Source organism: Medicago truncatula, chromosome 7, assembly GCF_003473485.1.
Source record: "Medicago truncatula cultivar Jemalong A17 chromosome 7, MtrunA17r5.0-ANR, whole genome shotgun sequence".
Taxonomy (NCBI): Eukaryota; Viridiplantae; Streptophyta; class Magnoliopsida; order Fabales; family Fabaceae; genus Medicago; species Medicago truncatula.
Window position 1 is genome coordinate 40,688,062 of NC_053048.1, and position 141,886 is coordinate 40,829,947.

Sequence of the window (141,886 nt, forward strand, 5' to 3'; positions counted from 1 at the left end):
TCAAATGTTCTAGGGTTTTCTTTTTAACATTTCCCATAAATAAATGGAGAAAATCTAAAGATGATACCGTACAAACGCGGAATGGTAAAAGAAACCAAATGAGAGGGTGAAATGTGTTGAATGTCACCGTCACAATTTGTGAATTGGTTACATTATTATTATTATTATTATTATGATATCAGAATAAGTCAGTGTGAATAAATATTCCACCACATAGGAGATAGAGCAAATTTAACATCAATCAATAAAGGAAAGGAAAAATAAGACGAAAACAAGATTTTATTAGGGCATCAAATAAGGGAACCCCACTTTTTATTACCCTAAAAAGTTGGCAATATGAGAAAAGTTGTGGCCTATACTATGGGCCATATTCAATCACAATAACATAAATGTTCCAACACTCCTCCACCACAACCCTACATATTCATTTATTTGCCGTTATTATTTCCACTTTTCACTTTTTCACTTTTTAGTGACCTCACATGCTTTCTCTGTACGTCCTTCATATAATAGACTCACAGGATACCCAAATTTTCTTCATTTCCTATATACTATTCCTTTTTGCTAAATAAAGAATCTAATAATGTACTCACTCTTAATGAATTTAATTAATATGCACTAATTGTGTAAACAAATATAGACAGACATATTACATGATCTAGCACACAAATAGTTGGTATATAGAGAGTGTGGATGTTGTAAACTGCATAAACCAATTAGCTCAATTTTTTTTACTGATGAAAACATTTTAATTGGACATGTAATTATATTTCACTCCTCTTCAAAAATAATGTAATTATATTTCACTGTATAAATATGAAAAATGTTAACGAATGTCGGTTTAAAATAATAATATTTTATGAAAATGTGTGTATTCAATGCATTGAAAATTGACATATTTTATTTTTAAAATAAATATATTTGAATAATTTCTTTTTATGGAATCCTTAAAGAGTACCTTAAGGGCACTCATTAACAAGACCCAATAAATATTTATGCATGGGGAAGGAAGAAGGATGTGTGTTGGTTTTAAAAGTATGGTTTGTCATGGAGTGACTTGTTAATCGTAGTGGCAAAAGTGATGTCATTAGAAGAAAAAAGGTATACTAGGCCACCACTTATTAGTACACCGCAAATAATTGTTGGGTAAAGATTCAATTTAATTTCTCACACAGTTTTTTTTCTTTCTCAATTTAGTCCATAAAAATAATATCTAGTCACTGATATTTTTATACGGATAAATTAATCTTTTTGACTTATTATGAAGATACTAATTTATTTCAATTGAAAATGTCATAGACTAGTTTGGAAATTATAGTTTGTCGGAAGATTAAATTTAGCCACGAGAAAATTGTGATGCGTGGATATTTACTCTTTCATTTTTTGTAAGAAAAATGGGTATTTATTACAAATGTTCACGTTTACGGTCAAAATTTGACTATTTTCGGTTACATCAACTTAAAATATTTAGTGTAAATATTTGCTGTAAATGTTCATGTTTATACAATATACTTTAAGTTGATGTAACTGGAAAGAATGTCTATTTATTTGCTATTCAAAAAAAGAAAAAGAAAAACTTCATTATATGCTACTTTTCAACAACTCTAATTGATGTTATCATTTTAATGTTAACATATTAGTACTATTTTACCATAAAAACAAGCGCAACTAAATAATTTCTTGATAAGAAAATGTGCTAAAAGACTCACTTTAACGATCTCTTTTAACATTTACTTTTTTGTTGGATATAATATATCTAGGTTCCATCACTTTATAGTTTATCGTAAAACCTCTTACAAATTTTCAACTGTATTTATTATATTTTTATCACCATACTCTTAATTATATTATAAACTTGTAATAAATATTATGAGCAAAGCACAAATTAATTCTCTCTCCTTAAGGTTAATTTTCTAAAATAATAACAATATCAATAAAATTAATACTACTACAATATTTTTTAATTCTCGTTATTTCTTTAACATGTCTTATATTTAGAGTGTACTTAGTTGGAGGTAATGGAGGTGGGTATATAAAAGGAATTATTTTATCAAGTTTGAAATGTTTGGGTCAATATTAGGAGGAGAAGGGAGCGAAATTCATCCAAAAGCCAATTTTTGCTCTCATCCAAAATGGGGGAGATTTGGAGGGGAAAAACATTTTTTCCAAATATGGATTTAGTTAAAAGTCATTTATTTAATGTCACCTTAAATACTAAAATTGAGTAACCAAAAAAAAAAAAATACTAAAATTGTGAAAAATATAATTTCAATGTCTTAAAAATTCTATCATGTTGGTTTCTAAACCAACTCATTTTCATGATAATAATTATATCTACATCAACAACTTAACATATCTTGTTGATTAACATATCCTATCTCTTATCATGTCAATCAAACGGGATCTTATAATGCAAATGAAATCGTCTACATCCTCCATCCCTTAGAAAAGTTGTTCAAGTAATAAATTTGTCTCAAATACGTGTGATTATTACTAAATTACATTTTCTGCATAAATATATTCAAATTTATTTTTTCATATTTTAAGATGCACCGATTGATAATACTAATAAGCGATATATTTAAAAATAAAAAAAAGTAATAACTTCATCTAAAAATTTGCAAAAGTGACTTATATTTAAGGACACAATGTTTTTAATAACTGATCTTACAGAGAGGAAATATATTTGTTTTGAGAAATTAAGAGAATCTTAACCTTGTTTAGGAACAAATGTTAAACACTTAATAATACAGAAAGAATAGTAGTAGTAACAATTTAATGATGCACCTCATCTTTAGTTGTCCACACTGTCAATCACAACATGCCGTATCTAGTCCCAAAGCCGCTGCAATAAATATTGTCTTAAAGTCAAGGTAGGCTATCCACAAATTTAACATCAAATTATTGCTCTTAAGAGCCTCTTATTATTGATCTGAATAACTTTAAATTTCATTGTTTACGTAGCATTATTATGACCTACTCAATTTATCTCCTAGTACCTCAGTTTTAAAATATCGGGTTTTCTAACTTGTGTAAAAATGTTACATGTACATTAAAAATTATTTACTCAAGTTTTATTTACTAAAGTATACCTAGTACTATTGTTAATTTAATAGAGTTTATTATTAGAGTAAAACATAGCCTAGTACCTTATCTTAATTCTTAATTAAGATAACATATGTTCATCATGGCGTAATATAATTGGTCCAGCTTGCATGCACCATTGGTTTCATATATCATGTGAATTCAAATTTATATACATATATGGCATCCATGATATTATCAATGCTGGCCAGCTTTTCACACACCGAAAGGTAAATAGAATTCACATGCTTCCCATACGAAATATTTTTCCAGAAAGAAAGGAGTTTCAGCCACCTATTTTACCTTATTTGCTAGCAAGACTTTCGTGATAGCATTCTATTATTTCACTCATGAGTTATATATATAGAAACTCTTCCACTTTCAGAAACCAGATTTTAATTATATGCTTAATAACATAAGTAAAATACAATATGTTCCCATCTCATATAAGAATATTAAATGTCGGTTCTTTAGATCTTACCTAAAAATAGTTTGATGAGTCTTAATTAGATTCCAAATGGTATGCTAGTATATTGCATATATATCCCTTATAGTGACTAAATTTAAAATGTCCTTCATTAGTTTGTCTAAATTATTGATAGAATTTTTTTACAATGATGATAAAAATATGGCATGTTTTTTCATTTTGATGTATTCGACTAATTTAGTAGTAATTAATAATTCAATTATGAATTTTCCTAATTGTATGAAAAGTTAAGCCAGCAACGTTTATTGGCGGCAATATCAAAGAACCTTTTTAGATATACATGAAAAAATAATTTGTGTGTGCATTAACTTGTACACTTGGACACCATTGTCACGTCATAATTTCCTCTCTACATCAATTATTAATGGCAATTGAGCTAATATATATGCTAATTAATAATAGTAGAGTATGATGCATATTGAATCATGCTCCAATGAATTGTCTTTCCCTTCTTAGTACGGATCAATATAAAATTATTTATTAAAATGTGAAAGAAAATAAACTAATAAGCTTGAAAAGTTATCCTTCATGCAAATGTTTTATGAATTTAAATCTTTTGATATCATAACTGTTATTGTATTCATTACTATTTAGGCTCAAAGTTAACATTTGTAGTTTTTCTACAAGGCAAAGAGCAACCACATGCACTAATTAAGCTTATAGTAATTAAAATAATTAAAAACATTTAATTAAACAATTCAAGTTACAAGTTGAAAGAGATCCTAACTTCTAAGATTCCTCAACCCATGTAATATAAAAATTAAACCCTAGTCTTATAATCAGAGAATATTTTATCTTGTTTCCTCTGAATTTATCATGATAACACATATCATTTGAATAATAATTTCCATGACATCCCAAACTTAAGGGTTTATTTGGTGATTTTTTTTTTCCTTCCAAGTTAGAACATTGGAGATAATTCCATCATTTCCTCAACATGACCAACATTTTCATCCAATAACCATTTCTCAAGAAATGACAAAGGAGGAGGAGCTGCACATAAATTCTTAATATTCTTGTGATGAGAAGAAGAAGAAGAAGCTGAACACTTTTCAGGCATAGAATCACAAGTTGACTTGTCCCAAGCAGCACCATTGTTAAGATTCTCAAATGAAAGAATAGAATCAAACTCTTGATCATGTGAAACTCCACCATCTTGTAATAATTCACCTTTGCTGGTAATTTTGTGATGATGATGATGATGATGGATTTCAAGGTTTAAATCAGCTGGAACTGAAGCAGACTTCACTAATAATTTCCCATTATTTTCAAAGTCATTATTATTATCATCAATAATATCATCATTAATGCTTTGAAACTCTTGATGACCATATTGATAATTTCCTTTGATTTGTGAATTTGGTGAAGATCTCATCCAACCTTCCAAGAGCCTTGAAATATTCTCAGTGCTTGAAGCATAGGTTGAAGAAGAAGATTGATGAGAATTTTGAGTATTAATCTTAAGAGATGAAGTATGATTGTTGCTAACATCTAAACTTCTGTCACTAAAACTCTTGGATAGATAAGCTGTTGTTGAGTTTGATGGATCTAAAGCTGCATGAAATTTGTTGAGCTTTTTCTTTAGATGTGTGTTCCAATAATTCTTTATATCATTATCTGTTCTTTGTGGAAGGTATGAAGCTATGGCTGCCCATCTGCTCAACAAATTTAATTAATTCATACACATCATTTTCATCATAATAAATAAAAATATAATTCATAATATTTTTTTTTATGTAACATTCAATCAAAATTAATATCAATTCATATATATCATTTGTTGTTTAATTTTATCATTATCATTGCAAGGTTTAATTTTCTTTTTCTCCATTTTATTTTGTTTTTGAGTGAAGATAATTATAATTATGAGATGTGAAGATTATTACTTGTTACCAAGAAGAGCTTGCAAATGAATAATCATTCCTTCTTCATGAGGAGTGAAGTTTCCTCTCTTGATTCCTGGCCTCAGATAATTTGTCCATCTAAGCCTGCAACTTTTGCTGCACCTTGACAACCCTTTTTTATCCAACAATTTAATTATATATCAATTTTATCCAAATTCTTTCAAAACAAAAACATATATATAGATCATAAGAAAAAAAATTATCATACATAATTAATCAATATATGTCATATATAGTCCTAAATATATACATACCTTTGTTTTGAGAGAAGCTTAATTACTAAACAAAATAAGAAAACATAATTTAGAATATATATTGATTGTTATATATATATATATACCTGTATTAGTAGGAACTGTTCTCCAATTTCCTGGACCATGTTCTTGGATGTAAGAAACAAGGATGATATCTTCTTCAGGTGTCCATGGACCTTTCTTGATGCCAACTTTTTCACAACAAGGAGGTCTTCCCATGGATTCTTTTTTCACTCCAAAACTCTCACTACTACTACTACTACTTGATCACTCTTTTTTTCTCTTTAGGCTAAAATTGAGAGAGAAAGGTTTCAAATAGTATCAATGCATGTGATTGCTTATATACTCTCCATGACTTTGAAGAAAAAGAAGGCCTTTATTCTTAATCACATTTATATCTACCTTGCTGAGTCACCTAACTCTTTTACTTGCTTTATTATAATAATCATGTAGTAGTCAATGCTGGCTACAAACCAAAGTCAACGAGAGAAGTTTCAGTTATTTTAATTTTTTTTCTCCCTTTCTCTACTCTAAGGTCACATGCCACTTTGTGTTTTCACTAAATAAGTTAGAAAATTAAATATCACCTCCCTTTTTCAATTGAAAATCCTTTATTGTATTCAATCTTAAATACATGTTGCAATCAACCATCCGACACACGTTAATATATAACTTTGGTCATTAATATCTTTAAATATTTAAATAAAAAATTGTAAAAAAATAATATTTTAAAAATATTCATTGTAACCCTAAATGAATAGTCCATATGGTGCTAATTTAGAAATATATATATATATATATATATATATAATTATGCAAGCAGCAATATTAAATATACGGTACTAACACTAAATGACATTTTCTAAAAGCGATAAATATTGTGAAATGGATAGAGTACTCTTAAAAAATTACAAAATTGTTACACTTATTTATTTATTGATATTTTTAATATATTGTGAAACAACTTTAAACAACTATTTTGAAAAAAGTAAAATAAGTAAGGTTTAGGATAAAATTGTAGTAACAAGACTACCTAATGCCCCCCAAGATTACCTAAGGTAAATTATGTAATGTAATAAGCATTTAAAACCGAGTTGGAATGGTCTCCACCCTCTTTCCATAGATAACCTTCCTGTACCTCACATTGAATTGACCATCATATAGACTTGTACGTATAATCTATGTACCATCCATCCTCCAGCATCTTTCACTTTATATTCATTTTGTTTGCTTGCAAAAGTTTTTATTTTAGAAGGTTCGTATGAATGTAACATTGGATTCAGTTCAGGCTTGGGAAAAATGTAGAATTAGATGAAGGATGACTCATTATCATCAGAGTCATAAATACCTCCCTATTGTTTCAATTTAATTTTCTGACATTGACCCAACTAACATTAGTTAGTTTTGGTTTCATTGTATATTTTACGTTCATTATACTTCTTCAAATTATGATATGTCACACTAGAATTATATAAAACACTATCTTCGTAACAAAATATAAACAAAAAAGTACATGTATCAAGTGTAAATTATACCATATACATGTACTTTTATGTGTATATTTTGGTACGGAGAAAGTGCATAACTAGAATATGGTGTATGGAACACTAAGGTGTTTCATTTTGACACTGCAATTGCAATTCAAATTGCACTAAGGATGTCTTGCTCTGCTCATTCATAATAACAAATAAGGTATTCAATATTTTACAGATAACAATCACCTTTTAATAATGATAAGCTGTTCAATTTTTCTGAAATAAGGTCTTGAAGCTATTCATCTGAACTAAAAATTGGAACTCCAACATCAAGTTGATTTTCAAACAAGATCTAAAACCCAAAAACAAATTGTGTTAAGCTTGCCAAAAAGGGAAAAAGAGTGCACTGCCATCAACTTCTGCATAACCCTAGTCCCATACAAACCTAACAGTGTTGGTGGTCCCGAATAAGTCCTTTTTGTGGTTCCAGATTATCAGTGCAATGGAAGAGTCTGCAAAATACCACAATGCATTGTAATTCTAGGATTATATAACTGTACTATCAGCAGAGCACAATTTACAGACTGCAGTCTTGACCAGTACTATATATAACATGAGAAAACTGACACAACAATTAGTTCATCTAACAACTCCTGCAATGTCATGTTTAACAACATAAAAGTTCTCCAACAATGAGTTCAGCATAAAAATAAAGGTTCTCAACAAACGGTAGAAATGTATACATAAGTAGCAGCAGAATATGTACAATATGATGATTACAATGCCAACTAATAGTAGTAACACTTTTTAATGCATCTGCTAAAACCCAAGTTGCATCTGAACTCTTTTAAGCTAGACAGCGTATTTCCAGTACCCCTTTTTTCAATTAAGTTTCTAGTCCCTGCGGTTTCAATCCTATACATCTTCTCCACCAAGCGCAGTAAGGATTCATAGCAGGAAGAACTTCTCAGTTATCTCCTCGGAATTGACTCATCGTCCAATGCAGCAGTGTTTGGCTAATAAAACATATAATGATATTAGATTGGCAGAAAATAAAAGACATACAAATTAAATGTTTCCAAGTTCCAATCTTGTGTCCATATAAGATAGGAATCATTTTTTTAATCAAACAGTCATATAATACCTACTAGGCTACTATCATCAATTCAGAAAAAGGAGATAACAATCTTCACTATGGTCTAGTCTGAAATAGCTTCTGACTTTTTAAAGCTTCTCAAATAAAGTTTATGGATCTTCATTTACAAAATTGTCCTTATAAGTTTGTACATGTTCACAGAGAAGTAAAATAGAAGTTATGAAAATATTAAAATATAGAAGCTACTCCCAACTAATTATACAAGAAGCTACTCCCTCCGTTTCATTATAAGTGTCTCATTTGAGTTGTACAAATTCTTAAGAAAATGATCTGTGTTGACTTCAATGATAAAATGAGTTTCATGTACTCAAATATCCTTACTAATATAAGATAGCGGAGTGGTTAGAAGAGTTGAGATACCATAAATAAGAGTATATTAGTGGAAAAATATTATAAATCTTTCATTAGTAATGTAAAGAGACCAATAATATACGACAGGTAAATATTGCAAATGAAACACATAAGATTATACGGAGGGAGTATATGTTGTTAAATGTGGTATCCATGGAAGGAGGAGAGAAAAGGCTAAAAGTTGAATTATTGTTGAGTGTAAAATGACCCCATGGATCAATCAGCCTATTTACAGGCATTCACAAACTAGTAATCATCAATTTCAACTATTACTACATCTCTAATTTGGTTTAAAAATCATAGGTATTGCAAGATTCTTGTAATATTTCTTTTTTCATAAGTGCTTCTTGAGAAATTTAAACAAAATGACTCTAAATGTGGTTGGTCTTTCGTCAAACAGACCATTTAGATCTAAGAATCAGGTCACGAAAAGAGTATAAAATGCATAGGGTTGCATCATAACATCAAATTAGTAGATTTGGAAGAGTAAAGCATTCTTCTATGCTGATCTGTATTGGAGAATTACAATGCAGAGACGGGCACTTGTGAATGACTGTCACCCAAGCCTCGCAATGAAAACCCTTATCAATTATGAGTCAAAGATGAAACATGATTTTAAAACGTAAAGAAGCCTAAGGAAAGCTAGAATATTTGGAATGTGAATTTCGGAATCCCTTTTTTTGAGGGAGCTAATCAATGTGTAATAGACAGTTGGTCAACACCTAACTCACAAATAAGAACCATTATGCTTGATCCTACCTCTGCAGAGTGACAAAATTATCTGCACAATCAAGGAACAACTTAGTTCTAGTTTTGCATCAACACCTAACTCACAAACTAGTAATTCTATGCTTGATCCTACTTGTTGCAAGATGTATATCAATTTATGGTGTTTCATATTGTTTTTCTCGTACTGCACAATCAAGGAACAGCATAGTTCTAGTTTTGCATCCAAACTGAACAATGATACACACGACCAAAAAGGACATGTGCTTCTGATTCCAACATTACAAACACAGTGTTGTCAATCGCAGATTGCAGCACCACTATATCCGCTATTTAATAACACTTTGTACTAGTGTATTGCAGAACAAAAGTGATTTGTTCAAATATCACTATAGCAGCTATTTGACAACACAGAGCAATCATCAACAAAAATAACTGAAGACATAAAAGGTACTATTTTCAAAGAAAAATTTAAAAAACAATCCGATGGATCGAACCAAAAGTTGTGATATAAATAAAGTCATGTTGGGCAACAGATAATTTTGACCTTTTAGACAAATTGAGAATTATACTCACAGTTATTGCAGCTTTTCAACATCTTCCGCTTGACCTTATGTTCATTTTCCCCTCCACCGACAGGCTTATGCTTCCGAAGAGGATGATACTTCAAAGATTCTAACTCTTCCTTTGCATTATCAAGCCTACACTTTTCATCTCTCTGAATACAATTTAGTGTAAGTAACACTAGCAACTTTCATGGGAATTCGCCAACCCCAAAATTTGTAATAGATAACATTAACACTTACATAGGACTTCTCCAACCCCAAAATATGTTGCTTACAGAGCCTGAGTTCCATCTCAAGCGTGCGAATCCGGGATTCAGCAGGCACAACACATTGTTCCACCATCTGTTTTTGCCTACCCCGGACAACCTCGGGTTGCCATACATTCAAAGCTACAGAGGCTTCTCTACAAAAACAAATCGCAACAATACTATCAATCAATATAATGTCAAACTGCTTTCGTATAAACTATAAACTCATTCCATAAGCTACCTTCAAGAGCATATGGAAATAAGTTGGACATGTCATAAGCTATTTCCATAAGTTTTACCAAACAGTCGCACAAGTATTTGTATCAACAAATAAACTCAAATAAGTCAATCAAACCAGAATCAATACATCTCCAACTGGCCAAATCCTAAAGTATTATGAAATTACTAAGGAAATGAAAAACAACTCCCCCATTAGTCCATTACCTAACTATGATAAAAACAAGGAAAAATACACGACCCTAATAATTTTTCTAGCATACATACCTACAAAGCAACAAAAAGAGAACATATATATAATTCACCTTAAACTGATAAAGGGGCATTGAAAAAAGGAAATATTTTTGTGTTTCAATGCAATTAGTTGAAAGAAGAAGTACCTGACTCTACGCAAATGGGACAACTCAGTAGAAGTTTGAATGGCTTTGAGCTTTTCTTGAGACACACATGTCTGAATATCATGCAGCCTTCTAGAATGTTCCAAAATCTGGCTCTCCTTTCTCAGCACAACCCTCCTATGAGCTGCTATTTTCCTCTCCTTGTCTCTCTCAAACCTCAACACCAATATTCAAAAATAAATAAAAAAGTGAACTTTACATAGACCCAGATGAGAAAATGAAAGAACAAATACAAGGGTCATGTTTGGAAGTTAAAAAAACTGAAAAACGATTAAACCAAGAATTTTGAAAGTTACCTTAATTTATAAAGAGATTTTGAGGATGAAGAAGAGGAAGAAGTGGAAGAAGAAGGGAAGTCGGAGGAGAGAAGGCGGTTCCAGAGAGAATCTTCAACGGAGAGGCGGTGAAGGAGGCGGCAGGAGATTGAGATGCAGCAGAGGTCTTTGTAGCTCAAACCGCAATCTTGGATTCCGATTTCGAGAATTTTGGTCCATAGTTCGATTGGGAGAGACGACATTTTCGGAAAATTGAACAACATTGTTGAATGTTTTTCTACATCACCGGAACCGCCAAACTCACTGTTAAATTCAACAACTAATTACATTCGAATTATGTTTTCTGAATTTTGTTGCTTTGTTGAAAAAAGATAAGAAGAAAAAGAAAAAGAAAAGAATTTTTTAATCAAACCCAAAAACAAATACAAATAAATTAAATTATCCAATCAAATCAACTAAGTTTACATAGGTGATGTACATTATGTTTATGATTGTGTACACCCTTCGATCATTGTTACAAGCCGAAATCAATATTTTAGATTCATTCATTTAATAATGTATATAGTTTATAATAAAGATTAAATATATCATTAAATAAATGAATCTAAAAATGTTATTTTTTGTTTATAATAGTGATCAGAGGGTGTATCTGTTTATGGTAGTGTAGATAAACTGAGTCTACGTTGACTTAGTTTAGATACACAATACCTAGGGCTGGAAATGAGTCGAAATGATATTCTTTCTCTCATTTATTAAATTGTTAATTAAATTAAAAATAATTCTTTCTCCTCTCTTTGATAAAAAAAAGTAATTCCTCTTAAAACAAGTACATAAATATCATAGAAAGTTTGTAATAAATTACATGTGTTGTATTTTAATATTAATACATGTACTTTATAAATTTTTACTAAACTTTTATATATATATATATATATATATATATATATATATATATATATATATATATAATATTATCGAGCCAACTCATGGACTAACCGAGTCGAACTATATAAAGCTCAAGTTCATCTCATTTGTTTAACGAACTTAATTTTCAGCTCAAGTTCAGCTCGTTTGGTTCATGAACCAAGTTCAACGAGTTAATTATCGAATCGAGTCCCAAACTATTGTCGAGTTGGTTCGATTCATTGTCAGCCCTAACAATACCTATAAAATCAAAGAAAAAACATGTAATGACAGGAAATCGATTACAAAATGAAATTGAAAAAAAATACATGAAAAGTTAATAGATCAGTCAACATTGACTTATGATGAATTTGTCACTCGAGAAGTGAATAAGAAGATCTCAACATGCCGAGTTACTAGTTATCCAATCATGAGATCAATCAGCTTTGACTTATAATGAGTTACTAGTTACTACCAATTATCCAACTATCAGATCAACTCACTCATTCCATGTTTATAAGAATATGTGAATCAATTTCACTCATATTTTGCAACATTCTTTTTTAAGTTTACTCCTTGATCTATTTTCAAAAGTTATATAAGTCAAGTCATAAATAACACATCATTTTTCTTAGAACAAAATTTTCTCACTCTTCTCTCAAACACCTCATCTCTTTGAAAACTTTTAATATTGATAGGGATGGTGGTGATTCTTGAGATTTACTTTGATTAGGAAAAATTATTTTACGCTAGATTGAGATTTTCTAAGATTTTACAATTGGAGGCAATTGCCAATTGCAACCTAAAAGGAAAGATTGGATAATCTCTCACATGCTAATTGGAAATTGGAGGGCTTTTCTCTTCTTGAGATCCATGCAAGCTTTATTGGAGATTGGCATAGATCGGCGAAGATGAAGGAAATTGATTTCTTAAGGTATGAAATGCTCAAGAACAACAACTCGTTTAATTAAAGGTTTATCTTGTGTGATCAAAAAATTGGTTTGTTTTAGCCCAAGGAATTAGTGATTTGGGTGTAACCTTCATCAAACACTTTACGTTCAAATATTAAAATAAACTCACATGTCTTTGACATTGGGCGTCTAGCCCACTAATAAATAAGGACGGTGTGGTTGAACCACTATTTACGTTTATTCTCTTACCCTTAACTCTTTAACTTCAATTTTAATGATTTAATTTAATATTTGTGAAAATTATTTAAAAAATCAATTTCTCAATGTAGAAAGTTTAGAAGACAATGAATGTTGATTCTTGTCAAAGATTAAAACTTCTTCAAATGGGTTCTAAAATTCTAATATACGGTACAAATCACCAACTAAATCAATTTTGTCATTTTGATTAGCTTTAGCGTGTGTTTGGTTGTGCGGTGGAAAAAATTGATTTTGGTAGAATTGATTTCGTAGAATTACTTTTGGTTCAAAGTTAATTGAATGTAAAGTGATTTATGTTTGCTTACCTTCAAAACAAAAGTGATTTGTATGAAAAATGTTGTTTGGATGTTTTGAATCAGACTTGCTTTTAGATGTGTAAAAGACCAAAATGGGCATTGACATGTGAGTGTGTGTGTGTCTATGTATGTATATATACATCAAATTTTACATTTATTTTGTTTTTTCATCCTTCATTTTTTTTATTAATTGACAATAAATTACTAGATTAATATTATTGTTAACCACACAATATTCAAATAAAAGTATATGTAGGGAATATATATTAAACTCGTTAAAATTACAAATTGAGAATATAATACAGAGTAGTAGCAAAATATGATAGAAAATCCATAAAATAAATTGAAACTAGTAGCAAAATAAAGATAAAAACCAATATGAAAATAATGACCAGTACAAAACCAATATGAAATTAAAGAACTAGTAGCATGCATCAGCTGACATTCAGCACATTCAGGATTCATTATTATTTGCATTACCACGCTTCCTTAAGCTAAAGCCATCAGGATTCATTGATGGGAAGTAAATGAATATGAATGTGAACATTTTCCAAAATTAATGCGCCTAAAACATTTCAATAAAAGTAAGACATTGTAAAAATAAAGAATGAACTCAATCATAAAATAACAATAGTTTCACTGAAAAACACAAGACCTGAATGCTGAACTCAATTCTTATATATTGGAGATGTAGGTTATACTCATTTAAATGGTTATCACATAACCAATTGGCCAAATATATCAGAAGTTTGTATGAGCAGAGAGTAACTACACGTATAGTTAATGAAACTATGAGGTTGGTGAACGGATTAATTTGATTTGTGAAGAATTATGATGAGATGAATTGATTTGAGTTTAAAGAAGTTGTGAGGTAGGTGATTTGTTAGGTCTGTGAATCATATTTGCATTCAAATTTTGAAAGGAGTTATGAATTCTGATTAGATGGAAAGTGACGAGGGAGGTGAAAAGCAGTACAAATCAAGGGCAAAAAAGAGATTTTGATGGAAGGCAAACCTGCAGTTGGAGAATCAATTTTCAGAAGCTAGGAATAGTAGCTTCTCCTAGAATTGATTTTCAGCAGGAAACCGTACGATAGAGAATCCAGTTGGGAGAGAACCAAACAACCCAAAATTGCTTTAAGTGAACTGGACGTGCTTTTTGGCTTTCTCACTGTGCAACCAAACACTAACTTAGTATTACTTTTTAATGAGTTTGCTAATTAGCGTTTATCATATCACTAGTTTTTTTTTTAGGGGCATTGAATTGAGTTGTATTAAATTGTTTAATCTAGCAACCAATTAATTTGTTGATTATTTCAATCAAACAAATTAATCGAATGGATTGTGATACTCCCTCCGTTCCAAATTATATGATGTTTTGGACATTTCACACATATTAAGAAATGTAATTAATATTGTGTGGGAAAAAAATATTATGAATTGTTTTACAAAATTGTCCTTAATAAATGATATGAGAAAGATAAATGAAGAAATTGAAAGAAGAGAGAGTAATAAATAGTTAAGGATATAATAGAAAAAGTAACATTAATTTTTCATTGGTATTGTAAAGCGACATACAATTTGGGACAAATATTTTTTCTAAAATGACATACAATTTGGAACGTAGTGAGGATAAAACAAGTCATGTTGGGCAACAGACAGATAATTTTGACTTTTTGGTCAAATTGAGAAATTATCGTCAGACTCACAATCATTGCAGCTTTTCAACTTCTTCTGCTTGACCTTATGTTCATTTTCCCCTCCACCGACAGGCTTATGGTTCTGAAGAGGATGAGACTTCAAAGATTCTAACTCTTCCTTTGCATTATCAAGCCCTACACTTTTCATCTCTCTGAATACAATTTAGTGTAAGTAACACTAGCAACTTTCATGGGAATTCACCAACCCCAAAATTTGTAATAGATAACATCAACACTTACATAGGACTTCTCCAACCCCAAAACACGTTGCGTACAGAGCCTGTGTTCCATCCCACATTGTTCCACCATCTGTTTTTGCCTACCCCGGACAACCTCGGGTTGCCATACATTCAAAGCTACAGAGGCTTCTCTACAAAAACAAATCACAACAATACTATCAATCAATAGAACACACACTAAAGTCTTTACCAACAAAACAAAAAAGTACACACACTAAAGTTATCCACAAGTCCTAGCTCAACCAGCAAATATCGAAATTGTTAGACCGGATATTTGTAGTGTCCCGGATTACCCGGGACTGCCCATTTTGTGTGAGTTTTATGTGGCCTTTAACAAACACAATAGGGATCAAGTTGAAGGTTCCAATTCAGTGTATTTATACAGGCCAAAAACAACTAATTTCCTATTTCGATAAACAGCTTAATTAAGAACTTATAGAATAAGTGCTTATTTCTACAACAAAAGAAAATATAATGTCAAACTACTTTTGTATAATCTATAAACTCATTTCATAAACTACCTTCAAGAGCATGTGGAAATAAGTTAGACATGTCATGAGCTATTTCCATAAGTTTTATCAAACAGTCTCACAAGTATTTGTATCGGCTGATAAACTCTAATCAAACAGACACAATACATCTCCAACTGGCCAAATCCTAAAGTAATATGAAATTACCAAGGAAATGAAAAACAACTCCACCACATTAGTCCATATTACCTAACTAAGATAAAAACAAGGAAAAATACATGACCCTAATAAATTCTCTAGCATACATTACATACCTACAAAGCAACAAAAAGAGAACATATATATAATTCACCTTAAATGACTAAAATACCCTCAAATAAAATGCTTCATCCGTTTAAAACATTAATTAAAAGAAATAGATATGTTTTTTTTTTTTACAAGAGAAAGAGATATGTTATTTTACCAAATTATTCTAATCAACTGTTGGTTTATTTTTCATTAAAGAAAAAAGTAATACTTTGGAATTAGTGTATATAATATTAATTGAATGGTACAATTGGAAAGAAAAAGTTATTATTACATTGGAAACCAAAAGTGACATTCATTTTAAAACAATTTTTTTTTTTATTAAAGTGACACTCATTTTAAAATGTAGGAAGTACAAATTCATTAAATTCGTGTCGTTGTTTGTTATACTTATTTGTTACACGATTGAATAATTACAAATTCGTGTTGGATGTTAAGATGAATCAAGTGCATGAACGATATTAACTTTGTATATATAAAGGTATCTACTATTGAAATCATGGAATTTGAAAGAAAATATATATAAGGGCATCTGGTAGAGACGATTCGTTGGATAGGGACAATTAATTGCAGTGGTAGGCCTTGAGACTCCAACACCCCAGTTATATGCAAAACATAAAAAAAAAAAAAAAAAACTTATGTTTCCGTGATTAATTTTAGACATCCGTGTAAAATATTCCGGCATTAAATGCTAATATTTCGACGTTACATCCGTTAAATCATTCCTGTTTAACGACACTATACGAAAATCCTAATAACTATATACGCATTGATATTTGTATATAATATGCAATTGAAAATACGATAACGATGCGTTCTATTGATATATTGTGTATAAAATGATGAATTTGACGTTTAATTAGATTTTATAAAAATAAAAATAAAAAATAGTCGTAATTCTAGCCCGTGCTTGGCACGGGTTTCCAAGCTAGTTCATTAAATTATCCAATCAATTGATTTTACAGTGGTGATGTAGATTATGTTTATGATAGTGTAGGTAAATTGAGTTTACGTACTTAGATAAACTTAGTTTAGATACACAGTGCTTCTAAAATCAAAGAAAAAACATGAAATCAAAAAGAATCGATGAGTTGTTTTCTAATGCAAAACAACAAAAAGGAATTGAAGAAAATACATGAAAACTCTCATAAGATCACATTGACTTATGATGAATTTGTCACTTATGGATTTATCAGACAATATCTCTAAGACATTTGTTAACAAAATTCTTTTTTAAAATATTCATTCGCCCTCCTTTAGAATCTTACATACAGATTCGACCATTATTACGATCCAACATATGGTACCATTTATTATACACAACACAAATTTGTGCACCATGCACAAGTTAAGGAAAGTTATTTTTGAACCATTCGATTAAAAGGAACGTTGATTTTTATTATGGTTTATCCACACATAACAATTACAATATATGAGGAATGAGGGGTGGGAAGAACTTATATCTAAGGTTATTAAAATTTGCAATAAGCATGATATTGATCTGCCTGATATGGATGCACCATATGCGCAAAGGAAGAAAGCTAGACAACTTTCTTCAACTTCTTGTGTTTCTAATTTGCATCACTTTAAGAATGATTGTTTGTTTAGTGTTTTAGATTTGCAGTTGCATGAGCTTAATGCTAGGTTTAGTGAAGAGAATACTGAACTTTTACCGTGTGTTTCATGTTTGAGTCCCGCAAAATCATTTGCAGCTTTTGATGTGAACAAATTATTGAGAATGGGCGAGATTTACCCAAATGATTTTATAGATGTGCTGGAAGTGGCGTTACATCGTCAACTTAAGAATTATGTTATAAATGTTCGATCTGACCCAAAATTTGCTAAGTTGAAAGGGCTTTCAGATCTTTGTGCAAAACTTGTGGAAACAAATAAGTGCAACACATTTGCTATGGATTATAAACTTTTGAAGTTGGATTTGCTCTTGCCGGTAGCAACTGCAATCGTTGAACGTGTTTTTTCATCTATGAAAGTTGTGAAGAGTAGCCTATGTAATAAATGGGTAATCAGTGGCTAAATGACCGTCTTGTAACTTATATAGAAAGAAATGTTCTTTTAACAATTAGCAATGATGTTATTTTAACTCATTTTCAACAAATTGATAGGAGATTGTAATGTATTTTATCAAACAATGTTATTTCTTATTTTTAATATAGTTTGTATTATTGTTTTTTTAAATTTTTTAGCTCCACATATACCTAAAGTCTGGATCCGCCCCGGCACCACAACCATACTCATCAGCACCACCACCACCACATTACATGTATCACACACACACACACACACACACACACATATATATATATATATATATATATATAATTCAAAACATTTTCTACTTCTTCAAAGTGAAACAATGGGCAATCTTTGTTTGGATCTGAATTATTTTGGAATTAAAGAGGCTTAAGCTAAAGAAAAAATACAAAACAATCCACAATCAAACATGGAGTAAGCAACTCCATAACTAAAGGAAACCTAAGCTGAGCAGGAATGTCTAACAAATATTTAATTGAGAGAAAATATAGACTTCCTTAATATTACAAAAGCATTTGATTTTTGGGGTTTGCGATGGTTATGAATCAAGTGTTGAAGAAATTTTTTCATGAAACAGTGGGCAATCTCATTCCACTCATCAACTCTTTGAAATGAAAATTCATAATTAAATTAGTCAGCTTGAAATTATAAGCTAAATAAATATCTTAGTTGAAAAGGTCCAACAAAATCAAATTACTCAAACAACAATAGTAGATTGATTGTATATATGCTTGCCTCTTTTGCTTTCGAGCTTCTTCATCCCCCTCATGCAATTTTTGTAGTCTCTCTTTTACCCCCAACTGAAGACAATACTTCTTCTGTTTCATGGACCGTAATACTTTCTCTTCTACTCCATCTGCAAAGTCTATCATTAAAAGATTGATTATGGCAAGATATGTAATGATATGTAATCCTCGCCATATGACTAAGCCGCTCCTTCTCTCTCTCCAACCTCAACACCAAAAATAAACAAATGAAAGTGAGCTTTACATATCTAGACTTAGCTAGGGTTTTGCTTGGAAGTTAAGAAAAGTGAAAAGACGCATAAACCTAGAAATTGAAAGTTACCTTAATTTATAAAGGGATTTTGAAGAAGAAGCCAAAGAAGAAGCAGAAGAAGAAGGGAAGTCGGAGGAGATAAGGCCGTTCCAGAGAGAGTCATCAGAGGAAAGGCGGTGAAGGAGGTGGCAAGAGATTGAGATGCAACAGAGATCCTTGTAGCTCAAGCTGCTTTTTTCAATTCCGATTTCCAGAATTCTGCTCCATAGTTCTTCAGGGAGAGATGACATTTTGGGTGAATTCAACAAAGTATCCTATTGTCTTTTTCCACACCAAGTTCAACGTTAAATTCACCAAACAATACATACATTTAAGACAAGAAATCATTTTCAGAATAGAGGTTTTGTTTTTTTGGTAAAAGATAAAAAAATAAATGTTTTTTCTTTTAAAGAAAGAGCAATGGATCTATATAATATAACAATGGTGCATGGTTCCGTTGATGAGTCAAGAAATCCACACAACAATTAGATTTGAGGAAACAATGAGAAAATGAGAAACTCCAAATCAGTCGATAGAGGAGATTTAAAACCTTTTCAAAGAAAGGTTTAAGATTGAGGGATTGACGTTGATTCACATGGAAAAACTTACTATTTGATGGAAGAAAAAAAATTCCATCAAAGAGTAATAAACTCATAACATAGGACAAATTCATGCTATGTACGAGCCAACTTAATATCATGTGGAATAGCTTACATCTAAACACCAATAACATTGTTATTCCCCTAAATTATAGTAAAAACCTTTGAAGGATTTGCCACTCGAGCCTTGAATAAGGCCTTCACGGGTCGAGTTACTTATTATCCAATCATGATATCCACTAACATTGACTTTATGAGCTCCATTTGGCATAAACTCCCAATTTGTGTACTTGGAAGGGTGATGGACATCATGAACAATAAAACCCATCTTGAAACATATCATATTATATGCCACTAATTAGAAGTGTTTGTTGTGCATTTTGAACTGTGTTTAAAGCAAAAAAGAACATCATCTCCAAATATAAAATTATACGCGGTTTGGTTTGATGTAGATGACACGTTTAAAAAAATTGAAATGATATTAACACTCCTACCACCAATCAAGTGTGAAGTCTCAGTTTTGAAAGAATATTTGTGAATTCTTGTCCACTCAGAGGATATTTACTAAAACTCGAAAGAAAATGAACCAATTCCAAAGAGTATCATCCTCACAAAGATTCTAATCAATTCAAACATATAAATCAAGACTAAAGAATGAACACATTTTTTGAAAACCCACCCGGTAACCATTTTATAGTTTTTGCCCAATAACCATTCAAATATCCTTTTCTACAACTTAAATGCAAAAGCCTAAAAAATCAATGGCCACAACACTTATCATTAACTGAAGAACTAACTCATCAAAGAGACCAACAAACTTACATACCTTGACTCAAAAAATTAGAAAAACTTATGGGTTTAGTTATGAGCTTTTTTTTGTTAGCATTTTCTCTTTTCTTTGTGTCACTATGGTTCTTTAAGGATCTGGAGTCTGGACAAGCAATGGTGGCAGTTGAAGCTCCTCAACAATGGGGGCTATTATGGTTTTTTTTTCATAGGAACAAAATTATCTTTAATTTTTATAATTATATAAGTCAAAATTACTAATTTTATCTTATTTTGATCATAGTTATTTTCATATGGTAATTTTATTGCCTTTTTATCTTAATTTTACCACAAGTAAATCAATTACCATAATAATTTTTATGTAAATTATTGGCTTAATTTATTTACTGCAAGTAATTTATTTTCATATCTTAATTTTCATATAGTAAATCAATAAATACTTTTCCCATCACTAAGCTTTTGGTCCAAGTCCAAGTACTAATCAAGTCTTGCAAGCCTTTATACAATCAGTACTTATTCATTAATTAAGTCATTTGTCCAAGTATTATTTAAGTCTTTTAAATAAAAGTTTCTAATTTAACTTGCAACCCATTTTGTCGCACTGTAAACTTGTAAGAAAAGTGAAGTTATAAACTACATAAATATCTTAGGCGAAAAGCTCCACAAAATTTAAATCTAAATCAAATTACTCAAACAATTGATTGTATAAAACTAATATGGATTTTGGTCCTGTAATCTAAGAACGTCTCTGAAAGACTTAGCGTGTAAGGAAAAAGATGATCAAATGGCATGTATAGTAAGTTTTGTAATGAAAAAATAGATGAGAAAGAGCTCGTGTGGTTTAAGCTCCTCCTCGCCGGAACTTGGGAATGTATTTCCCTGGAGCTGGGGCTGAGGAAGTTGCAGGTGCAGCAGTATCAGACTCCAATGAACGACGGGCAGGAGGAGGCTTATAAGGCCTCAAAGCTGGTTCATTAGGTTTGCCTGCCAATGCTTCCCTCTTTTGCTTCTCAGCCTTTTCTTCAACTTCTCTTTCTCTTTGCCTCTGCTTTTCAAGTATCTCTGCCAATTTCGCTAAGCGTTCGGTCTCTTCCTTCTTTTTTCTCTCAGCCTCTGGAGCTCAGAAAAACCACGAGTTAGGTAAGTACAAAATAGAAGATAGGTTACTGGATTGTATGTAAAAGATGGTACGCGATCACATAGAGAAACAGACATTTACTTGAGAAGAATGAAATGCAAAGGATGGAACAGAATAACACAATCATGACGGTTTTGGTGGAATTTAAATAAAATATACACAATCAAAATCTTCAGTGTAGTCCTTCAATACTATATCTTCCGAAGGGAAAGGGAGAAAGAAAAAAAAAACTTTGTGTTTATATGTTCCAGGCAAACAAATTAAAAATGATTACCTTCATGCTTCCGAGCTTCTTCCTCCTCATTCAATTTTTGCTGTCTCTGTTCTTCCAACCGAAGATAATGCTTCAACTTCCTCATTTTTTCCCTCTCCTGTTTCCTGGATTCCTCCCTCTCTCCCCCCAGTCGGTTAAATTCTACTTTCCGACGATTGAAAACTTTCTCTTCAAATATCTGCTGTAAAGTCAATCACATGATAGAAAACATCAGACTAGGTAAATTTAATAACTGATATTTTAACCTATATGATGACAAAGAACATCAATTGTTAATAGGTCGTCATTACTGACGATGGCCAAGACAGTAGCCCAAGAGTTTATGATACTAACTTTATTCTCCATCCTATGACTAAGCCGCTCCTTCAGTTCAGCCTCTTGCTGCATCAAACCATGGTCTAACACAGTTAGTACAAGATAAAAACTGATCAAATAGAAAGTTACAACTGATGTTTCAGATACAAAATTAGATGAAAAATATGCAAAAATTCAAGTATTTCCAATAGAAAAAGAAATGCAAAGGCCAACATCACAAGTACACAAGTAGACATACTTGTTGCTCACGCTCATGAAGAATCCTCTCTTCCACTAGGCGTTGTTGATATGCCGCTTCGATTAGCGGAGCAGACTCTTCTCTCTTAGCTCTTTCCAAAAAATCCATGGTTTTACTTAATTTTTTCAGTTTCTTCTCCATTTCTTGTCTCATCCTGAGTTGGTTAGTCAAATTCAATTCCTCATTTCTATGCCTTTCAGCTTCTTCATGTTCTCTTTCGGCTATTTCTCGGTGAATCCTTTGATTCCTCCTATGCTCACTATTAAACACAGTTAAAAGCTGCCTTTGTTCCGCGGCTTCTTTTGATTCCTCCTCTTGTTCCTTACAAACATCAAAAGGAAAGTTATAGCATTTAAAAAGTCATTAAATCCCAATGTACCATATGAAAAATAACTAGTATACCGTTTCAAGAGGCTTCCGTTCTTGTACTTCTTTCCTCTTCTCAATAATTGATTTTCGAGCAAGGAGAATCTTGTGATCTTTGGCCACAACCTCTAACAAAGATGGGAGCAAGGGTCCAAGTTTTGATTGTTTCCTATCAGGAGGAGATATCATTTCCCTTGCCTTATTCAAAGCGGAACTGGCCAAGTGATCCCTTAAGCCATCAGCCTCAAGACTCTGATAGAAACCAAGAAAATGCCGTAACATTTGGTAAGATGAGACAGAGTACTAGGATACAATTAAAATTTCACATTGAGAGCTACTGCAAACAGCTATAAAATCTCCCCACCTAAACCACAACAAGTGCTTATGTAAACAACATATTCTAGGTGATAATGGTACAAACAAAATAACTCATTATTTTCCATGTTGGGAATAATGATTCTGACGTACCAAGATTGACAACAAACCAATGTATTCCTCAAATAACATGCTAAAACCACCAAAATTGGGAATTAGCCATCTCCCCTACAATAGGTGTGCTACCCAAACTCTCGATTGTTATTATATCAAGTCCTATCTAGTATAGTTTCCACACATACAAAGCAGCATTCTCTTAAAAAAAAAAAATCTCTTGCAAAGCAAAGTTTAACAAAGGCAATAGAACCAAAATAAAGGAAAACATACCTTCTTGCAGAAAATTACAACTTTTTTCATGTGGTCAACTTTCATCGATAGAAATTTCTGATTAACAGCATCTACAGAGATTTTTTCCACAACGGAAAAATCAGAGAAAGGCATCATCCCAGCTAAGTTCTCAACCTTCATTGTCTGGTACACATTGGACACCTAGAAGAGGGAGGGCCAACAGGTTTAAGTACACGTCAAACAGAAGCATTAAATAAACAACACACAAACATAAAAACAAAAAAGAAAATGCACCTGTTGTAGCAACCTCAGAGTAGCTAACTTTTTAAGTGCTGGGACATACTGCGACAATTGTACCTCTGGAACTGATGAAGCAAACGAAAACTTACCCCCTAATTTTGAAATTTTATTTAGCAAGGGTGGTACTTTAAGTGCAAAGTCTGAGGGAAGAAATTTGTTTTCCAAAAGATAGTAAATGTCCTTCACTTCTTGTGCAACACAAGACATTACACCCTTTGATGCCTGCAATTAATCCAAACATAAAATCTTCAGACCGAGTCGAAAGCAATTGTCGATCGCAGTAATACCCAACCCCCTGAACCTTATAGATAATGGGTTCTACACTATACAGATGGCTTACAATTAATGGCAAAACGGAAAGCATTGACATCAAAATAATTAAAACGGGTTACTAAAAAATGTGATAACTATATCAGTTACAGAATTTTTTTAGAATAATAAAACATGATAACTGAAGCAATTACAGATATAAACATCAGCATCAGTCTACTATATAAAATGTGACTCTTATTAGAACATCAATATAAACCATACATCCATAATATACTGAGATTAAAAAAAAAACTATTTTCAGGATTTGGAAATTATTTGAATAGTAAGATTCTCATTGTTTAAAGAGTCTAACAATGTTTGTAATTTGTACTTGGATGTACTTGTACTTAAAATAATTGTACTACTCTAGTCGGTGACCGAGAAAATCAACATATATAGGAGTATTAGATTAGTGTTTGCCACGGCAAATATATACTATCTCATTATAATCCTTTTCCATCTGAGAACATGAAATATCGACAATCATACTAAAGGTAAATAGTGGTTAATATAATTACCGCACAACAAATATTCACAACCAGAATGCAAAATGCAAGATCAAAAGCTGTTATAAGTTTGTAAGTTGGCAATAAGTTGATGAGGAAAGAAATTCAAATCAATATGACCAACCACACTAAATATTAAAAGAAAAAAAAAATCTTGTACATCTACTCAAAGACAGTCCACAATTAAGAAAGACTGGAAGTTGTAAACATGGTTCAACTTCTTTACTTGAAAACCCAATCCATAACAATACACTTCATAATAATAAAAATTACAATGACAGTATAAAAGGGATTTATATAGTGCTTTGTGCTTCAAATAATGAGAATATCTTACCAGTTCAGCAAGAAGTGATGACCTTGAGAGCTGTGGAGAGACAAACAGAAACAAAAGCAAATAGTAAGACTTGGAAAACAAATATCTATATACTACCGGGAGCGCAAATGAGGGAAAGTAAAATACCACTTTGCTGCTATTCATCTTATTTTTAAGATTAAAGCCAATGAGATTAGCCATCCTCAAATTTCGCTCCTTTTCATGCTCTAGTTCTAAATTACGATCATGAGGAGGCACTGAAAGTGCAGCTAGAACAACAGATGATGCTATGAACTCCAAATCCTTCTGACTCAGATCTTTGTTGAAGCTTTTTTGTAACAAAAAGAGCTTGAACCATGCATATGCATGATATAAATGACTTGAAGATATCCAAAATATTTCGATCAACGTCGCATAGTAAACCGTCATCAAGGATGGTTTCAATGTTTTCTTGGCCATGCACATTAGGCCATGTATATCTTCAACAGATCTAAAGGCTTCCTGCATGCATGCAACAAATTGTCAGGTCTGCCACCAGCATCAATAAAACAAACACCTTGAAGATGTAAAGAAAAATGAGAAATTGCCAACCTTCCAGAGTTCAAGTTCAGTGGCAATTTTCAGCTGCTCAAATCTAGTATCAAGATACAATTGCAAGCTTTCAGGAGCAGAAAGATCAGGTCGGTCACGTTGGTCCGGATATTTGTTAAGATTAGCCAAATGGTTTCTTAAGATTTCGCAGAGTCTTCTAAATTCTGTTTTCCTTTTGTACTGCTTACAAAACTGGAGAGCTCGATAAGCTGTCATCTGCACATGGCAATCTAATCTATTAAAAGTTTGACATATAGCAAATATGCATCCTAAAATTATCGTTTTTTTACAATAAAACATACAACAATAAGCAATGGAAAAGAATAAGAATAAGTTGATGAGTTCAAGCAATTAATTTCTATTTATGAGGAATACTACCTGCCTCTGTTAAATGTTTAAAACACAACATTTTACATATACATAACAGGTAACTTGGAATACAAGATAAGAAATATTGCATACAGTACATAATTATGAGGCTTCAAATTTTGAGTTTTACATATGCATATAGAGATAACTTGCAATGCAAGAAAGATAAGAAAGATTACATACAGCATATAAAGCTTCGAATTTTGAGTTGTTCCGCAATACTTCAAGCACTATCCTGTAAGTTTCCCAGAGAAATTTAAATCGTGCGGTAACAAGCTCCCGATCAGATCTATCTTTTCCTTTCTCCTCACTGACATAGCACTTCAACAAGTCCTCTGGCCTTTTATCCGCCTCTAAGTCATCAACATCGAGGGCTTGTTCCATTTCCCGAGCCTGACTACAGGCTTTTTCAGCTTTCTCCGTTGACAGGTGAATAAAACGCTTAACCACCTCCTCCAGCGAACCAACATTCACTTGCTGACATATGATCCGATAATGAATCAACCCATCCTTCGCAAACTGTCCTTTCCGCAAGTCTACACACAACTCTACATACTTAAACATAATCTTTTCTTGTATTTCCTGCCATGATCGGTATCTTTTCGAAGTAATAACATCGTGCAGCGTCTGAAGAGCACCCTGCTTCTGCTCCACATTGATTAACTCTGCATATAAAATTTAAAATTGATTCAAGAACATAAAATGAAAGTAAATAATAATAATCATCTGTTGAACAAACCTTCTGCCCTTTTGAGAGCATTCTCCTTCAAGAATAAAGCCATATTGTGAATTCACTATAATCAAACTTTTCCTGTAAAAAAGAGTGATGATCAAAATAAAAACCAATAAGAATAAAATTTCAGCCATAATCAACAAAATTCACAGCAAAATTGTCGAGAAAAAACGGTAAATCACGATGAAATCGTAACTGTAACCAAGGAATTAAAGAAAATAAAAACCAGGACGGAGTTTCTTACTGTTTGCGGTGGCCGGTGAACAATTCCGGTGGCGTTTTTCGGTGAGTTTTTGTTGTTATACGGCGAGTTGAGTTGTTTTAGGGTTTAGGAAACGAGGGTAACTCTGCAATTTGTGTTATTTTATAGTTTTATTTGCAAACGATTTGATGGGCCTCTCTGCAAAATTAACCGGATTGGGCTTTATATTGCAATTTTATCTTGAAAAATAGATTACCGTTACTTTTCCCACTCTACAGCCTTCTCGCGCGCCCTGTGATTTTGACCAAAATACCTTTTGTCCGGATTGTATAATCCGGATCGGATTGTTAGTGATTTCCGGAAACAGAAATTCGGACCAGATCTTATGTAATTTTTTGTGTCTTTCTTTTATGTCAAGGGTCTCTATTGACCGTTATATGAACCCCACACAAGTTAAAATGCATTGCAATTGCAGGGTTCATATGAACGGTCAACAATGACCATGACACCATCGACACCCCTAAAAAACTAAAAAACATTTGAAGAAAATGTAAGAAAAGAGGTAAAGTGAAGAATAAAGGTATTTGTTGAAGATAGAAACTTATTTATAGCCTAAAACAAGTCCTAGGTCATTAATACAGTCAATGAAAACGTGTTAGTGGTTGTTGTAACCATCCAAACCCACATTAATGGCTCTGAATCGTTCCGGATTTTACATTCCGGAATGTCCTTAGCCCTATAGGAAGTGCCAACTTTTCTCTCGTTCACCACCATTATCTCATTAATCCGAAAAATATATTCCAGAAAACAGATGTGCTTTCCAGATTATATATTCCGGAATGCATCAGTCATGACCGGTGGTCTGCACCACACGTTTTTGTCGGTGGTCAAGTAAAAAAAACGTGGTAAAACGCATTTTTTGACTGCATTTATGGCCTCCCAACCGTTGTTGACCCACCCATCCCTATAAATAGCCTTCCAAACCCCACCATTTCTCACACCATCCTCTCCCACCCTCTCCTACTCTTCTTCCTTCTACAACCATGGTTTTCCATCGTTGGTCTTTCATAGATAAGGGCCTCGTTGAAAACTTTCAGGGTTTGTATGAACGGTCAATGAGGATGGAACCGCGCTACAACGAAGCGCAGTTCATCTGAGGGTCATGTGGGTCAGTGTGGTTCTTAGCTTGACCTGTCTGGGTGTAAGTTTGAGCACCCCCCCCCCCCCCCCCCCCCCCACCTCCCTCGGGGGTATTGTTCTCTTCTTTCTGCCCTCCGGTTTTCCTCCAATAGGCAAACGACTGGTATGTCCCATCACATACCAGTGGTTAGGCTCTTAGGAGATTAGAATTAGGCTCATAGGAGATTAGAAATAGATTTAGGATCTTATGTAATAAGCTTAAAAAAGCTTGAAAATTATTGTAATGTATTGTTCATATATTAATAAAATGAGTTGTTTTTATGTTTGTGTCTTTTTATTTATGTCTTTTATTTTATTTTACGAATTTTGAAGATTAAAATTGCAAAACTTCTGGTAAAACATTATTCCAGATTTTTAAATTCGGAAACATCTGCAAAATTCTAATAATATCATCCAGAAAACGAAATCCGAACCAGGGATAAAATTGGAAAAAAAATAGGGCGCGCGAGGAAAGGCATAGGGTGGGAAAAGTAATAGTCAAACAGATTTTGTGTTTAAAAAATCTGGAGATTTGTGTTTAAATATTTTTAAAGAAAAAAATAAAGTTATTTGTGTTTGTTTACTGTAAAATAAAATGATTTTTAACTAATCCATGAGTTAGCTCCAAAAGTTCATTCCCATAAAATCATTCCCATAAAATCTAAATTTTTACCAAAAACAAACGCACTCCAAAATTTCGGTATAATTATATTATTTCTCAAATAGGTAATCTGCTCTTAATGTTTTTGTTACTTTTTTCAAAAGTTAAGGGACCAAGTCAAGTTAACTCATGTAAGTTAAGAGACCAAATTAATTGATTTTAAAGTTAAGGGATTAAGTTTTGTTAACTTAAATAAGTTAAAAAATCAAATCGACAAGTTTTATAGTTAAGTAACCAGACAAAATTTTTAAAATAAGTTAAGTGATAGAGAAATATTCAAGACGAATATAAAATCAATTCTAAGTTGTGATAAGGCAATATAAAATATGGATTTACTCTTTTATTGTTGCAATCCGTAATGTGTATATTCTCTTATGGAAGAATTTAAAGGAATGACTAAAATGTTCAATGTTTGTCCTCTCTGAGTATAACTCATATGATAAAATATTGCAGAGATATTTAATATGTCTGAATTTTGCCGCTAGGATTTTTCAAAAAAGAAAAAATGATGAACATGTCTTTCAATATCATGATTTACTCGGTTAAATATAAAAAAAGAAAATTAAAATTTATGTTTCAGTTTTAAGTGAATCTTTTTTTGGGGATTTTATGTTTCAGTGATTAGAAAAACCAAATTTCTTTACAAAATAAGAATAAGAAATTACCTTAAGATATAGTTTATATAAAAGACGTAAACTTATATACGAGGTTTCGCAAATATTATTAAAATATTTGCTACTAATTGTCGCTATCTTTCTGATAAGTTAAACTTAAGCTAGAAAAGTATGACCTTGTAGAATGGTTAGAGGAAACAAAATTAAACAAAACATATCAACGCAATAATATCAAGAAACATGTTATGCTAAGAACTGCTGAAGCTTTGGTATATCTGGAGACATTAGAAAATAAGTTTTCTTAAGAAATAACTCATGATATTTTGTCCCATTTTGATGTTATGAAGATATGTATCCATGCCTTATTAACAATGCATGCATCCTATTCCTATATGATTTGAATGTACTTGTTTGATTATTTTTTTCAATTGAGATTTTCTATACCTTTTACATTATGCCAAAGTTTAATGTCTATCAGATTCATGTACATGATGAATTATATATAGATACCAATCAAAATAATGTATAATGATTATGTTCATTCAATTATAGCTTCTGTTCTTTATCTTTGGATAAACAATTTTGGAAACACCTATAAACTATATTATTATATTTTCAGTTTCATCGCACGGATGCGACACACGTTTGTGCCAATGAAGCTCCGACATGATGACACCTAATAATTTGAAGGAAAAATGGGAGTGATTAATGTAGCAATATGTGTCGACGTTGTTCTGGCATCCACGTCGGCACGTGTTGGACACAGGTGTCTATGTCAGACATTGAAGGCGCCATCAATGTGAAGTGTCAGTGTTTTAGGGATGTCATCTATGATATAAGTGCACTTAATCACTTTAAAAAAAAAAAAAAAAAAAAGGTGCACTTAATCCAAATCACTTGTAGGTCAAATTTAGTAAGAAAAAATGGAGCTTAAGCTCACAACTCAAATCAATTGTTTAGTAAGAGAAAAAGGAAACATATCCAAAAGTAGTGATCTCAATATTATTCTTCCCAGAATCCTCTCAAACTAATAGAGTTGTAACATTTTTTGGGAAACCTTTCTGTTAAGAGTGCTTATAACAAGCCATGTTTAAGGGAATAGGAGGATCAGAAAGTGAACCATCTACAATTTGCTCAAACACCCATTTATTAGCAGCCTGGGTCAAATGAACACCATCCCAATTAACCACCACAGATGGATCCTTGCATGGTTTTCCAATCAAAATCTCTTTTCCATCAATCTTAACCTTTGCTCCACATCCAATGTGTAAATTATAGTTATACTTCCCACCATGTCCACAACAAGCCCTCAAAGGTTCCTTAAAACCTGTTTTAATCAAGCAAAACCATAAAAAAAACACACTTTCATGGACCAATGCTGATATTCATGGACAAAAATATATTTAATCTTAGTATTTACCATGTCTGTATGCTTGACTAATGAGAGAGTACTTGGCTGAGTAAACGTCGACATAGGTTATGGCAGCCGAGGGAAGTTTTTTTCGAAGTTGAACAACAGCTTGTTTCAGTTCATGATTGAAGAACTTAGCCACTTCATTATAAGGGATTGCGCATCCTGCTTTGTCTACTTTATCTGATGTTACTTTGTGAAGTTCAATGATGTATGGCAAACAACCAACAGGACCAGTATTGTGAATCCAAAATGATCTTCCTCCATGAGCATATATATTCTATACATCAATAGCAACATTTAGACAAACATGTATGTTATGTTACACATTAGCTTAATTGCTACAACTATAATTTCTTTATAGCAATTGCATCAAAAATCAAAATGGATTATTACCTTGATTGTGTTCTTGAATTGATCCAGAACATCAGGAACATATGCTTTAACTTGATTTATGGACATGTTGTGGAAGTAACCGGATGCCAAGTCATTTTGACCAATATCAAATGTGTATAATGCTCGAGAAAAATATTCTGCTTTTGGTAACAATGTTTTGTATATTCCACCTAAGAGGAAAAATATTGATGGCTTGTTAAGGTGAATTGTTCACATCTTATTTTTTATTTTTTTAAAAAAAACTCGATATCCGATCCAAGAACCGAGTATATGCATTGACATTACCTTTGTTGCGAAAAAATTGTGTCCTACGCTGGAAATCATTGAACTGAGTGAATTGAACATCCAAAGAGAAAGGGCTGAAACCACCAGTTTGATGAAGAGTTGTATTCTGAGGTCTGATGGTTGATCCAGCAGTTGCAAAGTTGGCTCCATGGCTAAAATTTGATCCAACAGCATCAAGGTATGCATTCAAATATGGAAGGCCTAGCTTCTCAGCTTTTAATTCACAAAATGAAAAATAAAAATTCGAATTAATTTTTTTTTTTGCAGTGAAAAAATAGTAATGTACATTCATCTATCAAAATATTAAAATTTATGTCCATAATAACAGCTAGCTTAGATAGACAATATCGATGGAGCTTATGGCTGAAGTTTATGGTGTGTTAAAAAAAATGTAAGCTTCACGTTTGATATGTTACATACAGCTTCTTTTTAGACCTCTTTTATAAAGGAGCGGTGTAATTTGAACATCACAAAACCGACACCATACATAAGCAATTAAGTACTGTGTAGAAATACACTTAAAACAGTTGTTGATTTGACAAATGATATGACGACATTTTTACTCAATCTAGTATACGTATTTTTCGCCTGCTTTGGCTTTTTTTTATTTTATTTTGTCAAATAGCTCGTTTTAATTTAAAATGCTCACATACCATTTTTTTTTTTTTTAAGGAAAAATGCTCACATACAATGTAGCTTGATATATCACAAAACTTATACATAAATTTTACAAGTGGGTAAAATGTTAAGAGATTTAAAGAATTGTAGGCTCTAACATTATCAAATCACGTGTGTCAAAAATAAAAAACATGATCAAATCTCTGATGACAAGAATATCATCATCCATGGATACTGTCGGTGGATAAATAATTCAGTTCTTCTAAAATCCCTTTACTTTTTCCCCACTATTAGTATTAAAAAGTGTATCTGTGGGAACTGGTGTTATAAAAAGAAATAGTATATTTAAAAAAAAATTTAACATGGGTCCTCAAGGTACATGTTAAGAATTCTACTAATAAAAATTATATATTGAAAATTGTGTTAATTTATTGTTTAAATTGTTTAGTATTCATTTTTTTTAAAATAAATTTTTAGCATTAATGAAATGAAGTTAATGTTTAACATGATCCTATTTAAAAATATATGTATTAGAAAATAAAACGGAAATAAATAATTGTTAAGCAAAAAGTTAAAGCAAGTTACCACTAATCATGGGATCTTATTCTTACTTTATTTTTTATTTAATGACAAAATAATAGTAATTTTATACTAGATTGAGCTTGAAAACAAAAATCTTATCTTATCCTTAGCTTTACACACTAATACACATAGATTCACCCAAACACACAGAAAGAATGAAAAGAAAGTAAATATGAATAATGGAACTAGTTAGTAGTACCAATGAAATCAACAAGAAGACGACCATCACAGTAGCGACCAACAGGGTGATGAAAGAAGGACTCTCCATAAGGATAGCCAGGTTGTCCAAAGGCAGCAGAAAGACCTCCAGTGTCTGAATTTGAGTCACCAAAGTTGAATATTGCTGGGAATTCACACTTCCTTGAACCACTAACTGAATTATCTGTAATAATAATTGAACAATACAGTACCACTAAACAAAGGGTATTCATAATACCAGCTGGTACTATTAAAGGTTTCATATTCATCATGTAGTAGTAGTACTAGTAGCAGTTGCAGCAGCAGGAATTAAAGAAAAGAGCTAGAAAATTTAGATATATATGGACTGCTAAAGTCACATGCTAAGTATATAAATAGAATGTGCTAAAGAACAGTGCAATGTTAACATCATATGTTTGGACTTTGGAGTACTCTATCAAGTGGGAGGAAAACCACATTGAATTGGGAGCCCTTAAAGGATTTTTTGGCCTTTTATTTGAATTGTTTAGTATATTTTTTTGGTAGAATTGTGAATTTTTTTTTCTGATCCTTTTATAAAAAAAAATTTTAAGTCTGATCCCCTTTGATTTTTTTTTTTTACCAAAATGACCCACTTTTTTTTTTGTCTTTTTCCTCGTTCCCGCCATCTGAAACGGCGGGACTGAGCCGCCGGTACACGTGTCGCATCCTGAATGGCCACTTTTTTTTTGCCATTACCGCCATCTTTATTGTAATTGTCATCATTATAACAATAAACAAAAAATATTATTATGATTTCATTTGATAACTTGAAGGAAATGATTAACATCACCCTTGTCAAAATGATCAATCACCTTTATTCACAACTTATTAAAAAATTATAATTATGATGTTTATTTAATTAGATTTTATATTTATCTTCGGTTTTTTTAAATGACATTTTTCATCTATTATAATGTTATAAATGAAAAGTATAATTGTTTCGGACTTAGTAAAAGCCCAATCTTGAGGCATAAAGGTCATAGGCAATAGCGACCTCCAAAGTCAGCATGGAGCCACCAAATCGAAGAAAAATATCCATAGTTAATCGAGATTCTCATAGATGGTAAGATGCTTCGCTTATACTCAAAAGGTGGGAAAAATACTCGGGTGTAATTGACTTAGTGTTATTGATGCTTTTAGTTTATTTTAGATGAGAAAGAATGATAGATGAATGATTAAAATAAATTATAAATGAGAAAGAATGAGTGGTTAAAAAAAAGATAAAAACAAATGTACCAATAACACCAAAGATTTCATTCGAGCCATGGAATCGGGAGTCATGTACATCATCCTACAACATTCCTCTGCATTGCGCCTCAAATCGTAGATAGATCATCAATTATAAATTCAAATTGAAGGCCACATCACAGCCAAGATATAGTGATTGTGATCGACCGCAATTAAGTCACCCCAATTGCAAAGTACTTGAAAATCATGGAAGCATCCACAATATGACGCAAAGACGGTAATGCAAACGGATATAAATAATTTTACGATATCAAAATCAAAGCATTAAAATCTACGTCACGGCTCTTGATGGGTGCACAGTTGTATGTATAACCGACTCCACATTCTCATTTCCAAGAATAATACAATGCAAAAATAGATTACCTCCAAAAGAAGCAACATTCCCAGATAACGCTCGTGTAAAAAAACATGCTCCGAATACAGATGAAAAGAAGACACAAAATTAGCTAAATCAAACTTTTAATATGCTCGTTTTACCCTATGTTTACAAGCTTATGAAATAAATATTTGAATATATTATTTTTTTACAAATTATTACTTGCGGATAGATTTACAGGGTAAGTTTAGAATTACCAACTTTTTTTCCTTTTGGTTCAACTTCATAATATATATCTATCACGATGCACATCTGATAAGTTGTGCATCTTTTTTTTTTTTTTTTTAATAGATGCACAATTCTACTCTTTTTATTTTTATTTTTATCATGTCTTCCTAAATTTAAATCAAATTTTTTTTTTTGAAAAATCACAATTGCAATCTGATAAGCTGGAACCCAGTGGGACCAGCATAACCCTTTCAATATTGGCATGCAACAAATATGATGCCACTTTACTTGCTTGAAGAAGAAGTTTACTTAGGACCATAGAGAGACCAACTTTTTTTTTTCTTCTTTTCAATTAGTATCACCATAATATAATCCATGTGAGCTTTATTGTTTCATAGCCAAGGATATTCATGATGAGGGGACCTTTTCTACTTAGCGAAGCTCTTCCTCTCCCAATAATATTTGTTTGTGTGGTCCTCATTTCTTCTAATAGTGATAACTGAATAAGTGGAAAATCTACACACAGAAAATGTGTTTTAACGGGAAAATAAAAAATAAAAGAAAACTACCCAGAAAGTCAGCACAATAACCTTTTGAATTTTAGGAGCTGTGTGGTGAGGTTGCAACAGTTTTTAAAGGAAAAAACAGAATATAACAAAGGAACTGTCTAGAAATCTGAAACTAAATCTCATGAATATAAAAGCTTAATAAAACATATAAATTTCAAGATTGTGATTGGAGAAATCATGAGGTCATGAACATCAAAACAAACCAACACATGGAGATATAAGTATCACTGGGAACAAGTTAAGGAGTGATTTTTGCGCGATAGTCGATAGGTACACATGTATGTAATTAGTTCCTGGAAGACAATTGAGAGTCCATGACATACCATCTCCTTGAAAGAAGAAAGAAAATAACTACAAATATAATAAACAAGCAGAACGCAAAATTAAAACAGGAATGCCACTAGAAATAGCACAAATCTCAAGCACTCTGAAATCACAAACCACTCAAGCTACTGACAAAACTGATGAGAGGTCATGCTCATCAAACCCACCAACAGGGGCATTGTCTTGCATCCCCGTCTTTAATGAATTCCTGGTAAATGAATAGCATCAAGTGAATTCCTGGAAAATGGTAACATTTTATATACACTGGAACCTCAGAAGCTCTTACATCCAAAGTTTGATCATCAGCCGATGGAAGAGTCTGTGGTAGTAATTCTTGATTAAGGGCATCCAAAAGAGCTGCCCTGGCACAAGAATCTTTAAATGCAGTTTGTATTCTTTAAATTCACAATTTTCTAATTTTATCACACATCAAGCATGGTCAAAAGTAAAACAGAAGTTTTAAAGAATAGTTTGTTGTTAATTAAGCAAGATAGAATCCACGGAGTTGAGTATAATGTGGACTGTCAAAATTTGTGGAACATGTAGATGCTTAGCGAACATAATCGACAAAATAACTCATAGTTAACAGGGCAACAAAAGACTAGATGACATGGTAAAGTTGAATAGTTTATATCTAATGACTAGTTATATGCACGGGAACTAGTTCGTTACATGAGAATCATTTTCCCGGTTAAGTAAAGAAGAATCAAACCAAAGGCAACGAGATGATCTTTTACAGTAAAAAACTTGTATGCTCTGTTATATTTTCCTGGTACAAAAACATTGTAAAATGCATATATATACATTTATTCAGGTGTATCCCAGTCCATGTATGTGCATCGCTAAAATGCAAATACATCTAAATCCAGACAAATATAAACAGTGCTATTCACCACTTGAATCATCCAGCACAATACAGATATAACTCAAACGAACAGCTGCAACAACACATGACTTGAAGTTGTATGCAACAAACTTTTTTCCGTGATTCTGAGTTATAATCACTTACATATTATATAGACAAATAAAACTACTTATATGAAGAAGAAAAAAACAGAAAAAACACTAAAAAAAGGGAACAAGAGTATAATTTGTAAAAAATTGTTAATGAGTAACAGTATCAGCCTATCATATCAGCACCAAATGCCTCAAATCCTAAACCTTCATCATATTTGATCCACCTTTTGAATTTTGATTGATAATAATATATGAAATTCATATTTTACCAAAGGATATTGAAGACGGAAACAAATGTTCCGGTACCATTGGATTGGACAAAAATTCACTCTAAAGTCTAAACCACAAAATAAGAAGGGATATGTCTCAATGTTTTGGCATTTCTTCACCTCCCAGCAACCATGTAAAAACTCCTACACCTAAAAAATGCTACAGTTTCTTAAAGTTATACTTCAGAGTTACAAACAATAAAAGACCATCTCATTTACCTACTTCTAGATGCTAACGAAAATCCCAGACTTCCCAGTGAATTCCATAACCAATTTCCCAACAAATCTCAGCAAATGATTAATAGATATGAAAACATATATGCTTGCAATGTTGCATAAACTAGTAACCACTCATGATGTGTTGTTCAATGCAGGAAAGTATACATGCTTGTAATGTTACATAAACTTGTAACCACTAATGATGCGTTGTTCAATGCAGGAAAGTATACACACTATCCTCAGAGTTCAAGTCAACAATGTAGAAAACACAAGGAGTAATCTTTTGAATTATTTTCTGCTTTGTTTGTGAGAGATGTAGATAATCTAAAAATTGCATAATGTCCATTGTCATGAACTTTAACAGGGCATAATCCAATATTGTAAAACAGGAATGACAAAATGTTAAGTATCGTGATTTATATGGGAAATCTGAAAAATAAAAGAGTGATATATATACTCAACAAATGCTTAGTCACCGCTAATTTTCTCCACACAGCTCATTTTCTTGTTCAAAAAGCAAAGGAAAACAATTAGACCAATTAAATAGTAGTAGTATTCTGATATTCAATTTAGCTCTAAAATTTACAGGCTCTGCAACAATGGGCATGAAAGAGATTGCATTTCAAACTTTCAGTTGATGAGTGAAGACCATTAGTTACTACACTATCAGCTCAAAAATAACATGATGTAAACAAGTATTGTTACTACAACAGAGATAAGACTCATGGAACACTATCTCCTCACTCCATGCACAAATTCCTTGTCAACAAAAGCACCAGTACTAGTACATACATATCTAAAAACCTAACCTCGTCATAAAACTCCTTGTCAATGCCAGTTCAAAACATCATCAAATTCGTAGCAGTTCCAACGATAAAAGGCTCCATCAACAATCTAGTCAAGAAATAGAAAAGCACACCCAAAGCAATCGAAATCGGAAGAGCCGGCAAAGCATGACGACAAACCGACAACAAAATAAGAGTGCATCCAAGTCCAGATATAATGGCAAGGTAACAAGCATAAACAGTCATAAGATCATACATTGCAGCTCTTCCCACAAGAACACTGTAGAACACAAAATCACCAAGTCCAAGCTTAATCCCTCTCTCAGCAAATTCCTCTCTTTCCCTGGGTTCTCTCCTCTCATTCCCCATCACCTCAACAAGTGGAGACCTTTCTTCTTCGCGATTCCCATTATTTCCAACCAATGGTGACCTTTCCCCTTCATCATTCCGAAAATCCTCAACCCCCGCAACAGAATCATCACCACCACCTCCTTCAATATGAATATCATTATCACGTTCATTCATATTCACTATGGGGACCACCTGAAGTTCCTGAAGCTCAATCGAAGACGATTGAGTTGGCTGAGCTTCAGAAACACCGGCGACGAAAAGCCCAAAAGCAGCGGCCCTGCTGTTAGGAGCAACGGTAGGGCGAGCTTCATAAATCAAAGCAGGAAGCTCCTCATTCCGGCTCGAAGCCAATTCAACGAGGAGCTTCAAAGGACCACCAGGAGCTAAAACAGCAACAAGATCATAAAGAGCAAGAGCAACAAGAAGCGTCCACGTGGTCCATTCCGGAAGCTTCGTAAACCACGCAGCAACGAAAATCCCAAGACAAACCATATAACACTGACGAACAATAATCGGAATCGCTTCCGCGAAAACCGAAAGCACACCAACAATAGTGAAATTGAAGAGAAAAATGAAAAAAGTGATTGAATCTAACGGAATTGAGAAGCGTTCGATTAGGTTGATGAAGATGGATCCACCCATGGTAGCGAGGACGAAGAAGGCGGAGAAGCGGACATAGTTACGGAGGAAGGCGGTGCAGTTGTAGTAGTAAAGGAGGACGAGAAGGAAGGTGACGATGGCGATGAGGATGATGAAAACGACGGCGTTGAGAAGTGCGCCTTCGAGTTTTTGTGCGGTGGTGTCGGAGGGGTTTTCAGCGTAGACGAGATTAGCGGCGGTGGTGAAGGTGGTTTCCGGTGAGGAGGTGGTGGAGAGAGTGTAGACGAGGAGAACGACGAGGAACATGCAGATTGAAACTGGTGACATTACTCCGATTATCTCAACGCCAATGCTTTCTAAAACGCTTGATTCCATTTTTTGAGTTTTGGTTTTGATTTAATGCTTCATAATTTCATTCTTCTTCTTTCTTCAAACACTATGTCTATGGACTCTATGAGAGAGATGAGTTTAATTCTTCTATGAGGGAGTACTAAGCTTGAGTTTTTGTTTACTTTTTTCTGGATTAGTGTTAATGCGGGTTATTAATTTAACTTTGACTTATTATCAGATTTGGGTTTGATGAAAACTACACCTAACTTTCACTTTCCTTTTTTTTTTTTGTTTTTTTTGAAGGATTTTTTCACTTTCCTTATTTCAATATTACTCCAAATAAGATTCAACAAATTATGAATAGAGCTTTTCTTAAAAAAAATAAAATTATGAACGGAGTTTAATTTTTGGTTGAACTATTTTCATTAGAGTTAGGGGGTGAATACATAAAAAATAGTTAACAATATAATGTCAAAAAAAGAACGAAAAAATTATCGTTTGAAGTAAATTAAAAAAACATTCTTTCATGGCAAGGACATCTCTTCAAGTAGTGTTCTTAAACTTGTTTGATAAAAACTCATTTAGAAAATAGCCGTTTTTATTTTTATAATGACATGGAATCAAAATAAAAATTCAATCTCAACAATAAACCTCACCCTCTACTTAAAATCCACACTTTCAGACTTCACACAATTACATGTTAGCCTATCAAAATGCCCAAAACCATACCAATATAATACGTGACGAAACAACAGGGAGTCCTGAATAATGTGCAGCCACTTTGAATAACTTTATAAAAGCTTACCGCATGTAATATGATTTTGGATTTGCCATTCCCACAAAACTTAAATGATTTTGCATGGCATTACTCAACATAGGTTTGTATCCAATTTGTGCAGATTATGACATTCATTAGTGCAAGTATAGATAAGGACCACACAAGTTATGGTGTTGAGATGTTGGTTTGGAACCTTAAAGTGTGTTCCTCACAAAGTCTCAAATTCGATTCATTCCGGTGTCAATTTGATTTGACTTCTTTAAAAAAAAAGGACCACACAATTTAGTGTTCTACTATAACAATCTAGGTATGGTTGCAAAGTTATAAGATTGGAGGTCATTCACATTTGTAAACTCGCTAACCCTTGTGTAAAAGTATTTAGAAATGGCGCTCACGAAATTCAATAACTTCCCTACAATTGGATCTAACAATAAAATAAGGAAAGGGTATGGACATGTTTTTGCACAGGGATATTGGTCTTAAATCCTTCATAGATGTCAGATTCTAACCTTCAGTATCAAAACTATGTTGGTTTCATTCAAAATGCAGTGTTGCTTGATCCAATTAATTTGTCGGGGCCTGAAGCTGTATATGCTAAACAAGGCCTGTCGAAATTCATTAGCTTGGAATTGATCACTTGTAAGAAGGTTATTGTGTTCCGGAGTCGCACGTTATATAAGAACATAGAGGCTAATCAAATAAGGAAAAATAAATCAGATATAAGACAATTCTTGTTTAGGACTAGCCTTTTTGTGTTCATCATATTGTCTGTTTGTTTTCTTTGATTTGCATCACATGATTCATTTGAATATATTACTTATTAAATCTTGTTCCTGAATTAAATTCATTCATTGTTATGTTCTTCATTCCCGAATATGACTATACATCATAAAACAAGTCTCTACTAACACATTTACATGCTAACTTGCATATTTTCTCATCTTATGTGTGAATCGTAACTATTATATACACAAAACAAAGAAAAAAGAATACCATACCAATGGACTTTTCAATATCATGAAATTTGGAATACAACCTTCAAACACTATAAGAACCCTAACTACGACAAATGGACTTCAAGATATTATGCTTCAAAAATTTTAGGTAAGCGTTACAAGATCTTTGCTCAATTTTTTTCCCATTCCTTACTTTCTAAGAGCATAGAAGGTGTACCATCCTACTATATAGCTATCCAAGGCCTAAGAAAATGACAAGAACTAGACCTAGTTACCAGTGTTCCATTCCTCCTCGTCTGATGATGATCCTACAACCAAATCGGGTGACCTCATCACAAGAGAAGCCGTTCTATCCGTAGCATGGAAGACCGGTCCAAAACACAAACCGTGTTCATCATAACAATTGTATTGATTAGGAAAATGCCCTTAATTTGAAATGACCTCCTCTACTGTATCCTTATAGATTAGGATGGTTTTGATAATGTGTCAACTGCTCCCTCAGTTTTGAGTTTGTTGAAAATGTGTGTTCTTACATCAAAAACCATTAGAGAGAAATGATTGAAATATTTTAGAGAGAAGGGCTGCTAATTTTAAGCTATAGAATGAAAGAATGGTAGGAGTTAAGTGTGGTTTATGTTTTTCAGAGAAAAATATGATCATATAAAAACGAGTATTAGATAGGAAAATGGTTAAATTTGAGTTTGAAATAATTTTCTTTGTATGATTGGTTTTTTTTTTTTTTTTTTTTCCTTTAACCGAAATTTATTGATTTTAGTAAAAGCGAAAATTTTCTCTGTGTTTGAAATAGTTTTTCTTAGAAGGCCAAAGCTTTCAATGTCTATTTAATTAAGAGTTTCCAACATTCAGTTTCTTTATTTGCCGAAAAATGGTCAAATCCACTTATGTTATTTAAGTTTTGATAAGTGTCAAACTGCTTAATGAATAATGGAGTGTGTATCACAGCTAGGTCAAGCTTTCATTTAACTTTTACGAAGAAGAAGAAATGAGAGATAATTGATACACTAATGAAATTGAGATTCTGGATGAGATGAAGCACCTAAAGTTTTATTTCTTCTCTAATATTTTCTAAAAGTGAGGTTCCCTTCCCTCATTCCTTCCCTCGTTAGCCAAATCACTCGCAAAACCAGAATCTGGAAACCCTAAAGGATCAATTGCTTCTGGTTCTCCTTCCAATCGAATCCTATCTGAATCATTCCGTTTGCAAATCGTTTGTTCTTTTGGGAAGGTAAGGTAATGTTTTTCTCGTTCTTTGTAGTTTGCTTCAATTGTTGAAGTTTGTTTTAATATCGATGCATAGAATAATAATAATGATAATATACATTGTTATTTGTTTTTTTATTTTATTTTATTCGAAGATGGAAGCTAGTTCTAGAGATGTGCAAGGTCAAGGAGAGGATTCAATGAAAGTATACTACAGAGGGATGAGTTTGGCTATGAATGCTTTGTTTGGTTCTAGAGCGGTGGTGCAAGGCCAAGGAAAGTCAATGGAAGTATTCAGGGAGGGGATTTGTTTGGTTATCAATTCCTGTGGCCGATTCGAGCCTATGTTAAATTCGGAGGCGGTGGCCCTCAGCCTGAGTTAAGGCTTTACCGCTTTTGTGACCGCCTTTTTTCTTGTTCCATTCAATCCAAAGACCAGCTACTTTGTATTCCTTTGGTAAAAATTGCACTCAAGGACCTACTTACTTCTTTTGCTGGACATCCTCTTGATAACAGCACTGAAGAGGTCATTTCTTTTACTATTTCTATTGCTTTAATTATCATTTTTTATTCATCAATCTTCACTTTTAAGCATGTATCTATCTTTGTAGGTTTGTGATCAACTAGTGGCTATGTACCAAGAATGCTTAGAAGGTGATTTTAGCTCTATTCAGATTATCAAGGAAGCCAATTCTCGTCGTCTAATGTGGAAACAAGCAAATAACAATTTTGAATTGGAAAACGACCCCTTTATGGAGAAAATGAAGCAAGCCAATCTTACAAAACAAGATCGTATATGTGGGGAAATGCTTAAACATGCAAGGAAAACCCTCTCTCTTAAGAAGAAGAAGAATAAGAAAAAGAAAATCAAGAAAGCTAATCTTAGCCAAACTCGCCTTCTAACACAGAAGGAGGAAACCCCCTCTGTTGAGATTATCCACGAAGCCAATACTAGCTGTCTTCTAATGCAGAAACAAGAACAGGTTACTGTTTTATTATATAGTCGAACTTAACTTACTCTGTGTCCCCTTTCGTGGGAATAACAATTTTTGTATTTTTATTTTGAAGGCTAATTCATCGTTTGAGATGGACTATTCTAATCTTCCTATCTCGATCAGAGTGTTTAAAAAAGGGGTTGATTTTCTTATGGAGAATTTGTGGGTGCGCCATGTCTTCATTCACAAGAAGTGTGGATCCGAATATAGTCACTCCCTAATGCTTCAACAATTTGCTGATTACATCCTCTTTTGGTTCACTCAAACCATAAGTAAACAAATTAAATTAATCGCTTACTTAGTTTCTCCTTTTCTTTTTATTTATTCTGATATTATTCTTTCTTTCCTTTGTTTGAAAAAAGAGCCGCTTTCTTTTGATTACATAGAAAGGATACTCAGGAACGAAATGTATTCACTCCCGGTAGCGGTTGATAATGATGATGCTGGTGCTACTAATGCCATCATTAAAGAGGTATATGTCATTTTTTTTTCCTTCGTTTCCAAAATTTATTCTATATTGCTTTTGAATTATATCTTACTCCTATAATAAATATTTGGCTCAATTTTATTTTTGGTTCTCCTATTTTCTAAATTCATGATTTTAGTCCTTATATTTAGTTTTTAATGGATTTAGACCCCACACATTAGTAGTTTCACAAATTCGGTCCCTCACTTTCCTAATTACAGTAATTTTGAGGGACCAAAAGAGCAGCAATTAAAAAGGTGTAGACCAAATTTGCAAAAAAATAATTTTGTGTGTGAAGAATGCTTACAATGTCCACTCGTATGTGACTACATAGGTAGCTAAGAAACTCATGGTTATGCATGAAGAATGCTTACAAGATAATTTTAGCTCTGTCAAGATTCTCTGGAAGGATAGCTTATCTTGGACGAGCTGCTCAACATCGTTGAATGAAACTACAGGTGAATAGTTTTGGATTGAATCCCCATGCCAGTTATAACTTTGTATGCATGATTAATTTGTATTCTGAAGAACATTGATTGAATGAGATGCATGTATCTGGTTATACTTAATAGTTAATGTATGGCAGTACACCGTGACATTTACGCCTTCTTGAAGTCATAACCGAGCACAACACGACCGTTTGGCTTGTCATATGTTTGTTTTGTTTTGATTTTATTTGATGTTTGAAAATATGATGCAATTTGCTCAACACTTAGAAGTCTACATAACCGCCTAATTTTGAGAATCTTGCTAAACCGTTTTATTTATAAAAGTAGAGTTATATGCATGTTGGTTTTAGATTATACTAGCAGTTGTTTTCAATCATTAATTTTTGCTCCATTCATTCAATTTACTTACAAAATTTTGTATGCAATTCTGATTTAATTTCTAAATTGCACATGTCAGGGCAAAGTAATATCGATTCAGAGATCTTACTGTCAACAGCCCTTGATTTCGGCCGGTAATGTTATTTAGATATTGCATTTTTTCAATCCTAAACACGGCAGAACTTAATTAATTTAGCAAATCTCTTTATCTGTTGATAGTTTGCAAGTGATAGCGCATATGTTTTCTTTTAAAATGCTTCACAGAATCCTTTTTCAACCTCAAAGGTATTCCAAAAAATGTTCTTGGAAGCGAGGAGAAAAAAGTTTGAGAAGCGTGGTTTAACTTTTAATATTATAAAAACGGAATATATCTCCCAAATCAAGAATATATCTAACTCTCTAATGCTTGATCACGATTGAATCGTGACCAAGGATAACATCGCTGTCAAAAAAGATGACATGAGTTGATATCTGAAGCTAGTCGAGCTACCCTTCATGAAGAAGGGAATAAACCCAAATAACTTGTGTTAATAAAAAAAAAAAGTTAATCTTAAAACTAGAAACATCATATACTCACATTTTTTTAATTTGTTGTGGTATATGTATGGCAGGTGATGTGATTAATTTATATTTTTTTTTTTGTATATTCTTCTCGAGGTCATATATGTTTTATTCCGTATAAAATCTAAGATATTCGAAGTATAATCCCTGTTAAAAAATACACCAGCCCCTCCTCTCAACATTGCCACGTAATCATTTTTATTGACATTGTATCCACATAATTAGTGATTCATAATATTCATTATTTTTATATTATTATTTTATTGTATATTAATCTTATTGTCCATTTTGTATTATGCAGGTATTGAAGAATGCGCTATTTTAAAACTTAAAACGTTTTCTTAGTATATGTTGTAATGATCAAATTTTTAGTATTTTATTTATCGTACTCGCTTGTGGAGTGCCCTGTTTTGTACATATTTGAATTATCTGAAACATGTTATAATTTAGGTTGTTTTAACTCAATGTTACTTTACATTTTTATTATTTTGTCAATCGAGATGCTCTGTCGAAAATTTTTGGTCTTTTTTTTTCTAATATAACACATCCATTGAAAAGATAGACGCCTCAAAACATAAGTCTCCACATGTCTTCACAAGGTATATGAATAACAACATTTTTTGTCATGAAAAAAAAAATGAGAGGAGCAACCTTTAAATAATTCCGAAGGATAAAGGTAATTGAATTTGAATGTAATAGTTGCTTTTGAGTAGAATTGACTTTGTTTCTCATATTGATTATATCTAGAGGTTGAAAATCGGTGCTTTTGATTCTATAAGCAATTTTTACTTTTAAATTATTGTTCAACTCAATTTTACATGTATTTAAATATAAATTGCTTTGCACTTAATTTAATTTTAACTAGAATCAATTTATAAAATATATTTACTTGATTTATGATGCTGTAAAACCAAACATACATAAAACACTATTCCCAGCATCACATGGGTGAGGTGAGACATGTTTTTATTTTTAACATTTCATTAAAGAAAGGTTATTCTTGTTACAACAATTTATAAGTAATCATTCTCTTATCTATCATATTTTTCTCTATTTTCTTCTTATTTCATTGAACTATATGAAACTCTATAGCCTCCCTCATGTTTTTTAGAAAGAAATTCTATAGTCCCTCGAAGTATTTTGTTTTTTTTTAGCTAAATGTTATATTATATAAATCAATCTATGTAAATTAATCACATGTGTATGGTGTAGTTTAGTGGTGAAGGCGTACCCTATTCAGGTGGGGAACATGGGTTTGATCCTTGTTTTGCTCATTTTAACTTTTCAATTATACTCAAAAAGTTACTCCTGACTCCGCCATTGATGCAGACCTGCAAAAACTTATGCCACATTGATTTTGTGCCAAATCCGCCGATTGTATATATACTTTAAATTTAAACTAACTTATATATCAAATAACTTAAAAATACACTATTTTTATGTTATAAATATACTTTTTTTGTGTAATTTTTAAAAATTTAATTTAAAATAACAATTTTATTATTATTTTTATAAATACGTTAATTTTCCACAAATGTATCACACTCCGCCATTGATATGATCATTTTCAAAATTAAAACCTGGAAACCCTAATGATCGATCAATTGCTTGTCGTTCTCCTTTCATTTATCTGATCTGCCTTGAATCCTTGGTTCTTTTGGAAGGTAATATTTTTCCCTGCTCTCGTTCTTTGTATGATGCATGGTTGAAGTTTGTTTTTATATCGATGCATAGAATAATAATGAATTATGTGTTTTGTTAATTCTCAGATGGAAGGTTGTTCTAATGATGTGCAAGGTTCAGAAGAGGATTCAATGAAAGTATTGAGGAAAGGGATTAGTTTGAGTATGAATTCATGGTGGCTGATTCGAGGAAGGGCTCAACAGCCCGAGCTAAGACTCAACAGCCTTTATGACCGCCTTTTTTCTTGTTTCTTTCCATCCAAAGACTTGCCTTCTGCAAAAATTGCACTCAAGGCACAACTTACTTCTTTCCTTCCACTTCCTCCTTGTGATAACAGTGTGGCACGTCATATCTTCATTCACAAGAAGTGTGGCTCTGAATATAATTACTCCAAAATGCTTCAACAATTTGCTGATTACATCCTCTTTTGGTTCACTCAAACCCTAAGTAATAAACAAATTAAAAAATAGAATTTAGTCCTTCGTATATTCGTCTGTCGTTTGCAACACTAGCCCCTACTCTCAACATTGCCATGTAATCATTTTTATTGACATGGCATCCACATGTTTAGTGATTCATAATATTCATTATTTTTATATTATTATTTCATTTATATTATTCTTATTGTCCATTTTTTATTATGCAGGAATTGAAGAAAGCACTATTTTAGAACTTAAAACGTTTTCTTAGTATATGTTGTAATGATCAAATTTTTAGTATTTTATTTATCGTATTCGTTTGTGGAGTGATCTGTTTTGTACTTGAATTATCTTAAATATGTTATAATTTAGGTTGTTTTAACTTAATGTTGACTTTACACTTTTTTATGATTTTAACAATCGAGATGGTCTCTCGAAAATTCTTGCTCTTTTTATTTTTTTTGCTAATATAACACATCTATATATTGAAAAGATTGGACGCCTCAAAACATAAGTCTCCGTATATGTCTTCACAATGTACAAGAATACAACAATAAAAACAACATTTTTTTCGTCATGAAAAAAAACGAGAGGAGCACCCTTTAAATAATTCCGAAAGATAATTCAAAAAGGTAATTAGATTTGAATGTAATGGTTGCTTTTTAGTAGAAGAACATTTCTTTTTAAGCCTCCAAAATCGTCAAAGGTCTCCTAAAATACCGAATTTGCCATTTTATACAACATCGGGTAGATATATATCGAACAAGTTAGGAAGATAACTACTGGATGCTCAAATTACCTTATTTACAATATCGGGTAGATATAGACCGGATAAGTTAGGGACATATCTTCCGAATGGCATGGTACGAGAGTTATATAGGACATAACACAATTTTGGTACTTTTATTTCCTCTTTTACACTCGACTTGAATTTTATTCTATACCTTACGATTTTGGGTTTTTCCATCACAATCATGCAACAAACGGTGTTAATCTATTGCGATCAATTATCGAGTAAATTGTATTTCTTCCTATCACATTGAAGTCTGCATAATTTTCATTGTTTTTTTCACACTTTTTACACAAATATGCGTCATGTAGTTACGTACATAACTACTTCGGTAGTTATATACCAGAAGTGTTTTTTTTTATTTTTTTTTTAAAAATTTCAACATTTTACACATTTTGTTTTCTTCTGTATGCATAGATATGGTTGAACTTGCTGTTGTTCAAAATCCGTATCAAGAGATATATTCAGTCAAAAATTAAGTGGAGATTTTATCATATCTTTGGAGATAATTCTAACGTAGCTCTTACCATAAGGATACACACATAATGATTTCAGAAAGAAAGAAGGGTAAAATGGCAAATTGCAAATTCATACCGATTTTATACCCGATGTGTTGTATAAAATGGCAATCAATGACTTTGAGCAATTGCAAATTCAATAAATGACTTTGTCGTCGTTAACGTTTCAGATATGAAGACAAGAATACTCGGGAGACTTGTATAGAGTCATATTTGTAGGTGTATGTATTATACCGTTTTATGCTATTAACATAGCTGCTGTAAATTTGTATCGATATACTTTATCAAATTAAATGAATGACTATCGTTTATTTTTGTAAAATCTTTTAACATTTGGCTAAAATTTTTTATATCCAACAAACAATTGAATGGATGACTATCGTTTATTTTTGTAAAAAAAAAAACACTTTTAACATTTGGCCAAAATTTGTTCTATCGAATTTGCATTGAACAAGTCATAAACAATGACCATCTGCGCAGACCTGGGTATTGGAGTGGCATATGGAGATTGAAAGTGCCACCAAAAGTCATGAATTTAGTATGGAGAATTTGCAGAGACTGTTTTCCAACTAGGGTGAAGCTGCGAAGTAGGGGTGTCAATTGTCCGTCGGGTTGTGTTAGGTGTGAAGACCCCCATGAAGATAGTTATCATATTCTCTTTCATTGCCCAAGATCAATCGATATTTGGCAGATAGCTAACATGTGGCACTTGATCTCTCCGTCCCTAAATCAGTTTGACAATGCTCCTGATATCATCTTCAACTTGTTGCAAAGATTGTCAGCAACTCAAATTGAGATCATTGTCACTATAATGTGGAGCATCTGGAAAGCGAGAAATCTCAAGTTATGGCAACAGGTGTCTGATTCAAATGTTACCATTATGGAAAGAGCAAAACATCTTGTTGATGGTTGGAGAAATGCCAACTGAAAGCAAGCTCATATAAGGACAGACAACTCAGCTTCCCTTCCGAGTTCTTCAAATTTCAACGAGGATGCAAACCTCAGATGGAGGAAATCAAGAAGTGGCAAATATAAATGTAACGTCGACGCCTCTTTTCCTAACATAACAAATAAGGTAGGCTTTGGAATGTGCATCCGAGATTCGGATGGGAACCATGTCCGCTCTAAAACCATGTGGTTTACTCTAGTTTGCTCTGTCGATGTTGGGGAGGCCATGGCGTTACATCATGCGATTCAGTGGATACATGAACTTCAACTCTCAAATGTTGATTTCGAGGTTGACTCAAAACGAGTAGCTGATTATTTCAACAATGGTCGTGGAGATGTCACCGAGTTTGGTTCCATTATAGATAATAGTTTACAATTTTGTAACACTTATTTAACAAACTCTCATGTCAAGTTTATTAAGAGACAAACAAATGAGGTTGCACATACGTTTAGCTAAGGTAGCCACATCTAGTACTAGCTTCCAGATCTTTGATGATATTTCAACATGTATTTCCAATCTGATTTTTAATGAAATGATGTAATTTACTTTCTCTAAGAAGAAAAAAAAAATCATAACCAACTTAACTGGTGGTTACAAACCTTGTATTTTCAATCAATATATTTCAAGAATTTTCTAAAGGTTTTTTTTTTTTTTTTTTATGAAAAAATCACAACCATTGGATTAAACCACATAAAACCCCATCAAACGACCCTCATTTCCCACCAATTTCATTTCCTCCTCTTCAACTCAATTCGCCAATCGCCACCTTACCCTTATCTTCTTCCGATGGCCACCGTCCTCCGAACTCCCACATTCCGGCCATCCCCAACCCTTCTCACCACCGCCGCCACATCTTCCAATCACTCCAGAACCTCACGCGTTTCCGTCGCATCCTCCAGAAGAAGACCTTCACCACTTAAATCCCACCGGTTCAGTTCAATTCCCACCCTCCGGTTCGCGAAGTTAGTACCATTTGCTTTTGACGGAGATACCGAGGCACCGCAAGTTCAAGATTCACCTGAGGTTCAGGTTCTGGTAAGTCTTCTAATGTATTTTTGTTTTGTGAATACTTAATTTGTTCACTACTTAGTTGAATTTTACTTTTAGATTGTAAATTTCTGTTCAAAGTTTGTGTTTTCCGTGTGCATAGTTGTTAATTAGAAAAGGGTTTATTCGAATTTTGAAGTTGTATTTGTTTCTGCAACAGAATCAACTATTAGGTTAAGCTTTGGTTCTGTTTTCAGTAGTTTTGTATTTGTTTGGATTCACAACATTTTTCGTTTGTTTTCAATTTAATTACAAAAGTGTCACTTGTTTTGAGACATAGTTTTAAATTGTGTTTAATTTGCAAACTTTGATATTGCGAGAAATAGTAGGGAAATGCAGCTGATGCAGCCGCAATTGCAGTTGTGATACCGTTGCCGGGGGCTCTAAAACCTTTATTTTACAGCCGCGATTGCAGTTGCAGACTGCAAATTAAAACCATGGTTTTAGACTTGTTTTTCCGTGTCTTTTGCTACAAAACTTCGAGAACAAGAAACAAATTGGATAATAGAAAAGGTTTTTGTAATTAAAACAGACAACGGGAAACGAAAAAATTAAAATCAAAGGGGGAATATGTTTTTTCTGGTCATTTGCTCTCTCTTTCTTTCTATATTGGTTTGTCTTTTTGTATTGTTGTTTTTATTGCATTGGCTATCCTGTAGTGTAAGGTGTCTGAGTGCAATGCATGGTTTAAATTTTGAATTGGGTGTAGATGTGATGTGAGGGTAGAATCTAGGTAGGTTACTACTCCCTCCATTTTTTTCTTTTTCTTTTGATGTTTTCGAACTTCAACTATATTCCAAAATATTTTATGTTTTAGTATATTTAATATTTTTTTCCCAAGTTTACCCTTGTTGAAAAACACACCATAAAACTATTAAAGGAGTTGTGACCTTCAGCTTATCACATGTGAGTTTAATCATAAATAAGGATATTTTAGTCCAATACATACCAATATTTCTATACTTTAATTACTCCTTAAGACTTGTGCCAAGAGCTAAAACGTCAAAAGATAAAAAACAGAGCGAGTAACTGTTAGCAAAAAGTAGAGAAGGGTCTGGAGGAGAAAGTAACATAAAAATGACTTCTTTTTCTGGTGTAACTGTCCTGTAAAGAAGACAATTTGGCTTTTATAGTGCAAGCTAAGACCTTTCAGACTCCATGACCTTCCAACGTAGTGCACGCTTGTTTGAGCTTGATTTTTTGAGAAATAATTTTTGTTTTTGAACTGAAACTTGTTGTCTAATCATTAAGATTTTGAATTCAAATTCTTTATAGTTATACATGATTTTTGATTGAATATTATGACAACTTTCTGTCATTGTTTAATTTATGTAAGTGTTTCATCTCTAGTCTCCATTTAATGGGAAAAGGCTTTGATGGTTGTTGTTTTCTTTGTTGTAACTGTTTTTTTAAAGTGCTGACAAAAAAAAAGTCATGATTATTTCCTGTAATAAGCTAATCCAAAGATGCATCCAATCTCCTAGAAATTCCAAACTGGAAATATAGAACTACAAAGTTTTAGGTACAACCTAAAAGAAACCAAGTTACAAGGGAACAACTCCTGAATCGTAGTCCTTAGCACTTATTACCAACGCCAGCCCATTAGCATCATGAGTCCTCGGGGGGCTTACAAGTACTAGATAACTATAACACTTAATTAACATGATACTAAGTTAAAGTATTGCCCATAGACAGAAACCACATATAAATTACAAGATTTTGGAAATATAAATATTCCACAAATTGTTATATTCATTTTCACTTCCACTATATCTGCTACTCTCCCTCCATAAGTTTACTTGAACTCTCTGTTAACAACCTTGAAAGAAAGTACGCAATGATGTTTGGTATTATTTTATCTCTATATAATTTAATTGATTTCCATCTCTCAATATCTTTTCAGTTTTTTTGCCAAAAATATTGTGTTTGTATATCATTCACTTCTTATCGTTATCATCGTATCTCTTGTTCTTCCTAATTTAGAGACATTTTAAATTGCATGAAGCCTTAGTTAAAGCTTATTTGTGACTGTTAAATTTTATATCTTCCGGCATTTGAATTTTGAGTAACTCAAACAAAGGAAATAGTTGGGTCAATAATTTGAAGTTTTTATTATTACTATTATTATTGTTGTTGTTGTTATTATTATTAGTATTATTTTGTTGTTGGTGTTGTTATTTGTGTTGTTTTTTTAATTATTATTATTATTATTCTATTTTTTTTTTTTTGTGGAAATTGAAGTTTTATCGTAGTTCCTTGTTTGTGTGTTAATTTGCTGGTACACCAATTCAACAGGACTCTACAGATGGTGCTGCTGATGTGGAGGAGAGTACAGGCGATGATGAGGTCAGCGACGCTGGTGAAATACCTGCTTCACCTCTGATAGTATTACTTCAGTCATACAAAGAAGCATTAGCTAATAATGATTCAGTCAAAGTTGCTGAGTTGGAATCATCATTAAAATCCATTGATGATGAGATAGTAGGTCTTGAAGGGAAAATAGCTTCCTTATCCGAAGAGTTATCAATAGAAAAAGATCGAAAACTAAGGATCGGTGCAGATTTTGACAATTATCGGAAGAGAACCGATAGAGACCGCCTTTCACTGGTCACAAATGCTCAAGGGGAAGTTGTGGAGAGTTTGTTGCCTGTATTGGATAATTTTGAGAGAGCTAAAGCTCAGATCAAGGTGGAGACAGAGGGAGAGGAGAAAATAAACAACAGCTATCAAAGCATATATAAGCAGTTCATTGAAATTCTAAACTCACTTGGAGTTGAGCCAGTGGATACGGTTGGAAATCCCTTTGATCCAATGGTAAGTTAATCAAAAATTTCAATTTATAGTTTGAGTTCAATTTCAAATATATCCTTCTTTCTTTCTTTCTATATAGAGAAAATCTTATTATCATGCAGGTGATAATGGTTTTTCCGTAATGAAGCTGATAATAGTGCACTTAACCTTTTATATTTACATTGTCTTAGTACCTGTCTTTCAATATTGTTGGCGATCAATGTTTTTGGTGGATTGTTTGTAGACACTTTACAGTTACACTAATGTTCTCTTTGCCTTATGAAGTATAATTTTTGCCATCTTTGAATTATTGCAATATGTTTTCCCATTCTCTGAAAAATCTCTTAACTTTGTTTTAATATTTTGACCGACCTCTTTCGTTTATATTTTTGGCATAATGCTGTCATCTATGATTTATGCAGGGGCGCAAACCAGTTGGCTCGAAATTCAATCGTGTACTTGCTGAACTTTTTCAAACACTATATCAAGTTTCTTCAGGTTTCCTGAAGACCTGGAAACACTTTTAACTCTTAGCAATTCTCGATTGTTTCGAGCCAACTTGGTGAGTTTAAGAATGAGTCACAAAGTCGAGAAAAAAGTAGGCTTTGTAGCAATGTCTCACAAATGTGTATAAGAATACGAACACATGTTCTTAGTTAAAGAATTATTTTCAATTGGATCCTTGTAAGATGATTTGACTCACAGTTTTGCCTCAGCTACTGCCTCAAATGAAACCTTTGGTGCTTGGTCTTTTTTTCATCAATATTTTTACACGTTTCTTAAGATATAGGAGATTGATAATCTTGATCATTTTTTCTGATAACTATGTTTTTACTTTACTTGTAAAAGCTACATGAAGCAATTATGCGTGAGGATTCTGATGAATTTGAAGATGGTATCATACTTCAAGAATTCAGAAAGGGTTTTAAACTTGGTGACCGCCTCTTACGTCCATCAATGGTGAAGGTATCAGCTGGTCCAGGACCTGCAAAGCCGGAACAAGAAGTACCACAGGAAGAAGAAGTCACCAATGAAACTTCCCAGGACAGTAAAGATAATGATGGCAACACAGAAACAGAGTCTGCTTGAAAGGACAACTTTGCCTGGATTCAGTTTTGTACAAGTATATCTATCGGTTTAATCTCCAGGAACGTAATTATGGGTGTTACAGTTGCTCAAGAAATATTGCTTCCAAGTTTCCTTTTAAGGGGGAATTAGTATTATGAGATTTTGAATTATGATTTCAGATTTTTATGCCCTTGCATTGCTTTGGTAGAGATGACTAAATTTTCTCAGGTACCATGTTTCTGAAAGGACCTCGAGTGAGTTGCAATTGATCAAGTGTTTGGCACCTGGAGTTAGGAGAATCAGTGTGTACTCTTAAATTAAGATATTATATTATAATCTCGTAATTCCTTCATCAAATGTTTTAGATAATTTCTGAAAGTTGTAATCCACAGCTTAACATTAACACTCGGGCCACGACATTATTGATTTGTTTATTTTGTTATTCTTGGGGGTCGAGTGCATGTATTATGGGGTCAATATAAATAAATTTTCAACAAGTTTTTATAACAGAAGAAAATGCATTCACCAATAAAAATAAGAAAAATAAACAGGACTTCAAAGTTTCTTCTTGCAAACATGTGACATTCTGGTACAAATTAAAATAGACGAGTCTTGTGTGAAAGTATAATCTATGGAAACTGGAAAGATGGAGTAGTTAGAGTTATTGGCAATGCAGTACCGTAGCAGGTACGACATGGCTAGAACTAGAAATATAAAATATAAGCATCTTTGCCGTTTTTTAATGCAGTAGTGTGTGAATTTGCGACTGCATCAAATCCAGATCCATGTATGATATGCATACAAATGTATAATACACACACATAAGTTAAAGATGACACAACATTATGAGATATTATGATTCATTAAAGTGGTACTCATGATTATTTTATAATTGTATTCGAAGTATTCAAAACTTTAATGTGAAATACAATGTCATTTAAATGTTTAGTATATCAAATTCAAATCCTTGTTGAATAAGATTCTCTTTAAGTATGCATTCAAATGTAAAATAGCAAATCTGAAAAAGATTTTCTTAATGCACTGCAGGTCTGCACCACTTTTTTTTAGGTGAAATTCTTTTTAAATCAATCAAGGTGAGGCCTAGATTACCCTCTCTTGTTTATAGGGTAATTTAGGGATGGCAATGGGTAGGGTACTATAGTATCGATTTCCATACCCGCGTTTGCAAAAAATGTCCGTACCCGTGCCCGTACCCTCGTGGGCAACACCTTTAGTGCCCTTCCCCATACCGTATGGGCACATAAGTGCCCATACCCGCACCCATTATCCGCACTTTAGCCATTGAAAGATAATAAAAATCACCACACTTGAAATAAAACTATGATCCAAATTTTTTTAAATCAACTTACGAAATAATATGAATCGTAATGTTTAACCAAATAAAAAAACATCCAAATTATTCCTGGAAAGAAAAAAAATAGATACCTTACATCAGTTATACGTTAAAAAGTAGTAGTTGCATATTAAAATCATAATAAATTGTTACTAAAGTTTTTATTAATCTGTTTTAGGTTTAATGTTAGACTTAAATAGTTAAATTTATTAATTAACTGTACAACAAAAATGAATAAATTATTTATAATATTATATAAATACATATATGCGGGTTGCGGGGCTGGGTAGTACAGTGTCCATACCCGTGCACATACCCATATAAATTTGCGGGTAATTACCCATACCCAAGCCCGGATCCATGAAAGCGTGGTTTTACCCTACCCAAAGCGGGTATTTTTTGCAGGTGCCCATAGGGTCTGGGTCCAATTGCCATCCCTAGTAATTACCCTTTCAAGATATCAACCAATCAAAATGTAATATACAAATGTAACATTAAATGTCAAATAAATAAGTCAATTTTTCTATAAAAAAAAAAATCAATTTTAATAAGGTAACTTTTAATTTTTAATTAATTATATTTAGGTATACAATCTTAATTAATTTACACTATATAACTTGCAACAATTAAAATTTCACATCAAATTCAACTCATGAGGGCTGCGTTTGGTAACACGAATAAGCTAGCTTATAGCTTGTTGGACTACCTTATAAGCATGTTTTGATATAATAAGATGTGTTTGGTAAAAAACTTTTTTCACTAGCTTATAGCGTTTTTTGAGAAGCTATTTCAAGTAGCTTTTGAGCTTATAACTGGTAGTTTTTTATATTTTCTTCCAATTTTAACCCTATTAATTTAATTTAATTTAATTATTTTTTTAATAAAACAACATGTTCATGGCTTAAAAAATAATGGCCAAGTTCATAACTTATTTTTTAATAAAACAACTGCCACATTTTCTCCTTTGAAAAAAACCGTCATGCTTTATTTTATTTTTTAATGAACGCTTTATATACAACATCTCTATCCAAAATTATCTAGAAGAATATGATATTCTAGATATGGAAAAAAATCTGGATAGAAAGTATTTCAATTGGATGGGAATGAATGTAAAAAGGAAAAAGACTTCTAGACCGAAGGATAAATATTTCTTGAAAGAAATGTTTTATATTTAATTATAACTAGCGTACGGTATATTGTAAAATTTTATATATTCTTGCTTGTATTTTTTTTCACTTTCCTCTTATTTTTGGGATTAATAAAAGTAGAGATCAATGAGCTTTTGCCCTCTTTTGTACAAAAGAAAAAAAAAAACAGAGATCAAAATTGTCGGTGAAATTTTATTGGAGACTAAAACCAAAAATTTGAATATTTATAGGGATCCAAAACATAGTTAACCATAAATTAAAATATTAAAAAATAAATACATTAGAAAAAATGTCTATATATATATATATATATATATATATATATATATATATATATATATCCTTTTATGTCATTTGATACTTATCAGCCACTTCAACAACTAATTTTACCAAACACTTCAATTTTAACAAACCATCTTTTCAGCTATAAGCTATCAGTTATAAGACATCAGCTATAAGTTTGTTTTTCAGCTAGCTTAAAGCTTATTTTTACCAAACACACCCCACATACGTTCATAAATTTTGTTCCATTCCAAAACCTAGAACTCACATAACGTGCAATTTCTTCTTCATTCTTCTTCCCATTTGTTCAATTCTCTCGTTCGAGAATTGCCATCATTTCCAATTATCGTGTCGTTGTCGTCCTTTTGATTTCAGACATTGTGAGAATCAGTTTTGTTTCCATAATTACATCAGGTATCGTGACTTGATTTTACTTCTTGATTTGATTGTTCTTTTCGTTTCTTTCTCACTACTATCGTGACTTGATTGCAACCATTTCACACTTATAATACGACATTGGTGACTTTCAACTTTGACATGAATTTCAATGATGCTTCCATTTTTATTTGGGTTTTGAGTTTGATTGAGTTGTTTGAGATTATATAAATTGTATTTTATCACACATATTTTGTCTTTGATTAAGATAAATGGATCTTCAATGCGTTGATTATTAATTTTATTTTTGGTACAATATTGATTATTAAATTTACTTTTGGAATTTGTTTTATTCAAATCATTATACTATGTTGTTATGTTGTTTCTGTTCCTGGTGAATTTTGTGTTGCTGAAATGAACAGTTGTTGAGATTGTGAACAAGGTGTGAGGTTGGTTAAAGTTATGGAAGAGAAGACAAAGTGAAATAAATAAATAATAAATAATGTTAATACAAACATGAATTTCATAAGATGAGCGTTAATTCGTGAGCAATTCGTGGATATAGCTTTTGGAAACAACACCGATTCTCACAATGTCTGGAATATTCAAATGGACAACAACGATTCTCACGATAGTTGGAAACGACGACAATTCTAGAATGAGAGAATTGAAGAATCAAGATGGAAAGAAGAATGAAGAAGAAATTACACGTTATGTGTGTTCTAGGTTTTGGAATGGAACAAAATTTATGAACGTATGTGGGGTGTGTTTAGTAAAAATAAGCTATAAGCTAGCTGAAAAACTAGCTTATAGCTGATGTCTTATAACTGATAGCTTATAGTTGAAAAGATAGTTTATTAAAATTGAAATGTTTGATAAAATTAGCTGTTGAAGTGGCTGATAAATATAAAATGACATAAAAGGACGTGTATATATATATATATATATATATATATATATGACATATCAAGTGAGAGGAGTGTTATTATGAGAGAGAGACATTTTTTCTAATGTATTTATTTTTTAATATTTTAATTTACGGTTAACTATGTTTTGGATCCCTATAAAAATTTAAACTTTTGATTTTAGTCTCCAATAAAATTTCACCAACAATTTTGATCTCTGTCTTTTTTTTTTTTTTTTTTTTTGTACAAAAGATGGCAAAAGCTCATTGATCTCTACTTTTATGAATCCCAAAAATAAGAGGAAAGTGGAAAAAAATGCAAGCAAGAATATATAAAATTTTACAACGTACCGTAAGCTAGTTATAGTTAAATATAAAGCATTTCTTTTAAGAAATATATATAAAGTGTTCATTAAAAAATAAAATAAAACATGACAATTTTTTTAAAGGAGAAAACGTGGCAGTTGTTTTATTAAAAAATAAGCTATGAACTTGACCGTTATTTTTAAGCCATGAACATGTTGTTTTATTAAAAAATAATTAAATTAAATTAATAGGGTTAAAATTGGAAGAAAATATAAAAAACTACCAGCTATAAGCTCAAAAGCTACTTGAAATAGCTTATCAAAAAACGCTATAAGCTAGTGAAAAAAGCTTTTTACCAAACACATCTTATTATATCAAAACAAGCTTATAAGCTAGTCTAACAAGCTATAAGCTAGCTTATTCGTGTCACCAAACACAACCATGATGTGTTGAATTTGATGTGAAATGTTAATTGTTACAAGTCCTATAGTGTAAATTAATTAAGATTGTATACCTAAATACAATTAAATAAAAATTAAAAGTTACCTTATTAAAATTGATTTTTATTTTTTTTATAGAAAAATTAACTCATTTATTTGACATTTAATGTTACATTTGTATATTATATTTTGATTGGTTGGTATCTTGAAGGGGTAAATACCCTCTAAACAAGAGAGGGTAATGTAGAAAAAACCATCCATCAATGGTTTAATTATTTATATCTTAAGTGTGCAACATACATGAAAATATTTAAACCATTTACATCTTCACAGTAGCTAGAAGAAGTGGAAATGGGATCAGAAGAGCTAAACAAGAACCTTTTGCAGCATCAAAATACTTCAGAGGAGGAAGAAGAGCCACTAAGGAAAAGAGTATGGAAAGAAAGCAAGAAGTTGTGGATAGTAGCAGGCCCTGCCATGTTCACTAGGTTTTCAACATTTGGTATCATGATAGTTACTCAATCCTTCATTGGTTACATTGGTTCAACCGAGTTAGCTGCCTATTCCCTTGTTATGACTGTCCTAGTCAGATTTGCAAATGGTATTCTGGTAAGTCAATACATTTGTAGTCAAGGACGACTTTTTAAAATCTTGCTTTTTGTTATATCTTGTAACTATTATTATGTTTGGTGTTCACAAAAGTGTTGGTGTTCATATTAACTATCGGTGTTTCATATTAACTAATAGAATTGTGATTAAATTCAAATACTATTGATGTGACCTCAATCGCAGTTATACTATAGACATAAAAAACCGTGATGTTGAGAACATGGATATATTTATAGTCATAGACATCTTTTATAAATCTTATTTTTTAAGTTATATCTTAAATGTATTTAGGGAGTGTGTCCATATAAATATGCATCGAGTCACAATGTTTAAGATCTTTTAAAAAAGTTAAACTTTGCGTTCAAAATTTAGACCATTTGCTTATTTATTGGACAGTTCAGATGTGACTTAGCGTGTGCGTTATCACTAAACAAAATCTAAATGTAAGATCAGAAATCTACTAAAATTACTAACGTTTATTTTTTTAATTTTTTTTTTTGCAAATTGAAAATTGTAGCTAGGTATGGCAAGTGCATTGGAAACACTATGTGGACAAGCATATGGAGCAAAACAATATGATATGCTAGGAGTATATCTTCAAAGATCATGAATAGTTTTATTCATAACCTCAATTTTTCTTCTTCCAATATACATTTTTACCACTCCAATTTTAGAGGCACTTGGCCAAGATAAAAGTATTGCACATGCTGCAGGAAGCATTTCAATATGGTCAATAGGTATAGTATTTGCTTTCTCTGCATCATTTACTTGCCAAATGTTCCTACAAGCACAGAGCAAGAACAAGATTATTGCTTACCTTGCAGCAGTTTCAATTTCAATACATGTTTTTATGTCATGGCTTTTAACTGTTAAGTTCAAGTTTGGGGTTAATGGTGCAATGACATCAATCCTTTTGGCTTATTGGATACCCAATTTGGGTCAGCTTGTTTTTATCATGACCAAATGTCCTGATACATGGAAGGGTTTCTCATTTTTGGCCTTCAAAGATCTTTGGCCTGTTATCAAGCTTTCTTTGTCTTCTGGAGTTATGTTATGGTAAGAGTTTGAGCAATTTTTGTAATCAATTTTGGTTACTATTTCTCATAAAGTATGTGATATGAATATAATTACATATGTTGCCCTATAGTGTAGTTTTTTTTACTAACTATAGTGTAGTTGTATCTATTAGTTTTATATTGCATGATGAAAGGCCAAAAATATTGTTGCAATAAAAGAGACATTAGGACTAACATAAATTTATGGTTCCTTTTACAGTCTTGAAATATGGTACAACACAGTTTTGATTCTTCTAACAGGAAACATGGAAAATGCTGAGATTTCCATAGATGCTCTATCCATATGGTACCACATTTCATTTCTAATTCATATTCTTACTTTTACATTTGCTTCAATTTAGTACTAAGGGACAAAATCGCCATGGTTTTTAATGTTTAAACTAATTTATTGATTTAATCAAATTATCATTTTTTGCAGCCTCAACATCAATGGCTTGGAAACGATGATAGCCCTAGGTTTCTTTGCTGCAGCTGGGTAATTGTGATCACAATTTTATTTATCGTCAAATACGCTTTTTTTTTTTTTTCTAAAAAAAAAACATTGTTTATAAATAATTTAAACTCCGTTTTTTGCAATTACGTCAAACTCTTCTTAACGCATATCATGGACATTAACTATTTTTTATATACTTTTTTATATTTTATAATACTGTTTATTGAGAAGTGAGCAATGCTATTCATCCCGAAAGAATCACGAGAAAATCCAGCGAAGATTTCCTGAGCGGTTATTTACTTTGTCTTTTTCTTAAACTGTATCCATGATTTCCACGTTTTTCGAAAATGAAAAAATTTAATTGGTCAAAAGCTTCTCGTAATTCTTTCGGGATGAATAGCACTGCTCTTGTTTTAAATTACATTAATTTTTTTCAGTGTTAGGGTGGCAAACGAACTTGGAGGAGGGGATTCGAAGGCAGCAAAATTTTCCATTGTGATAACACTGCTGACATCATTTTTCATAGGATTTGTGCTATTCTTGATCTTTCTATTCCTAAAGGAAAGACTTGCTTACATTTTCACCCCAGACCCAGATGTGGCTAAAGCAGTTGGTGATTTATCACCTTTGTTGTCAATCTCCATATTGTTGAACAGTGTTCAACCTGTGCTATCTGGTAAATAAATATTGTTATTGTTTATTGGTTCAGTTATTTTTGTTACATATCTTGAACTTTATTTTAGTCTTAATATTAGAGACATGTTATTTAGACACACCATGGTCGGACAACGTATCTAACACCGTATAAAATACAATTCGAATATGTGTAATGTTGGCATCACTTAGGGAGATAAAACAAAATAATGTTGGAATCAATTTGACATGTTTTCTCGTATACTATATTGCGTAAATTTAATAGTCAAATAAACGTGTTATAAATTAAAGTTTTCTCATGCACCTCACATGCAATTTATTGCTTCTTTATATTTTTATAAAAAAGTAAATTTATATATCCTCCCAATGGATTCATATCTTCATCTAAAATCTCAAGATACTAGCAGAGGTGCATGAGAAAGATTGTAGACTTAATTAAAAAAAGATGTTGGAGGGGGGTCAACGACCGTCAACATTGGAGCTCCATTGATTGTTGTTGTGGAGTTGCTTTAAATGCACTGAACTCCTTCGTGGGTCGCTAAAGCACCGTCGCAAACTGCTGTCGTTGGCCGTCGTGCTTTGGTGTTGACTAACATTGACCTCCACCACTTTATTATTATTTTTTGGTCAATAGACGAAATGACAAACATCGTCTAAAACATACACCTACAACTTAAGGTTTCAAGTTCAAATTCGAATGAAGGTATCCAACCTAACAATATCGATATTGTCAGTTGAGCTAGATCTTTCAGACTCCATCACTCTATTATAATACTATTAGACTAAATTATAATATTTAATATTTTTAAACTAATAAAAAAAAACCTTAAAAACACAGAATAATTTTTAAACAGAATCCTTTTTTTATATTTGTTTTTATATTTAAAAATATATTATTTTTCCTTTTAATTTTTTTAAATAATATACATTTATAGATGAATTGAATGAAATCCGTCCATTAAAAATATGATAATTTATGGATTAGATGGTTTTTATGTCTAGTGGATGAATCGAATTTGAATTTTGAATGGATTTATGGATATTGTTTTGTTCCATCCATTACTCTAGGTATTAGGTATATGAATATGAGTTACATATATCTTATATATTCGTCATATAAAAGTTGGAAATCACATATACATGTAGTGTTGATCATTTCCGTTAATATCATAGATGAGATGTGAATACCTAATTGCTAAATATGAATGTTGGTTTGAGTATAGGAGTTGCTGTTGGAGCTGGCTGGCAAAGCGTTGCAGCATATGTAAACATAGGCTCCTATTACCTAATTGGGATTCCTATTGGAGTTTTGCTTGGTAATCTTCTCCATTTACAAGTTAAGGTAATTAATTTCACATTTACATGAAAAAAGATAATTAGTGATATATATTTTTTATTGCACTACATTATTATAATTTAGTAAATATGTGGGTTCCTTACTTTGAAAATATAATTTAGTAAATATAGGATATTGTTGGTTCTAAAATTTGGTGACATTTGCAGGGTGTTTGGATTGGAATGTTGTTTGGAATTTTTGTTCAAACCATAATGCTTATGATTATCACATTCAAAACTGACTGGAACAAGCAGGTAATGAATTAAGTTACTAATGTCTTTATAACTGTGAAATTGATATTCGTTTCTAAAAATTACATATGGATTTTACAGGTTGAGATTGCTCGAAATCGTGTTAATAAATGGGCTGTAGTGGATAAAGATGAATCAAACAACACATCAAGGATATCTAGCTAAAGAATATCAAGAATGAAAAGAAAGATATATAAGGAAATAGAACTCACGAAAGAAATTCTAATAAGGAGAGAAATAAAAAGAAATTGTTGTCAGTGTGATTTTTATTTTTATTGTTTTCAATTCGATTATGAATTAATTCAAATTGAAGAGATTTCATGATCTTATAGTTAATAATGTTCTACAACCACTGCAATCTGTGCAGTACTATATAGGATCTATTTCTCGATGTCTTTGCATTCTGAAACTTACATTACATTTCATATGTTCCATTTTGTTTTACGGTTGTACTCGGACCAAAACTATATGCTTCTAAAGCTTGTCCTAAGTCATTATTAACTATGTTTATAAAATTTGTCTCTTAAATTTCTAAACTCTCATTTACTTTCTCTCTTCTCTTAAGTCATCACAGTGTTGACTTTAGGATGTGATGTGCAAGTACAATCATATAATGTTTGATCAGAAGGGCCAAAATCGAATTGGAATAAGAATAACAACCACTTGTGTTGCATGATGGGAATTTATGCAAGATCTCTTTGATAATATGCATGCCATCATATTCTGTTCTTTCTAGATTCTGAAGCATTATGCAACAAATGGATATCTCCAAAACTGGAAATATTTATTTATTCTCCATAGGATTTGGGAATCTTAGAGCATCCACAATGGAATAGTCTTAAACATTTAAGATCTGGTATCTAATACGTACCTCCATTGTGGAAAGAAAAAAAAAAATTGATGGTCTTGAAAGATGCAAGGTCTAAATTAAGACATCATTCTTAAATGGGCCCACATCACTTTTTATTAAAATAATAATTAAAAAGTGTATTAAAATTGATAGTGTATTAAATAAATAATATTAGTGGGATCCAATTAGACATTTTGTTAGAGGGTATTCATTGAAGTGGTTGAGTACCTATTAAATACTATTATTAAAAAATTATTAAAAAGTGATGTGTCAGCGTAGAATCCATTTAAAACCTTAAAAATGAGAGTCTCTTTTGTATTGTGAATGCTCTTAAAATTCCTAATGTCCTTCTCCCTTGTCACAGTGTCCAATTCATTTGGGACCTTTGTAATCATAATTACAGGATGTTTCTATAGTCCTACTCCTACTCCTAGTAGGATCAGTGTGAGTCCCCTCCATTACTTAGAAAGTAATTTGAGTTGCACAATCATTCACGTTACACACACAGTAGTGATTACAGACACAATATGGAGTACAGTAGCCTTTTACGCACTCCAGTGCAAACTGCCAACAATGTTGACGTGATGAAAACTAGACGACATAGACCATTAAAATATCGCAGCCCTTTGTAAGTGCGTTGGAAATATAATTTGTTTGTAACAAGTGGTCCATGCCTCCATGGTTCTTAAACAAGTTTGCAACCATCTTTTCGCAAGATAAGGTTAATAGTAGTAAGGGAAATATTAAAGAGTACATGTAGGATATTTGTTTCGAAAAATAAGGAATTGTTAACGAGTGTCTCAATGCATCAGAGACACTGGTTAAGGAATCTTTAAATATATTTCTTTTTGAAAATAATAATTTTTACTTTTTATAAAGTAATATTTACACTTCCTTTTTATAAAAATTTAGTTGTTTTTAGTTGCTTAACCGATGTCTTTGGAGCACTCGTTAGCATTTTATAAATAAAATAGATATATTATCATGGGAAGTGGTGAAAATGAGTAGGAGAATTTCTCAAAGTATATATGAGTTTGAGTATTTAGAAAGTTGTAATGATCAGATAGAGATCTTTCAGCGAAATTGTATAATGTTTGACGATTAATTGAAACAATGAAATCATTATATCTATTTATGCAAAAGCTCTTTTAACCGGTTGTTTTTCTTCATCAAATGACATAAATTTCTTTATAAATAAAATCATTCTATGGACAAAAAAAAAGGCATAACAATCATATTTTGATGAGTCAAAATCCTGCCGAAATTAATACTAAATCATTGGCTTAAAAGTTAAAACATTTAAAGACCCAACCACTAGGCTATTGTATTGGACATATCAAATCAACTTGTGAAACATTTAGGGTCTGTTTGGTAGAGGTGAAATAGAGACGAGAGAGAATGGAACGAGAGAGTTAGGAGAGAAACATGCAATTTCTACAGTTTGGTGCAGCTGAAAAATTGGAGAGAGAGATTGATTTTGCGTGGGACCCACTAAAATTTGGGTCTCCCCGTTTATGGGAAGAAAGTGGAAGACAAAGCATGGCTTTTTTAGTATTCCAACTTTGCCCTTGCCATCAACCATTGTAGTGCTCTATTCCAAAACTTTGCTCTACCGAAACAACACAGTAGATCTGAGATGGAGAAGAAATATTCAATGATGCTCATTTTTTGAGGAAAAGAAAAAGATCTTCAACAATTGTAATGCTATATTTTGAGTGAAATTTATAATTTAAAAACAACTATCTCTTGTTAGATAAATGAAGGAAATGTCAAAGATGCACCGACGAGATAAATGTATTGGCTGGGTCGGTTTCCACTTCTTTTTTTTTTTACTTGTATATTTGAGTTGAGCTTAAAAAATTAAACTATTAAATTAGTCCAATTAATTAATAATTGAATTACTTCATTTAATAATTAATTAATCTAATAATGAGTTAAAGTAATATAATTGTTTTTTTAACGATAAAGTAATATAATTATTTAAAATACTCAAAATTATATAAAGTACTATTTGAATTACTTAAATCATTTTTATGTGAAATTTTTAATTCAAGGGTATTTTTGTACTTTTCAATATAATCAACATTTCTCTCTTATCTCTTTCTCTTCTACCAAACAATCCATCAAATCTACTCTATTTCTTACCTTTTTCTCTCTTCTCAAACTCTCTCTTACCTATTTCTCTCTTCACAACTTCTCCTATAAACCAAACACACCATTAAAGACCAACCGCTAAGCTATTGTATTGGACATATGAATTGGGTGTGAATTTATTATATATTACCATTAATATTAAGACAATTTTTTTTAGCAAACCAATAATACTAAGACATGTGTCATATGTATTTTACACAATTAACTTTTTAGTCGGAAGGTAAACAAAGTTTGGTAAAAAATTGTTCCACCGTATTTTCTAATTTTTTTCCATCCACCCATTTTTTTAGGGTAAATTTATTAAGTTATAACTTAAAAAAAAAAAAAATTAAGTATTTAGAAGTTTGGTTACCATGTAAGATAAATTCATTCAAAATTTAAACTAACTCAAAAGTTTAGGCTGTTAATTTAATTAACTAGAAAGTTATTGGTGCAAGTTAGCATATCCTACTAAGATTTGTTAACACACACTCACTCATTTTTTAGTAGATTAACTAATAAGGTATAACTTAAAATTTGTAAAATAAACTTGCTAATATATATAATTACTTGAAAAAGTTTGCACCCGTAACTTGAGTCCTGGATCCGACATTGTTAGCCATGATCTAATATGGTAGATAATAGGTCTACAACTAATGTGGCAAACAATGTGAGTGTATGTTGATTAGTTACTCTAAATCTATAAATACATCATTGTAAAGATAATTTAAACACACATCAAATCAAACAAATATTTATATATTTTTTTCGGTTTTCTTTATGTTATTTTTATGACTTCTTAGGTAGTAGTTCATCTTTCAACAGTAGACGATCTTTGGAATAGTCTAGAAATTTGTCGCGATAAACATAGTCTCTTTCTCATTGTAACCGCTTGACCCAAAAAGGAATTATTGCCTACAAATTAACCTACCTAAATAAATTAAAAATTAAAAATTTAAGACACTTATCTAACATGTTTCGTACGGTTATTATAAAAACATTGACATCGAAGCATGTCAGACACTGTGACACCCCAAATCATAAAAGTGTCCGTCCTTCATAAGCTGACCACTTGACCGACAATAGATAAATATTACTATATCATTGTAATTTCATCTCATCACATACATATAGTTGCTAATGCATTTATTTTAAACTGTTTAATGAAAATCAAAGTTACAGATTCCACAAAGTTACATAGTTCAATGGTATTTATTTTAAAATACTCATTGTCTAATATCAGCAAAGAATATTTTTGTTTATTGATAAAAAAAATAAAAAAGAATGTTTTTGTTTTGAGGGGATGCATATGTCTATGATCATATATATGCAAATAAGAAAGGAAAAGTAATTTTATGGTAAAGAATATTTTTTTGTCCTGCCAACTGGAACTTTCCATACGGTCCTGTGAAAAATAGTTATTTTTACTATCTAAAGAAGATAAATAATTATACTGATGATGTTAGCATTAAATAAATTTTCCTTAAAAAATATACATGTCACATTCTTTTATAAATTAAAAATAGAGGAATCTTTTAAAAACGACAAACAATGGAAAGGTGAAGAAGGTAAGCTTGTTAATTGTTATAGTTGTCTGCTTGTGCATCATTAAAGAGAAATGCCGGTGTGTTGTGTGTGTCTTTGACAAATGTTTATAACTTACAAGTTAAAATGTACAACTGATAGATAAAACAAAATGTTAGCATCTTGCCGTTTTTTAGTTTGCTTGGGTATGATAATGATATTAATCCAAAAAAAAACCCTGGAAATAGAATAGAGATAAATTCATAAATTGATTTACAAAGAGTGTCACGTTTCATCTTACAAATCAATTTTTTTAAGGATGAGAATCATAGCTATCCATTCTATGGATTCAAAGGTCACCTACATGAGATGAATTCATTGAATGTGTGAAAAAGCAAAAGTGAGAAGAAAGAAAATCAGAGAAATTGGAAAAAACTCAATTGCAATTAAATTTCATGCCTTAATCATGTTCATACCTTAATTATGTTTAAAAAAAATGATTTTTTAAAGGAAAATATAGGATATATAAAAAAGTAAACGGTTAAATATGTTTTTAATCCCTATAAAATCATGAGTTTTCAAGTTTAATTCTTATAAAGTTTTAGTTTTCTCTATTATTGTAGTTTTTAAGAATGGTCTATATTTTGAATTTTTTTTACAAAAAATGAATATTTTTTTATTCTCCAAAATATTCCTTATAAAATACAAATAGGGACTAAACGTGAATAAAAAATTTTGGAGACTAAACTTTAAAAGTTTATAATTTTGTAGGGACTAATTTTTTTTTAATGTCAACTCTCATAGAGAATTTTATCATTTGCAATTATGATCTACTTGACTCAAGTGATTAATCTCTTGCACACCAAAGAATACTCGATTAAAAACAAAAATTAATGTCAAATGTGTCATTTGATCTTGACTACATTAACTGCATTTTCTTTTACTATACGGAATCCAATTCCTTGTGATTAAAAGGAAAGGAAAATGCTACTTGAAAACAAAATGTTATTTGTCCCGAAAAATATAATTCAGGAGAACATCACGAACATAAGTGTAAGCATATATTTTATGTCATTCATCAGTCCAGTTTTTTTTTACATGTATATTAATCAAGGTTTAAATGAGGTCTCCTATTTTCAATAGTTTAATTATTTATATTTATATGACATATAGTGCAACATATGATTACATTTCATGAAAAATATTTAAACAACTTGCAGCTCCATAGTAGAAGAAGTGGAAATGGGATCAGAAGAGCTAAACAAGAACCTTTTACAGCATCAAAACCCTTCAGAGGAGGATGAAGAGTCCCTAAGGAAAAGGGTATGGGAAGAAAGCAAGAAGCTGTGGATAGTAGCAGGTCCTGCCATATTCAATAGGTTTTCAACATTTGGTATCATGGTAGTTGCTCAATCCTTCATTGGTCATATTGGTTCAACCGAATTAGCTGCTTATGCCCTTGTTATGACTGTCCTAGTCAGGTTTGCAAATGGTATTCTGGTAAGTCAATTGTTCCTCAATCGTTTAAATCGCAGTCACAATTTTGATATTGCAAAGAATCGTGATCAAATATCATCGATGCTACCTCAATCGCAATTGTATTATAGACATCAAAAACCTTGATGTCACAAATACAATTGCGATCCAGGGCAGCGTATGAAAATCTTGCTTTAATTAATAATCATTATGTATTCATATCTTATCACCTATGCTACCTCAATCGCAATAGTATTATAGATATCAAAAACCATATGTCACAAGTACAATTGCGGTTGATTGCAATTTATGAAAATTTTGCTTTGATAACTAATCTTTATGTATTCGTATCTTGTTATTCTTTTTTTGTCAAAAAAAAAATGTATTCGTATCTTGCATATGAAAAAATAAGCTAAACTTATTTACAATGTTTTTTTGTGCAAATTGAAAATTGTAGTTGGGTATGGCAAGTGCATTAGAAACACTATGTGGACAAGCATATGGAGCAAAACAATATGAAATGCTTGGAGTGTATCTTCAAAGATCATGGATAGTTATATTCTTAACCTCAATTCTTCTTCTTCCAATTTACATTTTTACCAAACCAATTTTAGTGGCACTTGGCCAAGATGAAAATATTGCACAAGTTGCTGGAAGCATTTCAATATGGTCAATAGGTATTGTATTTGCTTTCTCTGCATCATTTACTTGCCAAATGTTCCTACAAGCACAGAGCAAGAACAAGATTATTGCTTACCTTGCAGCAGTTTCAATTTCAATACATGTTTTTATGTCATGGCTTTTAACTGTGAGGTTCAAGTTTGGCCTTAATGGTGCAATGACATCAATCCTTTTGGCTTATTGGATACCCAATTTGGGTCAGCTTGTTTTTATCATGACCAAATGTCCTGATACATGGAAGGGTTTTTCATTTTTGGCCTTCAAAGATCTTTGGCCTGTTATCAAGCTTTCTTTGTCTTCTGGAGCTATGTTATGGTAAGAATTTCAGTAATTTTCATAATCAATTTTTAAGATTATGCATGGTTTGTAATCAAAGTGTGTTTGGATGAACCATAAGACTAACATGAAGCTATGGTTACTTTGACAGTCTTGAAATATGGTACAACACAGTTTTGATTCTTCTAACAGGGAACATGGAAAATGCTGAGATTTCCATTGATGCTCTTGCTATATGGTACTATATCTCTCATTCTCATTCTTACATTTACTTCAAAATTTAGCATTAAGATTCATATTTAAACTAATCTATTGACTTAATCAAATTATTATTTTTGCAGCCTCAACATCAATGGGTGGGAAATGATGATAGCCCTTGGTTTCTTTGCTGCAGCTAGGTACATCATTGTGATCACAATCTTATTGAGAAGTTTCTTGTCAGTACCTATGAAGCACGGATACGGACACTTGACACGACACGAACACTGACACGCCGACGCAACTACTAATTTGAAAAGGTCACATAATTCAGTGCAATTACAAGTGTCGGTGTCAGACACGACACATGTCCAACACCGAGACACGCCTAATCCAAGGAGTGTTCGTGTTTCATAGGTCAGTACTAAATGTTAGGCTAAATTACATTTTTTTGCAGTGTTAGGGTGTCAAATGAACTAGGCAGAGGGAGTTCCAAGGCAGCAAAATTCTCCATTGTGATAACAGTGCTCACATCATTTTCCATTGGATTTGTGCTGTTCTTGATCTTTCTATTCCTAAAAGGAAGACTTGCTTACATTTTCACCCCTAATCCAGATGTGGCAAATGCAGTTGGAGATCTATCACCTTTGTTATCATTCTCCATATTAATGAACAGTGTCCAGCCTGTGCTTTCTGGTAAATATTTACATCATCACTATTATTTACTATTGCTTATTGTTTCAATTTATTTTGTTACATTTCTTAAACTTTTAGTCCTTAAGATTATAGGTGGCAAGTGAACCTTATCTAATATTCTCTGCTGTTAATTATGTTATCATGATCATTGATTTGAGATCCGACGGTCCAAATATTCCGTCTCGCTGTTACAGCAGAGAATCCAAATTCATCTAAAAATGTTGTTGTGAATAGGTGTTTCTGTTGGAGCTGGGTGGCAAAGTGTTGTAGCATATGTAAACATAGGCTGCTATTACCTGATTGGTATTCCTATTGGAGTGGTGCTTGGTAATATTCTCCATTTGCAAGTTAAGGTAATTCATTTATCATTTACAAGAAAAAAAAGTTACTTTGCACAAATGTGAAGAGTGAAATATTAGTAATACTAGTATACTCCTTATTTCGCTACATTATTTATATTTTTTTTTACCATCGTATTAGTGCGAAACATCCACGAATGACTAGTCTGTTACGGGGGATCTCACCGACCATATTTAGTGGAATCTCTCCTTCCAACTACATATTTTGGTAATCGTGTCATTGGTGCGAAGTATTTATCGTCTTTCACAAACAACTAATATGTGTTGGGGAATCTAACTTACCACCTTTGTCGGGGTCTCTTCTATCAACCATATTTTTTCATCAACGAATCTCGAACGTGAGATCTTGCTTATCCAAATCTAATTCACCCTGACCAATGTAATGTTGATATGTTATTAATAATTCACTAAACTATTTGGGTTCCGTTACTTTGTTTTATATATAAAAAACCAGATCAAATGAGATACATCGTTGTCATTGAAGATTTAGAATAAAATTTAACTTAAAACCTATCATTTATGAAATCATGGACTAAAACTCAAGTCACTACCATGAATTTCATGAAATGTCTAATCATTTATATCAACTGCAATAGGTTGGAATCCATTAGTTTTTTGACAAATATATATATACCAAATAGAAAATGGGATCCACATATAAATTTAAAGAGAGACTAGTGCTTCCCATATCGCATAATAATTAAATATATATTCCCATGTCACTTTTGTAGGGTGTTTGGATTGGAATGTTGTTTGGAACATTTGTTCAAACCATAATGCTTATCACAATCACATTTAAGACTGACTGGGACAAGCAGGTCAGTAATCAATTTACTATAGTCTATAATTGTGAAATTGATTGATATCCGTTTCTTATAATTTTAAGAAGCTAAAAATATCATATGTATTTTACAGGTTGAGATTGCACGAAATCGTGTTAATAAATGGGCTGTAGTGGAGAATGATGAATCAAACAACACATGAAGGATATCTAGCTAAAGGATATGAAGAGGATGTACAACTCAGTGAAGACTGTCTAATAAGGAGAAAATAGTATACTTACATAAGATTCTCTCTTCTAGTCAAAATACCCCTAGAGGCTAGTTATTCTTAAAAATCGTGGTTGAACCTAATACAACTCCATAAAATGGGCTTGTGAGGTGAGGATTGTCCCCACGTATAAACACATTGTCAGACAATGTCTTATCCGATGTGGGACTCTTAACTCACACCCTCACGATCAACACTATTGGGCTTGGTTCGTGGACATAAATGGTGGGTGGCCCGATTGCGGAAACCTGATAGCAGGTGGCCCAATGGATGGAGAGGCTCTGATACCATCTTAGAAATCGTGGTTGGGCCTAACACAACTCCACAAAACCGACTTGTGAGGTGAAGATTGCCCCCACTTATAAATACATTATTAGGCCATGTCCTATCCGATGTGGGACTCTTAATAGTTATGGTTTATTTATTTTTCATAGATAAATAAATATGATTTTAAAAAAAGAAAAGCAATTTAGACTTTTAGTAAAAAAAAAAAAAAAAAAAGTAGTACCTCTCCTTTCATTCATTCATATATATTTTCTCTCATATTTTTCTTCTTAATTAAAACTGGTTCGAACTAAATGATAAATAGTTTGAAGCCTTGGGCTCAACTCAGACGAATGAGAAAAGATAAAAAAATCAATCTAACTACTAATGTTTGTGATAAAAAAAAAAAATAAAAAAAAAAAAAAAAAAAAAATTATATTAAAGAAGAGGTTTGAAGGATTTGTCGAATTCCCCAAATTATTTCCACTTTTATAATAATCTCAACAAACAAAATATCAAGCCCGTGAGGTTAATTTTTTTTTTTTTAAGTAGTTTAGTGGCTAGAGCTCACACAATTTAATTATGGAGAAGTGGAGTGTCCAGGGTTCGAACCCCGACTCCTGCATATAATATGCAATATCCCTACCAACTGAGCTATACTCACGGGGATGGTTAATTTAATTGGTAAGAATAATACATAGAATATGCAAGGTCCAAAGTTCAAATTCCAAACACGACCAAAACAAATATTAAGTATAAACATTCACATCTTCCTTTTCTTAAAAGGTTTTCTTTCAAATAAAGTGAAAAACTCTCCTCCCCTAATTTCCAAATTCCAATCCTATCCCCTCCCTCCAAGTTATTTTTCCTTTTCCTCAATAAGTTATTTTTTTTAAACAGATGCTTACTTTCTAATAGCAAACTTTATCCTTTATCCTTATTTTGAATTCTGCTCGTTATATTAATTAGTCGTATTCAATTCTCGTGAGCTTAATTCGATTGATTGAAATAATGCATAAGATAATGCATAATATATGCAAGATTCAGAGTTCAAACATCGGCCATCATAAAACAAAACAAAAATTAATCGTATTATAAATAAGAGAAGAGAAGAGAGGACTAGCCTCAATCATACTCATACTAACTTTTTAGTTTTTGTATTACACGATAAACTTAGATCAACCGCACAAAAGTCATCGTTCAACAAAATAAAATTTATTTATTTACTATATATTGATTTAAAAAAGATTTGAAATGAGTTTATGCAGTGGCGGAGCCAGGAAAAAAATCTTGGGTGGGCCATAAATAGTGATGGAGCTTAATTTTTTGTGGGCGATCAATTTGTTTAGTGTATGAAAATATATATTTTCTTATTCGTACAGTTCATCATTGGTTAGTTCGAATGACTATAAACTTATTATTTGTTGAATATTGTTCAAATCAATATTTTTAAATCTAAACCGATTATCAACTCGAACAAAGTACAAATCATTGATCGAACAACTAGGTCATTGATTGAATCTCATGGTTAATTAAATGAATCGACTTCTATAAACAAATTTATATGTATTAAATTGAATTGTATCAGACGACTGAGTAAAAAAAAATTAAAATAAAGCTCATGACATATAGTAATGTAAAAAAGATCACTACATAAGAAAATATACTTATAATCAAGTACAAAATGAAATATTTTTATTTAATAAAGAATATAGTATTCTTGTACTTAAAAAATACAGTGTTTATACGATTAAATATTTTTATGATATAATGTTATTTAAGGATATTTTAACGTTTATATTATATGTTATGTGTTTTGAAAGAGAGTTGAAGTCTTCCTTTATAAAAAAAAATAGAGTAAAGAGATAACTGTACCAAAAAAAGGTGTAAAAAAGAAAGGATTGTTTTAAATTCAAAAAAAGAGTTATGTTTTATTAACCAAAATTGCATATTTGATCAATTACGGGCTTAAGAGTGAAGTAAATATCTTCCCATGGATCACCACAAAAAAAAGGAGCACTTGTGATGAAATAAATATTAGTTACAATTAATTGGTGTGCATGATCAATATAAAGATACTATTCTATCAAAAAATATGCCAAGTGGTTGGAATTCGAATTTAATATTTCTCACTTATTTATCTTAATGAATGAATTTTTGATCATTAGACTACTTCATAAAAAAGGGTAAATTACACTTTTTTTTTTTATTTTATAGAAGTTTAAATTACACTTTCTTCTCGTTTTATGGTAAAATATGCATTCTTCTTCCTTGAACATTAAATATAGGATTAAATAAGTTTTTCGTCATTATAAATATAGAGAATTTTGATTCTAATCCTGAAAAAATTAAACTGAATGTTTTCATCCTCATAAAAAAAGTTATTTTGTTTTTAGTACTTAATGGTCACTTTATGTTCATATGAATGTCAAGATTATAACTTTTTTATGTTCAAATTGTATCTATGTTATTGTCATTTATTATGTTCAACTTTTATATATTTATATTATGTTCAAAAACATGTCAAAATTATATCTATTAGAGATCAAAATCAAAACAAAAAAATGTATGAGGATAAAAATATCTCATTTTATTTTTTAGGGACTAAAATCAAAATTTAATATATTTATAAAGACAAAAACTTATTTAATCTTTAACATGTGTTCTAAGAGCACACGTATGATGATATTTTTTTAAGAAAGAGAGAGAATGCGCGATTGAAATGAGAGAATAGAAAGTGTGCTAGTACTATCTTTTTTAGTCCAATCAATTGTGGAAAAGTGAAATAGCGATTCATAAGATTGGGAAAATGACGCGCATGAAAGAAATAAATGTTGTAACCAAAAAAGAGAAAGAAATAAATGTCAAATTGTCGTTTTCCTCCTGGGGGAGCAAAAAAGCGTAGGAAGTGCAATGTTCTACGTAACCACCCCCCATGCCTGAAAATTTAGGGTGATGGTAACGTATGTCTTAAATCTATTGTTTAAAAAAAACCATTATAAAATTTTAAAAATATTAATATCGTCAAAAGCACTTCTTAAAGATTTAAAATTTGATATTAGTTATAAGTTTTGTATAAGAAAGACTACTCAATTTGTTCTAAAATACATGTTGCATTTTTAATGTATCAATTATTTTGACGATACTTTGTATTTGTAACTAATATCTTTTTTTGAAATTAATATCTAAAACAAGTGTTGGCATATAAGATATTATTTGATTTATTTCGATAAAAAATTTCAAAATGTTAAATTTATATAATTTTTTACTTTTGATAATTAAATATAGGTTCACGTTAACCAGTGCCTTCGGGACACTGGTTAAGGAAACTAAAAGTAGAAATTTTAAGTCACAAAGAACATTTTTTAAGCTTTTAACGCAATGACAGCACAACTTTCAATACAAAATGCTTGAAAAAATGAAGCTGAACTCTTTTATGTGGCTGAAATCATCGCAGACATCTTTTAGTTTTACTTATGATGATCAGTGGAAACATCCAATCCCTTGCATGGGTGTTATAGTGTAATTTTCTATAACTTTTTTATGGTGTTCATTTAAAATAGCACTTTACTGTTGTATCTTGGTTGGTTGGTTTACCTTTTGCATGTCTTGTGCACGGTAAATCGTCCTTGTTCATAATATACATCTCATTTTAGTTTGTTCAAAAAAAGTAGATTGAGTATTTTTTAAACTTTTAATATGTTGAATGTGTCATTTTTAAGATATAAGTCAAATGCATATAAAAGCAATAATCACACAACTTTTAAACAAAAAATTTTGTTTACATTTTCCAAAAGAGTCATGATAACTAGTGCGACTGTAGCATTAGAAACTAAAAAAAAACTTTTATATTGATAATAACATTTTTTACATTTTTAAAAGTTTAACCGCATAAATTTCAAGATATTGTTACTATTATTGTTTCATTAACTAGCATTCCCTCCATCTTCACAATAGATGTCCTCTTTGTTGTCTCCGTGAGCTTAACTCAGTTGATAAGGATAATGCATAATATATGTAAGGTTCGGGGTTCAAATACCGGCCACCACAAAAAAAAAAAATCCTCTTTGCTATTTTTCTTTATCTTAAATTATTTATCATTTTTATAATATCAATACAACATTTATTATTCTTTTCCACTAACATATCCTTATTTATTGTATTTCAATCATCTAACCATTTTCCCAACTATAACTAATAAGGATATTTTAGTAAAATAAACATATTTTACCATTAGAATCTATACCATTAATCATTTTCTTAATAACCATGTAAAAATTAAAAAAAGACACATAATTTGAAGGGTCATGTTGTCCTAAGGGCACAGGTTAAGGAAGTAAAAAAAGAAGGGTTATGCTAACTTGTTCCCTTATGACACATGTTAAGCAATATAAAAGTAGAATTTTTTTCTTGAATTTTGCGCATTCAAGTAATTAGAAGTAGAAAAATTAAATTGAAATACATTAATTACAACAAAATATTTCTACTTTTACCTTATAAACATGTGCCCTAAAGGCAAAAGTTAGCATTTCGCAAAAAATAAATAATAAATAAATTTTGTATTGAAAATATAAATTTTTAAACTTTTCATCATTGAATACATAAGTTCCAAGAAAAAATATATTTTTAGTTTATTAACTTGTGCCTTCGGTGCACAAGTTACTCCCTCCATTTCAAAATATAAGAAAAATTCATTTTTTAGGTTCATTCATTTAATGATGTATGTGGTTCATAAGCATTTTTTTAATTTAAAACGTAGGTAGGAGTTAGCGCTTTCATTTTCAAAAATTTATGTCAAAGGCAATGATTTGTATAAGCATAGGTAGAAGTTAGCTCTTTCATTTCCAAAAATTTAGTGGAAAAGAATAATAAGTTGTGCTTTAAATTTAGTGAAAAAGAATAATAACTTTGTACACGGATATTAGTTAGCAGTTAGCGCTTTTATTTCCAAAAATTTATGTCAAAGACAATGATTTGTATAAGCATAGGTAGAAGTTAGCGCTTTCATTTTCAAAAATTTAGTGGAAAAGAATAATAAGTTGTGCTTTAAATTAAGTGGAAAAGAATAATAACTTTGTACACGGATATTAGTTCACAGTTAGCGCTTTCATTTCCAAAAATTTAGTGGAAATGAATAATAATTTGTGCTTTAAATTTAGTGAAAAAGAATAATAACTTTGTACACGGATATTAATTTGCATTTAGCGCTTTCATTTTCAAAAATTTATGTCAAAGACAATGATTTGTATAAGCGTAGGTAGAAGTTTGTGCTCTCATTTTCAAAAATTTAATGGAAAAGAATAATAAGTTGTGCTTTAAATTTAGTGGAAAAGAATAATAACTTTGTACACGAATATTAGTTAGAAGTTACCGCTTTCATTTCCAAAAATTTATGTCAAAGAAAATGATTTGTATAAGCGTAGGTAGAAGTTAGCGATTTCATTTCCAAAAATTTAGTGGAAAAGAACAATAACTTTGTACACGGATATTAGTTACTCCCTCCATTTCAGATTAACCGAGTCATTTGTTTATTTCAGACATATTAAGAAAATATACAAATAAATGAAAGAGAAAATGGTTTTAAGTGCTCTTGTTAAGTATTGATGTGGTATCCATTATCATAAATGCAAAGTGGAATATATTGAATTGAGGGTGATGAAAGTAGTATTAATTACAGTTAAAGTAATATTGTATTGAAATGTGAAATGACTAAGTTATTTTGGAACACTTTATTTTTTCTTCAAATGATTCAGTTATCATACTCCATCCGTTTCAAAATGAGTCTCTCTTTCGGCTTTGACACACAGATTAAGAAATGAAATGAAATAATCATTGGATATAACACCTTTGCTAAACTGCACTTTACTTTATAAGAAAAAGACAAAATTAAAGTTGCATTGAAAATTGTGTGAGAGAAAAGTTGGAGTATTTATTGAGGGTAAAGTTGGAAGAATAAAATTAAACTTGTATTGGAAATGTAAAGTGACATTCATAACTAATAATTCCATAACTAAGGGTGAAAATGAGTTAGGTCGGGTTGGACTTTGTAAGGTTAGGGTTGGGAATAGGCCATGCCGACCTATAGGGGCCTACGACCTGGCCTGCTATGGTCTGACCTGTTTAGTAGAGAGGCACATGCTTAGGCTTTATAAAAAGCATGTTTAGTTAAATAGGTCAGGCTTAGGCTTCTAGAAAAGTCTATTAAGCCTGATAGGTCGGCCTTCTAATATCTATCTGTTAAAAAGTATTTTCTTTTATATTAAAATAATTGCATACATTAAAAATAAAAACACATTTTTCTCTATTTATCGTTCCTGTAATAGACTTTGTTGTTACGGACTTTTAAGTAGGCTTTAATGTTGTTAAAATTTGCTTGAGTGAAATAGGCTTTTAAGTAGGCTTTAAGGCCTGTTTAGCCTATTTAGTAGGTCAAATGAACTATTTGATGGCCTAAATGTAAAGTAGCCAGGAAGTAGGCTTTCAGGACAGTCCAAGTCAGGCCAAGAAAATCGGCCTATAATAGGTCATAGGCCAGGCTCAGGCTTGTAAATTTTTTTGTAGGCCTGACTCAAGCCTATCAAAGCCTGGTCTGGCTTGGCCTATTCCCACGCCTATCTAGCATACTTTAAGAGTTATATGTTTGAGTCTGACCTATTACTCGTCATAAGCTCATTTTTAAGATTTGTATGATGAAGCCTGAAAGCCTATTTAAAAACTTATTTTATATTAAAGCCTAGCAATACCAATAAACCTAGTACTAAATAAGTCAAAACTTATGAAGGTCTAAAACGCATGAATAAATCTGTTACTAGATAACAAAATCTTATGAAGGTCTAATTAGTAATCATAGCAATGTATATGCTACTAAATAAACAAATCATATAAAAACTTGAGTTTATGAAAAAAAACTTTAACAATAACAATGATGGAAGATATATTGTATATAAAAAGTTTAATAGGCCGACCTGACATGCTTAATAAACTTTTTTTTTTTTTTTTGTAAACCTTAGTTTGACCTATTTAATTACATAGGCTTTATAAAAACTTGACCCTAACCTTTTTATTATACGAGTTCGGTCGAGATATGCTTTAAATATGTTAGATCGTAGGCCCCTATTGGACAGCCTGACCTGTTCTCATCCCTATCTATAACTATTACTTGAATTTTTTTTCCTACTCAATTAAGTCTTTAATTTTTTTTTATTACAATGATATTAGCATGAAGTTTCAATCTCTATCGAAAAGCTTGTTGGGACAGACAAGATGGATTCTCCCATCTAAAAGTTGAACCGCGACCATGTATTTAAAATGTTGAAATCCCTTGCCACTCATATCAATTGGGTGATAGTTTTTAATTTTAACACCAAAATTGGGTGATTAATTTTGATAAACAAAGTTAGTCCACAATCTGACATGTAAAGTAAAAAATGATTTTGTCAACATACATACGTAATACGTATGCAATGCATGAAGACCAAGTTGTCGAGTAAACCAAACACATCACGTTTATAACCCAAACTCTTTCCCCCTTTATTTATGCATTTCTCTTCTTTTCATGTAAATACACACCATAAGTCCATAACCATATCACAGCCTCTCGGAAAATGGAAAGAGATCTAAAACAGAATCTACTACTTAAAAAACCAGAAGAAGAAAATGAACAAGAAGAGTTATCATTAGGGAAAAGGGTTTGGAATGAAACAAAGCTTATGTGGGTGGTTGCAGCACCAGCTATATTCACAAGATTTTCAACTTTTGGTATTCAAATTATTAGTCAAGCTTTTGTTGGTCATATTGGTTCAAGAGAACTCGCTGCTTTTGCTCTTGTTTTCACTGTTCTTATTAGGTTCGCCAATGGTATTCTCGTGAGTACTTCATTTTCTCATCATTTTTCAACTTTTTTCTTTGACCCTTTTTTTAATAATATAATAATAACCACGTTGAACTTGCTTGTCTTGTCTTGTGTTACCTGAAAACTATGTAATTATGTTCATGTTTCTCCTTGTCTCTCAAAATCTATCAAAAACAAATTCAGACACTAGACACAACAAAATACCGACAGTCATTGAAAAAATGACACTTCATATATATCAGAAGATGACGCGTGCCTGACACTGAAACACGCTTAATATGAGAAGTGTCTGTGATTCATTGCTCAAAACTTGTTAGTTTTAAGGAAGGTGTTCTGTTTTTTCTTTTTTGGTATAGATACTAGTACTTCTCTGTTTCTACAAATAAAAGTTCAAAAAAAGTGTTACCCTTTTTCACTTTAGTTTTTAGAGTGGTGATTCTAGAGATTAGTTATATGGGGTTTTGATGACTTTGTAGGAGAAAGCTTTATTTCAATGATTATGATTATGGTGTACTATATTATTAAAGGTTGCAGCTTTTGCACTTTTTCTATTAAAACATTTAAAATGTTGTCACTTTGTTGGTTTGTGAACACTTTCCATTGTATATTTTTGTTTAAGGGCACTTGTTAAGGATTTAAAATTGAAAACAATTGAAATCTTTCATGTAGAAAAAGTTGTCTTTGGATGTTTCAATGTGTTGCATACACAAATTCCAAGATAAATTTTCCATTTTAAAAGAATCATGGAGATATTGTTAAATCATCCATACACCTATTTTGAAAGAACTATGAACAGAAAAATATCTGTCATTTAACAGTTTTGAGAAGAAATGATTACAATTTCCCCTCATACTCTATGCAGCACTTACACATATTGAAGACGTGTGTGGTTTTCGACACTGACGCGACATTCGAAGCAATATTGTGTCCAGTGTCGATGTTTCATAGAACATACTGACATAGTTTAATTGTTTGTAAAATGAAAATTGTAGTTGGGAATGGCGACTGCGTTGTCAACCCTTTGTGGACAAGCATATGGTGCAAAAGAATATGGAATGATGGGAGTATATCTTCAAAGATCATGGATAGTTTTATTCCTAACTGCACTTGTTCTTCTTCCTGTGTTTGTCTTCACAACCCCGATTTTGACACTCTTAGGCCAAGATGAAAGCATATCAGAAGTTGCAGGAAGCATTTCTCTTTGGTCAATTCCTATTATGTTTGCTTTTATTGTCTCATTCACTTGCCAAACATTCCTTCAATCACAAAGCAAGAACACCATCATTGCATTCTTGGCAGCTTTTTCCATAATCATTCATGCATTCCTCTCTTGGCTTTTGACAATGAAATATCAATTTGGGATTGCTGGTGCAATGATTTCAACTATTTTGGCATATTGGATTCCCAACATTGGTCAACTCATATTTGTTACTTGTGGTTGGTGTCCTGAAACTTGGAATGGTTTCTCATTTTTAGCATTCAAAGACCTTTGGCCTGTTGTCAAACTTTCCCTTTCAGCCGGCGCAATGTTGTGGTGAGTTCTTTGCAAATACAATTACTGACGAGTTGATTTGAATTTCATTTGATGCATGTTTGAATTAAGGATGAGTTAATCACAGTGGCATCGTAGTTTTGTTGAAGCTCATAAGTGTAGCTTTTGTCAAAATCACGGCGATACAATGTGATTATTTCAAACTAATCATCAATCTAACAGATGCATCATGCACTCAATCAATGAGCTTACTATTATGTCCTTTATGGATAACATATTTTTTGTGTGAACAAATATATATGCCGTGCTAACTTGAACGAATCTGTTTATATTATGCAGTCTTGAGCTATGGTACAACACAATATTGGTTCTTTTGACAGGGAACATGAAAAATGCAGAGGTTGAAATTGATGCACTATCTATATGGTAATGCTTCTGTTCAGTAACACTTTTATTAAAATTTATGTATTCTGTTTCTACTTTATGTTATTTGTTTTTGTATTGCCTTGTGATGTATAAAAGACTTTTTTCACTTGGCTTGCTAAAAGATCAAATGTTATTATTAACAGTCTCAACATCAATGGATGGGAAATGATGATATCACTTGGTTTCATGGCTGCAGCAAGGTAACAACATTGTTCCAATCCCCTATCTATCCATCCTTTTTCATGTTATATGCTTACTTACCACTGAAAATTTACTTTTACTTATTGTGTAGCGTTCGAGTATCAAATGAGCTTGGTAAAGGAAGCGCGAAAGCCGCGAAGTTCTCGATCGTTGTGACAGTGCTTACGTCGTTGGCGATCGGATCCTTTCTGTTTTTGTTTTTCTTATTTTTTAGAGAAAGACTTGCTTACATTTTCACCTCGAATAAAGAGGTGGCCGCAGCTGTCGGAGAATTATCGCCTTTGTTATCAATCTCTATACTACTAAACAGTGTTCAACCAGTACTCTCAGGTACTAGTAGTTACAATATTTCCTCTTTGTAAGGTGATTTGATGAATTGGTTCAAGACTTGAATCCTAATGCAAATTAATCTTCAATGATTTGATGAATACGAGAGAAACGAAAACAAAAATGTGATTTCATTTAATTTCAACAGGAGTGGCTATTGGAGCAGGTTGGCAAAGCACAGTAGCATATGTGAACATAGGTTGTTATTACATCATAGGTATTCCTGTTGGGATTGTTCTTGGTAATATTATCCATTGGCAAGTCAAGGTAGGCTTTTGTCATCCCTCTTGTTTTCAAATTGCACTTATATTACGCAATAAACACTGATGCCATACACGGCATTGACACGTTGGTCCCGGTTATAAGTTGTGAAAAATTCCAGTATTGAATGTTAATACACGAGTTAATGTCGTGTCAGATACTCACGCACCTTCACCTGAAGTGTCTTCACATAAGTTATATATCTGGATGCTTCCTAATTAATTAAACAAACATTTTCAATAGGGAATCTGGATGGGAATGTTGTTTGGAACATTGATTCAAACTATAGTTCTACTTATAATCACCTACAAAACCAACTGGGATGAGCAGGTATGATGACTTATTTTCCTCGTTAATAACGTCTTAATAACCGACAGTGTATAGTAATTAAATTCTTATACATATACATCTAATACGACTAAATCATCCGTTGCAGGTGACTGTAGCTCGTAAGCGTGTAAACAGGTGGTCCAAGGTGGAGAGTACCGATCAAGAAACAAAAACTAAATTAATCAAAAAATAGTTTTCAGTGTTAACATTGGTGTCTTGTGCTGAGTTATGCAGCTAAGAGGTTGATACATATATAGATAGCAATAGTATGGTTGGTTATTTTGTTTTCATGTCCTATGTTGCGATGGGTCCATCTTGTGATGTGAACCTAAGTTGAAGGTTCAAAAAGAAAAAATGTGAATTCAATTTTTCTTGAAGGTCCTCATCATCTAGTGCTAAGAATTTAATTAATGATATTTGTTTTTGCTTCTTAAGAGATAATCTTTGAGAAATTAATTCCGTGCACTTATGTTGAAACTTGAAAGCTCCAATTCTGTCCTGGAGTGACAAAAAGAATGAACCCAACATGTCACACAACAAGAAAATTAATTTACATAGAAACAAAAAGAATGAACCCAACCTTGATAGGTTGAATGAGTTTGTTCTGATTATTTAACTCTTCTTGAGTAGTAAATTTTCATATGGATTAGGACAATATCAAATGAAAAATATATGAGAATATTTATGTACTTCAAAAATATGCATATACCCAGAAAAAGAAAAAAATAGACGTGAAGAATGCATACATTTACAACTCAATCATGCACTTTATGAAATTATAGTACCAAGTTAGGAACAAAAGTTGAAAATTCTTTTGGTATATCATTGTTGTACATTTTATCTTGTAACATGTTATGTGGTCCATTGGGCAGACCATTCATTTATTTTTGGTCCTTTGATTTTCTGTCTACAAAGAAAATTGACTTGTGTCATCATAACTTAGATAAACAGTAACACTCATCACTTTATGTGACGATCAAATATAAAATATTAAACTTTTCAAAACGCTTCCCACGGTATAGTGGAAACAAACGTACACAATTGCTTTGGACAATTTATTTTACTTTGCCAATACTATGTTTAAGGAAAATATATGAACAAATTTTGTGTAGATTGCATAAATTATCTTGATACAAACATTATTATTCGCATTATTTATTCAAATTCAAATTTAAACTTTACTAATTCGCATTATCTTGATACAAACTTTTAATATATTTTTTAGAGATTATTATAATTCGTAAAATTCTTATTGAACTCCCTTGTCATACCCGACGCTCTTCCCATTATACACTTGATTGGATTCTATAACATGAAGTGTTTCTGTCGTTTCATATTATAGAATCGAAAATCATTTTGTATACCCTCCTTCATCCGTCTCCTTTTGTCAAGTCATTTTTTTAAACAAAATTACCCACTTTAAATTCTATTATCTGGAGCTTATTTATAAAATCTTACAAAATTACCCACTTTGAATCCGAAGTCATTGTTTTTTAACTTACTTTAGAAAATCTTAAAAAACTAACTTCTTTCAAACACTGTATTGAAGGTTAGTTTTTAAATAATGTTTAGGAGAATTTGACAAAACTAATAAGAAAAACATTTCAGATCATTGTTTTATACTATTAAGAAAGTAAAAATAATATATAATGATTTTAAAAAAATAGATATATACAACATAATTTTAAAATAATACTAGTAATATATAGTGTAACATAAAAGAAACTACAGGGGGTGTATTGGATCATGATTCTAAGGGATTTTAAAAGATTTTTTTATCATGAAAAAGTCTGGTATTCAATCAAGACTCTTTTCAATTTAAAAAAAGTCTTGTGTTATTCAATCAAGATTATTTGTCATTTAAAAAAAGTCTTGTGGTATTCAATCAACACTCTTAATCACTTAAAAAAAGTCTAGTGGTATTCAAAATCATTCAAATTTCGAAGGATTGTTTAATAAATCAGATTTTGATGGATTTTGTGGAATTTTCTAATAAAATTTTAGCATAAAAAAGTCTTTCAAGAAAACATGAGATTTCTTAGGATTGTTTTTTTCTTTTAAGATTTTACTATCTCTCCTTCTCCCTTCTCTCTTACTCTCTCTTTTCCTCTCCCCTCTCTCTCTCTCTCTCTCTCTCTCTCTAGCTCTCCCGTAAAAAACCTCTCTCTCTCTGATTCCTTCACTCTCTCTCTCGCTCTAGCTCTCCCGTAAAAAATAAAATAAAATAAATAAAAGGGTCTTTATTGAGATTTTGTGACAGAGAGTGTGTTATGATATTTTTTTCAATTATTTCTTAAAATTCATAAAATCTCTTGAAATCCATAAAATCATTTCAAATCCTTTAAAATCTTATGAATTAAATCCATTGAAATCCTTAATAGTCTTTTAAAATCATCAAAATCTTGCAAAGTCTTTTAAAATCCTCAAGACTTTTTTAAACAAAAATTGTCCTTTAAAATCCTAATCCAATAGTACCTGTTTGGTACTGCGTTTGAAACCCTCAAACGTGGATTTACTTTTTAAAACGCGGTTTCACCAAAAAGTTTGGTGTTTGGATACCTGTAAAAGCAATTCAGTCAACCATGAAAACAGTCCCAAACACAGGTTTATAAGAAGCCACATATTGGAGCTTCTGCGGCAACAGAGAATCGATTCCAGGGTTTTAATGTTTGATGACATATTTACTTACCATATTACCCTTATCTCTTATTCTCCAATTTCCTACACATCTTTTGCTCCAGTACTTACCATTTTTTCTTCGTTAATATTAATGTAAAAAAACTTATAAAAGAAAAAACAATAATAAACTTTTCCAATGTGTGCCGACTGCCGCTTGAAGTGTGTTGGTTGTAGGTTGAAGACAACAATTGGGCTTTTCTATTATTTAACTCTGGTGGTGTTTATATTATGGGCTTTCTATTATTTATTTTTCTTTTGTTGAGATGATGTTTATTTTATTATCAGTGTTCCAAAAGTTAAATTAACTTTCTTAAAAAAAATTAATGAAAAAGAAATAAAATAATATTAAAAAAGGGTTATAATTTATATTGAAGTTCAAATTCATTTATAATTTTAGATAAGTTGAAATATTTATCTAAAATAAAAACGAAATTTTAGTTAAATATAATTAAAAGGGTAATTTGGTCATTTAATGTTCAAAATTAATTTTGATTCAAACTATCCAAACAACATCAACTCATAAGAACCACTTTTAAATGAGTGTATTCAAACATAATCAGTTCATATCCAACTCACTTTTAACCAAAATCAATTCTTTCAAACTCAATTCTATCAAAATCAATTCTCGCCACCGCCAACCAAACACACACTTAAATCGTTTGGTATGAGTATTGGGTGATCAATTTTGAATGTGTGAACATGATATCCGAACTAATAGAAATTAGGTTTTATTGGTTTTGCTCGGTTTAGATCCAAGAATAAAAAAGATTGATCTATTTAATTGGCTTAGATTATAGGGTTAATAGTGTTTTACTTCCTGTAATATAGGTCATTTTCGATTTTACTCCCGTAAAATATATTTTTTTGAATTTCTCGAGTTGATAAGACTGCAACAGTAGCAAAGTTAGTGGCTACTAGTTGATTGTGTTTTTACAGGGGGAAAACCGGAAATGATCTATATTAGAGAGGGTAAAACACTATTAACCCTAGATTATATTATCAAGTTTGAGTTCAACGGGTAACGCGTTTGATTTTTTTACACATCTACTTAGTATGTGTTTGGTTTGGCAGCGGTGATAATTGATTTTGATAGAATTGAGTTTGAGAAAATTGATTTTGGTTAAAGTGAGTTTGATGTAAATTAATTTATGTTTGGAAACATTCACTTAAAAGTGATTCTTATGAGTTGATGTTGTTTGGGTACTTTAAATCAAAATTGATTTTGAACGTGTAATGACCACAATATCCCTTTAATTGTATATTTTTTAGAGCACCCTTTTAATTTTATTTAAAACTAAATATTTCATTTTAGAAAATTATTTCGGCATATCGTAAATGAATTTTTATTGCTTCAAATATTCTTTTTGAAATAATAATTTATAAGAGTTATAATTAATATATATTTTTTCATCAATTTAATGATTAATAATATAAAAACTAAAGGGTGTAAAAAAACACAATAGTATAATTTTATCCATTGTAAAAGAAAATGTATAATTTATAATATAACTGATAGCACAGTGCAATATATAGTAGGGACTAGCGATGGTTACATAATAAAGAAATAAAAAAACATGTTCACTTATAAACAAGGGCATAATTGACAAACAAGATAGAAAATAATTGTTTAATGAGGAGAATCGATTTAGTTGATTCCAGAAGCTACAAATGTGAGCTTCAGGCAAAATCAAGTTTAGCCTCTAGAATCAATTAATCTTTTTAGAAGCCAAACATATTTTTTAAGATCAAATTTTAATCTTTTTAGAAGCCAAACATATTTTTAAAGATTAAATTACGTTGAAATGTTGTAAACGTGAGTATTTAAAAATCTATCAGGTAACCAAATAGACACTTATATGAAGGAACTAAAAAACGTGTGTTGGAGGAGAAGCATTTTTCAAATTCTTCTAAACATTATTTCTATTCACTTAGTTGAAGGTTCAAGGACAAAGGATGTCAAATGAACTCAGTTTGGATGTTTTCGGATTTTATAATCCGAAAACTCATGAACATTTTTAAAAATTTTATAATGCGCGTGAGAATGTCATAGGGTGAAAAAAGTAATAGTTAAATTATTTTGATTCAACATTGCTATTTGCTTTGAAAAGAACACGGTGTTCTCAGTCATCCATGTATTATCAGACTACTAAAACATCTAATTAGTATTCACCAATTTTTCTACCCACACCCCATGTATTTTATGTTACACCTAAATTTATTTAAAATTTTACTTCAATAATACCAAGATTTCCCTTTTCATATACTCACTCCGTTTTAAAATGAGTGTCGTTTTAGCCAAAAAATTGTTTTAAAATGAATGTCACTTTAAGTTTCCAATGTACTAATAACTTTTTTTTTTCAATTGTACCCTTCAATTAATACTATATAAACTACTTCCAAAATACTACATTCGTCCCTATATATAAGACCCTTTTGCTAAAATCACGGGAATTAAGAAAGTAGATATTTGTATTAAAGTTGTTTGTAATCAATATTGTTTTTACAATTTTATCCTTAAAAGAGAGAGTTAGTTTATGTTTTCCATATGTTATTTATTGCTGATTGAAGAAAAAAATGTATAACAAATAGGGGCTTGTATGTAAAGAAATAATTAATGTACTTGGAAATAGCAAAAGAGTCTTATAAAAAGGGACAAAAAAATTCTCAAAAGGGTCTTATAATTAGGGACGGAGGTAGTATTATTTTTTTCTTTAATGAAAAACAAATCAATAGTTGATTAGGATAATTTGGTAAAATAACATTTATCTTTCTTTTAATTAATGGATTTCTTAATATATGTGTAAAAACCTTAAATGCCATTCATTTTGAAATGGAAGGGGTAATTTTTTTATAACCTTGATCTCATTCATTATTATTCTAAAATTTCATCCGCTTACACCCACAAACAATCATAGATGTTCAATCAATCTCTATAAAAGATTAAAGAGTGAATCAAAACATCTTCCATCCATATTCTATTGCATATAAGTACGTTTTTTTCTTTCTTTCAATGATGTTAGAGTTTCTATTTTTTTCTTGTTGTTCAACGTTGATATGTTATGAACTCTACAACGACAGTTATTTGAAGTAACTTACTTAAACTCAGTTTACATGCACATACTTAAAGTAAGATCACGTAAAATCATTAAACAAGGTTGAAGAGTTTAAAGCAAAATTTAACTTTTATTATGTACACTTAAACGCAATTTACATGACCTGCTTAAACTGAGTTTAAGATTAAATTACAGTAGAATCAAGTCTTCTCCATCGTTAAAACAAGTCCTCTTTTCCTCTAGGTTTCGTTTCACCCAATTTCAATTACAGTATAATCAAGTCTTCTCCGTCGAAGGAAGAAATTTTGCTTTGAGAAGTATGGTTTTCGAATAGGTGTTTTCTAGATTTTGAAAGAAGAAAGAAGGAAGAGGTGTTAATTTTTTGGGTTAATTTAAAAAATTTAATATAATTTAAGGGTAATTATGTTAACCTTTCCGTTTTATGTAATTGCTACCTTTATCTGATCACCACTAAAATGAGAAAACATTAACGTGCATGTGATAAATACGACGAAATGCTTTAAATGTCACAACAACCATTTTCTACTTGAAGTTTTAAGAATAACGACTCGCGTTATTTATACATATATCTTACCATAAATTTTCTTATGCTTATTCTCATTCTTATTACAATCAATCAATCAAGCTACATGTTTATTGAAAAATAAAATAAGAAGGAAAATTCAATATGGAGGGAGATAATGATCCAAAGAAGAAGTTGCTAGATGAAGAAGAAGAAGAATTGTCATTGGTGAAGAAGATGTGGAAAGAGAGCAAGATGATGTGGGTGGTTGCAGGTCCAGCCATATTCTGGTAGGTTTATTCTCTTTCACATTATTCTAGTGGATCTAAAATAAAAGAATAAAAACAAGTTTTTTTTTAGGGGAAAAAAACTTTAGAAAAAAGTCGAAGATTCGGATCTATGCTTCTTAATTCTTAATAGAAAAGAAATAGTACCACTTATAATAATAAAAAAATATATAAATAGATAATATACTTGCATCTTAGCATATAGTTTTGGTTTGAGTTTTGAATTTATGCTATTAATACTATTAACCGTGAAATGAAAACAATCATATGGATATTTAAATTTCCTTTCTATCTTCCTAAATATTTATATTGATGATAAAGTTTTTGAAATTATTTACATTAGTGTTTTAGACTATAAACAAATGGGTATCCAAAAGCACCACTGCAATGCATAACATCCCAACTATGTTGGTACTTCAAACATCACCAATCATGTGACATAAGTTTATTAATAAAAACAAAAAGAAGAATACAAAAAAGCATAGGGCACATACCAAATCCAAAAGCAGATAGATAGAAAAATATATAAACGGGAAGGCTTATCTCATTACCAAAAAACATTTGTTAATTAAATCCCACCAAATTAGACCATGAATATTAGTGTTAAAATGGGCTAATTTGTCTATTCAAGAGTTGAATTTTCTACCTTTTTAGTGAGAACAAGTCTAATGACTAGATTCGCAAATTTTAAGCGTGGAGAAATGGAGAATTTAAGGTTCAAGCTTAGATCCTCTATATAATTTTTCTTGCAACTAGCAATTGAGTTGTACCTACGTAACTATTTAAGTATGTATTATTTTTTTTAAGTATACGTATTTATATCTCTAAAAACAACCGAAAACATAAAATAAGAGAATAATAAAGTTCAAGCTTCTCAAAGAAACTAAGATGACAACCAACTTACCAACGAAGTCATTGAACTCTAGTGGTTAGTTAAGTAAGAGGAATCGTTCGGGAGAACACATATTTGTTTACTTTACGGATCAATCCTTGGTCAAGTTTTACTTACCTTTCAACCAAACTTTTTTGTTTTGCAAGAAATGAACTGAGTTTTATTGACTACTTGAACTATAGTATTAGTTTTACTAGAATAATTTTAATAGTATTAGTTTTACTAGAATAAATTTAATGATATATTAAACATGGTCTAAGAAAAACATCAGCAGCAAATATGGTAATGTGAAACCTATATAGTATCACAAGATTAAAAATATATATGTGCATCTATCTCCAAACTAAAGGCTTTTATAAATTGATATTTTTAGTTAGGAATGGCTAGTGCATTGGCAACACTATGTGGACAAGCATACGGTGCAAAAGAATATGGCCTAATGGGAGTGTATCTTCAAAGATCATGGATAGTTTTATCTTTAACTGCACTCATTCTTCTTCCACTATTCATATTCACAACTCCAATTTTAATTATCCTAGGCCAAGATGAAACCATATCACAAGTAGCAGGAACCATTGGTTATTTATCAATTCCAATTTTGTTTGCTTTTATTGCCTCATTCACTACCCAAACATTCCTTCAGTCACAAAGCAGGAATAACATTATTGCATACTTGGCAGCTTTCTCAATTTCTGTTCATGTATTACTCTCTTGGCTCTTAACAATGAAAATCAAGCTTGGGATTGCTGGTGCAATGATTTCAATAAGTTTGGCCTTATGGATTCCAAATATTGGTCAACTTATATTTATTACATGTGGTTGGTGTTCTGATACTTGGAAAGGTTTCTCATTTTTAGCTTTCCAAGATCTTTGGCCTGTTGTCAAGCTTTCCCTTTCTTCAGGTTTCATGTTATGGTGAGTTTTTCTTCTCTAATCTATTTCTTTTAGGCAAAATACATGATATAGGTCTCTTAAGTCCTATTACTTGTGTATTGTTCCCCTTTTCATACATTATGTATGTTATGTTACTAACGTGGCAGGAACGAGGTTGACCATTTATCCTATCTTTACCTCTTGTCCGTTTAAGAATTAAGTTAAATGATTTGAAGCAAATACTATTGGTTGTATAATCTCAAAATTATATAGGTTGTTAATTACTTGTGCACCATAGAGGATGTGTTGGTTCACTGGTCTAGAGCATAGTTGTTATGATGTGTATACCATAGGTTAGCACAAGTTTGCTAGAGATTAGTTACTTGAGCTAGAAGTTAGTTGAATAAGATTGAGTTAGTTAGTTAGTTATTTAGAGATTAACTTGATCATAGAGTTTACTTGTCAGTCAAGTAACCATAGTTAGTTATCATAACTACAAAGGGTTAATGCATTGTGTATTCTAACACAAATGTTCATTAACATAGATATGCTGAGTAAAAAAAAAAAACTTAACATAGATATGTTTTCCTAACTTGAAGTTGTTGAACATTTTGCAGTCTTGAGCTATGGTACAACACGGTATTGATTCTTTTAACAGGCAACATGGAAAATGCAGAGATTCAAATTGATGCTCTAGCCATATGGTAATCCTTTTGCATATTCACATTTCATTATTTCAATATATATATTGTTTGTTCTCTTTATGTTTTTGGTTGTATTAATTAGCTTGATTATTATGCACCAAAAAACAAAATAGCTTGATTAGCTTGATATATCCTTTAATTTTGTCGCTTAAGATAAAGTTGAATTATTTACAGTCTCAACATCAATGGATGGGAAATGATGATATCACTTGGTTTCATGGCTGCAGCAAGGTATTGACATCTTACTCTCTTTTTTACTCTAAAGAGCATAGCAGTGAAATTTGCACTCTTAGTGTTGAGAAGAGACGAATAACCGTGCCCTAACATATCAAAATATTCCTGCAACCTTTTATCATCTGAGTTGTACTTATGGGACTGACATTCTCACTCTTTAATATCTAATGTCGTAGTCATTGTTTTTGGAACAAACGATTAATCTATTTCTTAAAGTATCACTTTCTCTAATTTAGTTCCTACCCGCTAAAGTATAGTAAAAATAATTAGTCTCATATGTATGTGAAATCCATCAATTTAGTCCATAAAATATACGAAGACATTTCATGTTACTCTTGTATCTTAATAGTTGAGACTAAATCGGGGGATTGTATATATTTTAAGGACTACTTATAGCATTTACATACTTTAGCGACTAAATTGGTGGTTTATTCTTGTTTTCATCATCATTTGAGTTATGAATTCCACACAATTTTGTCATTTTTTACTATAGAAAACTAAGTTCTGTCTTTCTTAATCTGCAGTGTTAGAGTGGCAAATGAGCTTGGAAAAGGAAGTGCAAAAGATGCAAAGTTTGCAGTGAACATGATAGTCCTAACATCATTCACAATTGGGTTCCTTCTATTTTTATTTTTCTTATTTTTTAGAGAAAGACTTGCTTATATTTTTACCACAAACAAAGACGTGGCCTCAGCTGTTGGTGATTTGTCACCTCTATTAGCAGTTTCTATACTACTAAACAGTGTTCAACCTGTACTATCAGGTATTAATTCTTCACAACATTTCACCTCTTTGAACTTGTCTAGCAAAATGTATGAAACTATTAACATTTTGGAAATGCAGGAGTTGCTATTGGAGCAGGGTGGCAAAGTATTGTAGCATATGTGAACCTAGGTTGTTATTACATCATAGGTATTCCTGTTGGGATTGTACTTGGTAAAGTTTACCATTTGCAAGTCAAGGTGAGTACTATTTTCTCATTTTCAAATTGTAGTTTTATATGTTTGTTTGCTTGTTTCTTCCATTATACACTACTATATATCTTCTTTTATGTAGGGTATATGGATTGGTATGTTGTTTGGAACACTTATTCAGACTATTATACTACTCATGATCAGCTACAAAACTGATTGGGACAAACAGGTATTTAATCAAATATTGCTACTTTTTTTTATTGGTGTATTTCATTGCTTCTTTATTAGTGGATTCCATTCCATCTTAAGCATATTATAGTTATTATTATAAAATAAGAATTTAATTTTCATGTATGATCGGTCTAAAAAGTTTTACACGGTTCTCACTGAATCACATATGAATTACATTCATAAAATAATTATATTTTCATGTGCAGGTAACTAATGCTCGAAATCGTATTAATAAGTGGTCTAAGGTGGACCCGGATCATGAAACAGTTGCATCATCAGATAATTAGTTTCAATGTCCCTTACTCCTTAGTGTATGTTTTGGAAAACTTATTTCTGCAAAATCTCCCATTTTTCCGTCTTGTGCGATTGATTGATATTTTCTGTTGTTACTGTTGAATCTCGAAATTCAAGTATTAGTTGAACTTCATTTATTTATCATTACATTCTCTTGAATTCACAAATAGTACAAAGTCTCTTAAACTTAATTTCATTTCATGTATCAAATCAAATTGTGCAATAAGTGCAATCTTCACTTATCCTGATCTCACTTTTGAATCATCCATAAAATGGATCCAAAGTATCCAACACGCCTTTGTTAAAGTCTTTAACCAAGTCATAGATGAATGCTTTGAAGACAACACCGAAGAAGAAGTCATATGTTTAGTAGGCAAGTGAGAACGTCAAGCAAACAGAACTGTAAGGCACACGGCTAGGTGCTGCAGACAGGAAATAACAGTCACAACAGATCAAAGTCGTAAAGAAGCAGAAACAATGGCAGTAGCAATGGCAATGAACTCTGCTAAAAAGGAAAAATTAGCTGAGGCAAAAGATACGGAAAACTTGATCAAGTGGTGTGAAATTCTAAACAACGCATCTGAGATGTCTGAGGAAGAACGTTAAGATCATGAAATGCATTGTAACTTTATTAGAGGAAAACCAGCTGATATGTCAAATAAAACTAGCAGTAGCAGTAGTTCGAAATGTTAAAGTATATAATTGTTGAGAACATAAACTTTCTTAACAATTTTCTGAAAGCTAACAAAATGCTTAAATACAAGGGGTGATAGAAATCAACAGAAAGATTATTCTGATATTTGGAATCCCATTTCACTTGTGATTTACATTTCTATTCAGAGATAGAATGATGAATACTTTAGATACATTTAAGGTAACATTTTCTAACTACAAAATAGAAGACACAAATATTAAACTAAAATTGAGCACTAATCATCTCAACATGTTGTGAGCCGGTATATCTTTTATACTGGAGGTGTCTTCAAGAGCAAGCTCGCGCTCTAATTGTATTCTTGTTGACTTCAAAACATCCTAAAGAAAATAGCAAAATTTTAAAGCATGAGAATACCATCACAGAATAATGCTAATAAATTAACTAACCAATGAACAAACACAGTTTAATGATATATTACGTTAAATTCCATATATGTAGCACGCTTTGCTAGCCACTGAGCATCCATCATTTGAAAGGCAATGCAAAAAAGAATATCAAATGCCATTTCATCCTCCTCAAGCAGCCGTAGAAAACATATTCCTGACGAAGAAGATGGAACAACTGCAACAGGGAACAGTCCATCAGATGATTTTACATGAAAAATGAGTGGAGTATTTACAAAATATCAACACTTGCTGAAAATAAGGAAGAAACCACTGCAGTAATATTAATATTAAGTGTATCTTAGGTTCTAGTTCTCCACCTAGTTAGATAAGGTTTGGTTATAGTTGTAGTAATATCTTGGGTTACAGTTGAAAACTGAAAACATGTGTTTGAACCCAAACTATCTATACAGTTCCCTTGATGCAAACAGGCTTTCAGACTCTATCGTACTTTGCAATGGAAATCCAAACATAGTAAATGAATGTGGCATGATAAGACAAGAATTCATGATATCTGTTTAAATACTACACGACTCAACCAACTTGATTTCAACCATTATTTTCACTCGGGCATTATTATGTTTTCATATTGGATCCAGCTCATCGTAAAAAAACAAGCGTAAGAGATAGAGGATGCTTTTCACTTATAAAGTCATTCTCAGACCATATCTCAACCAATGTGGGACTCTCAGCATGTATAATCATTAAAACCACTGAATTTCTCAAAAGAGAATTCATGTTACCTGCTTGAAGATCCAGCATCTGCACCAACATAAATGAGATATTGATTCCAGCTACTGCAAATGGATATTCCCACTCTGCTCGGATTCCATCTTGTTTGTTTAATAATCGCTGGAATGAGACCTATGGCATTGCCAAGTAGAAATGTAGTAGGCTAATTAGAAACACACCACTTAACTATTTAACACATTATGGTATGTGGAATATACATACAAATGCAAATACGGTAGAAGAAACTTACTGGATACTTCTGCGCAAAAAAGATGAGGTTCTCTAATGATATAAACCCTCCACCCCTGCAAACCATGGTTAGATCTAATGAGCTCCTCCATAATTTCAAAAAAACACAGAGTTGGCATCATAAAAAGTTCCCAAGTTTGATGAAACTTTTAGTAAGTCTTTATAAAGAGTATGCAGGTAGCCCAAAAACTAGCTCAAGAAGGGCGATGATTGGCCAAGTATTTCTAAAGAATACTTGTGACATATATATAGTACATGTGGGATCTTAACATATTTTTCATATAATCTAACAAAAACAACCCCTAAAGAACGAAAATCAAACCATCAAACAAGTAGATGTATGTCTAACCTATAAGGATCAGAATATATTGAGTCACCTCCCATTATTAAGTCAATGAATCCTTACTTAATGGCCTTACAGTATTGAGCTCTAACCTATAACTGAATAAAACCTTATCCATATTCAGGCCCCTCCCCATCTGCTTAAAGTAAAACAATTAAACACACCTAAAATCTGTTGATGGGTCTGAACCTTGCCATCCCATTTCCTTCCAACAATCCGATTTAAGTGGAGGAAGCTCTCGGTCAGGATAAGCCAATTTCCACAATTGTAAAAGAGCATCCTGCAACAAAGAAATAAATAAAAGAGATTTGAAAATGTAAGCATATAATCAAAATAAAATAAAATGAATACATGTTCATTTTCAATTATTAAATTATAGATGCTCAAAAGCAAGATACGGATACATTAGATATATGCACTGTATAGACAGACATGTATAGCAATTTTATTGGTTACCTTTAAATTCATCCACGGAAGGACATTCCATTTATAAATTGACAACCCCATACCCACAATTCAGATATTTAAAAAAAAAAAAGATTTTTATCAAGCATGTACGTAGATTGCAGAGCAAAGTAGAGCATCACTATAACAAAATGGTATCAAGAGGTGCATATGAAAATGACAGAGAGATTGAACAGACAGAATACAGGATATATATAAAGACAAATGTAGGCAATGTGATTAGGGAGAAATGCATTAAATACATACTTGGTGATCTGTTTTAGAACCGTCAAAGGGAACTTCAAGCCGTTGCTTTAAGTTTCTTAGTCTTTCTTCCTAAGAAAGAAAGAAAGAAATATGAATAAATATGACATAACCACATGTAGCAGATTACTGAAAATTTAAAACTAACAAACCAACTCCACAAAAGAGACTACAGAAGTTCAGTAAAGGAAACAAAATCTCAACAAATTCGATTTTAATATATATATTTTGTGTGATAATTATTGTTTAATATGAGAAATGAGAACATTTATTTACATCCACAATTTAAAATTGATTGTTCAGATTACTTCTTTGATTATAAATGTCACAGGATTTTTAAAAATCTCACGTGATCTTTAATTAAAGAGGAAGAAAGCAACGAGTAATTTTATGGATAGCAACCATATATATATATATATCATCAAATTCCAAAGAAATATCCGTTACCCACTGATGCCTTCCAAAACACAATACAGTGAGGTATTCCAGAAACTGGCAATATCAAACTAAATCCAGTGATAATATCCTATCATTATCAAGTAAGTGTTTTTATTATCAGAAATCAAATCAGAATATCCCTGGCAACATATCATTTTCAGAAGACAAAGGATGGTTGAGTTACGGGGTGTGATGGAGTTCAATTCAAGGTATGCTCAGAAATGTCTACTAAATTCATAATTTGGATCAATTGTAATTTCAGATAGGGTTAAACTTAAAGTTGAAATTGGTAACTTGATTTTGGCTAAAACGAGCTTTATAAGAATTTAAATAAGAAATCTCTATACATACCTGCACAGGGCTAAGTGTTGGAGGAACCATCCTATTGTTTTGCAAGTAAAAACCACTAGAAGAATGTGATAAAAGACGACCAAGAAGAGATCCAGACCCTAGAACAATGTTTGCTGCAAAGGCAATACAAAATGATTGATTACAGATCAGATAATCACCACTAAAATCATGCCATTTGCATTTTCTTCTTATTTGTACACCAGTCAACAATGAAGAAAATAGAGATATATACATAAGACCCAGTTTTTTCCCAAGCTACATAAATGAGGATTTAAGAAATGAATAAAAATATAAGCAATCTCTTTGATAGTAATTTCACGTATTTACAAAAACAACAAACTCCAAACAGTGCAAACATGGTTATCAAATCGTGAATTCGTGAATCAAATCTTGTCAAGAATCGTAAGATACATATACGAATTTCAAAATAATTCATGATTAGTTCATACATCAAAATGAGAGAAAAAAATGTGGCTGGCTGTACAAAATTTAGGGCAAGTTGTGTTTCATTCTCAAAATGAATTGAGATTCGAGCTGTGATTCATATTCAAAATTGATATGCACAGCAATTAGTAAAAAAAGTGAAACAATTTACTACTCAATTATTATTAATACTGTCAAGAATAAATTTATGGCAAACGAAATCAATCATAGACATACCTAACCACTGTGCCCATTGCGCAATGAGGTTCGAAAATAAAAATGTCCAATGAATTTGCGCCTTCTTTCTCTCATCATCCCACAAATCTTCAAGTGTACATATCTTCATAATAGAGGAAAACACAACATTATAAAATGTAAAATCAGATAAAAAAAATAAATGAACTTAACCCACCAAATACAAAATAACAACAATTTCTCACCTTCTTACTCTCAATATAATCATCACCTCCCAGCAACGGCTCATTCAATGAATCTAATCCAGTAGTATCCAAATGCTCCTGCCTTTTGCCATCGACATCCCCGTGATGGAGTCTTCTCCTCAATGTTTTTGAAGACATCAATACTATAATTCTTTATTATAGGTCAGCCTATACAAGTAAAAAAAAAAAAAACAATTTCTAAGATCCCATAACCATCAAGTTCAAGAACATCATCAACAATTCTCTTAAAAGAAAATCCAATATTATTTTCATTCATCACTCCAGCTAGCACTTTAATATAATTTTTTATTTTTCAAAGCTCAACATAACAAAGCACCATTTTCAGATTTTGATAAACATCACCATAGGGTTACTCAAATCAACAGCATGTGAATCAAACTAACTGAATTTCAAAAGGGACCTCTTCAATTACTCAATAAATTGAATAACAACACAATATATGAATCAAAATAACTGAATTTTTCAAAAGGATCAAATCAAAATCAACTATAACGCATATAACCACATAAACCCTAAAGATAACAAATTTAACCCCATTTTCACCTCTCAACTGAAACCAAACAGAATAAACCGAAATTCAAAGCAAGAAAAACAAAGGGTTGTTAATAATACCTGAATTTCAACGAGTGAAACGAATCTCAATGAAAAATTCGAAGTAACAAACAAAAATTAGGGTTTTGTAGAATAAAAATGAAGTTGAAAGAAAATGTTACACTTTTCGTGCTTGATAAGGAAAAATAAAAAAGTTAAAATAAAGAAATAAATGAAAGATGACGTGTTTGTGTTGCGTTTCAAAAAAGACAGCTCAAACGTGTGCTGTGCGCCAACGTTAATTGAAATGGTTTCATGGAATTTTTACTCTAATTTAGTGTGTGACATTTTATTGTTATGTGTCACTTGTTTATTAATAAATAAACTACTTTCCAACTGTTCTGCTAAAAAATAACTGATTCCAACTGTCTAATTGTAATTGTAATTTGTAGAACATAATTATCAATAATTGTATACTACATTAAAAACATGAAATAGAAATTGGAATGCAATGGTTTATAATTGAGTTGCGGGAATATTTTAGATTTTATCCTTTGGACAACTAGCAAAAAAATTACTTTGTAAAATATAAGTTTTAATCATTTTTTTTATATAAAAAAAATTATGTCAGTTGAGTTCGAGAGACTCATCAAATCAATGAATGTTAACATAAATATGTATATATCATTCATCAAGGAGAATCTTATTTAGCTGATTTTAGTGGAAAATAGTAATATCTATTAATAAGTTGATTGCAAATAACATAAAATTTAGTTGTAGTAAATAATAATTATCTTTGAAAACAACTTCGTAACACAGTTATTATTTCCTAGAAGTGTCGAATGAACACAAATGTAAAGGTTTCAAAAAAATCACTTAGCTTTCAAAAAAAATAAAAAATAAAATATCACCTACGCATGATTTTAGTGTCATTAGAATCCAATACCAACATTGTACCTAAAAAAATGAATCCAATACCATCATGCGTATGAAACTTTCAACCAATTCTTTTATCTTTTCTAACTTAGGCTATACGAAAGGGATGATTTATAGGTGAAATATCGTTATTCATCGGTGGATTGATGTTTTAATCGACTGTCTTTATTAATTACAAATAACCAATATAATACATATGTTGATATATACCGTAGTAGATGATTCACTCGATCTAATCTTTCAATGTGATGAAACTGCAAAAGTAAAAGAGAAGAATATGCTACTCGAGTCATGAAGCATTATTGAATTAAGACAACAAATGAATCAAATACCTCTTTTGATTCAATGAATATGACATATGAAATACAACCAATGACTCTTTGATTCATTGAATATGATATATTGTCAAAATACTCTAACCAAATTCTATGTTCAAGTTCAATATTTATGTAAAACAAAAACACTTAAGGTGGTGTATTTGATTTGTTAAAAGGTACTCCAAAGAATTCTAAATGTTAACTAAGCACATGAATATGAATATCATATTCAAGAACATGAATATGAAGAATATGAATGCTATTCGTGGAAATAATTCATGGGAATATCATTTTAACGAAGGTAATTTTGCAATTTCAGAACTTTCAGGTTCAGATTAATATAAGTTTTTTTAAAATAGTCGGTAAGTATCAACTACAGCAGGTATTTTACTGTTTTCAGTGATGTTAACCACTTTTTTTTTTCTTTCCTCAAAAAAAGAAAATGATGTTAACCACTTGAATACTTCACCATATCTTCAACTTTAATCTTAACCTGAACTTTTGCATCAAAATTAATTTCCTTTGAATATTATTGATTTTAACAAGGGTGTATGTTTCTCTATTAACCAATCATTATCGTTCATTTTCCCTAAAAAAAATCATTATCTTTCATCTAAAATAATTTTATTATAGGAAAATGTTAACATGTGTCCCAAGGGCACATATTAAGAAGCACCACATCAAAATATTCATCTTTAAAAGTCATGCATTCAATTTTTTAAAAATCAAAATATTGTATTTTCATCTATCTCCCAAATACACTAAAGTCACAAAATAGTAAGATACCAATCCATATCCTGAACTTTGGGGGTACCGTTTCAAGCTAAAGTTGTGACTCGTGAGTGGCATTGAACAAAAAGGCTAGTAGGCAGTAGCTTATTCATATATCAACTCCACCACCAGATAGAAAATTCTAAATATGATTTTGCAAGACATCAATAAGTTTTCATCCAATCACAAAAAATCGTTCATATAAGTTCAAGAGATAAACAATCACTCCAGGCATGTTCATGGTCCAAAACATGAACACTTATTTCAAAGGTAAGATAATGTCTTCTGTCTAAGAGTTAAGGTTCTTTTCTACTTTAAACAAACCTCAACAATTTCTCTTGAAACCATTGCATGAATAAATACTTTTTAATACACCATACAGACACTAGCCAGCAACAAAAATACCAACATCCTATTTTCCTCTGGCAATTGATACCACTCTACACATATACAGCCAACCTCAGGACTGGAGGAAAGCATAACTTTGAGCATGGTGTCATCTAGAGGTGAATAACATTAGCTGCTAATGGTTTTCCTCATAGGCAGCTTCATGGAAACGAGTTCATATACACCCTAATAAGTACACTGTGATGTTTCAGAAAAAATTGTAAAGGCCCTGATAGGTACTTTTTTTCAAACAGTGGTCAACACTGATGAAGATCTCAAGTACCTCTATGATGTCAAAAGCCAGCCTGCTACCCAGCATTTAGACAATAGGCAAAAAAAGGGGAAGGAGGGGTGTTTAAGGATACAAATGAACCCTATCCAAATTTATATATCTAATAATGTACATCATTATACAACATCAGAGAAAATCCTCAGCCTACAGCAATTTCCAAGAGGAACAAGCTACAAAGATTTTGCCGCAATGTTGACTGATTGTCTTTGAACAGAGCTCACTGCCCATAAAATCCAATGCCAGGTGGCCTGTAAAATCCTCCTGGTGATGACTGCTGTTGCTGCTGCGCTGGTTGAGTGCTAGGCATTGATAACCCTGTTACAGCATGTGGAGGAAAAGGAGGTGGAGGTGGAGGTGGTAGATTATTTGATACGTATCCGTAAGGAATTCCTCCATCCATGAAACCAGTTGATTGGACATACTGAGGGGGAAGGGGTGCTGAAGCAAATGCAGCTTGTAATTGATTAGCTTGAGACATGATTTGCATGTTGTTTGACGGTGCAACCTGTGGATTTGTTAACGATGGTTGCTGTATAGTGGTGAAAAAGGAAGAGCTCGCCATATCAGAACTATTAACATCAGAAACAGGTGACGATTTTTCAATTTTCTGTCTTTTTTCTGGGTTGAAAATAGGTAATCCTGATGAAAATCCCTTGGAGGCAGCTTCTTCAGCCGCTAGAGAAGAAAGAACAGATGCAAGCATCTGGGCAGACGATGAAGAGCCAGCGAGCTTTGCAGCAACAGCTGCCGCTGCCTTCTTATTATCTTCCTCAGAAGTTTGGAAAGGAGAAAATGACATGGAAGGTTGTGCACAAGTAGGCTGAGAAGTGGTTCCGTTTAGTTGAACTGATGGATGTGTGGCTTCTGTTGTTTGGTTAAGCCACTTCCTGATACCAGCTGTTTTCTCAATCTGGCCTCGTACAATCTTCACAATATTAAAACCATCAATTTATGTTAAACATGTAAAAATAATTGATAACAGTGACAAATCTAGGAACTTTATGGGGGGCAACAATAATTGGTGACAGATATAGGAACTTTAAATAATGAGGACAATACTCAAATGTATAAATTTCTAACACTAAAGGCAATATCATTTTGGAAAGCATGAAATACACTAAAAAAAAATACATTGAATGATTTTCTCATTTTCAATATTATAAAAAATCTCTATATATAAGTAAGGAAACAATCGTTTAATAACTCATCTTTCATAATTTGCATCTGATTATTGATGATATTCATGAGAAAATTATTTCAATTGTTCCAATTGCACAACTGGTAAGGTCAAAGATAACTAAATGCAAATACAACAACATATATACAAAAAAGAATTATCTCCACAAAGTATATAAAAGATCACTAATCCATCTCAAGCCTGAAAGTATATTGCCATAAAATGAAATTGTTTCCAACCTAACTATATAGTAATCATATATGAATCAGAGCGTGAGGGGGTGTGTTAAGAATCCCACATCGGTTAGGAGTTGGCCTGACAATTTGTTTATAAGTGGGGGCAATCCTCACCTCACAAGCCGGTTTTGTGGGGTTGTGTTAGGCCCAACCACGATTTCTAATATGGTATTAGAGCCTCTTCACGATTCTTTGGGCCACCTGTTATCAGGTTTCCATTATCGGGCCACCCGTCATTTATGTTCACGCTTCAGATGTGCAATCCTGAGCGTGAGGGGGTGTGTTAAGAGTCCCACATCAGTTAGAAGTTGGCCTGACAATTTGTTTATAAGTGGGGGCAATCCTCACTTCACAAGCCGGTTTTGTGGGGTTGTGTTAGGCCCAATCACGATTTCTAAGAAATATATATATTATTGAAACTTGTTGAAATTGGGCCTAACTCATCCTTATAAAACCAACTTGTAAGGTGAGGAGTGTCTCTCTGTATAAACTCTTATCAAGAGTCGGGACTTGGGTTTTTCCCAATAAAACATCTGTATAGTAAGTATTGAAAACTTCATGGGGCATTTGCCCCCAATACAAAACTTGATACATTTAACCATCAAATAATATGCAGGATCTGGGAAGTTCCCCCTATCATCATACCTATCAACTCGTGTAATGAAATAATGTCATCACTGTTAAGAATAAGGACGTCTCTTGCTAAGTTACTATCATCTACCCTGCTTGGGACCTGTGGCTTTGTCAATATTTAACACTTTCTTCAATTTCAAAACTCAAACTTAGGTGTTGGCAGTGAGGATGAACCCATTCACTGCCTAAGGGATTGTGTTTTCAGTTTTACGACTCTTAGATTTTCAGCTTGAGCCTAACTCAACCCCAAAAGCTAGCTGGAGAAGTGAGGACTACTGTGGTCATATATCTACTCGATATGAGAACTCAACACACACCCTCAAGTTTAGGACTAGACATATGAAGTGTAGAGAAGTGGACATCTCTAGTGTGGACAACTAAGGGTGACACAGTAGACTCCGATAGCATCTTAAAATTTGGATGTGAGCCTATCCCAACTCCAAAAGTTAGCATAAGTGGCGAGAATTTCTCAAACCTTATAATTACGTTGGTCCTATCTTTAGCCAATCTGGGATCTCAATTCTGAACAGTGACAAACCAGTGGATTACGATCTTTGGCTTGTGAACCAATCAAGGCAACCCCCTGCTCTACATCAAAACATCCTGGTCGATATGGAAGTGGTGGATGAAGTAAAATGAGGCATCAATCTGCTTCTCGCCAGAACATTTCAGTATACAGATGGATTCATATAGCTCCAACATCCACTTGACTTGGGTCATTGTCCTTTAGTCTTGCACCCACCTACCGATAGTTTGTCAAACTCATAACAGATGGGACTTAATTTATAATCAGAATGTTCATCATATGGGTTTTGGCTGTCACATCCTGATATGGAAAGTGGCTGCATGGATCATCTCAGTTCATGGACCAAGGGTCGAGCTCATGGCCATTAAAGCAAGTTTACAATCTGCTTGGAAACTAACTGTAGGAGATAATCTAAGATTTGAAAATGATTCGAGAAGATAAACTAAGATATTTAAACATAATTTCTTCAAAAAAAAAAAAAAAAAAAAAAGGATATTTAAACATAGTATCGAAGATATCTTGAGATATTTCATATATTCTAGGAGCTACCCAATTTCTTTGTAATGATTATATTCCTGATCATATCATTTTTTTGTGACTACTTGTCCATCTTAACATTTATATTTCTGCATCACTAAGTTGATAATTAAACAAAAATTCCCTTTTATTCTGGGGAAATCATTGCTTCACCTTTTAGAAGAAAAGCAAGATAATTGGAAGGGGAAAAAAATCATGCACTTTACTAGTCAATCATGATGGAATTTTTGAAGATACTCATACCATAATAAGAGGCAAGAAACCATTAAATAAATTATAATTAGAAAAAAGGAACAGTGTTACATCAATAGAGAGGACAGAGACGGAGATTTCACTTACTAGCAACTGAGCGCGAACATGCTCTTGCTTTGATTCCTGAAAAGATTTAAATTAGTATGCAGTTGTCAATTTCAAATTCCAAACAATTATATTCCTAGAAACAACCGTACATGTTCCTGCAGTGCATCTTTAAGCTGAGAAAGCAAAGAAGCCCTGGCAGCCTCGGCATGTTCGAGTTGCTCCATATAATGCTTAAGCTCCTTTTCCCGCTCTTGCAAGTTATTCACCAAAGTGGATCCCAGCTGGTTCCCTAATGTCGATCCAACCAATGTCAGAGTAACAAATGTTACTAAATTTATTCATTAATTATTTAATTATTTCGCTATACCAACAACAACCAAGCCTTATCCCACTTGGTGGGGTTGGCTACATGGATCAAATTACGCCATAATGTTCTATCAATATTTCGATCCAACTTATTAATCAATTACTTCACTATGGCAATAAAAAATAGATGAAAGTTATGCTTTATTGTTTGAAATAGAGAAGAGTTAGCAAGTGAAAGTTGGCCATGCAGGCCTTCAAATGCCCGAAAAAGTAAGGGAAGTGCAAGTAGCTTTTGACTGGGAATAATGATATTGACAACACACCCAGGAACAAATCCATAATCATAATCCATTGCTTCCCACCGTCAGTTCCTTAAGAGAATAACAATTTCACACACTGACTATGCTCCAAAAAGCCACACTATCTATCAGGTAGACTACTTTAAATGGAAATTCTATATTTTACACCCAGCCCATATAAGAATCATGTTTCTACATCACCCAGTTCGGCTCAAAAGAGTGACCTGCCTATCCACGACAAAAGTGGACAAACCCCAGATGCTAAAAGGTCAGGCAGATAATTCGAAGACGTTATACATAAGATTAACAAGTGTCTTGTCACAGTTAGCTGTTATGTGACCCATGCTACATCTTTGTCCACAAATAGTTCAACACCAGTTAACAAGTCTCCACTCATGAATCTAGATAGTTCATTTTAGCTGTGTTTGTTGCTTTGGGCCTACAACCATACATCTTTCAATGTGAGCACATCTGGAAGGCATGCCAAAACTGATTTATACAGGTTTTAGATAGCTGAGATTTAATAGCTGCCAGGGTAGCATGAAACAAAACATGGAAAATGATGGGGAAAAATATAGTGAACGAAAAGCTTGAATTTTCACTTGTTAAGACGGTGACAATGAGGACTCATAGTTCTTTTGTTCGTTCTTATTTGTAATTGTAGGCATCACTCCTCTACTAGCAAATTATGTGCAAATCTAGCTGAGATACTAATAAACTTATTTTTGCACTATAAGTGAGAAACTTTTCTTTGGAACAATCTTTTCACAGTTATCACTAAACAATGAGCATGTCTCACTACTCTAGTGCAGTTTTATTAGATGGTCTAAGATAAAGAGTTATGAAAGAACCAGGGAGACTAAATATTATTTGGTGAGTATGTCTCACTACTCCAATGCAGTTCTTTGGTGCACCTATAGGAATGGAAAACTTGCATCTTTATAGGTGTCTTTTGTCCCTAAATTTGTGGAGGAAAGTTAAATTTGTAGCTTCTCTTTGGCGTCCGCTCATGACTGCTTCAGGTGAGTTGATATATCAAACATGCCTAGAAATAGGAAGTCTGTCCAAATGGCATTGAGAACATAGGATGGGAAAGTGGCATGTGGTTTACATCCCCCAGAGAGAGGAGGCTACGGTATGGGCAAGTGAAAGATCAGATGGGCCCAAGGTGTTGTGGCTGTAGATCAGCAGACGACGCTCCAACTGGCGGTGGGTTAGCCAGGAAATGAGGAAAATGTGTCACATGATAGTCAGGGGTGGCACAGAAGATGGTGGCGGTTTCCAGACAAATGCAAACAAAACAACTTACGTGCACTGTGAAGAGGTAAGGTAGCAATGAAGGCTGCTTAAGATGGCTGCAATCAAGGAGGGTAGGTTTTCTGAGGTAGAAGCAAAGCCCCCAGATTGGGATCTCGGATACCAGGTGGGAAATTAGAAAAAAACTGAATGTTGGTGGTAAATTGAAAAGTACAAGCACTAATGAGATTACATATTATAGGCTAAACCTAACAACACATAATTAGGTAAAATGGGAATGAAATCTGTCTCAATAATTGCATATACAAATGAAATATGTACAAAGAATATTTTATTCCTGATTAGTGCCAGTTACATATTTACAACAGTAAGATACCCACGAGTAATCATGAGAACAAAAACCAAGCAAAACATAGGCATGTTCCTTTCATGAGAATCAATAATGCCAAGGAATATCTTTTCCAATAATTTTCTGACTAATATTATTTATATTTCCAAATTAGTGTGAGTTATGATGCTATCTAATTTAATCAATTTCCATAATCAAAATAAAATGTTTGCATCTGTCAAGTACGTAGCAGGAAGAATAGATCAAGGCCTTTCAGCAATCTTCTTACCTTGAGCGAATGTATTTTCAACATCTTCCAAGAGCTTAACCACATCATGTACACCAGCATTACACTTATTTAAGGCAGCTTCCTCGTTAAGATGTTCATCAAGAACAGAGTGAAATGCTGTCAGTATTTTTTCTGGCAAACTCCCAACAGCCAATTTCTGCAATGAAGATGACCAAGAAAGGACACACCTCAAAATCAGACATATCAAAACAACAAGGCAACAGACCAACATCAGACAATGCTGCGCTGCAACTGGCTTACTATTCTCACTGAGTGGGCATCCCTCTTCACTATCTTGATAGGATCTGAACCTTTTCCATTGTTTGCAGAGAATGGAAGGGGATTCTTACTCATCACTTCATCCTTAAGACCCTGACTTCGCGACCCAAAAACCTTCCTCTCCTCCCATATGTCAATCTGGACAAATCAACAGAAGAGACTGTTACCAATCCAATCCAACACCATAACCCCAAAAAAAATCAACCCAAAAGGAAAGAAAAAGAAAAGAAAAGGTCAGGTCAGGTTAACAAAAATTAATTAGCAAGACCAATGGCATAAGATAAAAAAGCTCAGAAAGCACAAGTGACATATGGCTGTAGCTGATAAAAAGGGATTATCTACAGACCAGTCAAGTGTTATCCAACTAAATGAGCTTCGTTGCAAAAAAGAATTCTTTAATGCATCCTTTTTCTTTGGCAGTAGCATATAAAGATGATATGTGCTGCTGTCAAATTGATTCAAGCGCGCAAAAATTAGAAGCAACAGAAATCCACTAAAATTTGTTATGGCCAAGCCATCACTCTCTGACAGGTTGATGGTAACAAATACAATTATGATATGTGCCTGGATGTCCAACATCAAACTTTGGCTTAAGGCCATCTCACCATGAAAGATTGTATCCAAAGCCAACTATTCTTGATAGACTTAAGATCAATGCCTGTCACCAAATCTACTATTCACCCTTCCTTAAAGGAGATCTTACGTGCTCACAAGACGTGTGAGATTGTTTTGGAGCATATAAGGCCCTTTATATAACTGACCCTCGTTACTCAACACATATGGGCTTTGGAAAAATCACTTGCCCCTTGTCACCCTGTTGCAACAGACCTTTTCGTGTTGGCTTTGTATGGATGTTGGCTTTTTATGGGTTACCTGCAGAGTATTCATCACTTCATGATCACGTTATAGGTTCTCCTATTAAACGCAGTTTGAAGACTGTGTGATCTGGATTGTTGCTTGTACCAGCCAAATCATCTTCAAACATGGATGTCTCGCTGGTTCCTCTGTCTTGGTTTCTTAGAGGAGTAATCATAGTTGACCCTACAAGCAAGTAAAATCTTGTCCTAAGTGGGACCATTGCCACAAAGTCAGACATGCCAAGCAAGTAAAATCTTGTCCTAAGTGTGACCGTTGCCACAAAGTCAGACATGCTATTGACGAGTTACACACCATAGACAATCACCCTCCTCAAACAACCAACATTGAAAATACTGTACCAACTACTCTCTGTGACTCCCTTACATTGGCATCTACTCCTCAAACACCCCAAGAATCTTTATTTATCACCTCAAATTTTTAACTGATTTTGGAAACATTACTCTGATTTTAAAGTGTTTGGTGCCAGTTCAGTTACACACAATAATTCCTCCGATGATGTTTCTCGATCCACATATCTTTCTAAATATATGGTGGATCATATTACATACTACATGCCACCTTCACACAGACTAATGGGTGACTCACGTCACATTTATACAAGTGTTCTCTCAGATTTGAAAATAAGAAATTGAAAAAAGTAATAATGATTATGATGAAATTTTTATTATAAATACAAATCAATAATATATTATTGTAATTGTTACTGATGGAACTTCAAGGAAAAATGAAATTCCAGCAAAAGATTTCCTCACCTAGAATTAAGACTTTTGCTTAATGTATGATGCGCATGTTAGTCTACGCCGATGATAAAATCCTTAAACAATGGGGGAAATGCCCAAAACAAAGCAGAGAAAAGGAGATATCACCCAAGTCAGGCACCGACAATGCTAAAGCATTACAGTATAAGCATAGCATGATCACATTGACTACACTACTTGCATGAAACTTGATTCGCAGAACTTATAACAAATGAATATAAGACTTACAAGTCTGTTCACTGCTTTCCTTCCTTGTACATCACCACTTTCATAAACATGTCTGAGAGCTGCTGGAAGAACTTTCCAAAATTCATTGACAAACTCACTACCTTTCCGCCTACTATTTTGCAAGATGTCATTGGCCAAGTTTAAAAAAGAGACACGCTGCTCTTTCTGGGATGCATTGAACAATTTATCCCATATTTCAACGATATCCTTTGCTCTCTTCTGGTGAGGAATGCACCAACGGGACAATGCTAAATGAGTACTTAAGAAATACATATAAACCAATTTCACTACTAAATAACCACAACGAGGGACGGAAGAACAATATAAAGTGAGATGTCAATGTAATACTTATTATTTCAAAGCAGAAATCAAATCAATATGCAAAACGATGTTACTCCTTAAAAATTATTTAACCATGCAGAAAATCAAGTATAATGCCGCTTTCCTTTGCCAACATTATAAAATGTAACTATCTTATTGGTGACTCTGGTACAGAAATGTACCAAAACAATAACCACATGATTCTGATGCAAAATGCTACTTTCAACAGGGGGGGGGGGGGGGGGGGATGACAAACAAGCCAACTACAATATTGGACCAATAGCCTGAATGCCGGGGGATTTCGACCGCGCTCCTATAAAGTAGAAACAGACAGCGATTTGCAGAGCAAGAGCAAAAAACAGTAGCTAAAAAAATATCTGTATCCCGCCATAGGGAATGTGAAGGAAGGACAAAGATACACTATATAAAATCTTCATATATTAGCAAACAATTGAATTATGAATGAATCATGCCATAGAAAATTTTACTCGCATGAATGATCTATTGGCATCTTGATAATGCAGAAATAACTAAAATGGTAATTGTCATTGAAAACGGAAACAACTTAAAAAGAAGGATTAGTGCTGGATACATTCAATGCTTTGTTGTGAATTGTTGAGTTTCAACAACTTCTCTGCTAACATCTGTCCGTCAAATATGTCATCGCTCATGCTGCTTTTTGACAAGTTTATAGATCGTAAAGATTTCCTATAGTTCATATGAATGAGACATAAATTAAATGAGGGATTTGATCCATAGCTTGAAACAAAACTGCATTAAAATCAAGTAAATCAATCATAAAGGTAAGCCTATCTGCTTCATACATTTCATCCATCCATGTAACAAGACCTATTGATATATCACAACAAAAAGGGCAGGAAGTATGGATACAACAACAACAGCAACAACAACCAAGCCTAATCCCACTAAGTGGGGTCGGCTACATGGATCAAATGACGCCATAGTGTTCTATCATGAACCATATTTGGATCCAACTCATTGATCTCTAAATAAAATATTATTGATAAATTATACACAAATTTAAAAAATCATAAATAAATACAAATTCAACAAAATTCCATAAATATACTAAAGTAATCATAATTTTTTTGAAAAAAGCACAGGATTAGAACAAAGTGAAGCAGCTTTTTGTTTAATTTAGTAGCAAAGTACAGAACTCAACAAGCAAAGTTTTTTTACATAGATAGACTATTACCCTCTCACCGTGACTCCCTTCTATGCTTTCTAGTTTCTGACGTACATCATATCGAAACAAATAGGCCCAATCCTCAAAAAATAGTATTTTAATTCAGAAAAACAGAAGTTGAAATGCATATACAAATTGTTGGTTCGTGCTAGATGGAGTAAAAAAGACAGAAAAATCTATCCCACTTTCCGCTAAAAAACTGTTTTACTCTATCAACCTCAATGACAAGAAATGCTCCTAGAAAATAACTGTTTCCTACCCGATGATTGTCCCAAGTCTAGAAGCCTAGCATGAGAATCAATCTATTCTCTTATTTACCTACGAAATACTTATAGAGTCTATTTTGATAACAGCTTATTTGGAGCTTATAGCACAATGATAATCGCTTATAAGTTGAAAACAACTTATGAACAATGTCTATGAATATGTATTTTTCATGGCAAAAAAATAATATAAAGTTAAATTGTTTTCATAAGCTATCTTAGAGAACTTGCGAAAATAAGTTGAAAACAACTTATGAACAATGTCATAAGTTATTTTCATAAGTTCTTCCAAGTAGTCTCACAATACATATGTCAGTAGATAAGCTCAAATAAGTCAATTCAAACAGACTCGTAGATTTTTCTGCAAAGAGTTGTGATCATTTCTTTGGCATTTTAATCAATCTCACCAATTCTAATATAAAAAATACATATTCAGAGTAATCGTGTTGTGCCGAACGAATAATCAGACAGACATTTACCGCGTGATCACAGAGGTGCATAAAAAAAAAACATGTAACAAAAATGTTGTAATCAACAACAAACAGCAAGCAAGATGCCACAAACAAATCATCCAAAAAACATATCCACAGCTATAAGGTTAAAATATTACTTAATAATAAAATACCAACATATATATAAATTCAATTGATCCTAAAAAACACCATCACCTTTTTCAGGATTCAATAAAAAAAAAATCAGGGAAAAAACAAATAGTTCTTAATCTTAAATGAAAGCAATGGAACTCGTTATGGTGATGGATGGATTATCATAAGCTCAATATCCAAATTTCAAATACCAAGAAAAAAAATAAAGTTAAATAAATTGACAATGGATGGATAGATCGAAAGACTTACGACGAGGCGGTGAAGGGAGGAGTGAAGATCAACCACCGCTGTGCACGACCGCCGTCGCCGTAGCAGAGAGAGGAGGAGGATCCCAACTTGTATCAAAAAATTAAAAATAAAATATTGTATTTTTTTTTCTCAGTTATAAAAAAAACTATTATATTACATCTATCCTTAATTTTTTTTTGAAAGAACATCTATCCTATCCTTAATTATAAGTGATTTTTACGTTAAAAAAAATTATAAGACCTTTTGAAAATATTTTTAGTCCATTTCTATAAGATTATTTGCTATTTTCAACTATGTTAGTTATTTTTTTACACTCATACCGTAATTATTACCGTCTCTTATCGCTATTATAAACAAATATTCGCTTTTATATTTATTTGATGAATGGTGTATCAGATATAATAGACCAAATACATAATTTATTAAATGAATTTAAAAAGTAAATTTTTACTAATAATAAAGACTGAAGAAAACGTTAGGGTTTGTGTTATGTGAGTACCTGACCTCCTGTTTTACACATACATATGAATCATAACAGTTACAAATAATATCAGTCACTATTTAATCATAATACCTTAACAAAAAATATGACCAAAATGATATTAATAAATAAAGTTAGAGGACCCACATAACATAAACTCTAACGTTTATTTGAATAAAACTAACAAAAAGGACTAAATGCAGTAACGGAGATAAACTTAGAGGACCGAAATAAATCAATTTTTAGTCAGAGGACTAATCATATACCAATTAAATAGTTAGAGGACCAAAAAGATAATTTAGTCAAAGAAATATATTCTTAAAAATTATGTATTTTACTTTTTGAAACTTAAATAAATGTTGTTTTTAATGTTAACTTTGTCATTTCTTTCCATTTTTAGCTGTTTAACTAGTCACAGGACACCGGCTAATATGTCCCATGATGAAATTGTAAAAACAAGAGTAATTACAAACAACTTTAATACAAAAGATCAATTTTCTTTATTTCCGTGATTATGATAAAAGGATCTCATATATTTAAGGAAGAATTAGTATACAAATATCAACTTTCTTAATTCTTGTAATAGTATGTTAATGTAAATGTGGGGGTCAATTTATAATTTTTTGGAAATTTATTGAGGTTAATTTGAAATTTTTGGAAAATATGACGACCTAAATGCAAAATTTGAAAAATTATAACTAATTTTTTTTTTAAATTCTTAACTTTTATGTGTTATTTGAAATCTTTAAATTTAACATAAACTAGATACTTCATAAATTTCCATCATTAAAATTCTCCAAATTATCATTCAAATGATGAAATTCACAAAAAACATTTGAATTTTCTCAAAAATTACATCACCTCAAAATATTCTTCTATCCAAACACACTCTAAGGTGGAGCGATACTACGAGAGAGAAGCCTTTGTCAAACTTTTAGGATGCTTAATGGATCATTCTAATTATTATCAAGCTTCCTAAGGAGTTTTTGAATAAGTTGATGATCAATTCAATAAGCTTTTTTATCAATGATATTGTTAAATTGTATAACCGTGCTATGAACAAAATTAAAGAAAATAATATAAAAAAACTAAAAATGTAAAAAATATATACAAGTGTAAGGTTAATTTAAGAAAACAAATATATATTTAACTTATGACTCTACTAAAAATATAAAAAAGCTCATTCAAACATATTAATTACATCATCTGAAAATATATAATAATTCAATATATGAAAATATATAATAATTACATCATTTGAAAATATATAATAATTAAATATGACATTAACCTTCTTTAAAAAAATCATGACATTAACTAATTGACCATTAAAAATTAAAATATGAAGTTAAATTATGAAATAAAAGTGATTAAATTAAATGATTTTGTTTCAAGAACAAGAAAAATTATAAATAAAATACATAAAAAGAGTTTAGAAGTCCTAACTCAATTCACAAATGCCGAAATTGTAAGGTTGGACGTTATGATATGGATTCGAACCTAGAATCTCAAAGTTGTATGTGAGTTTAACTTTAGTAGTTTATAACTTAAGACAAAAAAAAATACATAAAAAAAAAAAAAAGGATAAATATAGATTTTAATTTTCAACCCGACGGGTCCCGCTCTACTTAACGTAAAAATTAGGTTAAACAGGTTGATCCGAGGATCCAAGCCACTTTGCAATCACTATATATATATATAGCTTGTTTTAAACTCCCTCGCAAAACTCACTCTTTTCATCATTCAATATTTTTTTTTTTTTTGCATGTCACTTTTATTCTGGCATCACGTTTGATTGCTTTATCGCGAAATCTCAATTTCTTCGCTTTCCCCTCATCAATCAGTGCCAAAGGTAAACCCTAGAAATCCCCTTTTTTATTCCGCCTAGCTTCTCTTAGTTTTTTCCCTAATTTTTTTCAATGCTTGTAGATGAATACGCTATGGTAGTTGATCGTGAAGAATTGGAATGTCGTGGCATGGATCATGAAGATGAAGAAGAAGACGAGGGTATGGATGGACTTTTAATTTGATTGATTTCGACTTTATGGATTGGTATACTTATTTGTTTGTTCTTAGTAGTTGTTGTGTTTTGGGGATTTTTTTTCTTCAGAAAATTAGGGTTTTCTTATTTGATGCTGTGCTGATATTCCTTTTTCTCTCATTTCAGAAGGGAAAAATGAATATGAAAAGGATGGATTTGTAGTTGATGACATTGAAGAAGAAGAAGAAGAGGAGCAGGAAAGGGACCAAGAAGAGCGTCAGAAGAAGAACAAAAAAAGGACAACAAAGGAGGAGTATGTCCTTGACGATGATGATTACGAGTTGCTGGAGGACAATAATATCAATGTTCACCGTCCAAAGACCAAAAAGTTCAAGCGACTCAAGAAGGGTTCCGATAATGAGGAACAAGAGTTTTCCGGAAGTGGGCGAACTGCTGATGATGAAGGTATGTGCCAATTGTGGTTTGTGTTCTTGGTTTGTAATTTTTCTCCAAAGAACGACTATAAGAAATAATTTGATTTGAATATGTTGCTTAATTTTTTAATATGAAATTACTTAAACAAATTTAGCATTAAATTTATTTTGAAATGCATTGTTGAAATTGTATGCTGAAAAATACATCAAAAAACAAACATGCTTTTTAGGAACCCATCTTCAAGACATTGCTGAAGAGGAGGAGGATGCTTACACTGGAGATGAAATGGCCGACTTCATTGTGGATGAAGAAGAAGTTGATCAGAACGGAGCCCCTGTGAGGTATTTTAAATGCACACTTTGTTCTTTTTATCATTAAGAATATTATTATTTGATCTGATGTTCTGTTACTGCAATTCTATTCAGGAATAAGAAGCCGAAGTGTGTAAAAAGGCCTATCTCTTCCTCAGCTTTAGCAGAAGCCCAAGAAATAATTGGAAATGTCGATGAGTTGCTCGAGGCTCGCAATCAAACTCGAGAAAAGAATGATAATAGAGAGACTAGGCTTGAAGATGAATTTGAGCCTATTGTTCTTTCTGAGAAATACATGACAGAGAGGGATGGCAGGATTAGGGAGCTCGATATTCCAGAGAGAATGCAGGTCTTCTGAGATTTCTGTGAAATAAGATGAATATTTCCTAATTAATTAGGTGCATTCTTGTATGATGACTTATTTTTTTCCTTGTAGATATCGGAGGAGAGTACTGGTGCTCATTCACTGGATGGAAGTAGTATAGATGAAGAGAGTCAGTGGATAGTTAAACAACTTAAACATGGGGCAATCCCTTGGATTCGCAAGAAAGATTCCAGTTCCCAAAATAAAGAGGAGCTACCAATTGACCAGGATGATATTGCCAGATTTTTGGAACTGCACCACCACCACGTGCAAAAATTAGATGTCAGTAGTATTATCTGATCCCTGAGATTTGCATCTGTAGTTTACATTACCCTTATTTTCCTAATATGGAGTTTTTTTGTCTTTTAGATTCCTTTAATTGCCATGTATCGGAAGGAGAAGTGTTCAAGCTTATTGAAAGACCTAGAGCAACCTGAAGCTGGTGATGATAATTGGGATAAAAATATCAAGACTCCTATTCTAAAATGGCACAAGGTCTGTTATGACTTATTTTTGTGCCTTTTATTTTGTTAATTTATTGTTTAATAGCGATAACATCTAAAAACTCTGCAAATTGATCTCCTGTGCATTGTTTAGATACTTTGGGCTCTACAGGACCTGGACAGGAAGTGGTTGCTTCTTCAGAAGCGGAAGAGTGCCCTTCAGTTATACTACAATAATCGGTTTGAAGAAGAGTCTCATTGTGTATATGATGAGAAAAGACTAAACTTGAATAGGCTATTATTTGAATCAGTTATGAGATCATTGAAGGAGGCAGAATCAGAGAGGGAGGTTGACGATGTTGACTCCAAGTTCAACTTACATTTTCCACCAGGTGAAGCTGGTGTTGATGGACAGTACAAAAGGCCAAAAAGGAAGTCAATGTATAGCACTTTCAGTAAGGCAGGTCTGTGGGAGGTTGCAAGCAGATTTGGGTGTAGTTCTGAGCAACTCGGATTATGTCTATCTCTAGTTCAGCTGGTAAGTACGCTTGAATTTAAAACTGCTCTTTGTTTTGACCATCAACTGAAGGTTTTGTATTGTCTGCCCTCTTCTACAGCAAGAGTTGGAAGATCCAAAAGAAACACCAGAAGAGGTGGCTTCTAACTTCACTTGTGCTATGTACGATACTCTCGAAGAAGCACTTAAATGTGCTAGGCACATGGTATGTATCTGTAACTTTGTTCATAATCATTAAAATGTGTCCTTTGTTTGATTATATGGTTATTTTGTTCCACGCAGCTGTTGAGATAAGTTGTGAGTCTAGCATAAAGAAATATGTCCGGAGCTACTTTATTGGTGTCAACCTCTCCAACTGCCGATGGAAATATAACCATAGATTCGTTACATCAGTTTTCTGGGCTGAAGTGGCTGCGAGAGAAGCCCTTGTCTAAATTTGAGGATGCCCAATGGCTCCTTATACAGAAGGCAGAAGAGGAAAAACTCATTCAAGTCACTATCAAGCTTCCTGAAGAGTATCTTAATAAGTTGACAGAACAATTCAGTGAGCTTTATATTAGTGAGTGTTAGCAGATCTGCTCAACTGTGGAATGAACAGAGGAAGCTGATACTGCACGATGCATTTTTTCGATTTCTTTTACCATCAATGGAAAAAGAAGCAAGAGGCATCTTAGGAAACAAAGCAAAGCATTGGGTACGTATGGAATATGGGAAAGCCTTCTGGAATAAGGTTTCTGTCAGGCCTTATCAACAGAAGGAAAATGATCATAGTTCGGATGATGAAGCTGCTACTAGGGTTATGGCCTGCTCTTGGGGCCCTGGAAATCCACAAACAACTTTTGTTATGTTAGATTCATCAGGAGAAGTTCAAGATGTGCTATACACTGGGTCACTTACTTTAAAATCGCAGAATCCCAATGACCAACAAAGGAAGAAGAATGACCAAGAACGTGTATTGAAGTTTATAACCGATCACCAACCGCATGTTATTGTTTTAGGAGCAGCTAACTTGTCTTGCACTAGTGTAGAAAAGTCAAATGATATTATCGGTCATTATTAGAATATATTATGCCATTATTAGTCATGATAAGACATTATTTGTCATTATGTTTATTGTAATTCCTTTTTATATATAAACAGTCTTGGACTGAAGAAATAAAATAAGAAAGAATCATTCCTCTAAACTCTTATATGATTTCTTATATGTTTTTCATTATGGTATCAGAGCCTTATGGTTCGATTAGGGTTAGCAGCTTGCAAATAGTTAACTGCAAGTCTTAATCTTTTGCGATCCCTCAAAATCGCAATTTTTTTCGTCTCTCTAATGGCTCATCACAATCCATGGAAGACGACAACAACCATTCCTGACCTGACGCTGAAAACAGCTTTTATGACCACCACAAGTAGCGGCGGTCCAACTCAAGAATCAGAAACGGCAAACAATGGTAGCGGCCCCATACCGATTGTCACCAACAACAACGGCAGCACCACTACTGGTAGCGGTGGTTCTGGTGGAGGTGGCCCTGGTGGTGGTGGCGGCCCTGGCGGTGGCAGTTTTGGCGGCGGCGGTCCTTATGGCAACAATGATGGTTATTCTAATATCCTCAAGTTTGAAGTTCAGCGCCTTGATGGAAAAAATTACATGGAGTGGTCCCAAACCGTAAGACTAATATTAGACGGTAAGGGAAAACTTGGCTTCATCACAGGGGAAATCCAAATGCCTTCAACAACAGATCCGAATTACAGATTTTGGAAGTCTGAGAATTCAACAATTATTGCTTGGCTGCTGAGCACTATGGAGTCAACAATTAAGAAGCCCTATATGTTCTTGCCAACCGCAAAGAATGTTTGGGATGCTGTCAAAGCCACATATTCTGATATTCAGAATTCTTCTCGAATTTTTGATCTCAAATCACGATTGTGGCAAGCCAAACAGAGTGACAGGGATGTGACCACTTATTATAATGAGTTAATGGCGTTATGGCAGGAATTAGATTTATGCTATGATGATAATTGGAGGTGCACTGAAGACAGTGTTTTGTTTCTCAAGAGACAAGAGAATGACCGAGTATTTGTGTTATTGGCTGGTCTTAATAATTGTCTTGATGAAGTCCGAGGCAGAATACTTGGAAGAATCCCATTACCAACACTTCAGGAAACTTTCTCAGAAGTTAGAAGAGAAGAAGCTCGACAAAGTGTTATGATGGGTAAGTCGGCTTCTATTACCGAAAGCTCAGCTTTGGTTACCAAGGGTAATGAAGAAGGAAAAAGAGATGGAAAGAAACCATTCTGCGACCATTGTAACCGTCAATGGCACACCCGTGATACATGCTGGAAGCTTCATGGTAAACCTCCAAACTGGAAGAAAAAGGGAGGAAAGGAAGGTCGTGCTCTCCAGGCAACTACTTCTGATCAGGAGCATCAATCTTCTTCAAGTTCATTTCCTTTCACCAAGGAACAATTAGACCAACTGTACAAGATGTTTGGGTCTCAAACTCCTTCTTGCTCTATAGCTCAGATAGGTAATTTCCCCAATACTGCTCTTGTTAGTGTCAAACCCAGTCCCACTTGGATTATTGATTCGGGTGCTACGGATCATATGACTGGGGAGTCGAGTTTGTTTGCGTCTTATAGTCCATGTGCAGGTAACCACAAAATTAAAATTGCAGATGGCTCTCTTTCAGCCATTGCAGGGAAAGGTTCTGTCATTCTGTCACCTTTGTTAACCTTGAAAAATGTCTTACATGTTCCTAAATTGTCATATAATCTATTATCAGTTACCAAGTTAACAGAGGACACAAACTGTCAAGCTAACTTTTTTCATTCTCATTGTATATTTAAGGATTTGAACACGGGGAAGATGATTGGCAGTGCTAAAAAGAGTGGAGGACTCTACTACCTTGACAATGGACCCGACTTCAAGGATCAACCTCAACAAATAAGTACCTGCTTTGAATCTAGCTTTGTTCTTTCTAATAATGATGACATTATGTTATGGCATTTAAGGCTAGGACATCCTAGTTTTTCGTATTTGAAACACTTGTTCCCTAAATTATTTTCTAAGAAGGATCCTACTTTATTTCACTGTGAAACTTGTGAATTTGCTAAACATCATCGTTCATCTTTTTCTACACAACCATATAAACATTCAAAGCCTTTTGCAGTTATTCACAGTGATGTTTGGGGTCCTAATAAAATAAGCACTTTGTCAAATAAAAAATGGTTTATAACTTTTATCGATGATCATACTAGAATTTGTTGGGTTTATTTGTTAAAAGAAAAATCAGAAGTTGGACAAACTGTTAAAAACTTCTATAAAATGGTGCAGACCCAATATCAAACAAATGTTCAAGTCTTCAGAAGTGACAATGGTACAGAATATTTTAATATGGTTTTGTCCGATTTTTTCCATGAAAATGGGGTTATTCATCAAAGTTCTTGTGTTAATACACCCCAACAAAATGGAATCGCAGAGAGAAAAAATAGGCACCTTCTAGAGGTTGCAAGAGCTTTACTCTTTACTAACAAGGTTTCAAAATATTTGTGGGGTGATGCTGTTTTGACTGCTTCATATTTAATTAATCGTATGCCGTCTAAAGTTTTAGATTTCAAAACCCCTCTTGATATTTTCAAAAAATATTTTCCTCTGACACGCGTGTCTGCCGAATTACCACTAAAAGTTTTTGGTTGCACTGCTTTTGTTCATGAACATAAACATATCGGCAAACTCGAGCCACGAGCAATCAAATGTGTTTTTATTGGTTACTCTCCAACTCAAAAGGGGTATAAGTGTTTTGACCCAAAAACAAAAAAAGTTTTTGTAACCATGGATGTTACTTTTGTTGAGAATCAATCCTTTTTTGATAACATTCATCTTCAAGGGGGGGACTTGAAGGAAGATTCTTTTTTTGACAATATTATTACTATAAGTGATGTAGTGCTGTCACAAAATTCTGAGACTAACATTGGTGCACCAAAAGAAAATGCCCAAGAATCGATAATGGAACTCAATCCGCTTGTGAATGAGGTACCTACGAATTCTGGGGCAACATTTTCAAATCAAAACCATAATGAACAAATTCTTGATATCGATAGTAATGAGGAAGAGCCTGAAATGCCACAACAAAATGACTCAAATAAAGAAACAAAAAACAGGTTCAATAGCAGTGATCCTATTTGGAAGGGAAATGTCTATGAAAGAAGGGACCATAAAAGGGGAGATGAAGGACCCATTCTCCAGCCCTGCCAAGAATCTGAACCAAGAAATGATCCTAATCATCATCCAAATCCTGGTAAGTCTTCTATTCCTAAGTGTCGTGGTAAGTCTTCTTCTATTACTACAAGTGATGATCCTGATTTACATATACCTATAGCAATTAGGAAACCGGTTAGATCATGTACCAAACATCCGATGGCTAAATTTGTGTCATACTCAAATTTGTCTTCTTCATTTGCTGCGTTTACCTCTCAGTTGTCTACTGTAGAAATTCCCAAAAATGTACAGGAGGCTCTAAAAATTCCAAAGTGGAAGGAAGCTGTTCTAGAGGAGATGAGAGCTCTTGAAAAGAATAAAACTTGGAAAATCATGACTTTACCTGCAGGGAAAAATACCGTCGGCTGTAAGTGGGTCTTTACGGTAAAGTATAACTCTGACAACACAGTTGAAAGATACAAGGCACGCTTGGTTGCTAAAGGATTTACTCAGGCATATGGCATAGACTACTCAGAGACTTTTGCTCCTGTTGCCAAATTAAACACTGTCAGAGTTCTCTTGTCCTTGGCAGTGAATTTAGATTGGCCTCTTAACCAACTTGATGTAAAAAATGCTTTTCTCAATGGTGATTTGCAGGAAGAAGTTTACATGGATAGTCCTCCGGGCTTTGAGGACAAGTTTGGGTTAAATGTGTGTAAATTGCAAAAGTCTTTATATGGTCTCAAGCAATCTCCAAGGGCTTGGTTCGAAAAATTCACTTGGTCTGTTAAAAAACAAGGATATATGCAGGCTCAATCAGATCATACCTTATTCATGCGATTTTCCAATGATGGTAAGATTGCCATTCTAATTGTTTATGTGGATGATATCATTCTCACAGGAGATGACATAGTTGAGATGGATAGATTGAAGAAAAATTTGGCAAAAGAGTTTGAGATAAAGGACTTAGGTGCACTTAAATACTTTCTCGGTATGGAGGTTGCGCGTTCAAGAAAGGGAATTGTAGTTTCTCAGAGAAAATACATCCTAGACCTCTTGGAGGAAACTGGGATGAGTGGGTGTAGACCAGCAGATACTCCTATGGAACTAAATGCAAAACTCTGGGAGAAAGGTAATGTTCCTGTTGACATTGGACGATACCAGAGATTAGTTGGTAAGCTTATTTATTTAGCTCACACGAGACCTGATATTGCTTTCTCCGTGAGTGTTGTCAGCCAATTCATGCATTCTCCCTATGAAGAACATCTGGAGGCAGTTTACCGAATCTTAAGGTACCTGAAATCCAACCCCGGAAAAGGCTTGTACTTCAAGAAAACCAATGACAGAGATGTCTCTATATTTACAGATGCAGATTGGGCAGGATCAGTTATTGACAGGAAATCCACTACTGGATATTGCGCCTATGTCTGGGGAAATCTAGTTACTTGGAGAAGTAAGAAACAAGGTGTTGTTGCTCGGAGTAGTGCGGAAGCCGAATTTAGAGCCATGGCTCAAGGAATCTGCGAGCTATTGTGGATTCAGAAACTGTTGGAAGAACTAAAGTTGAAAATTGACTTACCCTTAAAATTATTCTGTGACAGCAAAGCAGCAATAAGTATAGCTCATAACCCGGTGCAACATGACAGAACCAAGCACATTGAGATTGACCGCCACTTCATAAAAGAGAAAATTGTTTCTGGAACTATTTGCCTACCGTATGTGACTTCAAATGAGCAAACTGCTGATATCCTGACAAAGAGCTTGGCAAGGCCTAATTTTGAGCGACTTATAGTCAAGTTGGGCATGACAAATATTTATGCACCAACTTGAGGGGGGGTGTAGAAAAGTCAAATGATATTATCGGTCATTATTAGAATATATTATGCCATTATTAGTCATGATAAGACATTATTTGTCATTATGTTTATTGTAATTCCTTTTTATATATAAACAGTCTTGGACTGAAGAAATAAAATAAGAAAGAATCATTCCTCTAAACTCTTATATGATTTCTTATATGTTTTTCATTAAGGAAGAAATATATGAGGTTGATATCTTGGTTTTATGTTCACATTTATATTTTGGAGAATTTTGTGATGCAATACCATGTTAATTTCCGTTTATTTCTTTTCCAATTTCAATCACCTTACCATAAACGGAAATGATATTGATAAGTTGTCAGTCTTATTCCAATTTTCATCTCCATTCTATTCTGTCCCCTCCAATCTAATGTTTCACTCAGTCTTAACTACTATACTTAACAAACCTGAATATTCCAAGCACTCTGTTTCAACGTCCGAAATGGCGAAACATCATACACGACCAAATACAATTCTATATTGATTTTTGAAATGATTTATTTGGGTTAGTAAGAGTTGGTCTAAATTTATTTGATGAATAAAATCTGTACATGTTTTACTTTTTGCTGTGTAACATGAGATGGATTTTTGCTGATATTGTATTGTGGTTCTCATCTGTTTGTTTTCTCTTCTTCGATAAGGTTATTTTTAAGATGGTCGAGGAAAACCCTGGAGATGTTGGCCATGAAATGGATGGGCTCAGCGTTGTGTATGGAGATGAAGCCCTGCCTCGTCTTTATGAAAATTCTCGAATTTCCTCTGAACAACTTCCTTCACAGAAGCTTGGTAAATATTTGTGTTGGGTGTATGCTGCCCCTCTTTAATGAATCCTGTAACTTGTCCTATTTTTGTTGCTTTGACAGGTATAGTGAGGCGGGCTGTTGCTCTTGGTCGATATCTCCAGAACCCATTGGCGATGGTCGCAACATTATGTGGGCCCAGAAAGGAAATATTATCATGGAAACTGAGCCCTTTGGAGAGTTTTCTCAACCCGGATGATAAATTTGGGATGATTGAGCAGGTTATGGTAGATGTCACCAATCAGGCTGGATTAGACATTAATTTAGCAATAAGCCATGAATGGTTATTTGCTCCGTTACAATTTATTTCGGGGCTTGGTCCATGGAAGGCTGCTTCCTTGCAGAGATCGCTGGTTAGAGCTGGCGCAATTTTTACCCGGAAGGATTTTTTGACAGAACATAAACTTGGTAACAAGGTGTTTCTCAATGCCGTTGGTTTCTTGCGTGTCCGGCGAAGTGGATTGGCTGCTAGCAGCAGCCAATTTATTGATTTCCTTGATGATACACGCATTCATCCAGAATCATATATTCTTGCACAGGAGTTGGCCAGAGCTGTGTATGAGGAGGATGACACAGCTGATGCAAATGACGACGACGATGCACTAGAGATGGCCATAGAACATGCGAGAGATCGACCTAGTTATTTGAAAAACCTGGATGTTGAAGAATATGCTCGTGACAACCGTCGTCAAGACAAAATTGAAACTTTCTATGATATAAAAAGAGAATTGATTCAAAGTTTTGAGGATTGGCGAAAGCAATATGAAGAACCAAGTCAGGATGAGGAATTCTATATGATTTCAGGTGAGACTGAAGAGACTCTTGCTGAAGGTAAAATGGTCCAAGTTACAGTTTGCCGAGTGCAAGCCCAGAAAGCAATATGTGGGCTTGAATCGGGAATGACCGGAATCCTTATGAAAGAAGACTATACTGATGAATGGAGAGATCTAAATGAGTTGTCTGATAGGCTACATGAAGGTGATCTGCTCACCTGTAAAATCAAGTCAATCCAAAAGAACAGGTATCAAGTCCTCCTTGTTTGTAAAGATAGTGAAATGAGAAGTGATCGGTTACAGAACAACCAGGACCTTGATCCCAATTACCATGAAGACCAGAGCTCCTTACTGAGGGAGCAAGACAAAACTCGGAAAGAAAAGGAGGGTGCAAAGAAGCATTTCAAGCAAAGGATGATTGTTCATCCACGTTTTCAGAACATAACTGCAGATGAAGCAATGGAGGTTTGCTTTTTAGTAACTTTATGTTATACCTTGCATTGTATTGAGCTTTTTTCAGAATCATAATATTTTCCATAATTGTGAATTTTTCTTAATTGTATACAAATTTCAACCTGTCGTGCAAGATAGCACTGCATCTTTGGTTACAAAAAATTTATTTGACTGATAATTGACTCCTAAACTTTAATGGGTAGAGTCACCTTTGTAACGTAATACTCTTTGGATACTTACAACAGATTGGTAATTTCAGTAATATTGGTTTGGATGTAACCACTTTCAATAGATTTACGAAATTTAGAGGAAGATGCATAAAGATGCCACCCGGGGCTGTTGCCGTTATTTCCCTAGATATATATGACCGTGCAACGTCAACAGGAGGCCTTCCTTGTTGTCTCCTTAGTAATTATTCTTCTATAACGAATGCTAGTAATACATTTTTTTGACATGTTTCTTGCAATAGGAATTCATGTGTCACATTTAATAAGATGGGCCCTGCTCTCTATTTGGTCAGACTTGGTACATATCTGGTTAGGAACCTACATTGATTTTATCCAATAGTATGAAGTAGGTTGAAAAGAGTATTTGCTAGCACTACCCTTCTTTCTGTCATTCTCACTTATTTTGTGATTTTTCTTCTCTCGAATATTGGTAATTAGATGCCCTGCTTGTTTGAAATCCTGATGGGCTTGACAAAATCACAGGTGGTTTGCCAAACTTACTGTGAAACCGAACATACACGTCGTAGATATGAATACATCATTTGTATTTCTAGTTCCTAAAGTTGATGTATGTTCTTGGTTGAGAGCTATAATTAATATATTAATGATCATGGTTAATAAAAAAAAATTAGGAAAAACATTATACAATAGTAGGATTTGATCTCTAAAACACTACTTTCTAAGAAGCATATACTAGTTACAAGGAAAAGGGGTAAGTCGGATTTTTGTTTTAGTGAACGGTCATGTGCATGCTTAACTATACCTTTGTCTTTATGCAGTTCTTGTCGGACAAGGGTCCTGGTGAAAGTATTTTCCATCCTAGTTCTCATGGTCCTTCATACCTTACTTTGACTCTTAAAATTCATGATGGAGTATATGCCCACAAGGAAATAGTTGAAGGTGGGAAGGAACACAAGGACATTACAAGCTTACTTCGAATTGGAAAAACACTAAAAATTGGAGAAGACACTTTTGAGGATTTAGACGAGGTAAGGTACTTTCCTGCCTTTCTGGATACCTTTTTTGTGACACTATGATTTACTCTTTTCTATTCATATTGCTTAGGTTATGGACCGATATTTGGATCCCTTGGTGACTCGCTTAAAGACTATGTTAAATTATCGCAAGTTCCGGACAGGTACAAAAAGAGAAGTCGATGAACTTCTGAAGTCAGAAAAGGGATTGCATCCCATGCAGATAGTGTACAGTTTTGGGGTCTCACATGAGCATCCTGGCGGATTTATATTGACTTACATAAGAAGTACAAATCCACATCATGAGTATGTTGGTCTTGACACCAAAGGATTCAGATTCCGCAATAGGATGTTTGAAGATATTGACCAACTTGTGGCATATTTTCAGAGGCACTGTTAAGATAGTTAGAAAACTCCATTGACGAAGCTTGAAGAAGGTTCAGAGGAGTGAGATGCAGAAAACTGATTTTTGTAATTGAAATTGATATTTTGTCATTGATATTGAATGAATGATGATTACAAGTATATATAATACTTAAGCTGGTGTGACAACTATCCTAACTAATTGTCCACATCTCTCTAAAGCAAAGCAAGATTAGTTTAGGGAAAACTAAATCTAATTACAATTATCTTTATAATTAATTTACTACTAATTTGAAAAAAACTAGTGTTTATTTTTTTGAGGTGAAAATTTTAGTATTATTAGTTCAACAATAATACTCTTTTAATCTACCAACTATTTTTTGGTGGACAAAACTAAATATAAAAAGCATGCAGGATACACATAAGCCAAAAAAGTTTATAAACATGTAAATGTTTTACCTCTCTTTTTCAGGACTTTACACCCAAAGTGAAAAAAGCACAATGCATACCTCTATATTATGATAGAATCCCACATAATATATGCAAAGAAATGTAGGTATTTCACTAAGTAATAATATAAAGAGATAATAATAACACAATGAGAATATAAGAGAGTTGTCCCAGTGGTTGTACAAATATATTTCTCATCTTCTTTATGAGTATAATGCAACAAATATATTTCTCATCTTCTTTATGAGTATAATGCATAAATTAAAGGATATAAGAAATAGAAAAACAATTTGTTTATCAAGTCCAATATTAATAGCCTTGAAAGTAGTTCATGCATCTTACGTTTAAGTAATATGTATTCAGCTCTTCACCCAATTAATGTATTTACTTCCTATTGTAGATAGTTGCTTGCTAGTTGATAGTCTCTTAGGCCATATGTCTATATGAAATTGCTATGGATATAGGCATTTATAAACTTCAAAAGAACAATAAATCTATCAAAGCTTTAAATCACTCGATCGCGTTGTAGTCTTTAATATATTGCAGAAAATTGCAGTCTTGTTGTTAAATGATTGTATTTGTATGAAAGGAATTCAGTGGTCTTGTGTTGTTTTTTTTTTTTGTCAAGTAGTCTATTGGTTAGAACTCACACAATTTAATTGTGGAGAAGTGGGGTGTATGGGGTTCGATCCCAGCCCCTGCATATAATATGCAATATCACTACCAACTGAACTAAACTCACTGGAATGCGTTTGTGTTGTTATTAAGTTTCATAATTAGAAAACAAATAAAAGAAATGGTTGTTTAGTTTCTTAAGTTTTGTTTTTAGATCTTCTAATACTTTTAGTGATTTCACTCACCTCCATCTAATCTACCATCTTTACTAGAATATAGGCAATCCAACCACCTTTTTTCTATGGGGATTTTCAAAAAATTTCTCTACATATGTTCTCTCTAAATCAATAAAAATTAAGTGTAAGTATTTTTAACATCACATTTAAAGTCAATATTATGTTTTATCTCACTTTAGAAAGTTCATTGAGATAACAAATATCTCACTTCAAGTTGATTTATTTTTTGGAGAAAACTTAGGTACATTTCCTTAGGTGCTTTTCGTATGGTTCTTAACTAAAAATACATATTTTTTGGATATAACAAACTTTGAGAAAATTATGAATTTGAGGAAATCATGGTGAATTTAGCTAAGAACCATACGAAAAGCACCTAAGGAATTGTACCTAAGTTTTCTCCTTATTTTTTTAGGAATAAGGTCCCGTTTAGCTTGCCTTTTTATTAACTTATCTTCTAGGACCAAACAACATTTATATTAAGGTCTTCAATTAAAAAGTGGTTTTTTTATAATTAAAAAAAAGAAGAAATTAAAGAATAAAATCTCGTTTTCAAATGTTAGTTAGAGTAATAAAAAAAAGATTAGTTAATTAATAAATTAAAGATAAATATTGTATCTAGACCGCAATCAGAGTTTGGTTAAAACAACTGCTGCAGTAGGTCCCATAAGTCACATGTCAATCGGCAAAGAAAAATGACAAAATTGTTATAAACATGTGATTTGTTTTTTTCATCTAATCTCTCTACCAACAAAAAAAAAGCAAAATAACTGCAGTTGATTTATTTTTTCTCAATTTCGCGGGTGCTCACTTCAAAGGATCCCGGTACGTGAGAAAAAGAAACAACAGAAGAGAAGAGAACTGTGGAATGGAGCAAGAGGTACAACTACAACTACAACTACAACTACACAAATTGCATTGCATAAAATCAGAGGAAACACTGAATCATATCCTCTCCACTCTCTGGAACACAAGGAAAACCGGTCTTCCTCCCTCCCAAAAATCCCATTTTCAATCTCTTCTCAACCTCTCTTCATCTTCCCAACTCGATCCTCTTTTGGCTTCTCTTCGTTGGCTTATCAGAATATTCGTTTCTCGAAATCTCACTCATGATCAGCTTCTCAAATTCTTTCCTCCTCATCTTCCGCTACAGTTGCAGACTATTCTTTTACTCTCTTTTCAGAATAATCGAGATTGCTGGAACCATGATTTTTCTCAACAACAGGTCATTTTTTTTTATTTTTTTTCAGTTTAGTTTACAGAAATTTAATGCAAAATTCATATATTACAAACACTCACATGTTGACACAGTAATAATCATGAACATGATTTTTTTTATATTTTTGTAAGTTAAACAATTACTAAAAAAATCTACACAGGTGATTTTCAATATTTTAGCTTAGCTTTGTTAATCTTTGGATATGCATTGTCAACCTCATTTTATTCTCAGGGCTAGTTTAGATTAGTTTCTGACTTTAGAAACCTCTCAATTAAAGAAGTTTATGGGGTGTTCGCTTACGAATGAATCCTTTATAGGTGTTCATAGAGAAGTTAAATGAGAGTTTCTAGAAATAAAATTAGATGTATGAGCTAATTTCTACTTGTATGAAAAACTCAACTGTTGCAAGGTTCTTTTAGTATTTCTTATCCTATAAGTATTTTTGGACAAGTTTGAGTTATTCAAACTGATTCATAATAGATGGAGTTGGACAGTATTATTCTTCTCTTGCCCACTCTCAATCTCATCTTTTTCTTTTATGTATTTAGGATTTGTTGCAATGGACAGATGCTTCCTGTCAGGTCAGAACAAATGTCCATCCATCATTTTCCTCTGAACCTTCTTCCTCGATGTCAACATCTTTGTGGCCTCGCCAAGACAGTGATTCTCTTGCTCGGCTGAACTGCGGTGATTTGGGTGTACCAACATCACCTGTTGCTGAAGTTAATGTGTCAGGGCTGCCCACATGCTTCCAATGTGATATTACTTCCTCTGAGAACTTGGTTCTTGAGGTGCATTGGTTTTTTAATGTCTTTTTATTTATGCTGTATCTTATCATTGATTTTGCATTAGTGGCATATCTTCTCCTTCTGCTGTTAATTTTTGGCTACAGCGTCAAATTTTCCAAACTACATTACACAATCTTTTCTTTAAGAGAAGTTACTTGATGTTTTGTGTTAGATGGTGAGTTTAATTCAGCTGCATAAATTAGCACAATGCCTGAAATTAGAAGAGTTTCAAAAGATCCGGCGCTAGGCAAATTTGAAGAAGTATTGGAAAGGATATATGGCAATAGTATGTCGAAGATCAATGAAGGGGAATTGAAAAAAATAACTGAGTTAAGATATCATTTAAATAATATGCAACTGTGAAGGAGAAGATATAGTTAAGAATGGGCTTTGGTTAGCTTGATGGAGCTTAGTTTATTTATTGATTAGAAATGCCTGATAATTTCTTTTGTACAGATTTAAGAAGTAATGTGAACATGCAAATAGTATGTGTTTTGGCATATCTCGGATTTTTTCTCTTTCTTTGTTATAATTATAGAATAAAATCGTAGGAAAGCCTTCCTCACCTCAAATCAATGACTTGGACCATGGAGAGTCGTGGCTCATCCCCTGCGGAGAGAGTGGCTATAATCAGCCTTAAGGTAAATTGTAGAGAAGTATTCTAATGTTGAAATCATTTTCTCAGTAGTGCTGTGGTATAGCATTGTCATGCTGTTTTAGTATAAAAATATATCCTCCTAATATCGGTTTTCTTTTATAGCTGCATGATTATAGCAAGTCTACAGCAGGCGAAACAGATGTTAAGTTTCAGCTTACAAGGGATACACTTGAGACTATGCTGAAATCCATGACATTCGTCGGTGAACGCCTACGTGCTGTAAGATATTCTTTTATATTTATTATTATGATTATGATTTTTGACGATGAATAGGAAGATAAACCCCAAATTATCAGAGTTTACCAAAAGTTTATTGTTGCAAATGAGGAAGATTTTTTTTTTTCTAGTACAAAAACTTGCTTCCTCTGAATTGAAGAGTTAATCATGAGATTGATAATAAAAAGGAAAAGCAGATCACTCCATTAAATTATGGAGCAAATTGCCAATTTTCTAATAATAAGTGAAAATGCTGAGTATTCTATGCCTTTCTGCATGTTTGCTAATTGCATGTCAAAATTACAAACAAACATTTTGTAATTGATTTATCAATTATATCTGAAGAAGTTAGTAATGCCACCCAATGAAGGATATATGTTGAAAGTTACAGGACCACTGGAAACCTTTATTCTTGGTCTAATGAACTAAATTGCTTGTAACCAAAAGAAAGAAAAAAAAAATATCTCCACAATCGTCACAACTTCAGATTTGGCTGAAATTGCAGGTCCTGCGTAGCTTTTAGTGCATGTACTCAATGTTTTCCTGTCAGCATATTAGTAAATAAATCTAAGGAAATGGGAATTACATAAATTATTTAATGTATTGTTCTTTATGATTTTCAGACAACGATCTCTAGCACTGTATTTATTTGTGTGACACTCACGTATGCGTTTGCATGCAGGTTGAAACTTCTTCGAGGCTAGCAAACAAGAAACAAAAGCAGTAACTTGTTTTCTTGTAATTGGCTTATAAGTTAGGCATGCTTAGAAATATGAACATAGTATATCATACTTCTAAACAACAAAAATGAAAAATTTAGCTAGTAAAAGAGAACATAGCTCTGGCTTGTGATGTCATTTTCTTTTAGGGAGTAAACTTTCTGTTTGTTGTAAACAGTTTCTCTCTCATAAGATAGATTTGTTACAAGTGAAGATGTGTTTACCGTGCTTTGTGTTTTAAATTTTTGTTTACTTCGTGACAATAATAATTCGGGAACCATAATCTGCATACTGTATAGAAAACTAACTGGTACAGGTTAGGGAAGGCTTTGTCTTTGTCTTTTAACTTTTCATATAAGCGCTTTGTACAAGTTATAATCTATTTCGAAAAGTTTCTTGAAAAGCTTATTAAAATATGCTAATGACCGTCTGTTTTCATAAGTTCTAATCTAAATTCTTACAAAGTGCTTATGTCAATAAGATAAATCCAAAAAAGTTTTGTAAATAAATTCTTCCATATGCACCCTAAATCTACAAACTCATCATCATTCACTAATAAACAACCAAATTAAAAGGGCTGAAGTAATTGACTTGGTCAATAGTGGCACAGCCAAAATTGAGGAATATTACTACATTTTCTGGCCCTCAATAAACAAAACAGTTCTTATGCAAAGAGGAAGAAAATAAGTTGGAAAAAGAACCCGGAAACGGCTACTTGATGTATACATAGAAACAAATTCAATCACCATTTCTATAATCAAATTTATAATGTACAAAAAATCCAATTTCTTTTGGATTACACAAGAGGCAACACTGTTGGAAATAAGCTCTCACCCTATATATATACCAAATTGCTCACACTGAAGGGTAAAATTTAACCAAAAAACTGCAAGCTTCAAGAAATAAAACCAAAACTCATTCTTGAAGAAACCAATCCATCAAAATTATAGAAACCTGACCTGACTACCATTAGCCAAGACCCCATGGTACTTCTGAGGCTAGAAAGAAACTCAAACTCCCATTTCCAAAGAAAAATACGCAAAACAACATAAATAAGAAAAAACTCTTTCAGCTCTCGCTCAAAATGACTTCTCTCGGCATCAATCAGAATCGCTAGAGCTCGAACTGGAACTGGAACTAGAACTAGATTTCCTACTGTGAGATTTTTCCTTATTACTAGAGCCGCTAATGGATACATTATCCAATTTATCAACTGGAGTTCTGCTCGTTTCTTCAGCACTGGTTGATACATCAAATGATTCATTCAACTTCGCTGAGCCATCTTCATTTGCTTCCAGTTTGACTGAAGCATCTTCTGCATCTCTTTTTTCTGGCAGCTCGCCTTGATTATCTTCAGATATTTTCTCTAAAGCAACATCAATATCTTCTAGGGATCTGGCTTCAATGACTTGAAGGTCTGAATTAACTTCTACGTGATCTCTAGATTCATCACTAACAAGCTGATCCTTAATTGTACTCGGAAGGATGACATCATTAATATCAACTCCTTCTTGAAGTTGCTTAAAAGCTATGTCAATATCTTCAAGTGATCTTACTTCAAGAACTGGTATGTCATTGTCCTGCTCAACCTCTGCTATTTTTACATCCTCGGGCAGTGAACTAAGTTGAGCATCTCTAGTTTCTTCATGGACGTAGTCAGTATGATGCGATACACCAGCATCACCGACTCTAAAATCCCCAACTGTGTCCAATTCTGACAAGAATTCCTCGTCAATATCCTTCATATAATCAAATTCGTTGAAATTTTCTTCATTATTTGGAGACATGTAGCCCTCTGCTGAAGGAACTAAGTTTTGTTGTGCTTCATTTTGGTCTTCATTAGCAACTTCCCCGTGATGCTTATAAACTTCCAAATCCACTTCACCAGTGGGTGAACGGAATTCAGGGGTGTCAGAATTTTCAGAAGTCACAGAAGAGATCATAATAGGAGTTTCAAATACGGAGTCATGTTCATGCAATTCTCCAACTCCATCATTGGAAGTGCCGGCATCCTGTGAAGGTTCTACCATAATGTTATCAGGATTCTGCAGAATGTCAGAATTTATGATCAGTTTTTTTAGCTTATTTAGAGTCTAAGATCAATTAACCTCACTTTACACTAAACAAATGCAATGTCAGCAGAGCTGTCATGAGCATCAGATGAAAACGAAAGAACAAATTATTCCGGATTATCAATCATGTGCATGTAGAAATAATAACAGAAAACACAGCTTGAACAATTACTTCTTTAAAAGTAACAATTCTATCAACTTGTGCAATAGATGAAAAATTGTCATATGCCAAGTATCCTCTGTTTGACATTTATTTGCTTGACTCATCTTTCTGCAAAGCTCTTATAGAAGAGTCTTTCTTTGTCTTCAGCATACCAAATGAGGTCTTGAAAAATGTTCATTCATTGGAAATCAAAATCTGAGGTACATTTAATATATTAGTTTCTCTACTCAGACCAGTTTCTAATCTTATGTATCTTAGATTATCTTGCAGGATCAGTTTCCATATTACTCAATCATTATCATGTTTTATTTACCGATTTCCCTACTAATTTAGGATTAGGAGTCTTGTATACCGATAAATAGAGGTTAATGTTTAGTCTTTTGTATTAAGTTAGTATCAAACATATTTCACCATAATTTTTTTTTTCTTTCTTGTTCTTCTCTTTCTTTTATCCAAAACTCAACTTCAACAAGAATATTATCAGTAGGAGGAAAAGCTACAACGACTTCCAATTTCTTGGGTTAAAATGCAATAGGAAAATAATTCTTTCTATGAAAACATTTTACAACTGTATCTATTTTTTCCTCATATGTGATTTTCCTTAAACATATGGAACCTTAAAGCAAAAGAAGTTCAAGGAATGAATTATTTGACTTACATGACTTTCATGGTGATCACTCGAAAATTGTGCATCTACCAATTTATCAGAGCGTGACAGATGATTCTCCAAGTCGGAGGGAGACTTGACATCAACTTCTTGTTGGTTATCAGAAGTGAAAGAAACCATATTCTTATCCAGATCTTGGTGGATAATGGTGTTACCTTGCTCCCTGGAACTTGACAACAAGACTTTATCCTGTTCGATCGGAAATATGCGTTCTTCATTTGACCAATTTTTCTCTAAATGTTCTGTTTCTACTGGTAAGAACTGTGAATCCCCTGCTGCATGCACAGATGAACCATTAGAAGGTATATGGTGGGAATCAGAAGCCACGGAATCCGGCATTTCATCTTCATCTTGTACTGAAACAGACATATCTTCATTATCTAGTCTAGATACTGCATTGGGCAGTGCATCTTCCACAGACTCATTATCCAATAGATGTAACTTATCAGAAGCCAGTTGATAGTTTGAATCTGGAGACTCTACATTGTCTTGATGAAGCATTTCAGAATCTGCAGATATGTGGTTGTCTATATCCTGTTCATGAAACAAACCTGAATCAGTTACACCCTTTTCTGATCCAATATCCAGAGAAAAGTTCGAATCCACAGAAAACTCAGTCATTGTAGGTCCATTTTGATCAACAAAACTTGGCATAACTGCAGATAACTCCTCTGCAGTATCATCTATATCTTCAGATTTCTCGGACCTCATTTCATTTTTGACTTCCACATGCAGTTCGGAAGAGGCTGCTTGAATTTTCTCATGATTAGAAGAATTATCCTCCAGTCTGTCCTTCGGCTCGTACTCTTTATCAGCCACATCAGCAGTAGTATCGACTGAGACAGGATGCAATGCTGTCTCAGAAAACTCTGTTGCTGAATCCGAAGACACGGAAGAAAAAGATATAAGCTGTTCTGCTGAGGGTGGGCTACAGTCATAAACTGGTACCAGTGGGGTCTCTTCCACCTCACCACTTATATGCTGGAAGTTTGATTCCTCGACTGAAGTTCGGGTTGAAATTATCGATTCCTCCACTGAAGTTTGGGTTGAAGTTCTCGATTCTGGGAAGTGACCATCTTCATGCTGCAAATTTGCAGTTTTTTCTGATTCCTCATCAGGTATGTCGTCAATCACTTCTGATCGGTAGGACTGGCTTGATCTACTGCTGCTCACATCAACACTTGGTTCTCTTGTCAAATCTGTTACCTCATCATTGAATTGCTCGTCGATTTCAAGCTCTCCTGTTGCAGGATAAAATTCCATCTCAGAAGGATCTTCCACTCCACCGAGCACTATTTCATCTTCATCACGGTAAACATTGCTCTCCTCACCCTGTATCATCTCCACAGATTCATTTTCTTCCGAGGATCCACTTCCATGACCAACCTCAACAGAAACGCCATCCAAATTAGATGTTAATTCAGTCTCTGGAGACAAGTCCCGTTCACTTAATTTCCTCTCATCTTGATCACCTGAACTTGCTGACTCAGTATCTGGAACAGAACTCAATTTTGAATCACTTACTTCGCTCAACTTTGAATCACTTACTTCACTAGATTGCCTCTGGAAATAGCTTGTTCCCTCCGAAACCATCCTTTCGGATACAAACACAGGCTTCCAATTAATATCATGCCTCTCTTGCTTAGATATTCCCAATACTGATGGTCCCATGCTAAAACTTTCATGCCTCCGAAAAAATGCATCTTTTTGATTAAACTGTGTGAACTCTTGTTGAAAACTGTCCCTTTTAAGATCAGGTTTTTCTTCATTTGGGTCGTACGGAATGTCGAAAGGGTTTCGTCTAGGCTGTAGAATAGATGGAGCGGAACCAGGAATGGGTGGTAATCCCATGCCAGCATAAGATTCATCAGGGAAATCAAAAGGGTTTCGTCTAACAAAAATAGGCGCAACATTAGAGGGAACATCGGCAGTATCTAAGTCTATTAGATTCTTTTCAGTCATCAATCTCCTTGCCATTCTCCTAGCTATAAGACTCTCCAATCGCCGGTTCCTTTCAAGCTCCAAAGTTCCCAGATCCATAAGATTCTTTTGGTCATCCTCTGTCCACTTGATAGCAGATTTACTTTCATCCTCTTGGCCACCCTCCATTGCTTCTTCCTCTTCATCAACACCATCTTCTTCCGCTTCACCATGATTTTCAATATCTTCATCTGATTCGACACTATTGTCATCATCGTCATCATCGTTGTCGCTTTTCTGAGATTTCTCGGATGCAGCATCAGAACCATCATGGGACAAATGAGCAGGCTGTGGGGCATCTACATCTAAAAGTGGGTGGAGCTCATCAAGCATCGGCATGATATCAGCCATGGAAGCATCCGGTGAAGAACTCTCTGCCCTATCAGACCCTGAATCCTCAGAGTCGTCTTCATCAGTGTTGTTGTCCACCCGTTTCCAAGATGAACTAGGCGAACAATCTGCATCACCTTCCTTAAATGAATCAAACCCGCCTCCCCGAGCTTTCCCATTCTCAATTTCAAAAATATCATCATCATCTTCTTTTTGAACCATGACATACTGTTTCTCAATAGCTTCGTCGTCACTTGAAACAACTTCGGATGTGAGGTTCCCGTCATGAACTTCCTTGCCCTTTCCTAAGTCAAAACTATGTAATTCCCTTTCTACATCCCCTTTTACTTCGTTCTCATGCTGAATATCCTGCAAGTTAACATCATCCAGCGCAGAGTCATAAAGCAAACCATGATCATCCTCACTCCTATCATCTTTAACAGCCACCAAACTCGCTTCTTCAACGCCACTCTCTTCGATATCACTTCTATGTTCCGAATATCCTCTCACAAAATAGCTCTCATCTCTATCAGAAACAATGGTTTCACCCTCCGAAAATCCAGTTTGAAACGATGAAATACCATGAGTAACTCTCTCTTCCTTTTCAAACTCAGGCACATTTGGCTGTCCGAAACTGAGAAGGGTCCCAAGCAGAAGAGCAGTGCAGACTAAAACAGGAGATGCAGAAACCAAAACAGAAAACAAAAAAGGAAAATATATGTACAAAAACAGCAAAAAACCTAAAAATCCCAAAAGAAATGGATGATGGCAAGCTGATCTGTAAACCCCTCTGATTGAAATGAAAACAAATTTCCTAATTTTGATTCCAATTTCAATCACTGATCCCATCTCCTTCTCTTTGATAACTCTTCCCTTAGCTAAAACCTGTTTTTTGATTCATCAACCATAAACAAACAAAAGGATACCCGAAATAAGATCCAGTGATCCATCATCAACAGTTCCATAAAAGGAAATAAAAGCTAAAATAAGTAAGTTTTGAAATTTAAAAAAAATTTAAGCTTAAACTTACCTCAACACCAATGAATCAAAATGAATGACACAGAACAACAATGATAAATCCAATCCCTAAAATCAAATAAAAATTAGATTTTTTTAGGAAAATGATGAATTGATCACAGCATAATCAATTATGGAATAAAGGGTCAACAAATATGAAGAAAAAAAATGAAATTTTTGAGAAGAAAAAAAACTCACCAGAAATCAAGGATATGTGGGAATCCCCTGTTTTTTTTTTCTATGTATATTTTTTTGTTTGGTTTATGAGACAAAACATTCACAAAAGAAGCTGAATGTATGTGTTATGGCATTGGATATGTGAGCTTTGTTGGTTTGAAAAAAGAGAGAGTGTGGGGCGGCACGAAAAGAAGAGAAAGAAAATGATAGAATACTATCTATCATGATGACATTATTCTAAATTTTTCCTTTTTTTTTCATTGTTGCTGTCTGGAAAGAAAACCTTTTACTCTGTCATGCTTTCATGTTGTGAGATCTATGTTGTGTTGTGTGGGACATGTCATGGTAATTTTGGTTTAGAGTTTCATTAATGTTCAATTTAATTCATGATGACTATGGTGTTCACGGGTCACCTTGGTTGTTTTGTTTCATGGTAATTTTGGTTTAGGAGAATTCTAGAGTTCATATTTTTCATTGTTTTGACCAATTGAGATTGGGAATTACAATTTCATGGTTAATAAAATGTTACCAATGATTTAATAATTTAGATATGCATGTATCAATATAGTTTTATGTTTTTATATCATAAAAAAAATATAGTTCAATGTTATTTTCTTCTAAATTTTGTTCGAGTCACATAAATAGTGCAGAAGTTTTTTTTGTAAGGGAAAAAGAAAAATAGCACAGAAGTTGCTTTCTGTAAAATAACTACTTTGTAATAAAAAAGAAATCTACTTTATATTTTTTTTTTTTTGAAGAACTTTATATTTATTTAGAAATAGAAAACTGTGTGCGCTATTTTTTTAATTATGTAGTATGAATTTGGTAGTCTAGAATTTATAACACTTTTACATTGCACACCAACCATTCACATTAGATTGAATATAATTGATTTTGTTTCTAAATTCACTCTAATTTAAAAGTGTGTAGTTCACTCAATTTTTATTAGTGTTGATTTTTTTTTAGAAATTCAGATGAATAAATAGGATGTATAGGTTCAAACTTCGATCTTACATATATTATATAATGTTCATACCAATTAACTAAGTTCATAGAGATAATTTTAAATTTATTGTTCAAGTCACTATTATATATATATGCATTCAAATATAAGCAAGAGTTTAATTTCTATTCAAATTAGTTTTATAAAATCAATTATTCAAAATCAATTATTTATTAGTAACAAACTGCTAGAGTTTAATTGAACAATTATTTTATACATGCATTCAATAATACTCTAATAGAATATATTATTAAATTCATGAAACTAATATAGTATTGAAAGAAAGAATGATGAAAAATGGATGTTGGTCACGATGATTGCTTCATGGAGTTTTTGACATTTTTATAATTTACTATTCCATAAAACATGCCATGTTGTCAGTGTTTTGTTCTTCCAGGCTGGTGTTGGACTGCCAACCTAATATACATTCACAAATATTTTTAATTCGGTTCCTGATTTTGGCCGGCAAGGGCGATGAAATCTTCCTTGTCTCTATTTTCTCAATAAATTATCAATTCAATTTAGCTATTTCCGACAACTTTTGATTTATTTTTTTTCTTATTCTTTTTAAAGACTACAAGCTGATGCTTAAGTTTGACAGACTTAATTAACTTTAAACAAAACATTAAAGTCTGACTTATTTAAATAAATAGATTTTTTAAAAAGAGGTTAAGTCTATCATTTTTTCTAAACGAATCATGTTGAATCAGACTTTAAGTAGATAAGACTGAAGTCATTTCATATGTCCCTTGTTGGAAGGTTTGAGCTATTCCCACCTTACTTACTTACAAGCCAAGCAAGCTCATCCTCTTTTGAATAGTCCTCAATGGTGAAATAAAACTTGTGTTCGATCTTCTAGTAGCTCCGATAGAGTCAAAAAAACTAGTGAAGTTCAATGGCAAGAAACATATTAAACTTTGACCATTGCATTTTTTATTATTAAACCAACAATTATAATTACTTCGTTATGATGGTCCAATCTTTTAAGTTCACCATTCTAACTATTATCTAAGAAAAAATTACACGATAAATTTAGTTTCCGAAAATTATAAGGTACTCCCTCCGTCCCATAATAACTTAGTCATTTGCAAAAAAATATTGTCCCGAAAAAATTGACTCATTTTACTTTTTAATACAACAATAGTTACTTTTTTACAATTATAACTCTAATTAATATTACTTTCATCACTCTCAATTCAATATATTCTACTTTACATTTATGATAAGAAAGAATGCACCAATACTTAACAAGACACTCAAAACTATTTTTCTCTCTATTTCATTTATACACTTTTTTTTAATATGTGTGAAAAGAAAAAAAGGCTCAGATAAAACGGGAGGGAGGGAGTAACAATTTAGTCATCAAGAATCTCAAATATCTTTTGAATTTGTCCTTTTTGGATAATTTTTAGAGGTCACATTATAAAAAGTTGAAATTTTCTATAAAAAAAAAATCTATATATAACAAATATGTTTTTTGTTGTTACATTTAGGACATAGGTTAGACTGTACATGAAAGAACGGTGGGTTGCATGACAACAAATCCTTACACATTTCAAAATACAAACACACCCCACTTCTGAAATTCTCATGCCAAAAGAGCCAACTCAACTTCTTCACACTTTCACTGAAAAGGTGCATGGCTCCATATATTGATGTCTGCTACATTGGATAGTGATCTAATTGGGCATTGGTTGAAATAAATGTAGATGTCAACTTAAAAACCAACCTTACATATTGGTCTGCTAAATTTTGGCTCAGCTCTTCACTCATTTTTCTCATGATGAACCTCATTCATGGGTTCATATTCGGAGTACGGCGACCGCTTCAGTATAGTTTCTTCATCTTCATCCAAGTTTGAATAAACAGCTTCACTACCAGATGACTCATTATCAGAATCATTCCTTGATTGCAGTACTTCATTAGCTTCTGAGGTTGAACAGCAAGAATCAATAAAATCAATCATCTTTTTGTCATCTTCTCTCATTTTTTGACCATAAGCTTCAAAGTTCATTCCAGCTGTATTTTTTCCACCAAAACAGGATTCTAGCTTGTCCATGTCAAAGAGTTCTTCCATCATCGTTCGGCTCCTTTGGTTGTCAGGATAAGCAAATGTCACCTTTCTGTAAGTCTTGGGTTCAAGAAATGGTTTCACCATCTGTTCCAAAGAATGCACA

General features: G+C 32.6%; 17 protein-coding genes and 1 pseudogene across 22 annotated transcripts in view; 8 read left to right on the forward strand and 10 right to left on the reverse strand.

Moving 5' to 3' along the window:
- Positions 1–4,214: 4,214 nt before the first annotated feature.
- On the reverse strand, positions 4,215–6,047 carry LOC11428992 (transcription factor MYB60). The gene is made up of 3 exons (XM_003624709.4): positions 5,816–6,047; positions 5,458–5,587; positions 4,215–5,226 (listed from the first exon to the last, which is right to left on the reverse strand). The coding sequence occupies exons 1-3, from the start codon at positions 5,946–5,948 to the stop codon at positions 4,473–4,475; spliced, it is 1,017 nt and encodes a 338-aa protein (XP_003624757.1). The 5' UTR covers positions 5,949–6,047; the 3' UTR covers positions 4,215–4,472.
- A 1,670-nt stretch (positions 6,048–7,717) lies between these two features.
- Positions 7,718–11,538, reverse strand: LOC11442984 (F-box protein SKIP24). The gene is made up of 5 exons (XM_003624710.4): positions 11,183–11,538; positions 10,869–11,042; positions 10,244–10,406; positions 10,014–10,155; positions 7,718–8,220 (listed from the first exon to the last, which is right to left on the reverse strand). Exons 1-5 carry the CDS (start codon positions 11,422–11,424, stop codon positions 8,195–8,197), a joined length of 747 nt encoding a protein of 248 aa, XP_003624758.4. The 5' UTR covers positions 11,425–11,538; the 3' UTR covers positions 7,718–8,194.
- A 3,559-nt stretch (positions 11,539–15,097) lies between these two features.
- LOC120577072 (F-box protein SKIP24) lies at positions 15,098–19,986 on the reverse strand. Its single transcript, XM_039827994.1, has 3 exons — positions 19,364–19,986; positions 19,064–19,247; positions 15,098–15,681 (listed from the first exon to the last, which is right to left on the reverse strand). The coding sequence occupies exons 1-3, from the start codon at positions 19,582–19,584 to the stop codon at positions 15,427–15,429; spliced, it is 660 nt and encodes a 219-aa protein (XP_039683928.1). The 5' UTR covers positions 19,585–19,986; the 3' UTR covers positions 15,098–15,426.
- Positions 19,987–21,364: 1,378 nt separating this feature from the next.
- On the reverse strand, positions 21,365–27,219 carry LOC11428993 (eukaryotic translation initiation factor 3 subunit A). 2 transcript variants are annotated; one of them, XM_003624714.4, is made up of 13 exons: positions 27,081–27,219; positions 26,843–26,914; positions 26,287–26,768; positions 25,735–25,950; positions 25,291–25,644; positions 25,165–25,194; positions 24,007–24,234; positions 23,752–23,913; positions 23,086–23,301; positions 22,684–23,004; positions 22,464–22,511; positions 22,131–22,308; positions 21,365–21,831 (listed from the first exon to the last, which is right to left on the reverse strand). In XM_003624714.4, exons 2-13 carry the CDS (start codon positions 26,883–26,885, stop codon positions 21,560–21,562), a joined length of 2,550 nt encoding a protein of 849 aa, XP_003624762.2. In that variant the 5' UTR covers positions 26,886–26,914; positions 27,081–27,219; the 3' UTR covers positions 21,365–21,559. The 2 variants fall into 2 exon arrangements, with proteins under 2 accessions (XP_003624762.2, XP_024625631.1); XM_024769863.2 differs by having other exon boundaries at positions 22,131–22,311.
- A 3,156-nt stretch (positions 27,220–30,375) lies between these two features.
- On the reverse strand, positions 30,376–33,410 carry LOC11432675 (GDSL esterase/lipase At3g26430). Its single transcript, XM_003624715.4, has 5 exons — positions 32,984–33,410; positions 31,585–31,797; positions 31,300–31,469; positions 30,913–31,183; positions 30,376–30,819 (listed from the first exon to the last, which is right to left on the reverse strand). The coding sequence occupies exons 1-5, from the start codon at positions 33,252–33,254 to the stop codon at positions 30,557–30,559; spliced, it is 1,188 nt and encodes a 395-aa protein (XP_003624763.1). The 5' UTR covers positions 33,255–33,410; the 3' UTR covers positions 30,376–30,556.
- Positions 33,411–37,525: 4,115 nt separating this feature from the next.
- Positions 37,526–39,397, reverse strand: LOC11433216 (presenilin-like protein At1g08700). The gene has a single exon (XM_003624716.4). The coding sequence runs from the start codon at positions 39,242–39,244 to the stop codon at positions 37,973–37,975; it is 1,272 nt and encodes a 423-aa protein (XP_003624764.2). The 5' UTR covers positions 39,245–39,397; the 3' UTR covers positions 37,526–37,972.
- A 2,915-nt stretch (positions 39,398–42,312) lies between these two features.
- LOC120577173 (uncharacterized) lies at positions 42,313–45,433 on the forward strand. Its single transcript, XM_039828272.1, has 7 exons — positions 42,313–42,680; positions 42,766–43,137; positions 43,223–43,421; positions 43,512–43,621; positions 43,950–44,073; positions 44,522–44,576; positions 45,305–45,433. Exons 2-7 carry the CDS (start codon positions 42,787–42,789, stop codon positions 45,309–45,311), a joined length of 846 nt encoding a protein of 281 aa, XP_039684206.1. The 5' UTR covers positions 42,313–42,680; positions 42,766–42,786; the 3' UTR covers positions 45,312–45,433.
- Positions 45,434–50,076: 4,643 nt separating this feature from the next.
- On the forward strand, positions 50,077–54,709 carry LOC11438918 (protein GrpE). 2 transcript variants are annotated; one of them, XM_003624720.4, is made up of 3 exons: positions 50,077–50,397; positions 52,705–53,223; positions 54,049–54,709. In XM_003624720.4, exons 1-3 carry the CDS (start codon positions 50,149–50,151, stop codon positions 54,286–54,288), a joined length of 1,008 nt encoding a protein of 335 aa, XP_003624768.1. In that variant the 5' UTR covers positions 50,077–50,148; the 3' UTR covers positions 54,289–54,709. The 2 variants fall into 2 exon arrangements, with proteins under 2 accessions (XP_003624768.1, XP_013449522.1); XM_013594068.3 differs by lacking the exon at positions 54,049–54,709 and adding an exon at positions 53,622–53,962.
- Positions 54,710–59,427: 4,718 nt separating this feature from the next.
- Positions 59,428–63,790, forward strand: LOC11432676 (protein DETOXIFICATION 21-like; annotated as a pseudogene).
- Positions 63,791–68,985: 5,195 nt separating this feature from the next.
- On the forward strand, positions 68,986–72,745 carry LOC11429018 (protein DETOXIFICATION 21). Its single transcript, XM_024769905.2, has 9 exons — positions 68,986–69,067; positions 69,163–69,442; positions 69,876–70,414; positions 70,527–70,613; positions 70,717–70,773; positions 71,031–71,269; positions 71,504–71,622; positions 72,360–72,446; positions 72,544–72,745. Exons 1-9 carry the CDS (start codon positions 69,063–69,065, stop codon positions 72,610–72,612), a joined length of 1,482 nt encoding a protein of 493 aa, XP_024625673.1. The 5' UTR covers positions 68,986–69,062; the 3' UTR covers positions 72,613–72,745.
- Positions 72,746–80,428: 7,683 nt separating this feature from the next.
- Positions 80,429–84,216, forward strand: LOC11432677 (protein DETOXIFICATION 21). 2 transcript variants are annotated; one of them, XM_003624733.4, is made up of 8 exons: positions 80,429–80,807; positions 81,787–82,328; positions 82,626–82,712; positions 82,856–82,912; positions 83,005–83,243; positions 83,389–83,507; positions 83,745–83,831; positions 83,938–84,216. In XM_003624733.4, the coding sequence occupies exons 1-8, from the start codon at positions 80,547–80,549 to the stop codon at positions 84,022–84,024; spliced, it is 1,479 nt and encodes a 492-aa protein (XP_003624781.1). In that variant the 5' UTR covers positions 80,429–80,546; the 3' UTR covers positions 84,025–84,216. The 2 variants fall into 2 exon arrangements, with proteins under 2 accessions (XP_003624781.1, XP_003624782.2); XM_003624734.4 differs by lacking the exon at positions 80,429–80,807 and adding an exon at positions 80,901–81,144.
- Positions 84,217–90,131: 5,915 nt separating this feature from the next.
- Positions 90,132–94,753, forward strand: LOC11435942 (protein DETOXIFICATION 21). The gene is made up of 8 exons (XM_003624736.4): positions 90,132–90,376; positions 91,639–92,180; positions 92,756–92,842; positions 93,017–93,073; positions 93,601–93,839; positions 93,920–94,038; positions 94,133–94,219; positions 94,428–94,753. The coding sequence occupies exons 2-8, from the start codon at positions 91,645–91,647 to the stop codon at positions 94,506–94,508; spliced, it is 1,206 nt and encodes a 401-aa protein (XP_003624784.1). The 5' UTR covers positions 90,132–90,376; positions 91,639–91,644; the 3' UTR covers positions 94,509–94,753.
- Positions 94,754–95,146: 393 nt separating this feature from the next.
- Positions 95,147–100,184, reverse strand: LOC11435943 (ELMO domain-containing protein A). The gene is made up of 10 exons (XM_003624737.4): positions 99,931–100,184; positions 99,298–99,465; positions 99,095–99,197; positions 98,435–98,547; positions 97,649–97,717; positions 97,102–97,217; positions 96,596–96,650; positions 96,357–96,477; positions 95,649–95,791; positions 95,147–95,547 (listed from the first exon to the last, which is right to left on the reverse strand). The coding sequence occupies exons 2-10, from the start codon at positions 99,433–99,435 to the stop codon at positions 95,449–95,451; spliced, it is 957 nt and encodes a 318-aa protein (XP_003624785.1). The 5' UTR covers positions 99,436–99,465; positions 99,931–100,184; the 3' UTR covers positions 95,147–95,448.
- Positions 100,185–102,025: 1,841 nt separating this feature from the next.
- Positions 102,026–113,376, reverse strand: LOC11435944 (regulation of nuclear pre-mRNA domain-containing protein 1A). Of its 2 annotated transcripts, XM_024770412.2 has the most exons (8): positions 113,230–113,376; positions 111,498–111,613; positions 110,585–110,832; positions 108,702–108,857; positions 108,441–108,597; positions 106,111–106,250; positions 106,001–106,036; positions 102,026–103,477 (listed from the first exon to the last, which is right to left on the reverse strand). In XM_024770412.2, exons 2-8 carry the CDS (start codon positions 111,574–111,576, stop codon positions 102,770–102,772), a joined length of 1,524 nt encoding a protein of 507 aa, XP_024626180.1. In that variant the 5' UTR covers positions 111,577–111,613; positions 113,230–113,376; the 3' UTR covers positions 102,026–102,769. The 2 variants fall into 2 exon arrangements, with proteins under 2 accessions (XP_024626180.1, XP_003624786.3); XM_003624738.4 differs by lacking the exon at positions 113,230–113,376 and having other exon boundaries at positions 111,498–111,630.
- Positions 113,377–115,438: 2,062 nt separating this feature from the next.
- On the forward strand, positions 115,439–127,596 carry LOC11426983 (transcription elongation factor SPT6 homolog). Its single transcript, XM_039827995.1, is given in 18 exon segments — positions 115,439–115,562; positions 115,640–115,717; positions 115,878–116,221; positions 116,307–116,467; positions 116,552–116,786; positions 116,874–117,083; positions 117,171–117,296; positions 117,399–117,782; positions 117,862–117,970; positions 118,044–118,095; positions 118,097–118,318; positions 118,320–118,783; positions 119,006–119,013; positions 123,986–124,000; positions 124,454–124,598; positions 124,676–125,850; positions 126,845–127,054; positions 127,131–127,596. Coding segments are annotated over 17 exon segments (4,236 nt in total). The 5' UTR covers positions 115,439–115,562; positions 115,640–115,650; the 3' UTR covers positions 127,440–127,596.
- Positions 127,597–129,466: 1,870 nt separating this feature from the next.
- LOC11429019 (uncharacterized) lies at positions 129,467–132,603 on the forward strand. The gene is made up of 5 exons (XM_003624740.4): positions 129,467–129,925; positions 130,468–130,710; positions 131,259–131,348; positions 131,468–131,584; positions 132,264–132,603. The coding sequence occupies exons 1-5, from the start codon at positions 129,569–129,571 to the stop codon at positions 132,306–132,308; spliced, it is 852 nt and encodes a 283-aa protein (XP_003624788.1). The 5' UTR covers positions 129,467–129,568; the 3' UTR covers positions 132,309–132,603.
- A 412-nt stretch (positions 132,604–133,015) lies between these two features.
- Positions 133,016–139,052, reverse strand: LOC11432678 (serine-rich adhesin for platelets). 2 transcript variants are annotated; one of them, XM_039828101.1, is made up of 5 exons: positions 138,728–139,052; positions 138,543–138,598; positions 135,844–138,397; positions 135,194–135,783; positions 133,016–134,345 (listed from the first exon to the last, which is right to left on the reverse strand). In XM_039828101.1, the coding sequence occupies exons 3-5, from the start codon at positions 138,359–138,361 to the stop codon at positions 133,401–133,403; spliced, it is 4,053 nt and encodes a 1,350-aa protein (XP_039684035.1). In that variant the 5' UTR covers positions 138,362–138,397; positions 138,543–138,598; positions 138,728–139,052; the 3' UTR covers positions 133,016–133,400. The 2 variants fall into 2 exon arrangements, with proteins under 2 accessions (XP_039684035.1, XP_024626952.1); XM_024771184.2 differs by having other exon boundaries at positions 135,194–138,397.
- Positions 139,053–141,192: 2,140 nt separating this feature from the next.
- LOC11436985 (phosphatidylinositol transfer protein 3) overlaps positions 141,193–141,886 on the reverse strand; it is a 4,012-nt gene continuing 3,318 nt past the window's right edge. Inside the window, exon 6 of the mRNA XM_003624743.3 lies at positions 141,193–141,867. Within this exon, the coding sequence (XP_003624791.1) occupies positions 141,475–141,867 (393 nt within the window). The 3' untranslated portion in view covers positions 141,193–141,474. The remainder of the gene's footprint in view (positions 141,868–141,886) is intronic.

Bases quoted from the DNA above. Each gene is read 5' to 3' on its own strand.
- LOC11428992 (XM_003624709.4), bottom strand. From the start codon at position 5,948: ATGGGAAGACCTCCTTGTTGTGAAAAAGTTGGCATCAAGAAAGGTCCA. The intron at 5,588-5,815 runs GTATATATATAT...TGGATAAAAAAG, and splicing joins AACAGTTCCTACTAATACAG to GGTTGTCAAGGTGCAGCAAA. The intron at 5,227-5,457 runs GTAATAATCTTC...TTTGTTGAGCAG, and splicing joins CAAGCTCTTCTTGGTAACAA to ATGGGCAGCCATAGCTTCAT.
- LOC11442984 (XM_003624710.4), bottom strand. From the start codon at position 11,424: ATGTTGTTCAATTTTCCGAAAATGTCGTCTCTCCCAATCGAACTATGG. The intron at 11,043-11,182 runs GTAACTTTCAAA...ATTGGTGTTGAG, and splicing joins AAATCTCTTTATAAATTAAG to GTTTGAGAGAGACAAGGAGA. The intron at 10,407-10,868 runs GTACTTCTTCTT...TTGTTTTTGTAG, and splicing joins TCCCATTTGCGTAGAGTCAG to AGAAGCCTCTGTAGCTTTGA.
- LOC120577072 (XM_039827994.1), bottom strand. From the start codon at position 19,584: ATGTCATCTCTCCCTGAAGAACTATGGAGCAGAATTCTGGAAATCGGA. The intron at 19,248-19,363 runs GTAACTTTCAAT...TTTGGTGTTGAG, and splicing joins AAATCCCTTTATAAATTAAG to GTTGGAGAGAGAGAAGGAGC. The intron at 15,682-19,063 runs TGAGGGGGATGA...GGATAACTTTAG, and splicing joins GAGAGACTACAAAAATTGCA to TGTGTGTACTTTTTTGTTTT.
- LOC11428993 (XM_024769863.2), bottom strand. From the start codon at position 26,885: ATGGCTTTATTCTTGAAGGAGAATGCTCTCAAAAGGGCAGAAG. The intron at 25,645-25,734 runs GTTGGCAATTTC...GCATGCATGCAG, and splicing joins CTGAACTTGAACTCTGGAAG to GAAGCCTTTAGATCTGTTGA. The intron at 23,005-23,085 runs GTATACTAGTTA...GATGTTTGTAAG, and splicing joins AACGGAAGCCTCTTGAAACG to GAACAAGAGGAGGAATCAAA.
- LOC11432675 (XM_003624715.4), bottom strand. From the start codon at position 33,254: ATGATGAATATGAAACCTTTAATAGTACCAGCTGGTATTATGAATACC. The intron at 31,470-31,584 runs GTAATGTCAATG...TTTTCCTCTTAG, and splicing joins ACAATTTTTTCGCAACAAAG to GTGGAATATACAAAACATTG. The intron at 31,184-31,299 runs GTAATAATCCAT...ATTGATGTATAG, and splicing joins AATTCAAGAACACAATCAAG to AATATATATGCTCATGGAGG.
- LOC11433216 (XM_003624716.4), bottom strand. From the start codon at position 39,244: ATGGAATCAAGCGTTTTAGAAAGCATTGGCGTTGAGATAATCGGAGTA.
- LOC120577173 (XM_039828272.1), top strand. From the start codon at position 42,787: ATGTACCAAGAATGCTTAGAAGGTGATTTTAGCTCTATTCAGATTATC. The intron at 43,422-43,511 runs GTAAACAAATTA...GTTTGAAAAAAG, and splicing joins TTGGTTCACTCAAACCATAA to AGCCGCTTTCTTTTGATTAC. The intron at 43,622-43,949 runs GTATATGTCATT...GTGACTACATAG, and splicing joins CTAATGCCATCATTAAAGAG to GTAGCTAAGAAACTCATGGT.
- LOC11438918 (XM_003624720.4), top strand. From the start codon at position 50,149: ATGGCCACCGTCCTCCGAACTCCCACATTCCGGCCATCCCCAACCCTT. The intron at 50,398-52,704 runs GTAAGTCTTCTA...CCAATTCAACAG, and splicing joins CACCTGAGGTTCAGGTTCTG to GACTCTACAGATGGTGCTGC. The intron at 53,224-54,048 runs GTAAGTTAATCA...TACTTGTAAAAG, and splicing joins GAAATCCCTTTGATCCAATG to CTACATGAAGCAATTATGCG.
- LOC11429018 (XM_024769905.2), top strand. The intron at 70,415-70,526 runs GTAAGAATTTCA...TTACTTTGACAG, and splicing joins TCTTCTGGAGCTATGTTATG to TCTTGAAATATGGTACAACA. The intron at 71,623-72,359 runs GTAATTCATTTA...TCACTTTTGTAG, and splicing joins TTCTCCATTTGCAAGTTAAG to GGTGTTTGGATTGGAATGTT.
- LOC11432677 (XM_003624733.4), top strand. From the start codon at position 80,547: ATGGAAAGAGATCTAAAACAGAATCTACTACTTAAAAAACCAGAAGAA. The intron at 83,244-83,388 runs GTACTAGTAGTT...TAATTTCAACAG, and splicing joins TGTTCAACCAGTACTCTCAG to GAGTGGCTATTGGAGCAGGT. The intron at 83,832-83,937 runs GTATGATGACTT...CATCCGTTGCAG, and splicing joins AAACCAACTGGGATGAGCAG to GTGACTGTAGCTCGTAAGCG.
- LOC11435942 (XM_003624736.4), top strand. From the start codon at position 91,645: ATGGCTAGTGCATTGGCAACACTATGTGGACAAGCATACGGTGCAAAA. The intron at 93,074-93,600 runs GTATTGACATCT...CTTAATCTGCAG, and splicing joins GGTTTCATGGCTGCAGCAAG to TGTTAGAGTGGCAAATGAGC. The intron at 94,039-94,132 runs GTGAGTACTATT...TCTTTTATGTAG, and splicing joins TTTACCATTTGCAAGTCAAG to GGTATATGGATTGGTATGTT.
- LOC11435943 (XM_003624737.4), bottom strand. From the start codon at position 99,435: ATGTCTTCAAAAACATTGAGGAGAAGACTCCATCACGGGGATGTCGAT. The intron at 99,198-99,297 runs GTGAGAAATTGT...TCTATTATGAAG, and splicing joins ATTATATTGAGAGTAAGAAG to ATATGTACACTTGAAGATTT. The intron at 97,718-98,434 runs GTATGTATAGAG...TTTCTTTCTTAG, and splicing joins CAACACTTAGCCCTGTGCAG to GAAGAAAGACTAAGAAACTT.
- LOC11435944 (XM_003624738.4), bottom strand. From the start codon at position 111,624: ATGAACTATAGGAAATCTTTACGATCTATAAACTTGTCAAAAAGCAGC. The intron at 108,598-108,701 runs GTAAGCCAGTTG...TCTTCATTGCAG, and splicing joins ATGCCCACTCAGTGAGAATA to AAATTGGCTGTTGGGAGTTT. The intron at 103,478-106,000 runs GTAAGTGAAATC...AATATTGTGAAG, and splicing joins ATGTTCGCGCTCAGTTGCTA to ATTGTACGAGGCCAGATTGA.
- LOC11429019 (XM_003624740.4), top strand. From the start codon at position 129,569: ATGGAGCAAGAGGTACAACTACAACTACAACTACAACTACACAAATTG. The intron at 129,926-130,467 runs GTCATTTTTTTT...TTATGTATTTAG, and splicing joins ATGATTTTTCTCAACAACAG to GATTTGTTGCAATGGACAGA. The intron at 131,349-131,467 runs GTAAATTGTAGA...TTTCTTTTATAG, and splicing joins TGGCTATAATCAGCCTTAAG to CTGCATGATTATAGCAAGTC.
- LOC11432678 (XM_024771184.2), bottom strand. From the start codon at position 138,361: ATGGGATCAGTGATTGAAATTGGAATCAAAATTAGGAAATTTGTTTTC. The intron at 134,346-135,193 runs GTAAGTCAAATA...GACATTCTGCAG, and splicing joins GTGATCACCATGAAAGTCAT to AATCCTGATAACATTATGGT.